The sequence below is a fragment of the Mercenaria mercenaria genome, chromosome 5, assembly GCF_021730395.1.
Source record: "Mercenaria mercenaria strain notata chromosome 5, MADL_Memer_1, whole genome shotgun sequence".
NCBI lineage: Eukaryota > Metazoa > Mollusca > Bivalvia > Venerida > Veneridae > Mercenaria > Mercenaria mercenaria.
Window position 1 is genome coordinate 33,044,395 of NC_069365.1, and position 144,179 is coordinate 33,188,573.

At 36.1% G+C, this 144,179-nt stretch overlaps 4 protein-coding genes across 22 annotated transcripts; 1 reads left to right on the forward strand and 3 right to left on the reverse strand.

Annotated features, from left to right (window-relative positions):
- The first annotated feature begins 308 nt into the window (after nt 1–308).
- On the forward strand, nt 309–27,919 carry LOC123556830 (replication factor C subunit 3-like). Of its 3 annotated transcripts, none has more exons than XM_045347862.2 (8): nt 309–382; nt 4,899–5,104; nt 6,043–6,140; nt 9,291–9,472; nt 13,832–13,968; nt 19,039–19,137; nt 22,745–22,814; nt 25,139–27,919. In XM_045347862.2, exons 2-8 carry the CDS (start codon nt 4,968–4,970, stop codon nt 25,325–25,327), a joined length of 912 nt encoding a protein of 303 aa, XP_045203797.2. In that variant the 5' UTR covers nt 309–382; nt 4,899–4,967; the 3' UTR covers nt 25,328–27,919. The 3 variants fall into 3 exon arrangements, with proteins under 3 accessions (XP_045203797.2, XP_045203796.2, XP_045203794.2); XM_045347861.2 differs by lacking the exon at nt 309–382 and adding an exon at nt 394–541; XM_045347859.2 differs by lacking the exon at nt 309–382 and adding an exon at nt 2,039–2,198.
- Nucleotides 27,920–34,103: 6,184 nt separating this feature from the next.
- On the reverse strand, nt 34,104–75,787 carry LOC123556829 (protein mono-ADP-ribosyltransferase PARP14-like). Of its 6 annotated transcripts, none has more exons than XM_053543120.1 (12): nt 75,670–75,787; nt 70,893–71,046; nt 65,560–65,787; nt 64,856–65,077; nt 61,469–61,586; nt 56,375–56,451; nt 55,193–55,288; nt 48,718–48,858; nt 46,534–46,764; nt 46,246–46,285; nt 43,647–44,345; nt 34,104–39,382 (listed from the first exon to the last, which is right to left on the reverse strand). In XM_053543120.1, exons 2-12 carry the CDS (start codon nt 70,974–70,976, stop codon nt 39,123–39,125), a joined length of 2,196 nt encoding a protein of 731 aa, XP_053399095.1. In that variant the 5' UTR covers nt 70,977–71,046; nt 75,670–75,787; the 3' UTR covers nt 34,104–39,122. The 6 variants fall into 6 exon arrangements, with proteins under 6 accessions (XP_053399095.1, XP_053399098.1, XP_053399094.1 ...); XM_053543123.1 differs by having other exon boundaries at nt 70,893–71,049; nt 75,670–75,743; XM_053543119.1 differs by lacking the exon at nt 75,670–75,787 and adding an exon at nt 75,402–75,642.
- A 14,719-nt stretch (nt 75,788–90,506) lies between these two features.
- On the reverse strand, nt 90,507–95,204 carry LOC123556828 (heat shock 70 kDa protein 12A-like). Its single transcript, XM_045347842.2, has 7 exons — nt 94,919–95,204; nt 93,856–94,222; nt 93,417–93,635; nt 92,968–93,127; nt 92,518–92,680; nt 91,845–91,997; nt 90,507–91,570 (listed from the first exon to the last, which is right to left on the reverse strand). Exons 2-7 carry the CDS (start codon nt 94,183–94,185, stop codon nt 90,817–90,819), a joined length of 1,779 nt encoding a protein of 592 aa, XP_045203777.2. The 5' UTR covers nt 94,186–94,222; nt 94,919–95,204; the 3' UTR covers nt 90,507–90,816.
- A 1,587-nt stretch (nt 95,205–96,791) lies between these two features.
- Nucleotides 96,792–133,023, reverse strand: LOC123556826 (heat shock 70 kDa protein 12B-like). Of its 12 annotated transcripts, none has more exons than XM_045347825.2 (19): nt 132,912–133,023; nt 127,032–127,140; nt 126,153–126,287; nt 125,758–125,829; nt 121,972–122,081; nt 121,553–121,633; nt 121,077–121,181; nt 120,655–120,739; nt 120,085–120,165; nt 116,661–116,783; nt 115,309–115,389; nt 113,443–113,635; nt 110,387–110,505; nt 101,414–101,754; nt 100,963–101,181; nt 100,318–100,477; nt 100,031–100,193; nt 99,658–99,810; nt 96,792–99,415 (listed from the first exon to the last, which is right to left on the reverse strand). In XM_045347825.2, the coding sequence occupies exons 13-19, from the start codon at nt 110,415–110,417 to the stop codon at nt 98,662–98,664; spliced, it is 1,821 nt and encodes a 606-aa protein (XP_045203760.2). In that variant the 5' UTR covers nt 110,418–110,505; nt 113,443–113,635; nt 115,309–115,389; nt 116,661–116,783; nt 120,085–120,165; nt 120,655–120,739; nt 121,077–121,181; nt 121,553–121,633; nt 121,972–122,081; nt 125,758–125,829; nt 126,153–126,287; nt 127,032–127,140; nt 132,912–133,023; the 3' UTR covers nt 96,792–98,661. The 12 variants fall into 12 exon arrangements, with proteins under 12 accessions (XP_045203760.2, XP_053399100.1, XP_053399102.1 ...); XM_053543125.1 differs by having other exon boundaries at nt 120,439–120,739; XM_053543127.1 differs by having other exon boundaries at nt 120,439–120,739; nt 132,961–132,978.
- Between the last annotated feature and the right edge of the window lie 11,156 nt (nt 133,024–144,179).

Here is a 144,179-nt window from a genome sequence, read left to right on the forward strand (position 1 = left end):
GCTGCACTTAGTATTGTGTTTTGCTCTCTGGTTATGTATGATGTTGACACCTTGCCCTTTTTGCGGGAAACGACGTCACGTCTTACACAGGATATGACGTGACGTTGTCTTAGTGACAGGACGTCAACATTATTCATTTCCTGTGATATAAATGTTACATGGATATTACTTAGTCAGAAAAATATTTCCATATTCTTGAAAAAGGACAAGTGTCCGAAAATTCGAAATAAAGAGTAAAATACCAACACAGATATGTAACGTTATTTGGCGACGTCGTTTTGGCAACAAAACATGACGTCATTTCCCGTATATTTATGTTGTTATTGATGAAGGCGTTGATCCGAAACATGTCTAACAAATAGATATAAATAGAAATATTAGTGTTAGTTTTTTTTTTATTATTTAAAAATTTCTGTACAGATTTCTACCGGAATACATACCATTTTATACTACGTTATCCGAGGCAAGAGTACTACAGTAAACTCACCAAAATTCAGTGACATCACAGAGTTACAGCTATCGAGATCTTGTCTACTTTCGGGTAAAAGCGAGCTTATTACGCCTGTACCGAAAAATACGAACAAAAAATGTTTTCTTTAGTGAGATTTCTTTTCTAAATCAAATAGCTATAAAAATATATTTTATATATATAATTTTATATTTATTTGTCTAAAAAGATAAATACTCCTGTCACGAGATTCGTACAACAGTGATAAACTCACTACGGTATATTTCATCTTGTTCGGAACAAAGAGCTATGAAAATAATATTTTATACTTCTTTGTTCGGGACGGATAGGGACAATCAACACCAAAATAAAATTTCGCCAGAGCTACCGATACATATTTCTCTGTTTAATCGATATATGTGTGTTGCGCAACTTGTACCATTCTCTGCATGGATAGAATTATATAAATATACAAAGAGCTTTAAATACATGCTATTTATGAAAATTCAAAATTAATAATTTCTTTCCGTCATAACTTCTTAAACATCATTCCTTCATAAGTAAACTTTCTACTATATATTATGATTATACTTCACATAAAGGCTATATTTTATATATAACAATTAGTTAACAAGAGTACCGCATTGCGAGAGTGAAGACGCTCATCTGATTTTTTTGTCTCTGTATAATAGAAATATTGTCATACCCATGATTTTCTAAGTCCAAAATGGGCCATAATTTTTGCAAAAAAAAACAATGTAGAGTTATGGTACTTGCTGTGCAGAGTCAGCTTTTAATGGCGAATAACTGCTCCAAGTTTTAAAGCAATAGCTTTAAGGAGAAAAGTTGACCTAAACGCAAAACTTAACCAACAAATCTGATATTTTCTATGTCCAAAAGGGGCCACAATTCTTGCAAAAAGCAAGATGCAGTTATGTTTCTTGCTGTACAGAGTCAGCTTTTGATGGTGAACAAGTGTTGCAAGTTTTAAAGCAATAGCTTTAACCGTTAAAGAGAAAAGTTGACCTAAACGCAAAACTTAACCAATCGTTGAAATCTGATATTTTCTATGTCCTAAAGGGGCTGTAATTCTTGCAAAAAGCAGGATGGACTTATGTTTCTTGCTGCACAGAGTCAGCTTTTGGTGGTGAACAAGTGTTGCAAGTTTTAAAGCAATAGCTTTGACAGTTTAGGAGAAAAGCTGACCTAAACACATAACTTTAACCAAGAAATCTGATATTTTCTAAGTCCAAAAGGGGCCATAATTCTTGCAAAAGGCAGGATTGGGTTATGTTTCTTGCTGTATAGAGTTAACTATTAATGGTGAACACGTGCTGCAAATTTTAAAGCAACAGCTTTTATAGTTTAGGAGAAAAGCTGACCTTAACATAAAACGCTGACGCCGATGACGATCAAGTATTTTTTTTTTAAAAATCAGATGTGTAGTCGGTGCATATAAAAATGACGATGCACTAGCCACTGCCTAAAAAATAAACATTGTATTTTAAACTTCTTTGATTTATATAAATATATGTTCCATATATCTAGTGCGATCGAGTCGGAGGATCGAAGTGATTGTAGGACGAAATGAAGCTGACTGTTCTATGACGTCATTTTCCGCAAAATTCTCCCGCATTTAGACATTTTTGTTTTAATAGTAAACATGAGTCTTTGGGTAGACAAGCACCGTCCTAACTCTTTACATAAGCTTGATTATCATAAGAGTCAAGCTCAGCATTTGAAAAAGCTTGTAAGTATATAACGGGAAAATGTTTCATTGGTGTTGTAAATGGGCATGGTTCGGATATGAACACGATGTTCGGATAGATGTAACTTAACTTCAATGTGGTTTCTTCCCAACATCCACAACGTAGACATCTATAGCGAAACGGGTTTGGCAGTTAGATAGATGAATTCTCATTTCGCGTTATACTTGTACCTGTAGGATGATTTTGGGCTCTAATAAAGACTAGGTCCTTTTTAATTTATACCATTTGCTGCTATTTTCGCGTTACATCTGGTCTCGCGGTATTTGAATTTTGCGAGAACAACAATGTGCAGCACTCTCTACAGTAAATAAATATGACATACTTTGGAAGCTTATTACGTTTCACACACTATTTTTGTAAACGTAGGTCAATTATTTTCAAATGCCCTCATCGATCATTTGACTCGGTTAAGTCGGTAATGAATTGTGTGTTGTCCAACTATTTGAAGGAATTACCCTTCCAATGTGTTAATTTTACATTGCAGTAATTGTTAATGTCTTACTCACGAAATTCATTTTGAAAATTTAGGGGTGCTATACATTTTACACTTTGACAGGAAGCCCTGTATAAAGTCGGATGCCGTACCGCGAAATTAGAATTAACTCCCTTAGCGAAAGTGAAGGTCACATGCACCGGAAACCCGATGGGTTTAAAAGTAAACAAGGACTAGAAAAATGATTTTCTGCTTGAAATAATAGTGGAAAAGAAAAGGTTTACGAAGTTAATAGGAAATAATAGCAACATAATATTGTTTTTTCTTTCCTTTATTCATTTATTCCCTTAGTACCGCGAAAATAGATGCAAACAGGCTAAGCCCCTCTTCTTGCAGATTTTATTTTTAACGTTATTACTGCAAGTTTTCAAAACAAATTTGGTAGTTGTGTTAGTAACAGATAAAGAGTATGGCGCCAAGTGTACTTAATTACAAACAGTTGTCCCATGACAACATCAATTCTGGTCTCAGAACTGGTAAAGCATGCATGTCTCCCTGCCAGTGATGGTCAAGTCTGATCTTGAAACTATGGACATCCTTGGCATCAACTACTTCTTGAGGTAACCGATTCCACATGTCAGTCACTTTACGTGAAAAATTGATTTTGACAAAAAGTTGTTCTACAACGGGGCTTTTCAAGTTTTAAGCTGTATCCTCTTGTAGATGATGAATAACAGCATGCAGCTTTTTTTTCTAGCTAATTTGGGAACATAGCCTATACCCCCAAAATTGGGAATTTTGACGTGTAAATGTTTTAAATTGGGAAATATTTAGTCCCATAGGAAATAGTAAGGACGTGTTTAAGCACTTTTTCATACACTGTTTCACATTGTACAACCTCTTTAACATACATGTACTTCCATCACAAAATTGACCATAATTTGGTCAATGTTTGTGCAATTTTGATGAAATTTTTTTCAGAATGTAGTTTGGGAATTTTTGCACTTATTTTGGGAAAAATACATACTTTTTGGCATTGGGAATACAGCCCAATAACGGCTGTAAAAACGGTCGAAAAAAAAAACCCTGAACAGAAAAATTTCTCAAAGGAACAGTCATCTATACCTTTAACAATTTTGAAAGTCTGGATAGCATCGCTACGAATTCTACAATAAGCAAGCGTTGGTAAATTCAATTTCTTAAGACGTTCTCATATGTAAGGTTTGTAACAGAAGGCACTAATTTGGTAGCTCTTTTCTGAAGTCTTTCTAAACTATCTATATGTCTTTTCTGAGATACGGATACCAAACAACATTAGCAAATTCCACATGTGGTCGAACCAAGGCTGCGTATACAGATTCAAGAATGCATACTTGTCAAGATATTCAAAAGATTTACTTACAAGCGCTAAAATACTACTTGCTTTATTAATCTTAGTTGAAATGTGTTTACTAAATTTTAAATAGCATTCAAATAATACTCCAAAGTCTGTTTCTTCTATATCAGTTTTTAGCTTGTTTGTGTTCATGAAATATTCTTTCTCTGGGTTTCCATGCCCATAATGAATTACTTTACATTTGTTAACATTAAAAGTTAGTTCCCATTTTTCTGCTCAATCACAAATTGAGTTCAAGTCAGTCTGAAGACGGTCAGATTCTGTAGTCGGTGCATATAACTTTATATCGTCAGCAAAGATTTTAATGTTGGTGTTAATTCCATCTATGATATCATTTACATATAAAACTATATCATAATTAATATGTTTCATAACCTTATAATAAATTATATGTTTCATAACCTATTAGCTACTCAGCATGTTGTGCACCTGGGATTTTATTCTGGATTTCTATCAGGCAGACCAGAGTTATTGCCTTTGATTGTCAAAAGTATGCATAAAGAACATATAAGTTTGTGTCGCATGTATTCAAAAAAGTGTTTGATTTATAATTAGAGTCATAAAACATTGGAGGATTGTTATGTTGCATGTGAAGTTGTGCACCTGGTGTTCTGGTTTGGATTTCACTAAGCCAGACCATAGTTGAAAAAAGTGCCATAGAAGTTGTGCTCCATATATCTTAAAAAATATTTCACTTAGAGTCATGAAACCATGACAGTGGCATGAGTGTCCTGTGGACACACATACACGTCTAGTTTGTTTTTCTGTAATATATTTTGGGTGAAGACACATATTTTGCATAAATGCTTGTCAGCAAACAAATAATGATGCAAAGTTTTGTCATTGTATCAGGTTGCAGGAGGTGATTTTCCCCACTTGTTAGTGTATGGACCTTCTGGAGCTGGCAAGAAGACTCGCATTATGTGTGTATTGAAGGAATTGTATGGATCAGGAGTGGAAAAACTAAGAATAGAGCAACATCATTTTACAACACCTTCAAAGAAAAAATTGGAGATTTCCACAATATCAAGCAATTATCACATCGAAGTTAACCCCAGGTATAACCAAGCATTCAGTAAATTTTTAACAAAAATGGTTTTATACCCTGTATTTTACTTTGTATATTATTCTGTCAAGCATTTTCAGGGGACATGTTTTATACTTTGTGGACATCATACTTGCTTAGAAAGTATAATTATATTAATAATGTGTACATGATGCGATTACAAAGTACTTGTATAGTCTGATACTTGCTAGCAGGCCTTTGTTTCATCATTTTAGGAATGCAACCAACACCAGTGGAATTGTAGAAAATGCTCTCAGAAATTGTCTTAATTAGGAAAATTTGTGAATTTACTACATAAAGATATTTTCTGTGTAAAATATTAATGGATTGCATTTCAGTAATTGTTCAACAGTTGAGCTGTTGTTTTAATAACCAAAATACATGTATTTAGATACCAATTAGCAAAACTATTTTGAAACAGCAAAAACCCTAAAAGGTAACACTCATTTGGGTATTTTGAATTCAGAGTTGAGGAAAAAACAACATTTTTTCTGGTTTGGGATTACCTCCTTTACCAGAGGCAGATTTATAGGGGAAAAAGCCCTGGCTAGTTGGTGTCTAGAGATTCAGTATGTTTACCAGCATGGTACAATTTCTGTTTTAGAAGTACTTCAATTATTTATAAACAAACTCAAACACAATCCCATCTGGGGCCATTTCAGAGATAAGTTACAACTAATGTTGCCTTTTATCAAAATGGTGGAAGCCTCTTGGTGATGTCAAGCTATTTCAAGACCAGCATAAAAAGCTGGCATAGCCTAGAAAGTTAGATGATGGAAATTATCAATGTTTGATGTATGCCTGAATAAATCATCATCAGATTAGTAGATGATGGACTCTGAATTGTGAGTCAGTGGATTGCTGCATGGCTAGTAATCTACAGCTGTATTTAACAAGTTGTTATGAATGGATTTTTCTTTTATTTTTAAGTGATGTGGGCAACAATGATCGTGTAGTGATACAAGAATTGATTAAAACAGTTGCACAGGTCAATCAGCTTGAAACATCTGCACAAAGGGACTTTAAAGGTAAGGGTCAGATCTGTAATAGCTAGAAACATCTGCACAACGGGACTTGAAAGGTAAAGGTCAGATCTGTAATAGCTAGAAACAGCTGCACAACAGGACTTGAAAGGTAAGGGTCAGGTCTGTAATAGCAAGAAATATTTGCACAACAGGACTTTAAAGGTAAGGGTCAGATCTGTAATAGCTAGAAACATCTGCACAATCAGACTTGAAAGGTAAGGGTCAGGTCTGTAATAGCTAGAAACATCTGCACAACAGGACTTTAAAGGTAAGGGTCAGATCTGTAATAGCTAGAAACATCAGCACAACAGGACTTTAAAGGTAATGGTCAGGTCTGTAATAGCTAGAAACATCAGCACAACAGGACTTTAAAGGTAAGTGTCAGGTCTGTAATTAACTAATAGCTAGAAACATCTGCACAGCTGGATCTGAAAGGTAAGGGTCAGGTCTGTAATACCTAGAAACATCTGCACAACAGGACTTTAAAGGTAATGGTCAGGTCTGTAATAGCTAGAAACATCTGCACAACGGGACTTTAAAGGTAATGGTCAGGTCTGTAATAGCTAGAAACATCTGCACAACGGGACTTTAAAGGTAATGGTCAGTTCTGTAATAGCTACTAGAGAAACATCTGCACAACAGGACTTTAAAGGTAAGGGTCAGGTCTGTAATTAACTAATACCTAGAAACATCTGCACAACAGGACTTCAAAGGTAATGGTCAGGTCTGTAATAGCTAGAAACATCTGCACAACGGGACTTGAAAGGTAAGGGTCAGGTCTGTAATAGGTAGAAACATCTGCACAACGGGACTTGAAAGGTAAGGGTCAGATCTGTAATAGCTAGAAACATCTGCACAACAGGACTTTAAAGGTAATGGTCAGGTCTGTAATAGCTAGAAACATCAGCACAATGGGACTTTAAAGGTAAGTGTCAGGTCTGTAATTAACTAATAGCTAGAAACGTCTGCACAACTGGACTTGAAAGGTAAGGGTCAGGTCTGTAATACCTAGAAACATCTGCACAACAGGACTTTAAAGGTAATGGTCAGGTCTGTAATAGCTAGAAACATCTGCACAACGGGACTTTAAAGGTAATGGTCAGGTCTGTAATAGCTAGAAACATCTGCACAACGGGACTTTAAAGGTAATGGTCAGGTCTGTAATAGCTACTAGAGAAACATCTGCACAACAGGACTTGAAAGGTAAGGGTCAGGTCTGTAATTAACTAATACCTAGAAACATCTGCACAACAGGACTTCAAAGGTAATGGTCAGGTCTGTAATAGCTAGAAACATCTGCACAACGGGACTTGAAAGGTAAGGGTCAGGTCTGTAATAGCTAGAAACATCTGCACAACGGGACTTGAAAGGTAAGGGTCAGGTCTGTAATAGCTAGAAACATCTGCACAACGGGACTTGAAAGGTAAGGGTCAGGTCTGTAATAGCTAGAAACATCTGCACAACGGGACTTGAAAGGTAATGGTCAGGTCTGTAATAGCTAGAAACATCTGCACAATCAGGCTTGAAAGGTAAGGGTCAGGTCTGTAATAGCTAGAAACATCTGCACAACGGGACTTGAAAGGTAATGGTCAGGTCTGTAATAGCTAGAAACATCTGCACAACGGGACTTGAAAGGTAAGGGTCAGGTCTGTAATTAACTAAAAGCTAGAAACATCTGCACAACAGGACTTGAAAGGTATGGGTCAGGTCTGTAATTAACTAATAGCTAGAAACATCTGCACAACGGGACTTGAAAGGTAAGGGTCAGGTCTGTAATAGCTAGAAACATCTGCACAACAGGACTTTAAAGGTAAGGGTGAGGTCTGTAATAGCTAGAAACATCTGCACAACAGGACTTTAAAGGTAAGGGTCAGGTCTGTAATAGCTAGAAACATCAGCACAACAGGACTTTAAAGGTAAGGGTCAGATCTGTAATGGCTAGAAACATCTGCACAACTGGACTTAAAAGGTAAGGGTGAGGTCTGTAATAGCTAGAAACATCTGCACAACAGGACTTTAAAGGTAAGGGTGAGGTCTGTAATAGCTAGAAACATCTGCACAACAGGACTTTAAAGGTAAGGGTGAGGTCTGTAATAGCTAGAAACATCTGCACAACTGGACTGTAAAGGTAAGGGTGAGGTCTGTAATAGCTAGAAACATCTGCACAACTGGACTTTAAAGGTAAGGGTGAGGTCTGTAATAGCTAGAAACATCTGCACAATGGGACTTTAAAGGTAAGGGTCAGATCTGTAATAGCTAGAAACATCCGCACAACAGGACTTGAAAGGTAATGGTCAGGTCTGTAATACCTAGAAACATCTGCACAATGGGACTTTAAAGGTAAGGGTCAGATCTGTAATAGCTAGAAACATCCACACATCAGGACTTTAAAGTTTAGGGCCAGATTTGTACTAGCTTGAAATATATACACAACAGAAGATAGAAGATTAAAGATCATCTATACGAACTGATTTGAAACATCCGCACAAGGTCAGTTAGGTTTTTTTACTTCGCAGTCTAGAAACATTAATACAAGATGACTATAGAAGTACAGTAACAGCTTTTGATACTTGAGAATGTAAAATATCTTTAAAACTTTATTTAAAGGGTTAGATCCAATACCTAACTGGCAGAATCATACACACATAAATATTGAGACATGTTGTCTCCAGGAATTTATCACAGTGAACATATAAACATTTTGGTGGGATACAAACCTACGACTTTTGATAGCCTTGTACTTGCTGAACTGGCTGGTCCAGGTTAAAGTTTTACACTGCTAACTAGATGCATTAACAAAATATGCAGATTGAGATGATTGTTCAGTGTGTACCAGTATTACTGTTGTAGATAAAATACTTAATTTTTTTAATGTATTGATCAGATTTATTCAGATTTCACAGAAGTAAGAAGCAGTCTTTTTGGATGTAATTGCATATGTTATAAAAAGGTCAACAGATTATTATCATGAACTATGTAGGATTTCTGCAGTAAAGATATTGAAGGACTAGAAAAATATGATAATGTAGGCTATACTGTTGTGATACATGTTTTCTTTAAGGTAATCAAACAGTTTCCACAAATTGTCAAAAGTAAGAAACATGTTAAACTAAAGTTCCAAGTGTTTTGATTTTCATGGAATTTTCCTTACAGTTGTTGTGTTAACTGAGGTTGACAGACTGACAAAGGATGCACAGCATGCACTACGTCGCACTATGGAGAAATACATGGCAACTTGTCGTCTTATCTTGTGCTGTAACTCCACAAGTAAAGTCATACCAGCTATAAAGAGCAGATGTCTAGGAATACGAGTTCCAGCTCCTTCTGTAGATGAGGTAAACTTTGAACAGTTGGATTTTGACTTGTTATATAAAAATGCCTGTAAATCCAGACATATATCTTTGTTCTCTGTAGTTGATATGAAAATCTCCATAGAATTACATACTGTAAATTTAAGTACAGTTTGAAATATCTTGATTTTTACCTAATCTTTGCATGTTTTATAAAGGTCACTGAGAGTCATCCACTACTCTGATTCTGACTTTATCATGTCCCACCACTGTCATCCACTGATCCTGATTTAATTGTGTCCCAATATTGTCATCCCCTACTCTGATTCTGACATTAAGAGTCCAGCCATTGTCTTTGTTATTTTGTTTTTTTAGCCGTTTTTATAGCCGTTATTCGGCTATATTCCCAATGCTGAAAGTATGTATTTTTCCAAAATGAGTGCAAAAATTCCCAATCTACATTTTGAAAAAAAAAATCAAAATTGCACAAACACTGACCAAATTATGGGCAATTCTGTAATGGCAGTATGTTAAAAGGTTGTACAGTGTGAAACAAGTGTATGAGAAAGTGCTAAACACATCCTTACTATATCCTATGGGACTAAATATTTCCCAATCTCGAACATTTACGCACCATGAAGTTCTGGGATGATCTATGTATGAAAAGAATTGGAACCACTGCCTTACCCTTGCATGATCGTAAGAGGTGACTAATAGGGCCTTAACACTTGGTTTTGCTGTAACTCTGTGATTCCAGCAGGTATGCAAATTTTGATTCCATACCTCATGTTTTTATTTCGATGCAAATGAGATGTGAAACCAAAATTTGTAGTCCTGTTTGGCGCCATATAACCTATACTGTGTTGATGCGCTGTAAAACCCAAATAAATAAATAACAAGAGCTCGTCGAATACGAAATGCCCCCCTTGATGCATTCAGTAATTGCACAAGGAACAGAAATTATATGCTCACTGTAAACACAAATTCCATTTCCGAACACAAAACTATGCAAGTGGTCCAAATTTGAAGCCTGTACCTTCAGAAATGTGAAAGTAGGTCACTAGGTCAATCTCAAGATCAAAGTTCATTTCAGTACACAAACCTATGCTTGTGGTTCAAATTTGAAGGCTGTAGCTTGAGAAATGTGAAAGTAGGTCAAAATCAAGGTCAAATTTTATTTTGGAACAAAAAACTATGCATGTGGTCCAAATTTGAAGCCTGTATCTTCAAAAATGTGAAAGTAGGTCACTAGGTCAATAACAAGGTCAAAGTTTTTTTCAGTACACAAACCTATGCGTGTGATCCAAATTTGAAGGCTGTAGGTACAGAAATGTGAAAGTAGGTCACTAGGTCAAGATCAAGGTCAACTCATGTCAAGGTTCATCTTGCCACTCAAAACTATACATGTGGTCCAAATTTGAATGATGTAAGTTATGGACATGAAGTTTCTAAGTTTTTCCCTGTATAAGTCTATATGATCCATATGACCTCTGGGGCGGGGCCATATTTGACCCGAGAGGGATAACTTGAACAAACTTGGTAGAGAACCACTTAATGATGCTACATTACAAATTACCAAAGCCATAGTCTTTGTGGTTTGGACAAGAAGATTTTCAAAGTTTTTCCCTAACTAAGTATATGTAAACCATGTGACCCCCACGACGGAGCCATATTTGACCCTAGGGGAAAAATTTGAATAATCTTAGTAGAGGACCACTAGATGATGTCATATACAAAATATCAAAGCCCTAGGCCCTGTGGTTTTGGACAAGAGGTTTTTCAAAGTTTTCTCCTATATAAGTCTATATAAACCATGTGACCCTAGGGGTGGGGCCATATTTGACCCCAGGGAAATAATCTGAACAATCTTGGTAGAGGACCACTAGATTTTGCTACATACCAAATATCAAAGCCCTAGGCCCTATGGTTTTGGACAAGAAGATCAGAAACCATTTAACTGTTCCTGGCCAATGTAACCTTGACCTTTGACCTAATGACCTCAAAATCAATAGGGGTCATCTGCTGATCATGGCCAACCTAACTATCAATTTTCCTGACACTAGGCCCAAGCGTTCTTGAGTTATTGCCTGGAAACCATTTTACTGTTCCTGGTCACTGTGACCTTGACCTTTGACATACTGACCTCAAAATCAATAGGGGTCATCTGCTGGTCATTACCAACCTCCCTGTCAACTTTCGTGACCCTAGGCCTAAGCGTTCTTGAGTTATCATCCGGGAACCGTTTTACTGTTCAGGGTCACTGTGACCTTGACCTTTAACATACTGACCTTAAAATCAATAGGGGTCATCTACTGGTCATTACCAACCTCCCTATCAACTTTCATGATCCTAGGCCCAAGTGTTCTTGAGTTATCATCCGGAAACCGTTTTACTATTCAGGGTCACTGTGACCTTGACCTTTAACATACTGACCTCAAAATCAATAGGGGTCATCTGCTGGTCATTACCAACCTCCCTATCAACTTTCATGATCCTAGGCCCAAGTGTTCTTGAGTTATCATCCGGAAACCGTTTTACTATTCAGGGTCACTGTGACCTTGACCTTTGACATACAGACCTCAAAATCAATAGGGGTCATCTGCTGGTGATGACCAACCTCCCTATCAACTTTCATGATCCTAGGCCCAAGCGTTCTTGAGTTATCATCCGGAAACGGATTGGTCTACATTCCGACCGACCGACCGACCGACATCTGCAAAACAATATACCCCTCCTTTTTCAAAGGGGGGCATAAAAAGAACACTTATGATCAAAATTCCCAATTTTGGGGGTATAGGCTATGTTCCCAAAACAGCCAGAAAAATTCCTGCCCTACTCTGATTCTGACTTCATTGTATCCCAAAATTGTCATCCCTACTCTGATTGTGACATAAGTGTCCAGCCATTGTCATCCCCTACTCTGATTGTGACATTAGTGTCCAGCCATTGTCTTCCCATATACTGATTGTGACATTAGTGTCCAGCCATTGTCTTTCCCTACTCTGATTCTAACATTAGTGTCCAGCCATTGTCATCCCCCACTCTGATTCTCACATTAGTGTCCAGCCATTGTCATCCCCCCACTCTGATTCTCACATTAGTGTCCAACAATTTTCTTCCCCTACTCTGATTGTGACATTAGTGTCTAGCCATTGTCATCCCCTACTCTGATTCTGAATTAGTGTCCAGCCATTGTCATCCCCCACTCTGATTCAGACATTAAGTGTCCAGCCATTGTCATCCCCCACTCTGATTGTGACATTAGTGTCCAGCCATTGTCTTCCCCACTCTGATTGTGACATTAGTGTCCAGCAATTGTCATCCCCTACTCTGATTGTGACATTAGTGTCCAGCCATTGTCTTCCCCTACTCTGATTGTGACATTAGTGTCCAGCCATTGTCATCCCCTACTCTGATTCAAATATTATTGTCCAGCCATTGTCATCCCCTACTCTGATTGTGACATAAGTGTCCAGCAATTGTCTTCCCCTACTCTGATTGTGACATTAGTGTCCAGCCATTGTCTTCCCCTACTCTGATTGTGACATTAGTGTCCAGCCATTGTCTTCCCCTACTCTGATTCTAACATTAGTGTCCAGCCATTGTCATCCCCTACTCTCTTCAAACATTAGTGTCCAGCCATTGTCATCCCCTACTCTGATTCAAACATTATTGTCCAGTCATTGTCATCTCCTACTCTGATTCAAACATTAGTGTCCAGCCATTGTCTTTGGCTACTCTGATTCTGACATTAGTGTCCAGCCATTGTCATCCCCTACTCTGATTCTAACATTAGTGTCCAGCCATTGTCTTCCCCTAATCTGATTCTGACATCAAATTGTCATCCACTATTCCAATTCCGACTTCATCATGTCCAGCCATTTTCTTTGGCTACTCTGATTCTGACTTCATCATGTCCAGCCATTTTCTTTGGCTACTCTGATTCTGACTTCATCATGTCCTAAAATTGTCATCCACTTCTCTGATTCTGACTTCATCATGTCCAGCCGTTGTCTTTGGCTACTCTGATTCTGACTTCATCATGTCCCAGAATTGTCATCCACTTCTCTGATTCTGACTTCATCATGTCCAGCCATTGTCTTTGGCTACTCTGTTTCTGACTTCATTGTAAGGAGAATTCTTCTGAAATGTATAGCAGTTTAATAAAGAAAACACCTTTAACACAGAGGTTTTATGTAACATGAATGCTAGAAGAGTAAGCCAGTTTTGTTGATGTTGTTTTTTTGCACAGGCTTAATTACTCTCTATGGTGAACAGGTTCACTATTGATTTACTATTATCATGGGAATGTGGAAATTTTAATACTATTTTAATCAAGTTACAACTCTCGTGCCGAACTAAATCATATCCTGATAATTAGCTAAACGTATTTGATATTTTCAGGTATGTCAGGTTCTACAGTCTGTGTGTAAGAAGGAAGGCCTAAGTTTGCCACTAGAGCTTGCCAAGAGAATAGCTGAGAAAAGTAACCGTAATCTTCGACGTGCATTGCTCATGTGTGAGGCATGCAGAGTTCAACAGTAAGTTTAACTGCTGCATTGAAATTGATACCTGAACAATCATGTTAATAGGAATTAAGTCATTTAGCATACACAAACATTGGTAGAATGATACTGAAATCATTTATTTAGATCCAGATAGTTCTTTTTAATTATGACCATCAAAAATTGTATTAACCCCACCCGCTTAGCTCAGTAGGTAGAGCGTTGGTCTACGGATCACGGGGTCGTGAGTTCGATCCTCGGGTGGGGCGTATGTTCTCCGTGACTATTTGATTAATGACATTTGTCTGAAATCATTAGTCCTCCACCTCTGACTCATGTGGGGAAGTTAGCAGTTACTTGCAGAGAACAGGTTTGTACTGGTACCGAATCCCAGTGTGCGACATTAACTTTTTAACACCGTAGCCAATGGGGCTACGGACTTCCAATTTTTTGTAGCCCGACAGAATTTTTTGTAGCCCCACTAATTTTTTGCTCAAGAATGAACAAGACTTTCATTCTAAGCAATATTTAATTTCTTTCAATATACTGCTGTAGGTTGGTGAATATTGATATATTTCAGAAATTTGTACGAGTTTTTCAAAATCTGAAACAGTGTTCACAAAGTTGTGCAGAAAGTCAAAGACACTGAGTCATGAAAAGAGATCTAAACAGCTTTGTAGACTAAAAGCTTGGCAGTAGACAGACCAGGGGTCTTGCTAGCCCCATTATTGTTTTGGGAGAAGTCAATTCTCCCTCCAACTGATTTAAGGAGAAGTCGAGAGACTTTAGGGAGAAGTTGGAAGACTCCATTAATTTTTATATTTCTACCTCGACGCTGTGAATTGATTCAATGACCATTCATTTTCTTGGTTACATCAATTTTACCATACACAGTGATTATTGTTTCAATACAAAATTCTAAGAAAAAAATGTTTTCTGCTCAAGTCGGTGTTGTATCTAACACCCCGATTTTTTTGTTGCTATATCGTGTAATGTATGAATGCAGGATGAAAAGGGGATTATCATTTATACCGAGTCACCACTTGTGTGAACAGTTTTTCATTCGAATAAAACTGAAACTAAACTGTGTCAAACCTTGAAATACATACCGGTATTCAAATCAATTCATCCGTCAAAGTTAGTTTTACGAAGTTAATACTTTACATGTCGTTCTTTTACCATGGATACCAAATAATTGTGTCTATAATTCCAATTAATCGGACAATTTCTTTAGAAAACGACTTGCACGTGTTGACAATTAAATGCTAAGTGTCAAAGACGTAACTGCGGCGCTGATTGGCCTATTGCAATTGCTTCTGGTGAAACCGATAATTTGATTTGCTTTCACACTTCTCGCGAAAATCTCACAAGTACATGAAGTAGGCGGAGCTTAAATTATGCTATCGGCGAGTGTGTATGTGTATTCGACGCACATTATGACACGAGCAAATTGTCAAAAGATTAGCGAGTGCGCATCCAAAAAAAAGTTTGGGCGACTTGAATTCGCTTTGAGATTGGATTTGAGCGAAGTTTGAAGCTTCAAAGCAACTTTTTTGCTCCCACGTTTGAAAGAATCGTTTTGGTAAATTTATTCCTCAGAAATTTTTCATAGACCGACGGGCTACGGTCTGCCAATTTTCTGTCGCCCGAGCCAATTTTTCGTAGCCGTTGAAGAGTAGATGACCCCTATTGATTTTGGGGTCACTCCATCAGAGGTCAAGGTCACAGGGGCCTGAACATGGAAAACCATTTCCGATCAATAACTAGAGAACCACTTGACCAAGAATGTTGAAACTTCATAGGATGATTGTACATCAAAGGTCAAGGTCACAGGGGCCTGAACATGGAAAACCATTTCCGATCAATAACTGGAGAACCACTTGACCCAGAATGTTGAAACTTCATAGGATGATTGTACATGCAAAGTAGATGACCCCTATCGATTTTGGGGTCAGTCCATTAAAGGTCAAGGTCACAGGGGCCTGAACATTGAAAACCATTTCCGGTCAGTAACTTGAGAACCACTTGACCCAGAATGTTGAAACTTAATAGGATGATTGGTCATGCAGAGTAGATGACCCCGAACGATTTTGGGGTCACTCTGTGAAAGGTCAAGGTCACAGGGGCCTGAACATTGAAAACCATTTCCGGTCAGTAACTTGAGAACCACATGACCCAGAATGATGAAATTTCATACGATGATTGGTCATACAGAGTAGATGACCCCTAATGATTTTAGGGTCACTCTGTTAAAGGTCAAGGCCACAGGGGCCTGAACATGGAAAACAATTTCCAATCAATAACTTGAGAACCTCTCGACCCAGAATGTTGAAACTTCATAGGATGATTGTTCATGCAGATTAAATGACCCCTATTGTTTTTGGGGTCACTCCGTTAAAGGTCAAGGTCACAGGGGCCTGAACATTGATAACCAGTTCCGATCAATAACTTGAGAACCACTTGACCCAGAATGTTGAAACTTCATAGGATGATTGAACATGCAGAGTAGATGACCCCTATTGATTTTTGGGGTCAGTCTATTAAAGGTCAAGGCCACAGTGGCCTGTTCATGTAAAATCATTTTTTGGAAATAACTTGAGAACCACTTGACCTACAATGTTGAAACTTAATAGGATGATTGGCAGAGTAGATGACCCCTATTTATTTTGAGGTCACTTGATCAAAGGTCAAGGTCACAGAAGCCTGAACAGTGACTTGAGAACCACTAGGCCAAGAGTGTTGAAATTTAGCGGGATGATTGGACATGCCAAGTAGATGATCCCTATTGCAGCCAACCATCAGTGTCTCTTTGACTTTTGCTCCTGACCCCTATTGACTTCTTGCCTATAGGACTTTGCATTGGGGGAGACATGCGCTTTTTTTACAAAAACATTTTCTAGTTTTCATAAAGAGTGGAAGGGGCCTGCACCTCTCATTTGGGAAAAAAGTAGATTGCATTTGAACAGAGAAACATAGATCCTTATGTTAAAGTCAATTTTGGAGTAACTGCATGATTGGAAAAGTTTTGTGAGGGAACACATCAGTAAACTGCCCATAATATAGGGGAAAAAAGCCCTGTTTGATCTTATTTATGTAAACAAATGGATACTTATGTGGCAAAGAAGACAAGCAGTAGCAGTAAATTTGTTCATTCCGTTGCTGATATAATTATAGGTGACTAAAATTCCTTTTGTGTTGCTGGAAGAGCAATTAAGAGAACAAAACTGGAGTCATTTAATTATCTGTACAGCCATCTTTCTGGGGGTCACAATCTCCTTAAATGTCCAGGTTTTACTTTATTTTTAGCTCGACTATTCGAAGAATAGTCTAGCTATTCTACTCACCCTGGCGTCGGCGTCGGCGTCACACCTTGGTTAAGTTTTTGCATGCAAGTACATACAGCTATCATTTAAAGGCATATAGCTTTGAAACTTATTTATTCTTTTTCTAGGTCAATTACCAACCTCACTGGGTCAAGTTCCATAACTCTGACGTGTATTTTGAGCAAATTATGCCCCCTTTTGGACTTAGAAAATTCTGGTTAAAGTTTTACATGCAAGTTACTATCTCCAAAACTAATACAGACATTGAATTGAAACTTCACATGTGTCTTCGGGGTTATAAAACTAGTTGATAGCATCAAGTCCCATAACTCTGACCTTCATTTTGGCCAAATTATGCCCCCTTTTGGACTTAGAAAATTCTGGTTAAAGTTTTGCGTGCAAGTACATACAGCTATTACTAAAAGGCATATAGGTTTAAAACTTATGTTTTCTTTTTCTAGATCAATTACCTACCTCACTGGGTCAAGTCCCATAACTCTGACGTGTATTTTGAGCAAATTATGCCCCCTTTTGGACTTAGAAAATCCTGGTTAAAGTTTTACATGCAAGTAACTATCTCCAAAACTACTGCAGATATTAAATTGAAACTTCACATGTGTCTTCCGTGTTATAAAACTAGTTGATAGCACCAAGTCCCATAACTCTGACATGTATTTTGGGCAAATTATGCCCCCTTTTGGACTTAGAAAATCCTGGTTTAAGTTTTGCGTGCAAGTACATACAGCTATTACTAAAAGGCATATAGATTTGAAACTTATTTTTTCTTTTTCTAGATCAATTACCTACCTCACTGGGTCAAGTTCCATAACTCTGACATGTATTTTGGGCAAATTATGCCCCCTTTTGGACTTGGAAAATCCTGGTTAAAGTTTTACATGCAAGTAACTATCTCCAAAACTACTGCAGATATTAAATTGAAACTTCACATGTGTCTTCGGGGTTATAAAACTAAGTGATAGCACCAAGTCCCATAACTCTGACATGTATTTTGGGCAAATTATGCCCCCTTTTGGACTTAGAAAATCCTGGTTAAAGTTTTGCGTGCAAGTACATACAGCTATCATTTAAAGGCATATAGCTTTGAAACTTATTTATTCTTTTCCTAGGTCAATTACCAACCTCACTGGGTCAAGTTCCATAACTCTTAACATGTATTTTGAGCAAATTATGCCCCCTTTTGGACTTAGAAAATTCTGGTTAAAGTTTTACATGCAAGTTACTATCCCCAAAACTAATGCAGATATTGAATTGAAACTTAACATGTTTCTTCGGGGTTATAAAACTAGTTGATAACATCAAGTCCCATAACTCTGATATGTATTTTGGTCAAATTATGTCCCCTTTCGAACTTAACTCTTTTGATATTTAACATTTTGGGTAATAATTTCCTGCTTCTGTGACAATATTTTGAATAGTCGAGCTTGGCTGTCTTACGGACAGCTCTTGTATAATACAGTAGGCCCTTGTTCGGTGTAGACCAGTCAGTGAGCCAGTCCCCAGTCAGTGAGTTGGACTGGGAGTTGTGTCTCAGAAAGATAGTACAGAAATGCTAGTAAATAACCAAGCCAAGTATATGCAAGTTATAATATAATATAATAAATAGTTTTACTATGTAAGATATCAATACTCCAGGTATCCATTTAGTGACCAGTCAGTTGTCCAGACTGAGATGTATAACTTGGAGATACAGTTTATATAATGCCGAGATGATGGAGTCCATTATATCCCAAGTTTCACTGTGTATATGACTTGTATATTGTAGATACCCATTTAGTGCTGACCAGACAGTAAGTGAGCCAGATTGGGAGGTGTATCTGAGAGATACTGCCAATATGATAGTTCAGCAACAGAGCCCTAAAAGGTAAACTAAATTACATACTGATTACAATTACCTGAGATACTTCCAGCAAGGTTGTTGTCATCATAGAAAAGCTTGTAAAGAAACACAGGCATGAATAGGACAGGGGCTATACAGTTGGGGAAAAATGTGTCATAAAACATCAGATTGGGAATAATTATAAAAAGAAGTATTTATTATTAAAATCTTACATCTAAAAAGAAGTTGATTGAGTTTCAGTAAATGTATTTTGACTTTAATATGTTTGCAATTGGTTAAAAAAGTACTTGACACAGGGATTAGGGTCAAATTTTGTCCTCAAATCTGCCAGAATAAACACTTTGTTCTTGTAGCCTGTCTCTTCAGAAACTTTATAGTGCACGGTGGGATTTAAAATTACCTTGGCACAAAATTTAGTAAACAACAGAACTAGATTAGATACAGTGATAGTGTGTCACATGCAGTAAACATTTTTTCAGTTTCAAGGTCACAATTCGCTATTTAATTGTATCTATTTCACTATAGATACGACGGTTGCTCTTGCCAGGCCTACACCTGTAGTGAGTGGTACAGTTTCAATATAACCTGGCACAATGATTCAGTCTTGTATTAGTTTATGACTTACTTATATATTAAATTTATGACTAACATACACAAATTGATAAGTTAGGGTTGGAAGCCTAATCTGCAGTGTTTTAAATAAGATTGTGCCCACTTGCCTCTGAAATTTAAAAATCAGCAGGTACCTAGACCTATATGTCACTTTTTAAGAAGTTCTGCATGTCATCACTTGCATTTTTTCCTAGGAATAATTTGGACAGAAGAATGGTCTTTAGTTAAAATAATTCAAAATGATAACTTCCGATAAGCAGCAATGTAATTTCCTCCAAGTTTTGAAAAATTAAGCACACAGATCAAAACACTATATTTCACCATGTAAACTGGAAATAGGAAATTACAATTATGAAAATTTCATTAAAATCAGCGTTGTGGAACTTGTTCTATATGTGAAAATGTCACCAAACTTGTGATTTGCCGTTTTAAGCCCGTTGTGAAAATTGACTTTAGGAGCACTATTTGGTAGTCAATTTAACAAAAATTAAGGTAAACCTATGTTTTTTATTGGTGGAATTTCTTTAGGAAACAGTTAATGATGGTTTGAAAAAAAATATGGTTTATTCTAACATGGCCGGATTTGTTTTCCTATTCAACAAAAAAAAGCTGAAAATGATACGATATTATTCAACGGTTCCACAATGCTACGTCCTCGTCATATAATTCCTTTGCATCAGAACTCCAAGCAATGATTTTTAGCTCACCTGTCACATAGTGACAAGGTGAGCTTTTGTGATCACCCTGCGTCCGTCGTCCATCCGCCGTCCGTCCGTCAACAATTTCGTGTCTGCACAATAGTGGTTTCGTTTATGATTTTATTTTAACCAAACTTGCACACAACTTGTATCACCATAAGATCTCGCTTCCTTTCTTGAACTGGCCGGATCCCATTATGGGTTCCAGAGTTATGGCCCCTGAAAGGGCCAAAATTAGCTATTTTGACCTTGTCTGCACAATAGCAGCTTTATTTATGATTTGATTTTTACCAAACTGGCACACAACTTGTATCACCATAAGATCTTGCTTCCTTTCTTGAACTGGCCAGATTCCATTATGGGTTCCAGAGTTATGGCCCCTGAAAGGGCCAAAATTAGCTATTTTGACCTTGTCTGCACAGTAGCAGCTTTATTTATGATTTGATTTTTACCAAACTGGCACACAACTTGTATCACCATAAGATCTTGCTTCCTTTCTTGAACTGGCCAGATTCCATTATGGGTTCCAGAGTTAAGGCCCCTGAAAGGGCCAAAATTAGCTATTTTGACCTTGTCTGCACAATAGCAGCTTCATTTATGATTTGATTTTAACTAAACTGGCATACAACTTGTATCACCATAAGATCTTGGTTTCTTTCTTGAACTGGCGAGATTCCGTTATGGGTTCCAGAGTTATGGCCCCTGAAAGGGCCAAAATTGGCTATTTTGACCGTGTCTGCACATTAGCAGCTTTATTTATGATTTGATTTTTACCAAACTGGCACACAACTTGTATCACCATAAGATCTCGATTCATTTCTTGAACTGGCCAGATTCCATTATGGGTTCCAGAGTTAGGGCCCCTGAAAGGGCCAAAATTAGCTATTTTGACCTTGTCTGCACAATAGCAGCTTCATTTATGATTCAATTTTAACCAAACTTGCACACAACTTGTATCACCACAAGATCTTGGTTCCTTTCTTGAACTGGCCAGATTTCTTCATGGGTTCCAGAGTTATGGCCCTTTAAAGGTCCAAAATTGGCTATTTTGGCTTTTGCAGCCATATAGAGACTTCATTTATGGTTTTATTTGATACAAACTTCCAAAATAACTTCAACAACAATAATTCTTTGATTCCATGACAAATCAGATCCAAGCGTAGGTTCAGATTATTTTATATCTGATTACCTCCCCTTATTGTAATCAAAATGGATTTATATCAGTAAGTACTTATTGTACTTATTTGAAATTTCATTATTGTCATTAGTTGGACTGAGCCAATCAGGGTATATAACTATGGACTGATTTTATGTCAAATAAACTCCCTTTATTTCAAATTAAAATGGGTATATCTCTGTAACTACTGAAGATACTGATCTGAAATTTCATTTATGTCAACAGATTTATTTGGCAGATCCTTCTTTTCTTCACTTACAATAATTTTTTTTTTAATTACTTCCCTTTTACGTTACTATGAATAGCTTATTTTTAGTAACTTTTTTATTATTGGCCGTAGGGAAAAACGGAGACCACTTTTCTGTGGTACTACATGGATGGTACCTCCAATTTGTAGGTGTATTTTGACATATCTGTACCTTGTAAGAATTTTTTTTTTTCTTTTTGGTTAAATTTCTTCCCTTTGTTGTTACTGTCCTTTGGACTTAGATACTTTTTCTGAGGACCTTCTTGTCCTCAAGTGCAATGATAACAGGTGAGCGATATAGGGCCATCATGGCCCTCTTGTATTCAATAACAAATCACTGTTTGGGATATATATCTGAAATAAAATTTTACTTTGAGGAACAATATTTGCTTCAAACATGCAAAACTACCTTTTGACTGGTAATGTGACCTTTTTTAACTTTTAAAATATCTTATTGTAAATTCCTGCTACTGGAAGTTCAATTTTGCTTAAAATGTTTATAACTTGAAAACTTACAGGATATTTTATAATCTATAGCATAAAACTACATTTCAGTGTAAAGTTTCTGTAAAAAAAAATTTCATTGGCCAGAACTTTACACAGGAAAAATCTGGATATTGTAACATAAGTTGAAGTTCACAAAAACGGGCTATAGATTTGAATGATCAAATAGGAAAATTTTGCATAGAAGATTGTAATCTTGCAGAGGCAAAATTGTAATGCTAGTTTTACCATGGAGTTTTATTAGAAATTGAATAGGGTACCTTAACTATTTTCTGGTATGAAATTGTAGAAGAAACTCACTGAATACCATAGTGCCGTATTCATAGTGCCTAGCTTAACTTCTATTATTGTATAAAAAAATATGCAGTGACTGACAATTTTCTGTTTTTGTAGATTGTTTGAAGTGCGAGGTCGACTGTATGAACTGCTGACACATTGCATTCCTGCTGATGTTATAATGAAGGTATTAAACTTTCCTGACACTTCTTGTCAACCGGTTAGAAAACACTGGCATCTCGTTGTTTTTTGAGCACAAATGGCATTAAGAGACTGGTCTCAGTAGAAAGTTGTATGATCATGAACCATTTTATTGGAATTCTTCTGACTGATGTTTTAGCAAAGCTTCAAGAAAATGTAGTATGATTTTGATAACTAGACAGTCACATACTGTTAATGCATATTGAATGATTTGGTAAACTTGTTCGAATTTAGTTCTGTTAAGTAATTAATTACAAAATACACAAGCTTTCAAGAGAAAATTAGAAGAACATTACTTTAGGTAGGATTAACAAGATCTTGTAGTGGGGTATATTAAGAATTGTTAACAAAAATGCAAGATTATGCTGTAATGTAGTTTGAAGTTGAAAACAATCATAATGTATATTGAGTCACTTAAACATGCGTTATCAGGTACAGTGTAGAGTTTCAAATCTAGAGGCAGTCTAATACTTTCTGGCTATTAATCATTGTTTGTAAAATAAATTTACCTATTACTTATTATACGCCCGAAGGGACGTATTATGTTATGACGTTGGTGTCCGTCCGTCTGTCCGTTAGCAATTTTGTGTCCGCTCTGTAACTCTTGAACCCCTTGAAGGATTTCAAGGAAACTTTATACAAATGTTCACCACACCGAGACGATGTGCAGAGTGCATGTTTTGGATGTCTCGCTTCAAGGTCAAGGTCACTTAGGAGTCAAAGGTCATATCAGTTTGTTTCTTATCCGCTCTGTAACTCTTGAACCCCTTGAAGGATTTCAAAGAAACTTGACAAAATGTTTACCACCCAAGACGACGTGCAGAGCGCATGTTCTGGATGACTTGCTTCAAGGTCAAGGTCACACTTAGGGGTCAAAAGTCATATCAGTTTGTTTCGTGTCCGCTCTGTAGCTCTTGAACTGCTGAAAAGGATTGCAAAGAAACTTGGCAGAAATGTTCACCACATTGTAACGATGTGCAGAGCGCATGTTCCAGATGACTCGCTTCAAGGTCAAGGTCACACTTAAGGGTCAAAGGTCATATATGACTTTGCTTTGTGTATATTGCTCTGCATTGAAGTGCTCTTGTTTTTATTTGGCAGATCTCTTTTTTGTACTTACTTCCCTTTATGTTACTATAACTAGCTTATTTTGAAACTTTTTTATTATTGGCCGTAGGGAAAAACCGAGACCACTTTTCTGTGATACAACATGGATGGTACCTCCAATTTTAAGGTGTATTTTTACATACCTGTACCTGATAAGGATTTTTTTGTAGACTTTGAATATTTTTTTTGTGGACTTAAGATTTGTTTTTTGAAGTTTTCCTTTTGTTGTTCCAGTCCTTTTGGGCTACAACAGTCAAGTTCTTAAAATTTTGCTCCCATCTTATGATGTAAGCCTCCGGGCGTATATTGCCCCGCTTGGCGGCCCTCTTGTTTGGAAGATTGAGTTAGTTGTCAGTATAAAAGTTGCTATATTCTAGAGGAATGAGAACAGTTAGCAGTATGTGACAGGTCTTCACAACTCTATAATTTGTTAAACTGATTGTTCAGGAAATTGACATGTGTAGTGAAATAAAGAAATGAGACTGAAAAGTCATGGTAAATGAAGAGCAGTTTAATTTTAATGTGATCATGTATTAAAATTGCTAATGTCACATGTTTTCACAATGGCCAAGAAGCAAATCCTTCATCTGTTGTAAAGGTTGATGGCCCAACAGCAGTATGATTTACCCCAGGTCTATGCCAGAACCAGAACCATTCTGAAAACGTGCTTATTATTGTTCAATGAAAATAAAATTATCAAACATATTTAAAATAAATTCAGTTCCAAGAACTACTGGAAATAGTTCTTTTTAAAAAATTAAAAAAATGTTTGGCAGACTTGTCATACTGTGTAAACAGTCATGTATGATCATGGTGCAAGAACCTGAAAAAAAAACTGCCATACAAGGTTTAAAGTCATGGTATGGCTAATCATAACAGTTGGATGCTGTCTAATAACATCAAGAAAACATGTGATTTTGAGAATTGAGCCGTGCCATGGGAAAACCAACACAGTGGGTGTGCGACCAGCATGGATCCAGACCAGCCTGCTCATCCGCGCAGTCTGGTCAGGATCCATGCTGTTCGCTAACAGTTTCTCCAATTCTAATAGGCTTTAAAAGCGAACAGCATGGAGCCTGACCAGACTGCGCGGATGCGCAGGCTGGTCTGGATCCATGCTGGTCGCACACCCACTATGTTGGTTTTCCCGTGGCCCGGCTCAATTGTTCTAGCCTATTTATCCTATGTGATGTTGTATTTCAGGGTTTGCTACAGAACTTGATCAATAGTTGTGACGGGGAGTTGAAAACCGAGGTTAGCCAGACAGCAGCGTACTACGAACATAGACTTCAGTTAGGACAGAAAGCAATCTACCATTTAGAGGCATTTGTGGCTAAATTTATGGCGATTTATAAACGATTCCTTGAAGAAGGCATAGCAGACATATTTTGAGTGGCAAGTGCTAGCTAATCTTGAGTGACTGATGTTGTTTTAAAAATTCATCTCGAAAGAAACTGGAGAAAAAAGCTTGAATTGTGTTAAGAACTCATAAATAACAAATAGTGTTCAGTGGCAAAAAAAAACCTAGATTGTGACAGCTTATCTGAAATAAGCTTCCTTGGTTAGAACTCTTCACAAATATATGTAAGAAAGGAGGGAATTACTCTGAAACATAATCTGTTAGTCCTGTCTTAACACTGAAGTGCTGCTGTTGCAAAATAATGGGATTTTCACCATATCTTAGTATAATCTACAAATAACTTTGGCCAAAAATATTCTTCCCAATAATACCTAAAATACTTTTATTACAAATATGGAAGTTATATTGTATTTAGTATATATTTTATAATTCTACAAGAATCCTGTCCCATCAGTTTTGTCACTTTTAAGGAGGTAGGTTACGTTCATATTTGTATGTGCGCATGTCCAACCGGAAGCTAACGTGACGATTTACGACGACGTTTACGACAAATTAAATGTGTTTGTATATTCATTCTCCTGAAAACAAATCATGAACCTGCTTCCAGTCTGATACTTTATGGTTTAATAATGCAGAAATAATGAATCAACTGCCGCAGAAACGCTTCAAAACAATGTTGCTATAAAATGACGTCATTGACGTCATGACGTTACGTGTCAGTTACCGCGAAATTAATAGCTTTTATCTTGAAAGTACGTAATTCTGTGCATTTTCTTTATTTTAACTATCTTCAAATAACAAATATTTGCTGAAATATTTGTTATGAATCTTTTGCTCTGAATAATCAACATTTTGCTTCTTTTATGTAGTTATATTGAAACGTTATGCGGATTGTAAGAAAATGGATGATGGTAACCAATATTATCTGGAATATAGTTGGATGAAAGGTTACTTGTAACGGCCATTTTCAAATAAAAAATCTAGCAGTTTGATTTGTAATACCTATTTTTCAGGTTCCGTTGATAATTTGTTACTTATATACTAAAATAAGATCTAAAACTGTTCAAATTTCAGTAGAAAAATGTAGTTCCTTAAATTTAATTGATGTTACCATGGAAACGAAGCCCGTGACCTATGTATCTAAATGTAAAATTCAAAAGCGTTGACACTGGTCTATTTAAGAAACACAACTTCGGCTTTTTATTTTCATTTCAACAATATCCATTAGAATAATATCAGCATGCTGAACGATTTTTCCATGAAAAATGCCAGGCGAGGGGTACTGCCGTATGTATTCTAAGCTGTGAAATTTGTTTGAATCAATGCAAATAACAAGAAAATATAACTTACGTTAGAAATAATATGTTTTAAAGCTACATTAACTAGAAAGATAATCTTATTCAATATTTTTTTATAAGAAATTACGACAAAAAGCAAGATATAAGCTATTTTAAACATCTCTGTTGCCATGGTTACTGTAAACGTTAAGAATAATAGGGTACCATGTAAAGTGCATGGTATTTTGCTAATAATATTTCCCAACTATTCCATGTTAGTCATTAACAGAATGCCACTTAGGCCGTCGAAAACGCCTATTTTTATACATAGTTGTTTAAAAATGAGAGAAAATGCGTTACCATGGAAACACGAGCCCCGCGACATATGCATTTAAAGCTTATATTAGAAAGCTAACGTGCATACTAGTAAAATTATCAATTATGCAGACTTCTACGGATATCAATGAAACTAAAATACACTGAAAAGTGTTAAATATCCGTATTTTCCTTCTTCTTTTAATATGAAATATCTTTAGAGGGTCATGTTCTTCAAACCTAGATAAAAATTGAATTTGAAGGGGCAGAGACAAACGAAATTGAGATTGTAGCAGGTCAAACTCCATATTACACGAAATGCAAAAAAATGCTACGGTTCAACTAACTTGAATTTAACCTTGTAACAAGGTAACCTACCTCCTTAATGAAGACTTTTGATACAAAGTACAGTTGTGTTACAGAGCATAGAATTAAAAAGAAAAGATGTTAGCAAACTTCACCCACCCAGCCTTAAATTAGAAACACTTGTCCTAACCCCCCTGCAAAATTTCTCATGTCTTCCATGGAAAATTAAGTTTTGTCATGAAATCATTTTGAAGTATTTTAAAGCACTAGAAATACACAGGAAGGTTGCAAGAAGTAAAACACAAGAGGATTTTCAGAGTGGGTGTATGGAAATTTACTGGCAAACATTTTTATTGTGTGTGTATTTATTACTATTTAAGATAGCAAAATTATTTTTTTTTTTCAAAAACTAGCTGATACCAGTCAGTTTTACATCTTTTGTACGATTGGGTTGGTTTATACAGATATGAAAATAGATTATACAGGTGCTTAGTAGTTGGGGCTGGGAGGAGGGGATTCAATTGTTCCTCATCCCATGTGTCTGCCTTTAATGGCAGACCTCATCACAAGGATTGAGGAAATAAACCTATTTTAAGGTTGTAATACAGTATGTACAAATATTAGTGTTAAATGATATAAATGGAATGGGAAACATCACTTTTGAAGATAATTCTTACTCAAATTGTATTACGGTCTTGTGTTTTGAATAAAATAAATATGACCTAACAGTTTATTATTTTGCCCACTAAGAAAGTAAGAGAAGTTACTTGTAGTGTTGAAAGATTTATTCTGAATGGATCCAGTGAAAATAGTAGTACTCTACATTAACATGTGTAGTGTCATTTTGTAAAAATGTTGTCGACAATGAGACAATATGCAAAGCATAACTTTAGGCCATATCAAGCTAGTAGGTAAGATCAGTCACTGTGGTTATAGAATTCTGTGCCTGCGTATGATGTTTTTACTCCCTGGAAAGATTTGTTAGTCACCAAACTGTAGGCTTACCAGTACAACCGGGAGTTATCTTGATTTCAGCATGATATGGCACTGTGATTACTAGGTCAAAAAAACCTGAAGTGAAAAAAACTCGTTATTGCACCAAGCCCTCCTGTCTGAATTTTTCGCAGTCTCCTAGCGTTTGAACACCCGAGGGGTCTGTAGGAATGCCATTTGTCTGCAAATCTGGATCTTGCAGTTACTCAAAAAGTATCCAAAGTAGGTTCATAGAAGGGGGGGGGGGGGGGGGGGGGGGGGTCGCAGTTAGGTGTCTGCGCAAAATGTTTTATGATTTTCTCTATATTTTATGACAATATACCTACATGTATTAAGTTTCATTCACAAGTGTTACTGTTATCAGTTTGACTAACTTTTATAGAAATTCACATTTAAAGTGGGTGGGGTAATTTGACCTGTAACCAGCCAGGAACACAATCTCCGCCGCGTTTTTAAAAATGGTTCAAACTTTTTACCTGGAACTTTCGTGATAAAATAACTATGCAATGGACATTTACACAACATGTTGCCTTTTAAATTGTCTTGAATACTTTTTAGCTCATCTGATTTTTTGAAAAAAAATGATGAGTTATTGTCATCACTTGAGCGGTTGTCGGCGTCGGCGTCGGTGTCGGCGTCGGCGTCGGCGTAAGTCGGCGTTGCCTGGTTAAGTTTTATGTTTAGGTAGCTTTTCTCCTAAACTATCAAAGCTATTGCTTTGAAACTTGGAATACTTGTTCACCATCATAAGCTGACCCTGTATAGCAAGAAACATAACTCCATCTTGCTTTTTGCAAGATTTATGGCCCCTTTTGTACTTAGAAAATATCAGATTTCTTGGTTAAGTTTTATGTTTAGGTCAACTTTTCTCCTAAACTATCAAAGCTATTGCTTTGAAACTTGCAATACTTGTTCACCATCATAAGCAGACCCTGTACATCAAGAAACATAACTCCATCTTGCTTTTTGCAAGAATTATTGCCCCTTTTGGACTTAGAAAATCAGTTTTCTTGGTTAAGTTTTATGTTTAGGTCAGCTTTTATCCTAAACTATCAAAGCTATTGCTTTAAAACTTGCAACACTTGTTCACCATCATAGGCTGACCCTGTACAGCAAGAAACATAACTCCATCCTGCTTTTTGCAAGATTTATGGCCCCTTTTGGACTTAGAAAATATCAGATTTCTTGGTTAAGTTTTATGTTTAGGTAAACTTTTTCTCTTAAACTATCAAAGCTATTGCTTTGAAACTTGCAATACTTGTTCACCATCATAAGCTGACCCTGTACAGCAAGCAACATAACTCCATCCTGCTTTTTGCAAAAATTATTGCCCCTTTTGGACTTAGAAAAATCATTTTCTTGGTTGAATATTATGTTTAAGTCAGCTTTTCTCATAAACTATCAAAGCTATTGCTTTAAAACTTGCAACAGTTTTTCACCATCATAAGTGGACACTGTACATCAAGAAACATAACTCCATCCTGCTTTTTGCAAGAATGATGGCCCTTTTTAGACTTAGAAAATCATGGGTAGGACAATATTTCTATTATACAAAAAAAATCAGATGAGCGTCAGCACCCGCAAGGCGGTGCTCTTGTTTCAACACAGAGCCACAAAGTGGCCTAATCAAATTTACTGATTTTCAATGGACGAACTTCACCAAAAATCTAAAACATTTTTTATTAGTTGAGATATTTAGGTGTTATTTTCAGCAGATATTGTAAGCTAAATAAACATTAAAATGACAATATATCAGTACACTCTGATTAATATTGGAAGAGTGGTACACTCTCAAACTAGGGAAAAGTGGGTGGGGTAAATAAACATGCGAAGCTAAACATTCGAAACAACACAACTATAGGAATAATAATTTTGCAGTTCAAGAAATGGCCTCAGATTATCTACTTCTATCTTAATTATGCCCGTATGGGGCATATAGATTTTGTCTTGTCCGTGCATCCGTGTGTCTGAGCGTCCATCCGTCGCCCGAAGATTTTGATGCACCTAGCTCAAAAAGTATTTGATATAAATTGATGAAAAATTGCACGAGTTTTTATCGTGATATGTACTTGCTTACCTTTTATTTTTTGTCTGGCTCCGCCCCTTCTTTCCAGAATTATGGCCCCTGACACAGTCAAAAACACATATTTTCACCTTGTGACACGCCTAGCTCAGAAAGTATTTGATATAGATTGATGAAACCTTGCATGAATCTTAACCGTGATATGAACTTGCGCACCTTTTATTTTTCTATGGTCTCTACACCCTTTTTCCAGAGTTTTGGCCCCTGAAATAGTCAAAAATGCACATTTTCACGTTGTGATGTGGATAGCGCAAAAAGTATTTCATATAAATTGGTGAAACCTTGCATGAATCATTATTGTGATATGAACTTGAGCATCTCCTATTTTTCGCCTGACTCTGCCCCCTATTTCTAGAGTTATGGCCCCTGAAATAGTCAAAAATGCACATTTTCACCTTGTTGTGCGCCTAGCTCAGAAAGTATTATATATAAATTGATGAAACCATGCATGAGTCTTTATCATGATATGAACTTGTGAACCTCCTATTTGTCGTCTGGCTCCTATTTCCAGATTTATGGCCCCTGAAATGGTTCAAAATGCACATTTTTACCTAATGACGTGCCTAGCTCAGAAAGTTTGATGTAAATTCATGAAGCACTGCATGAGTCTTGATTATGATGTGACCTTGCACACTTGGCATTCCTCTTGAGAACCTTAGCGCTTATTACAGAGTTATTGCCCTTAAAATAGCCAAAATAGTGGATGTTTTGTTTGTGATGCTCATAGTTCAAGAGGTATATGGCCTAGAATGATGAATCATTTGTATAAAATGTTTGTTGAGGCTATATCCCCTTAAAACTGCAAACATGAATCATTGAATTATTGCCCCTTATTTTTGACAAATGTACAAGTTAGGGCACACCATGTGTCCTACAGACACATTCTATATCAAATACTTTTGAGCTAGGCGTGTCACAAGGTGAAAATATGTGTTTTAGACTATGTCAGGGGCCATAACTCTGGAAATAAGGGGCGGAGCCAGACAAAAAATAGAAGGTAAGCAAGTACATATCACGATAAAAACTCATGCAATTTTTCATCAATTTATATCAAATACTTTTTGAGCTAGATGCGTCAAGAACTTCGTGCGACGGACGGACGCTCACATGCACGGACAAGACCAAATCTATATGCCCCTACCGCTCATAGAGGCATAATTAAGATAGTAGTAGATAATCTGAGGCCATTTCTTGAACTGCAAAATTATTATTCCTATAGTTGTGTTGCTTCGAATGTTTAGCTTCGCATGTTTATTTACCCCACCCACTTTTCTCTAGTTTGATAGTGTACCACTCTTCCAATATTAATCAGAGTGTACTGATATATTGTCATTTTAATGTTTATTTAGCTTACAATATCTGCTGAAAATAACACCTAAATATCTCAACTAATAAAAAGTGTTTTAGATTTTTGGTGAAGTTCGTCCATTGAAAATCAGTAAATTTGATTAGGCCACTTTGTGGCTCTGTGTTGAAAAAAGTATTCAAGACAATTTAAAACGCAACATGTTGTGTAAATGTCCATTGCATAGTTATTTTATCACGAAAGTTCCAGGTAAAAAGTTTGAACCATTTTTAAAAACTCGGTGGAGATTGTGTTCCTAGCTGGTTACAGGTCAAATTACCCCACCCACTTTAAATGTGAATTTCTATAAAAGTAAGTCAAAACTGATAACAGTAACACTTGTGAATGAAACTTAATACATGTAGGTATATTGTCATAAAATATAGAGAAAATCAAAAAACATTTTGCGCAGACACCTAACTGCGACCCCCCCTTTGGTATGTAAATAGACAGCAATACATAGATTATGAATGTACATGACATATGCTTGTAGGTCAAAGGATAAGGTCACTACTGAAGGTCGAGTAATAGAGTTTATCCATAACTTTTATATGCATTGATAGATTTTCTTAGTGCTACACACAAATATTCCCCATAATGAGACAGTGGGTAGACACATGATCTATGCTTGTCGGTTAAAGGTGAAGGTCACTGTGTAAGGTAAAGTAAAAATTTATGTCCACTCCATAACTTGATAACATTGAAGGATTTTTGTGCTCCCCCCCCCCCCCCCCCCACGTTCCCATGAGTGATGAGAGCATATAGATTTGGTCTTGTTCGTCCGAAGTTTGTGACGCACCTAGCTCAAAAAGTAATTGACATAAATTGATGAAACCCTGCGTGAGTCTTTATCATGATATGAACTTGAGCACCTACTATTTTTCGTCTGGCTCCACCCCCTATTTTAAGAGTTATGGCCCCTGAAATAGTCAAAAATGCACATTTTCACCTTGTGACGTGCCTAGCTCAAAAAGTATTTGATATAGATTCACGAAACCTTGCAAAATTTGTCTTGAGAAGAAAACTCACGTGAGGAATCTGTTGAGTTGGCTTATGGATGGTTGGTTCTTTGCCAATAACCCATTGGTGCCTGAAATAGTCAAGTGGCACCCAGAGCTCTTTCCTACTAAAATCTGGAAAGTCTTTTTTGGACACATTGCAATTTTAGTTTCATTTATCATCAAGTTTTTTTGATCTTCGGAAATATTTCAGATTTTACCTGTAACTTCTCTATGATATTTAAACACTTTAGAAACCGTCATTATCTGAAATGCTATTTCTGGCTACATTATGTCAAAGAGACTTATTCAAGAGACCCTGGGCGTGTTGCCAGCATGTTTCATCACGAGACTGGAGCTATTACCCTTTCACAGAGAGAATTTTTAGCAGTATTCATGCGTTATTGTACAATTTATTTGACCTGTCAAAATTTGTTCCCGGCTTTCATTATATTCTGTTCACACCTATATAAGATTAACATGAAAGCCAGAAACATGTTTTGACAGGTCAACTAAACAGTACAATACAAACTAATTCACCTTGTAGGAATTCCTGAGCACAAATTGGGAAAAGTCCCTGAGCTCCTAATTCAACAACATCCACTAAAATGTTCAAAGATGTGTACAAATTTTGATTTATCACCACAGTCATCCTGGAAGGAACTTTTCTCATCACTTATTTATTTTGTTGAGTTTAATGTCACACCAACACAATTACAGATCATAATTATAGATCATCAGCTTTGATGGTAGCAGAAGACCACACACATTATTTCATCACAAGCAGGTACCTAGCTAGAAACACTGACCTGTAAACCAGCTGGAATGCTTCCTCATATGAAGACTTCAGTGCGCCCAATGAGGCTCAAACACATATCGGCGAGGGGCAAGTGATTTGAAGTTGGCAACCTTAACCGCACTCTGCAGCGGAGGCCCCCTCCTTTTCTCTTCACCATTGAGAGGTGTGCCATTATTGGACATTTACAGACCAACCTAACATCACATAACTTCACCAAAGAAGCTAGACATAAAAGTTATTACTGTTTTAACTGTTTGTTCTTTTTTGTAAATAAAAAGTTTTGGGCGTTTCATCCAGCAAGCTCTTCAATGAAATTTACACTCCCATAAATAAAAGTCAACTTTACAGCAGGACGATCCGAGACTAAGATGTATATGGGGATTGTTGTTTCCTCATCTGTGCCTAAAGGCTTATTTGTACACATAATTTACATGCTTTGTTGGTTAAACCCTTTAATTCAGTATGTATCACTTAGTCATCAACAAGCCAGGTCTATCCTCGCATGCAGACGGTTCCTCCTGCCTGCACATACTGGAAATCATTAAAACAACTTCTTCTCCTGAACTACTGATACTCAACTTGGTCAGAAGCATCTTTGTATCTAGACCTTTATTAAGCTTGTCCAAATGGTTATGCAAGACTGCACTTTGTTCTAAGTACATTCTATAATATTGAAAAAATAATGCAATCTTTGATTTGTATAGTCGGTTTTATTGAAAAGATCTTACAAGAAGACATAAGCATATAATCACCATTCCATATTCAGAAACAACTGAAGTTACTGTTCAGGTAATGATCCATATGGTAAGGATAAACACTTTATAATGCTGTAAGTGATATGATGCCACGCCATGAGAAAACCAACATAATGCATTTGCGACCAGCATGGATCCAGACCAACCTGCACATCCGCACAGTCATTCAGGATCCATGCTGATCGGTAACGGTTTCTCTAATTGCAATAGGCTTTGAAAGCAAACAGCATGATCCTGACCAGACTGCACGGATGTGCAGGCTGGTCTGGACCCATGCTAGTTGCAAATGCACTATGTTGGTTTTCTCATGGCGTGGTTCATACTACATTTGTAAGGGAGCATGTAGACCATTGTCAAATTCAACTTCTGACAAACTAGAACAATCCTTTGTCCAGTAATATGTACATTTTGCACTTGGACATAACAGTTTCTGTATTACAATGTTTGTCTGGGTTTATGAAATGGTGGGCAGTTAACCTAACTATTGTTCCTAGAGTCTGTGTAAAACTCCACAAGTAACTACCAACTTCACCACATGAATCAGAGGTACAATGATACAATGTCAATGAGAACATACATGTAAGAATCAAACTCACAATGATAATGCAAAATTAACCCTTAGCCTGCTAAATTTCTAAAATAGGCTGGTCCATCATTCAGTTTGGGCAATACCATTTATTATTCAAAGAGGTGTTCACTGAAAATTTACTGACTGAACAGCAAACAGTGCAGACCATGATTGGGCTTCACTGGTTGCAAAAGCAGAATCTCTTGCCGCCAGTGCCAGCAGGCTTAAGGTTAATTACTTATTCAAACTTCAAAGTCAATAAAATGTGGAAAAAAAAAGACCAAACTATAAACACAGGTTTAGGGCTTAGTCTCAGCTTGCAACATTGACATTAAGTGAATTTATATCCTCGCCAAAAGCGTTGTTTTGTGAATGCGGGGACTTTTAAAAGATTTAATTTAAAGATATAACTATGGATTTTAAAACAACGGGCAATAACATTGCAGCAACTGAAGAGGAGATCCTAATGGAAAATGAGCAGGCACCGCTACCCTCCAGCGATCTAAGTCTGTTTTAAATTTCATGAAGATCCATTCTATGGATTACTTTCTTATGTGGGTATTCATGGATTGTAAAACAATCAGAGGGCAATATGAGGTAGTTAAAGTGATCCTAATGATAGTGTGTGTACCACCACCCTATAGTGATCTACTTTGTGTAGAAGCATTTTCAATTTTGGATGGACAGATGTACTTACTGGGGGACCAACATCTTTAGCAGCAGATAATAAGGACTGGGGTGTGTAACAGTTGCATATATAAATTTCTGATAGTACTGTGCTACTTTGACAAACTTAAAGAAACAGTTCAAAACAAAAATATGTTAAGTTTGACCCAAATATTAGGGTATATTTCATTGAAGAAGTATAAATTTTACAAGGTTGTGAGAAAACAAAATAAACATATATATGCAGATAGGAACATTAAACATGTAGACATAACTGTGTATTCACATAAATTTGTTAAATACACAATATATATATTTGCAACAAGAGGGCCAAGATGACCTTAGGTCGCTCACCTGTGTAACATACCATAACAGCGTAAACGTGTTTTGCCTAGTGATTTCATGGAGACAAATATTCTGACCAATTTTCATTAAGATTGGACCAAAAATGTGACCTCCAGAGTGTAAACAAGCATTTTCTTTGATTTGACCTAGTGACCTAGTTTTTGACCATACGTGACCCAGATTTGAAATCGTCCAAGACTTCATGATAACAAACATTCTGACCAAAATTTAAGATAGAATCAAGAATGTGCCCCCTAGAGTGTAAACAAGCTTATTCTTTGATTTGACCTGGTGACCTAGTTTTTGACCCCACATGACCCAGATAAAAATTCATACGATATTTCATACAGACAAACATTCTGACCAATTTTCATACACATCAAATGAACAAGAGTGTTATGACGCTTTTCCTTTGATTTGACTGGGTGACCTAGTTTTTGACCCCATATGACCCAGTTTCAAACTTGACCTAGAAATCATCAAGATAAACATTCTAACCAAGTTTCATGAAGATTTGGTCATAAATGGGGCCTCTATTAGGGGTCAATCAGAGGCTGCAACTCCGGCACCTATGACTGGATCTGACAAATTCATCATGGAATCTAAGAAGATATTTTGCAAGTTTGTGTCAAATCAAACCAAGTCAAAATAGCAAATTTTGGCAATTTAAGGGGCCATAACTCTGGAACCCATGATGGGATCTGGCCAGTTTTAAAAAGGAACTGACATATTATGCCCATACAAGTTGATTAAAGTTGATTGCAAAATGTGGTTTCTATCGTGTTCACAAGCCTAAAATAGCATATTTTTGCCCTTTAAACTCCATAAATCTTGAACCCATGATGGGATCTGGCCAGTTTTCGAAAAGAACCGAGATATTATGCCAATACAAGTTGTGTGCAAATTTGAGTAAAGTTGATTGTAAAATGTGGTCTGTATCGTGTTCACTGTCACAGGTGAGCTAAACATAAAACTACTAAAATCCATCTGTGAAGTAAAAATTACCTAGTGTTCAACACTATAATAAACTCATAAGTGAGACTTTCTCAACAGTACAGATTTACATCATATATTACATATACGTTACATTTATGTTGAAAACATGTCGACAACATGTCGACTATATAATATTCCATTACATTAGACACAATTCTGGAACTTAATATATATCTCCAGGCAGTCTGGTCAGGATCCATGCTAATAATTTGATTTTGAAAGCGATAAACAGGTCATTTTGGGTAACAGACTTGTAGGTGAATATGTTCATTTAAAACATGTGATAGGATTAAAATAGCCATTCAATTCTAGTTTTCATGAGATATGGATTTTTTCTCTTGCAACAGGTAATATACATAGATCTAAGTATGAATCCTTAACACAGTTACTGATATTACAGCCTAAGCTGCTATAATGATATGAGCCGTGCCATGGGAAAACCAACATAGTGGGTATGCGACCAGCATGGATCCAGACCAGCCTGCGCATCCGCGCAGTCTGGTCAGGATCCATGCTGTTCGCTAATAGTTTCTCCAATTCCAATAGGCTTTAAAAGCGAACAGCATGGAGCCTGACCAGACTGCGCGGATGCGCAGGCTGGTCTGGATCCATGCTGGTCGCATACCCACTATGTTGGTTTTCTCATGGCACGGCTCATATCAGGCTTATAACACACTACTGATCATGTATAAGCTATTGTGAGTGTTGATGAGAAATTTACGATTTTTTTCTTTTTTGGTTGGCTTTAACGTTGCAATGACAGAATTACAGGTCATATGGTGACTTTATGAAAATGAAAATTTAAAAATAAAACATTACAATGCTTTTTGCACCTGGAGGTGATTTAAGTCGACAGAAAGAAGACTGCCTTAAGAATTTAATTTCAAATGTAAGTACATTTTGATGTGAGCTGCTTCACATGGCACTATTTCAGTATTTTTGTTTACTTTGTGAATAAACACGTTTAAAAACATATAAAAAACACCGAAGTGTAGTGTAACCATATGACCAAAGCAGGTTTAGTTGGACTACTTTTTATTAAAGACTGAAATTTTCACTGCTACAGAACAGGGTATATGAAATATTTCTAAAGTAAAAGTTTAGAAACAGAAAAATAGCTTGGTTGGGTATGCTAACCCACCTCCTCCACATAACTTGCAAAAACACAAAGTGAACTTTACATTTAAATTTTAGGTTTTATAAAGTTGCCTATACATGTTCATTAACCCTGTACTGCTTGACAATAGTCAATAAAATACAGCACTAATGAAGCATTTCATCTAAAACCAGTTACAATGCAAAGACTTTGTAAAAATATATTAACACGCACACTTAAAAGTACAAAATATATACAAACTTCATCAATAAATCAAATAGAAAAGTAAAATGTAAAGGTCTGTGCACTGACGTATGTTTGAGACAATGCTTCAGTATCAATTTTATGGCATAATCTGGAATTATTTCAAGTGTAAACATCATTTTACAATGACACACCTATTTAATCTTTAGAACAAGAGCACCGCCTTGCGGGTGCTGACGCTCATCTGATTTTTTTTTGTATAACAGAAAAACTGTCCTACCCATGATTTTCTAAGTCCAAAAAAGGCCATAATTCTTGCAAAAAGCAGGATGGAGTTATGTTTTTTGATGTACAGAGTCAGCTTATGATGGTGAACAATTGTTGCAAGTTTCAAAGCAATAGCTTTGATAGTTTAGGAGAAAAGTTTACCTAAACATAAAACTTAACCAATAAATCTGATATTTTCTAAGTCCAAAAGGGGTCATAATTCTTGCAAAAAGCAGGACAGAGTTATGTTTCTTGCTGTACAGAGTCAGCATATGATGGTGAACAAGTGTTGCAAGTTTCAAAGCAATACCTTTGATAGTTTAGGAGAAAAGCTGACCTAAACATAAAACCAGGCAACGCCGACGCCAATCAAGTTATGACAATAACTAATCATTTTTTTTCAAAAAATCAGAAGAGCTAAAAAATAATACTTTTGATGCCAGTCTTATCAGTTAACATATGCATTGCCATTCTCTTGTGACATGTTTATGTTTCCATATATTTGACTCAGGTTTTATTCCAATGTTTAACCATGACATCTAGTTTACTAAACATAACATAACGTAACATTAAACCCTAACATAAGTGATGAGATATTCCAGAACATGCACACTAACATTAAACCCTAACGTAAGTGATGAGATATTCCGGAACATGCACACTAACATTAAACCCTAACGTAAGTGATGAGATATTCCGGAACATGCACACTAACATTAAACCCTAACGTAAGTGACGAGATATTCCGGAACATGCACACTGACATTAAACCCTAACGTAAGTGACGAGATATTCCAGAACATGCACACTACCATTAAACCCTAACATACGTGATGAGATATTCCGGATACACCTGTGTTCTATCATACACGACAAACTCTCTGAAGTTCCAGCCACCATCCCCTACCACAGAGTCAAAGAAACTATTATCTTTGCACGAGCATTTGTCCATACAGCAATGCATGCACGGAGCACGTGCAAATGTTTTAGCACTTTTTTCAACATACATTTTTCCAAGGCACATCCTTATAAGAAACATTTTCTTCTCACTGCTTGTTCTGTTTGATATGGGATCTGAAAAATATAAATAAAAGAGTTTCTTTGAGAAAATAAAAAGCAAAACATAACAAAAAATATATATGTTGATGATATGTCTCAATGAAAATATCTAAGTGGCATAAACAATTATTTCTGTTGGTTAAAAATTTCAAAGGTGGGAACTGGGTTTGAAATGACAATGGTGCTGCCTGTTGTACCACAAGAATAAGATATCAATGGTAGACTGGTTTTCAAACAAGAGGGCCATGAAGGCCCTGTATCGCTCACCTGACCTACTGACCTAAAGATCATCAAAATTAACATTCTGACCAAGTTTCATTAAGATATGGTCATAAATGTGACCTCTAAAGTGTTAATAAGCTTTTCCTTTGTTTGACCTGGTGACCTAGTTTCTGACTCGACATGGCCCTGATTCGAACTTGACCTAATGATCATCAAGATTAACATTCTGACTAAGTTTCATGAAGATATAGTCATAAATGTGGCCTCTAGCGTGTTAACAAGCTTTCCTTTTATTTGACCTAGTGACCTAGTTTTTGACCCCACCTGACCCAGATCTAAACTTGGCCTATAGATCATCAAGATTTACATTCTGACCAAATTTCATTAAGATATGGTCATAAATGTGGCCTCTACAGTGTAAACTAGCTTTTCCTTTGACTTGACCTGGTGACCTAGTTTTTGATTCTACATGACCCTGATTCAAACTGGACCTTGAGATCATCAAGATTAACATTCTAAGTTTCATGAAGATATAGTCATAAATGTGGCCTCTACAGTGTTAACAAGCTTTTCCTTTGATTTGACCTGGTGACCTAGTTTCTGACCCCAGATGACCCAGTATCAAATTCAACAAAGACTTTATTGAGAGTAACATTCTGACCAAGTTTCATTAAGATTAGGCCAAAATTGTGACCTCTAGAGTGTTAACAAGCTTTTCCTTTGATTTGACCTGGTGACCTAGTTTTTGACCCTGGATGACCCAAAATCAAACTCGTCCAAGATTTTATTAAGTGTAACATTCTGACCAAGCTTCATTAAGATTGGGCCAAAATTGTGACCTCTAGAGCATTAACAAGCTTTTCCTTTGATTTGACCTGGTGATCTAGTTTCTGATCCCAGATGACCTAATATCGAACCCATACAAGATTTTATTGAGAGAAACATTCTGACCAAGTTTCATTAAGATTGGGCCAAAATTGTGACCTCTAGAGTGTTAACAAGCTTTTCCTTTGATTTGACCTGGTGACCTAGTATTTGACCCCAGATGACCCACTATCGAACTCATCCAAGATTTTATTGAGAGAAACATTCTGACCAAGTTTTATTAAGATTGTGCCAAAATTGTGACCTCTAGAGTGTTAACAGTCAAATTGTTGACGACGGACGACTGACGGACAGACAGACAGACAGACGACAACAGACACAGGGTGATCACAAAAGCTCACATTTGAGCACTTTGTGTTCAGGTGCGCTAAAAAGCTCATGTATCCCCAAACAGCATGATTCAATTGACAAATGAGATGTACCTTGCCCCTAAAGACATGATATCACCTCTTTTACCTTTCTTCTTTATTTGACTTATTTGTCACTTACATGTCATCCAAATTTCAAGGTTGTATCTTAAACAAGAGGGCCATAATGGCCCTATATTGCTCACCTGAGTTTAGTTGCATGCTTAAACAAATTTCTTTCCTCATGTTTCACTAACAAAAACTAGGTGAGTAGGTCATGGTAAAGATTATTCAAGGTAACTACTGAAATCTGCTTAAAAATTAAACTGGTTGTCCAAACTCTTTTGCTGTAGCTTCATAAACAAGAAAGTAGGTTTGCATTTCAGGGTTATGAGTATTAAAGATGAGTATTGAAATCACTATCAAAAGTTATAAATGTGGTCTAAATTTCTACGCTGTACCTTCAAAAACAAGAAAGTAGGTCAGTAAGTCATGATTAAGAAAATTCTAGAGGAATATTGAAATCTGTATCAAATATTATGCTTGTGGTCTAAATTTCTTTGCCCCTGCTTCAAAAACAAGTAAGTCTATGTAAAACAAAGGACCACTTTCGCACGGCCTATACTGACCCCACAAAAACAAGTAAGTCTATGTAAAACAAACGACCTATTTCGCACGGCCTATACTGACCCCAGGGTCATGATTTAAACATTCTTTGTAGAGAACCACTAGAGCATAACACATACTTAATACAAGAAACGCGGCAAAGCCAAGAAACCAGGTTTTCAACACTTTTCATAAAAATAAGAAAGTATACTGAATCACAGTGCACCACTTTAAAGCACAACCCTAACCCTAAACCCTAACCCTAACCCTATTTTTTAATAACAATGACCTTGACCTTGATCCTAGAAACCCCAAAATCAATCCCAAGCTACAACTTTATATAAGTTTTCTATACACCAAGTTTCATCATGACAGCTCATTCCTAAGTTAAGTTATTGACTGGAAACCCTTTTTCTATTTTAAGTAACAGTGACCTTGACCTTGACCCCAGAAACCCCAAAATCAATCCCAGTCTTTGTCTTGATATAAGCTACATACAAACCAAGTTTTATTCAAATATCTTTACCGAAACAAAAGTTACTGACTGGAAACACCAGTTTGACGCCGCCGCCCATCCGCCCGCCCGGCCAACGACATACCCCAATCTAATAACTCAGGTTTTCACGAAAACCTGTTTAAAAAGTATACTGAATCACAGTGCACCACTTTAAAGCACAACCTTAACCCTAAACCCTAACCTAACCCTAACCCTATTTTTAGTAACAATGACCTTGACCTTGATCCCAGAAACCCCAAAATCAATCCCAAGCTACAACTTTATATAAGTTTTCTATACACCAAGTTTCATCATGATAGCTCATTCCTAAGTTAAGTTATTGACCGGAAACCCTTTTTCTATTTTAAGTAACAGTGACCTTGACCTTGACCCCAGAAACCCCAAAATCAATCCCAGTCTGTGTCTTGATATAAGCTACATACATACCAAGTTTTATTCAAATATCTTTACCGAAACAAAAGTTATTGACCGGAAACACCAGTTTGACGCCCCCGCCCGCCGGACCAACGACATACCCCAATCTAATAACTCAGGTTTTCATTGAAAACCTGGTTAATAAAAGCTCTGGGCCCTATGGTCTAAGATAATTTTTTTAAAAGGCATTTCCCTGTACAATTCTATTTAAACCATGTGACCCCCACAGGACCACTAGATGATGCTACATACTAAATATCAAAGCCCTAGGACTGGTGGTTTTGGAGAAGAGGATTTTAAATTGTAGGTTTCCATATATAAGTCTATGTAAACCATATGACCCCCAGGGCAGGGCCATATTTGACCCCAGGGGGATAATGTGAACAATCTTGGTAGAGCATCACTAGATGATGATACATACAAATTATTAAAGCCATATGACCCGTAGTTTTGGAAAAGAAGGTATTTTAAAGTTTTTCCTTCCGGTTGCCTTGTCAACCAGAGTTCTGTATGGAATTCAATTCTTTGAACAATTTTTAAAGAAGATCATCCAAGGAACATCCCTGTAAAATTTTTATTTCTACATAACCAATTAACGAGTGATCCCCAGGGCAGGGCCTCTTTTCACCCCAATGGCATAATTTGACTTGTTAAAGATCCACTAGGCAATGCTACATACCAAATATCAAAGGCCTAGGCCTTTAACTTTCAGAATTTTTTTTCCCTATATAAGTCTATGTTAAATGTGGGACCCCCAAGGCAGGGCCTATTTTCACCCCAGGGGCATAATTTGAACAATTTTGGTAAGTGACTACAAGGCAATGAAACATAACAAATATCAAAAGCCTATACCTTTCAGATTCAGGCAAGAAGACTTTCAGTTTTTTCCTATAAAAGTCTATGTAAAACTTGGGACCCTCCCGGGCAGGGCTCTTTTCACTCCAGGGGCACAATATGAACAACCTTCATAGAGGACCATTAAATAATGTCACATGCATAATATCAAGGCTCTATGCCTTGCGTTTTTTGACAAGAAGATTTTTAAAGCTTTTCCTATTGGTTACCATGGCAACCAAACCAGAGTTCTAAAGAAATTCAATTCTTTGAACAATTTTGGAACAGGGCCACCCAAGGACCATTCCTGTTAAGTTTGGTGTAATTCTTCCCAGTGATTTTCAACAAGGAGATTGTTTTAGAAAATGTTGATGGACTCACAAGGGACAATGGACATTGAGCAGACACAAAAGCTCACCATGAGCCTTTGTAATTATCATCATTTACAGCCTACCTGCATACTGGTCCGATTTAGTTGAACTCTCTGCTGCGTAGACACCTTGTCCAAACATGGCCGCTGCTCCACCCAACCTGCAGTCCAATCCCTGCTTTATAATTGTATCTGCTACAGATTCTACAGTTCCATGAAACATATAGTGCTCATTTATCTCTGGATGTATGTCTCTAGCAAGAGCTGAATCTTTAGGTATATTATCAGTGGTCATTATTTTTCCGCTTGAACCTTTCACATTTTGTAAGGGAGCAAATGCTCCCTGTTTTGAAGCTTGATGAAACATTTCTTGTCTTTTAAGGGCGTATTTTTCAAACAGTTCACAGTTTTCTATTCTTTCCACTTTTTTTATTTGTATATTTGTATAGTTTAGATTATTTAAACCTTTAGCATCGCGACCTTGACCTACATGCTGACTTTGCCATGTTGCCAAGGCAACTTTTTTTACTGCCTCAAAAGTCTGTCTGTCCACTGGTATCCTTTTTGGTTTTATATCGTCGGAATCTAAGCGCCAATCTTTCAATGTTTTATTATCAGTGTACACAGTCCAGTAGTTCGGTGACCTTGGGTTAGTTCTGTAATGATGTTTGAACCAGTCTTTAGTTCCGTGCGGTGGGGCGATGGTACGTTCCAGGGAGTTTTTGGCTGCCATCTCTAGAAGTTTGTACATAGCACTGTTTCCCTCTTCCTCCTCCTCCTCATCTAAAACATACATAAATCTTTTAATTATGAAATAATGTAAAGTACAAGTTTGCCCACGGGCAGAATGCTGAGCCCGCCAGCTGTCAAGTGTGATCCTGACCTTGGACCTAGGGACCTGGTTCTTGCACATGACACTCCGTCTCATAATGGTGAAAATTCATGCAAAGTTACATCAAAATCCCACCATGCATGAAGAAGAAATGCTACGGACAAACTTCAATTTGACCTTTAACCTCCAACTGTGACCTTGACCTTTGAGATAGGAATATGGGGTTTACGCATGACACACCTTCTCACTGAGGTTAACATTCAAGCCAAATGTAAACAAGACTGGTCCATGCATGTCAAAGTTATGGTCCGGACAAAATCGGACGGACGCATATACACCAAAAGTGGCAACTATATTGAGCTCACCGCAAGCAGGCTCAACAAAAATTGTATTTTTAAATTAACGTTACTTATACACGAAGAAGAGGTTATACGTCTACGAGCGAATTAGAATAATACTTAACCTCATCTAAAGCACGATACATTTTTTACAGAACTTTATAATAACCACATTTAAAACATAGGTATACCTTTAACTGTAATTAACTTAATCTTTTACACAGATACATCTTTAATAATACTTGAACTCATCTAAAATACAGATATGTTAATAGCACTTAACCTCATCTAAAACACAGATATATCTTTAATTACTTTACCTTTAATCTAAAACATTGATACATCTTTAATAGTACTTAACCTTTAATTTTAAACAAAGATACAGCTTTAACAGAACTTAGCCTCATCTAAAACATAGATATATCTTTAACAGTACTTAAGGTCGTGGCCTCGTGATGGCAATTTCCGTTTGTTTACAAATTCTTTGTATGCGATTTGGACATTCTCCAATTATTGTTAAAAGTAATGTCTGGTACAGCCCTAAGAATATTAAGATGGCATACAAAGAATATGTAATTGCATGAAAATAACAGATTGTCATTACGGATCCAATATCTTAACTTTCACTTAACTTAAAGAGAGGATGCTTAAGACCAAGTTTGGTAAATTATATGCCGAGCAGGGCACGAGGATCAGGCGAATATTGTTTTTCTATTTTCAACCTAAGTGGTCCCTACATGGTGTCAAGCTAAAACAATATAAGAAAACTTCAAAGGATGCTGTAGACCACATTTAGTAAACATCTGTCAAGCTGCTAATGAGAAGAAATTGTTTTAAGTTTTTTTTGTTTTGGCTAAATGCAGTCAAGCTGAACCATTTAAACAAATATGTTTGGTGAACATCCATTAAGTAGTTAATGACAATAAGAAATTTAAGGTTTCTTTTAATTAGTGTTTTCTAGTGACCCCTTAGATTAATCAAGTAGGAGCATCTAAAGAAATACAGGTCGATGCTGGGAACTTAGTACCAAGTTTGGTGAACAACTGCCCATTGGTTCGCAAGTAGAAATTGAAAATAGTTTTTCACTTGTTATTTAGCTCTAGCAACCCCTAAGCACAAGAAGAAATTGAAAATAGTTTTTCACTTGTTATTTAGCTCTAGCAACCCCCAAGTGCAGTGAAGCAGGTCCAGTTAATCTAGTGGTTCATAAGAGGGAGTCAAACAAAATCATTTGAGCAAACTTGAGACAGGTCCATGCCAGAAAGCTACAGAACAATTAAGTTTGGTGTAATTCTAACTAGCAGTTTCAGAGATGATGTTTTAAGTAAAATTGTTGACACTGGGCAACAGATGATGGGCAACTGATCATCCACACAATTATGCTTTAGTTAACAGCTCTCCCAAAACCTTTGGTTCCAGTGAGCTAAAACCATATAATGATGACTGTGTAACTATGATACAGATATTAGTAAGATCTGGTGAAGAAACAAGAAACATGTAGATAAGAACTTACCATCTGATTCTAAAACTTTACTCAGTTCTTGTTCAAAAGCCTGAAATTTTAATTTTTATGACAAAATTAAAGAGAACTCATGTATAATGCATTCATATGTAACTTTAAATCCAGTGTAATATACGTATTATATAACTTCCAAAAACAGAACATTTAAACATAGACAATATATTGTAAAATGTTTGGAATTACATATGTATGCGATTTATTTGTAAATCATTTTGCAAATAACAGAATGCATTCTTTAAAATGACCTAGTTATGTGTTATCTGATTAATTTAAACTTACTGCCTTGATTTTTCTCCATTTATCTCCCTTCTCATACACAACAATACTTATATCTGAAATGCACGTGTCTGAGCACGTGTTCTGGTGTTTCTTAATACATTCAAACATTGTCTGTGCACTGATATCTGCCGGGTAGTTGAGGGAACCTGTTCCCAATGTAGGAAAGGCTATAGATTGTACCTTGTCCCTTTCTGCCTGTTTCAGACAGTTAGATACAAATTTACACAGAGGCTGAAATGAAGAAAACACAGCATATTACTAACTGTTGGACTAATTAGTGACCCTTTGCAGAAATATTTGGGGTCAGTATGCTAATTTGGGGGTGTTACATATCTACCTGTTTGTTTTCTTGACCATTTGTTTTCAGCCTGACCAGACATGAAAACCTACTGACCCTCAAGATAAATGTAAGAGGTCACCATGTGACCATCTTCTAACCAATGAAAATGTACGAATCTTACGGGAGGTAAGCAGTGCATGCTTAGTAACTTGAATCTTAACGTTACAGGCTGACATTTTCCCAAAATATGAAACAATTCATCCTTATCAATATCAAATTCACTTAAATTAATAAAAGTTGATTTTTTTTAAAAAGTAGAACCTATTTTTGTTAAGCCCGCTTGCAGTGAGATTGACTTAGTCACCACTTTTAGCAGTTTGGTGTATGTGTGTGCATGAGTCCAATTTGTCCGGACCTTAACTTTAACATGCTTGTTTATCTTTGGCATGAATGTTAACCTCAATGAGAAGGAGTGTCATGTGTAAACCCCATGTTCCTATCTCAAGGGTCAATATCACAGTCGGAGGTTAAAGGTCAAACTGAAGTTTGCCCAGAGCATTTCTTCTTAATGCATGGTGGAATGTAACTTGGCATGAATGTTCACCATTATAAGACAGAGTGTCATGCCTAAGAACCAGGTCCCTAGGTCTAAGGTCAAGGTCACAGAGGTCAAAGGTCAAGAATGACTTTGTCTGGAGCATTTCTTTTTCATGCATAGAGGAATTTGGTAACTTGGCGCAATTGTTCACCATCATGACACAGATTGTCAAGCGCAAGAACCTAGAATTACTTCCCTTTGTTGTTACTATAAATAGCTTATATTGTAACTTTTTTGTTACTGGTGGTATGGGAAAATCAAGACCACTTTCTGTAGAACAACATGAATGTTACATCCAATTTTGAGGTGTATTGTGACCTACCTCTACTGGTAAGGATTTTTGTGCGGAGTGTAGTGTGCAACTCATAGTTCTTAAAATAGCTGGCAGGCTTGACATATTGCATTTTGATTTTAAGTTATTCACAAAATAAGAAAAAGCTAAGAACATCACAAAGAACTGAGACTGATGACAAAGAAATGAGATAAACAGCTGTATTACAAGATAGCCTTCCAGGTTCTGCTGTCATGCAACCTGATCTGCTCACTAAAAAGTCATTGAGACACATGAAACGCAATGCAATTGTTTTTATCTGTTTTAAATCCATTAAATGTTTTCACCTAACAGCTAACACTATCATACTTTTATTCTATCTCACTATTTTACTCTGAAATCTTCCTTCAATACTATTAAACGCTTCTGTCTTGCATAGACAAGCATACAGATTGAGAAATACCTACACTTATAACATACAGGATATTTGTACTGGTTTTGCTAATATTTATAATTACCGATTCTTGTCAATTCAATGACAGAAAAGACACTTCAAGCCATTTTAAGAATCTTGATTATGTTTCATAGCAACATGTCTACATTATATAATTCAATTTTCAGCAAGATTTAAATTAAATGTTATAGAACTCTGCCACGCTGCACAATTCCAGTGTTACATTTATAATTTCTACAGGATATTTGGATATACCGGGCAGTACACATGAGCTTCTTTATGAGAAAATTGACGTAGTGCATTTGCAACCAGCATCGATCCAGACCAGCCTGCATATCTGCACAGTCTGGTCTGGATCCATGCTGTTTGCTAACGGTTTCTCTGATTGTAAAAGGCTTTGAAAGCAAATAGCATGGATCCTGACCAGACTAAGTGTAGCGCAGACTGGTCTGGATCAATGCTGGTGGCAAATGCACCACATCGGTTTTCTCATGGTGTGGCTCATATATCATAACTTTCCATAGGATATTTAGATATAACTGTGCAGTGTACATATATTAAATTATTTCAACTAAGTGTACCTTTCTGGCACTTGCAGATTTATTTCTATCCCAGTTAGGTAATGCTCCGTGATAAACTTTCCTGCTATTCAGTCCATACCCTCCTGTGACAGCTATCTCTCCCACCCTGATACCATTAGGATAGGACTCATCACACTCCTCCTGTATAAAATGAAAAATGAGAAAATCCTGTTTAGAAAAACAGGTAACAAAATGATGAAATATAAACAAGAGGGTCACTGACTCTAAAGCGCTCACCGTTGTAAAAGCAAGTGTGTCGGTATAATGTAATGGTACACGTACCCATAGTTCATTTGTGTAAAGTTTCATCAAAACATATTCAGTAGTTTTGGAGTTGTTGTTTAAAGTAATTGTTGACGAAAAATGACCATGCTACCTGGCGGTCATGTTTTTTGACTAATCAGAAAAATCTGAACAATATTTGTAGAAGGCCACATAAGGACAATCTTTGTGAAATTATTTTAAAATCAGGCTAACAGTTTTATACAAGAGTATTTTCAAGGTTTCTACTACAGAGGAAAGTGACCACGCCCCCTGGCAGCCCTGTTTTTTGAAGAATCGAAATACTTTGAACAATCTTGGTAGAAGGTCACATAAGGACCATTTGTGTAAAATTATTTTAAAATTGGACCAACAGTTTCACATGTTTTTTTTATGTTTCAACTACAGTCAAATACCATTACCTCGATAATCAAAGGACTGCAAAAAATGCATCGACGTATCTGAAGTTCGACGTAATGATATTGACTATCTGGGACTACATTTTGTATCTGTGTAAGAGGTCTACAGTGAAACACCGCTCGCTCGAGCATCGATGACTCGAGCACCCGGGCTCGCTCGAGCAATTCATGTGGTCCCGGCCAATTTCCTTCTATTTTCTATGTGATATTACCATGGCTGGGTCGAGCATCGATAACTCGATCGCTCGAGCATGACACCTGGTCCCTGTGTATTAATTTACTCTTTGTTGCTTCTGGCTAACTCAAGCAGAGGTGTCAAAATGTTTCACACCTTCGGTTGTCAGATTGTATCGGTTAATTAAACATTTTCACACACCGTGAGAATTGCGTAGTCTATTCCAAGACTATCTTAAATGTTTGTTTGTTGGTATATTGGATCTTATGATGAGATTAATTATTAATAAAAGCTTAAAGAAAAGTTTTATTGATTAAATATCGATCAATTACTGATTACTTAAAGCATCTTTTCTGCGGGATCGAGAAGATAGTTATGAGATCTTAGTATTTTAATCAGCAGTCGTTTGCTTGCAAATGAAGGAAATAATATAGCCTTTTCATAAAACTGAGACGATAATTATGATATTCACTTGTTGATGAATAAAAAAGTCTTAGTTGTTTCTTCACATGTATCATTTACAAATTACATATTGAGACATCTATCAATAGATTAATACGTTTGTTTTTGCAAATGTCACAAGTTTGTTATTATTAAGCATCACCGTTTACTCTGCAAACGGTCCCGATGACACTTTAGTTTTCTTTGTATGATGGTCAATGTTTGGGTCGCTCGAAACCATGGATAACTCGAGCATTTTGCTCATCCCCTTGCGACCTCGAGCGAGCGGTGTTTTACTGTATATTGTCATTACATCCAATTCTTCTTTTAGAGGGTTTGAAAGGGGAAAGAAATAATTCTACCACGTAAATACGTCATTTTGAATGTTTCGATAACAAAAATTTGTCAGACAAATATGCATATTGTTACTCAATCAAAAATGGTAGATTTTTACTCTGTCAAACAGAAAAATATTTCGTCCTTATTAAGTGTTATTGCCCGCTTGCACGCTGTTTTAGACTAATTATTGAGAATTAAATGCAAACTTGTTAATATTTAAATTGGATTAAAGATTAAATAACAAACAAAGCAATCACAAAAACCAACCTGATTACAACTGATACATTGCCGGACAACAATAGTTTGATTTTCACACCTTACAAATAACACGGAAATTTTTTGACGAGCTGTGATATCAACGAAACTAGGTGTTAAACAGTACAGGTAAGTTGATGGGACTGAAAAATCCCATCAAGCTAAACAAAATATCGAGGTAATGATAAATAATACCATTAAGATATATAAGGGTCGGGACTAACTAAAACACGTGCTAACCGGAGTATTGAGCTAATGATATCTAACTGTATATTCATATAGGATAAAGGGGCCATGCCCCCTGGCAGCCATGTTTTTTGACGAATTGGAATAATTCATACAATCTTGCTTGAGGGTCAAACAAGGACCATTTGTGTAAAATTATTTATTATGCTACAACCAAAGTTTGATGAAGATCCATTTACCAGTGCCTAAGGAGAAATCCCTTACATGTTTCTATATTTTTAACTTTAAGTGCTCCTAATAGGGGCCAGGTATCCCCATTTGAACAAATTTAGGACAGGACCTTACAGTGATGCTACCGAGCAAGTCTGATCATACGGACATGTTCCAAGTTTGACAGCATTTGGTCTTGTAGTTTCTGACAAACTTACTTACATGCAAACTTTTATTTACACAAACATATGTTGTTTGACAGAATTTGGTCATCTAGTTTATAAGAAACACGCTTGCATGTAAACTTTTTGTGATGCTGACAAAAAAGCTCTATTAACTGAAACAAGAGGGTCATAATACCCTGGATCGCTCACCTGAGTAATATGACCTACATGTTTCAAATATAAAACTGATGCTAAAATATTAAGAAAGTAGGTCAGTACGTCATATTCATGGTCACTGAATGTCTGTTTTAAAATTGGTGTGTAAAACTGTACATGTCATCCAAATTTAAAGGCTGTATCTTAAAAAACAAGTAGGTAAAGGTCACAGTCCGGTGACCCCTTATCACTTGTGGTCATCAGGTAACTTTAACTAAACAGTCTAGGAAATATGATCTGATAATTTTTTGAAGTATTTTCCCTATATAACTGATATAACAAGTGACACCCAGGGTGGGTCCTCTTTTCACCCCAGGGGTATAATTTGAACAATCTTGTAAGAGATCCACTAGGCAATGCTACATACCAAATATCAAAGACCTAGGCCTTAGACTTTCAGACAAGAAGATTTTTTTTTCCGCTTTAAGTCTATGTTAAACTTGGGACCCCCAGTGCAGGGGCATAATTTAAAACAAGAGCTGTCTCCATAGGATGACACATGCCCCCGATGGCACTTTGAATGAATATATAGTTATGGCCGATATTAGAGTTTAGGACCTTTGACCTACGGAACTGGGTCTTGCGCGCGACACGTCGTCTTACTGTGTCACACATTCATGCATAGTTATTTTAAAATCCATGCATGAATGACAAAAATATGGACCAGACACACCCATCAATGCAGTATCATGAAAAATGACCTTTAACGTCTAAGGGTGACCTTGGCCTTGGAGCTACGGACCTGGGTCTTGCGTGCGACACGTCGTCTTACTGTGGTACACATTCCTGCCAAGTTATTTGAAAATCCATACATGGATGACAAAGATATGGACCAGACACGCCCATCAATGCACTATCTTTTAACGTCTAAGTGTGACCTTGACCTTTGGGCTACAGACCTGGGTCTTGCGCGCGACACATCGTCTTACTGTTGTACACATTCATGCCAAGTTATTTGAAAATCCATCCATCGATGACAAAGATATGGACTGGACACGCCCATCAATGCACTATCCTTTAATGTCTAAGTGTGACCTTGACCTTTGAGCTACGGACCTGGGTCTTGCGCGCAACACGTCGTCTTACTGTGGTACAAATTCATGCCAAGTTATTTGAAAATCCATCCATCGATGACAAAGATATGGACTGGACACGCCCATCAATGCACTATCCTTTAATGTCTAAGTGTGACCTTGACCTTTGAGCTACGGTCCTGGGTCTTGCGCGCGACACGTGGTCTTACTGTGGTACACATTCATGCCAAGTTATTTGAAAATCCATCCATCCATGACAAAGATATGGACCAGACACTAAAATTGCGGACAGACTGACAGACTGACAGACAGTTCAAAAACTATATGCCTCCCTTCGGGGGCATAAAAAATTGGTAGAAGAACACTAGGCAATGAAACATAACAAATATCAAAAGCCTATGCCTTGCAGTTTCAGGCAAGAAGATTTTTGAAGTTTTTTTCAATATATAGTTTTTTCCTATGTAAGTATATGTAAAACTAGAGACCCCCCGGGGCAGGGCCTCTTATCACCCAAGGGTAATACTTTGAGCAATCTTAGTAGAGGGACACAAGGCAATGCTTCATACTAAATATCAATGGCCTAGGTCCTGCTGTTTCAGACATTCAAGAAGATTTTCAAATATTTTTCCTATACACCTATAAAAGTCTATGTAAAACTAGGGACCCACCCAGGTGCGGGGCCTTTTTTCACCCCAAGTGCATAATTTTATCACTCTTTATAGAGGACCATTAGATAATATCACATGCCAAATATCAAGGTTCTATGCCTTGCAGTTTTGGACAAGAAGATTTTTAAAGTTTTTCCTTTTCGGTTGCCATGGCAACCAGAGTTCTGCATGGAATTCAATTCTTTGAACACTTTTGAAAGGGGGCCATCCAAGGATTATTCCTGTGAAGTTTAGTGTAATTCGGTCTGTGGTTTTTTAAGAAGAAAATTTTTTTACAAAATGTTGAAACAATTAGACATCAATGTTCCAACAAGAGGGCCAAGATGGCCCTAAGGCGCTCACCTGTGTAACACACCATAACAGTGTAAACATGTTTTACCTAGTGATTACATGGAGACAAATATTATGACCAATATTCAGTAAGATTGGACCAAAAAACGTTGCATCTTGAGAAACAAGCATTTTCTTAGATTTGACCTAGTGACCTATTTTTTTACCCCACATGGCCCAGATACAAACTTGTCCAAGACTTCATGATAACAAACCCCATGACCAAAAGTTTTGAAGATAGAATCAAAAATGTGCCCCCTAGGGTGTCAACAAGCTTATTCTTTGATTTGACTGGATGACCTAGTTTTTGACCCCACATGACCCAGATAAAAATTCATAAGATATTTCATACAGACAAACATTCTGACCAAGTTTCATGCACATCAAATGAATAAAAGTGTTAACTTTGATTTGATTGGGTGACCTAGTTTCTGATCCCATACGACCCAGTTTCAAACTTGGCCTAGGAACCATCAAGATAAACATTCTGACCTAGTTTCATGAAGATAGGGTCATAAATTGGGCCTCTAGGCTGTTACAAGCTTTTCCTTTGATTTGACCTGATGACCTAGTTTTTTACCAGACATGACCTAGTTTCGATCCAGGCCTAGAGATCATTAAGATAATCATTCTGTGAAAGTTTTTATCAAATCAAAGTATAAATGAAACCTCTATATAGCTGAAAAGGCTAAATTAGAAAATTTTGCCCCATTCAGGGGCAGTAACTCTAAAACCCATGATGGAATCTAGCCACTTTTTGAAAAAAAAAAACTGTGATCTTATTGTGACTTAAGTTGTGTGTAAGTGTGGTTAAATTCAAATATAAAATGTCACTTCAGTTTCTATCATGTTCACAAGGTAAAAATCACCAAATTTTGACTTTTTTAGGGGTCAATTAGGGGCCGTAACTCCGGAATCTATGATTGGATCTGACGGATTTATCATGGAATCCAAGATTTATTGTTGTTGAAGATATTCTACAAGTCTGTATCAAATTAAACCATAAATGAAGTCTCTACATGGCTGCAAAAGCCAAAATATTGAACCTATAAGGGGCCATAACCCTGGAACCCATGATAGGATCTGGCCAGTTTTCAAAAGGAACTGAGATATTATGCCAATACAAGTTGTGTGCAAGTTTGATTAAAGTTGATTGCAAAATGTGGTCTTTATCGTGTTCACAAGCCAAAAATAGCAGATTTTGGCACTTCAAGGGGCCATAACTCTGGAGCCCATGATGGGATCTGGCTAGTTTTCTACAGGAACCGAGACATTATGCCAGTACAAGTTGTGTGCAAGTCTGATTAAAATTGATTGCAAATTGTGGTCTCTATTCTGTTCACAAGAAATTGTGAACGGAAGACTGACGACAGACGACGGATGGACGACAGGTGTTCACAAAAGCTCACCTTGTCACCAAGTGACAAGTGAGCTAAAAATATGTGCATGTCCACTTCATGCTGATAAGGTAGATCAAGTTTTATTTGAATTACATGGAAACTGTAGGAGATGAGTATACAAGAATGTGTTATGTGTAAATTATGTTCATCAAGCAGGTTAGATTTACCATATTGCAGTATTTGGATTTACCATATTGCAGTAAAAGGTCTTTTTTTAAACACTTTTGTAACATTATGATGCTAGCCATCATGCAAGAAGGTCAGTACGCAGTATTCATTATCTCTCTTCTGTTGTTGGTAGAACAAAGTGGACAAAACTGTGAAGTCATGTGTAGGCAGCTATGTGCCCGAAAGTGAGGGAGACACTGTTAACTTACCTGAAGTTGAGGACCTGCTTCCTCAAGTATAGCTTCAGACATTCCTCCATTACGTAACTGTAAATCCTGCTTTGTGTTATTGACAATAACGTCAGCCTGAATGAAACATGGTGTTTTAAACATGCTGAGTTTCAACATAAGTCATGCATGACATTGATATTAATTTTAAAGTGCTTTAACATTGCATTCTTGCAGAAAACAAATGAAATTACATATTCAAATTTGCAAATTATTTCTTTTTTTTACCAACTAAGTATTCCGTACTTTGCTCATATACTTTTTTCTAAATTCTGGAAATCTTTCATTGTGAGACAAATATTTGGTTAAAGTGGAATTATGCGCATTCTTCACGTAAAAATCCAGCTGAAATAGATGTGTGTGTAAAAAGGGTGGAGGAAATTATAGCTTTTAACCCAATATACCAAACACTTCTTGTTTCTAGTAAGAAATAATAACTTTCCAAATATGAATTTTCCTATTTTGACTGGGGCAGTCTTTTTAACCTTAACCCTTCTAAATTTCTAAAATGAACTGGTTTACTATTCAATTTGGGTAGTGCCATTTATTCGAAGGAACATTCACTGAAAATTTAATGACTAATAGCGAACTGTGCATACCATTATCAGCCTACATGGACATGTAGACTGATCTTCGTCTGCACTGGTTGCAAAGTCAGAATCGCTTGCCACCAGCAGGCTTAAGCTAAGAAAAGTCAAACTGCACATAGGAGTTGCTTCCCTTCAACTTAAGAAATCTCTACATATAGGTAAGGGAGATCAGTGCATAGAACATTGAAGAAAAGAACTATAATATTATTTTGTTAGTCCTATTTCTTTATTTCTAAAGCATCAGCTTCAAATACTTATCATTAATTCAACACATCGAAATGCAGAGCAACTGAAAATTGCTTTTATTAAACATTCATCAAAAATACACTATGTGCAGTAAGATGCCACTTTAACTGGTAAATTCTATTAAACCCCAATTATTGAATTGAATACAGAGAAACAGCTAATAAATAGCATATACATCTGTCTGATATTCAAAAGACTCCCAAATTTTTTTTAATGTGTTTGGTCACCTAGATAAGCTTCTGATTAAGTGTACAATAAAAGTCATTTCCCATCTTCAACTATACCAGTGATTGTGCATTTTCAATTTTTTACATTTTAGTATATTTACATGAAATTTAGCGATTTCTCCGCATGTGATATGGACTTTGATGTTCCCTATTGCATCTGCATCCCCACCATTGGAAACTGAAATATAAAAACATTGATACGGATATTTCAGATGTGATGACACTGAAGAGGCAGATGTCGAAGAATTTTGATTCTAGCCCCATGGGTTTTGGCATTCTATAAAGTCACTCTGATTAGATATGTTGACCTGAAACAAGAAGGCTGTGATAGCCCTATATCCATCATGTGAATTTTAAAACTTGATTTTTTGATAGAGGGTCACAGTATCTGTAAAATCAGTCTGAACTTGGGTCAGTGGTTTCTGACAGGAAGATTTTTGAAGGTTTCACTACAACTATATAAAATGTACATACAGGAACAATAATATAAATGCAATACAGGAAATTTTTGACAACTTGAATAATATGAATAAACTTGGTAAAAGGTCACTAAAAGAACATTCAGTGAATTCATTTCCACATTGGACCAGTAGTTTCAGAGATAATGTCGTTTCAAACTTTTTCTATTTTTAGGTCATGGTCTTTTTTTTTAATGAAACTGACAGAATTTGAACAATCTTAGACAAGTGTCCCATAAGAATCAGTTCTGTAATATTAATTAAAAATTGAACCAGCAAATTAAGAAAATAAATCATCTGAAAATATTTCTGTTTTTCGCTCTTGCTGCCATGCTTTTTGACAAATCAGAAAAATATTAACTGTATTAGTCAGGGTTCCTCAAAGAGGCATTCCTGAGAAATTACTACAGAATTGGATCAAGGGTTAAAGAAGGAGACCTCCTCTTAAGATTTTTCTATTTTTGATATAGTGAAAATGTTTTCTGACAAAAAGGTTCTCATTGTGTTCACTGACCATATCAAAACAACCTACCCCACCCCTTGGCTATTATACCTTTAAGTTTTGACATAGCAAATACATCTGAAGAAATTTGGTAGAATGTCACTAAAAAAAACCCCATAAATATGTGTGATATTATGTTAAAAACAGACTGACAATTTTAGATTTTTTTTTAAGTCTTCAATATTGCCATACAGAGAAAACTGGCCCCACCCTCCTTGTGGCCCTCGTGAATATTACCTAAGTCAAGTCCATAAACTTGGAAATACACCTCACCATCATACAATATCTCTTTGATATAAATATTGTACTCCTAAGAGGATATGAAAAATGTTCACCCTGATAAACTGGAATATTGACCAAGGCATCAGCCAAAGTCGATAATCTTAGTACAAGTACTCAAAAATGTTCACCCTCTCAGGATTGGAAGATTAACTTTACTGTACTGAAAACATAATAGGTCTAAAGTTTTAGTTTTTAAGAAATCAACATAATGAATGAAATGATTTATATAAATGAGCCGTGCCATGGGAAAATCAACATAGTGGGTGTGCGACCAGCATGGATCCAGACCAGCCTGCGCATCCGCGCAGTCTGGTCAGGATCCATGCTGTTCGCTAACAGTTTCTCCAATTCCAATAGGCTTTAAAAGCGAACAGCATGGAGCCTGACCAGACTGCGCGGATGCGCAGGCTGGTCTGGATCCATGCTGGTCGCACACCCACTATGTTGGTTTTCCCATGGCACGGCTCAAATAATTAATCAAAAATAGAAAATTAACAATGATAATATACAAGAATATTAGAGATTCATGTACTTCATACATTGTACAGTGCTCAATGACATCAGTAATTCTTAGTTGTTATTCTGATAATCTCACCTGCAACTAGACAAATGTTATACAAGAAGAATAAATGTACATGTATAAGCATCAAGTGAACTTTAATTGTTGCAGAATGTAATTCAATGCAATAGAATACCTGTACTTATCATATTGAAATGATTATGAATAAAGTCACATACACAGAGAACCAATAACTACTACATTTGCAGGAAACCGAAATCTAACATTTATGCATGAGAATTTAAAATTACTCAGGAATATGATGCAATATTGAAGTTTAAATTATTTTCTTTACACAACTGAAACAAGTAGTGTTCTACAATACAAAATTTTACTAAGCAATTTTTTTCAAAGCATTATTGTATCCAAAGGAAGACTGGGTGTGTGCTTGAATTTTTTGATAAATTACTTAAAAAATATTGTTCTGTCAATTTTCACATTGGGCTTCTATCAGACAATCTCACTCCTGGTGACATTTTCATGTATACAAAAAGTTCCGCTATGTAGATTTAGTGAAACTTTTCATAGTTCTAAACTTACTTATTTTCAGTCATATCGCCAAATAAAATGTAAATGTCTATGCGCTTAATTTTTCACAAGCTTCCAAATATCAGTTGAGTACATACATTGCCACGTATTTCAATTAAAATATTTTACATCCTAATTACCTATTGTCAAAATTAACTTTAAGAAAGACAGTAGCTCTGACTGTTTAACACTTACTTACACCAGAGACAATAGATTCCCAAACTATTACAAATCAATCTGGAACTAGAGCTGCTTTTGAGAAAAGCACATGTCTCCCACAACTGCCTAATCAATGTCTCCCACAACTGCCTAATCAAGGTCTCCCACAACTGCCTAATCATCTGAACCTAAACCTCAGAATAGTAGTATATGAGTCAACCATGCACCAAGACCTCAACTGCCTAATCATCTGACATGATTAGGTCTTCGGGCATATATGACTCATATACTACTATTCACATGATTAGACTAAGTAGTATACATATCATTTATGCCCCAAGACCTGAGCGATTTTCGGTAATTCAAGGGACATAATTCTGAAGTGACTGAGCCAATCTGGCTAGTTATCGAACTTGGCCTAGGACTTATTATCAAACACATTTTGTTGAAGTTTGGTGAAGATCAGATGAGAACTGTTCGACTTACAGCGCGGACAAGATTTGTGACAGACAGACAAACACACAGACAGGAGTAAATCAATACCACTGTGTGGTGGGAGACATAACTTGTATTGAGCGTTTTCTTAAGGAATACAAGAGGGTCATGATGACCCTGGATCGCTCACCTGAGTAATATGAGCTACATGTTTCAAATGTCAAACTGATAATAAAATATTAAGAAAGTCAGTAGGTCACATTCATGGTCAACGAAATTCAGTTTTATGATTTGTGTGCAAAACTGTGTATGTCATCAAAATTTCAAGGCTGTATCTTAAAAAACAAGAAAGTAGGTCAGTAGGTCAAGGTCACAGTCAAGTGACATCATATTACTTGGGGTCATCAGGTAATTATAATTAATGAGTCTTGGAAATAGGATCAGATGATTTTTTAAGTATTTTTCCTATATAACTCACATAATAACTAAGTGACCCCAGGGCGGGGCCTCTTTTAACCCCAGGGGCATAATTTGAACAATTTTGGTAGAGGACTACTAGACAATGCATCATACCAAATATCAAAAGCCTAGGTCGTATGGTTTCAGACAAGAAGATTATTAACGCTTTTTCCTATATAAGTCTATATAAAACTTGGGACCCCCAGGGCAGGGCCTCTTTTCAACGAAGGGGTACAATTTCAACAATTTTGGCTGAGGACCATAAGACAATGCTACAAACCAAATATCAAAGGTCTAAGTGTTGTGGTTTCAGACAAGAAGATTTTTTAACTTTTTTTCCTATATAAGTCTATGTAAAACTTGGGACCCCCGGGGCGGGGCCATTATTGACCCTAGGGGGATAATTTGAACAATCTTGGTAGAGGACCACTAGATGATGCTACACACCATATATCGAAGCCCTAGGCCCTGTGGTTTTGGACAAAAAGATTTTTAAAAATTTTCCTTTCTGTTGTCATGGCAACCATAGTTCTGCATGGAATTCAATTCTTTGAACAATTTTGAAAGGGGGCCACCTAAGGATCATTCCTGTGAAGATTGGTGTAATTCTGCCCAGTGGTTTTCAAGAAGAATATTTTTTAGAAATTGTTGACGGACGATGCACTAAGCACGACGGACATCAAGTGGTCACAATAGCTCAACTTGTCACTTTGTGACAGATGAGCTAAAAAACAGAGAGATGTGTACCAGTATGATATCTGAGTATATGGTTATAACCAGGTATATATGATACCAGAGTATATTCTAACAACCATGTGTGCATACAGGGATGTGATTGCCAATTTGCCAAAAAAGAGGAAACCAGAGGATACCCTTTACACTTTTAACAATATTATGATTTTTGCACATGTTTTCCCAAATCCATCTACCTGTTTTAAACTTTTCTGTGCAAAAAGAGGAAATAAGCTGAAAAGAGGAAGAATCATATCTCTGACATTTAGGGTACGTTAATACAACCAGGTGTGTATGATAATACAATTACTGGTCATATGGAGACTTTCCAGTTTTTTGATGCATGAGTGGGCACCTGGGTAGAACCACAAACCTTTCGCAAGCCAGCTGGAAGGCTGCCGCACATGAAGAATTCAATGGCCAAAGTGTGGCTCAAATCCACATCGGTTAGGGAAAAGTAGTTCCAAGTAAGCTACCTTAACCACTCCGCCATGGAGGCACCTGCATGCTGTTACAACCTGGGCCTAGTTGTTGGAAACTGTTAATTTAATGGTCAATTAACTTTTAGAATTATATTTCGACATTTTATAAAACTTAGAAAAACAATGTACCAGTCAATTACTAGGAGCACTAAAACATTTCTGCAGTAGAATTAAAACATCACACATTAGTGTTTCCCATAATGATTAGTACTTTTAACCAAAATTCAATAGGCGGTTAGTTTAACAGCTTGTAAAAGTTTTCGAACAACTGGATCTAGAAATGTATTATGAACATAGTGGGACAAAGAAAGGTTGAAGAACACTGAAAACTGACCTTGCATTAAGGCTGAAAAAATATAATAATATGATCAGCTTATGCACACATGTTTACTTTGATTTTACACTAGTCCTAAAATGGTAAAAAGTCTGATCTTCCAAAAACTGATAATAATATATATAATAATATTTTTCATATTTATTGATTCAATCAAGGTTTTTCAACATAAATCTCAAGGATTTAAGAGAAAAAGACAAAATAGTTTTGTACGAAAAGACATACTGAATCTTGAAAAAAAAAAAGACAAATTGTATATACTTACTTTGCCTTGATATTATAGATCTGACCCCAATAGGGGTCTTAAGTTTGGCCTTTGCACCACCTGAGGCCCCACCCTGACTGCTGGCTGAGGCACGAGATCTCGCTTCCTGCTCAAATGCCTAAAAATACATATCGTATAAGGTATCTCTGAAAAACTACCATGATCAAGCATTATGCACTTTCGACATGTATGATATATTATACAACTGTTATATATACTAGAGGGCCAAGATGGCCATGCTCACCTGAGTAACAAACAATAACAGTGTAAACATGTTTTACCTAGTGATTTCATGCAGACAAATATTCTGAAAGATTTTCAATAAGATTGGACCAAAAATGTGGCCTCTTGATGTAAACAAGCTTATTCTTTGATTTGACCTGGTAACCTAGTTTTTTATCCTACATGACCCAGATAAAAATTCATGCGAAATTTCATGCAAACAAACATTATGAACAAATTTCATGCACATCAAATGAACATGTGTGTTAACAAGCTTTTCCTTTGATTTGACCGGTTAACCTGGTTTTTGATCCCATATGACCCAGTTTCAAATTTAGCATAGGAATCATCAAGATAAACATTCTGACCAAGTTTCTGACCAAGTTTCAGGAAGATGGGGTCATAAATGTGGCCTCAAGAATGTTAACAAGTTTTTTGTTTGATTTGACAGGAAGACCTAGTTTTTGACCCCAAATGACCCAGCTTCAAATATGGCCTAGAAATCGATATCATCAAGACAATTATTCTGACCAAGTTTCATGAAGATTGGGTCATTAATGTGGCCTCTAGGTTGTTAACAAGCTTTTCCTTTGATTTGACCTGATGACCTCTAGTTTTTGACCTGACATGACCCAGTTTCAATCCGGGCCTAGAAATTATCAAGATAATCATTTTGTGCAAGTTTGTATCAAATCAAAACATAAATGAAACCTCTATATGGCTGAAAGGCCAAACTAGAAAATTTTGCCCCTTTCAGAGGCAGTAATTCCAGAACCTATAATGTAATCTAGCCAGTTTTCAAAAGAATCTGAGATCTTATTGTGACTTAAGTTGTGTGTAAGTGTGGCTAAAATCAAATATAAAATGTCACTTCTATCGTGTTCACATGGTAAAAAAGGCTGTAACTCCAGAACCTAAGACTGGATCTGACAGATTCATCATGGAATCCAAGATTTATTGTTGTTGAAGATATTTTGCAAGTTTGTATCAAATTAAACCATAAATGAAGTCTCTATATGGCTGCAAAAGCCAAAATAGCAAATTTTGGCCATTTAAGGGTCCGTTACTCTGGAACCCATGGTGGGATCTGGTCAATTTTCGAAAGGAACTGAGATATTATGCCAAAACATTTATTTATTTATTTATTTATTTGGATTTTACTGCGCACCAACACAGCCAATACAAGTTGTTTGCAAGTCTGATTAAAGTTGATTGCAAAATGTGGACTCTATCGTGTTCACAAGCCAAAAATAGCCCTTAAAGGAGCCATACTCTGAAAACCATGATGGGATATGGCCAGTTTTCGAAAGGAACCGAGATATTATGCCAATACAAGTTGTATGCAAGCTTGTTTAAAGGGGCCACAACTCTGGAACCCATAATGGGATCTGGTCAATTTTCGAAAGCAAATGAGATATTATGCCAATACAAGTTGTGTGCAATTTTGATTAAAGTTGATTGCAAAATGTGGTCTCTATCGTGTTCACAAGCCAAAAATAGCAAATTTTGCCCTTAAATGGGCCATACTCTGGCACCCATGATGGGATATGGCCAGTTTTCGAAAGGAACCGAGATATTATGCCAAACCAAGTTGTGTGCAAGTTTGATTAAAATTGATTGCAAAATGTGGTCTCTATCGTGTTCATAAGAAATTGTGAACAGATGACGAATGAACGACGGCAAAATGTGATCACAAAAGCTCACCATGTCACTACGTGACAGGTGAGCTAAAGAAGAACTAGAATGTGTCTGTAGGACACATGGTGTGCCCCCACTGGTACATTTGTCACAAATAAGGGGCAACAATTCAAATGTTTGCAGTCTTAAGGGGATATAGCCTCAACAAACATTTTATAAAAAGGATTCATTATTCTTGGCCATAATACTTTTTTACCTATGAGCATCACAAACAAAAAATCCTTTATTTTGGCTATTTCAGGGGCCATAACTCTGTTATAAGCGCTAAGATTCTCAAAAAGAATGCCAACTGTGCAAGGTCACATTATGATAAAGACTAGAGCAAGGTTTTATGATCAAATACTTTTTGAGCTACACACATTAGGTGAAAATGTACATTTCTGACTATTTCAGGGGTCATAACTTTAAAAAAAGAGGTTGGAGCCAGCCAAAAAATAGGAGGTGTGCATGTTGATATCATGATAAAGACTCATGCAAGGTTTCATCCATTTATATCATATACTTTTTGAGCTAGGTGTATCACTGCATTTTTAACTAATTCAGGGACCATAACTCTAAAAATATGGGGCAGAGGCAGACAAAAAATACGAGGTGCCAAGTTCATATCATGATAAAGACTCATGCATGGCTTAATCAATTTATATGTAATACTTCTTGAGTTAGGCCCGTCGCAAGGTGAAAATGTGCATTTTTGACTATTTCAGGGGCCATAACTCTGGAAATAGGGGGCGGACCTAGATGAAAAACAGAAGGTGCGCAAATTCATATCATGATAAAGACTTATGTGAGGTTTAATAAATCTATATTAAATACTTTTCGAGCTAGGCGCTTTACAAGGTGAAAATGAGCATTTTTGGCTATTTCAGGGGCCATAACTCTGGAAATAGGGGCAGACCCAGATGAAAAATAGGAGGTGCGCAAGTTCATATCATGATTAAGACTCATGCAAAGTTTCATGAATTTATATCAAATACTTTCTGAGCTAGGCGTGTCACAAGAAGAAAATGTGCATTTTTGACTATTTCAGGGGCCATAACTCTGGAAATAGGGAGTGGAGCCAGATGAAAAATAGGAGGTTCTCAAGTTCATATCAAGGTAAAGACTCAAGCAAGGTGTCATCAATTTATATCAAATACTTTTTGAGCTAGGTCTGTCATGAACTTCGGACGGACAGACGCACAAGACCAAATCTATATGCCCCCACCACTCATGAGGGGGGGAGGAGGGTGGCACAAAAAGTATTATTACTGTGCCTACTAGATACTGATACACACTTGGAGCGATTCAAAATTTTGGATAAGATCAAAGTATGCGTAAATTTAACACTCATAATGCACGGAGAGATATCTAACAAATTAACACAACTTTGAAATTAATGGGCCATAACTTTAAATGATACACACAGAAAGAAACAAATTTACTTAGACAATGACAAAAGACATGCACAAACATGCATCAACAGCTTACATTGTATGAAGCATTGTCCTGATGAAAGATGATAATGTTCACATATTTCAGTGAAGTGTTTGGGCGGTTATTACTGAAGTCCTGTATACACTGTAATGTACAGTGTGCCACTCGGTCTGCCGGGTACTTCAGTAGTCCTGTACCGAGGGCTGGAAATGCTATTGACTCACATTTTTCATCACTGGCTGATTTCAAACATTCTTTTATTAAAGCTTCCAATCCCTGTAATACAAAGTAACCTTTAAACAGTAATTACATTTTAGTTAAATAGTAAATTGCTGCTAAAAATGGTGAAAACCTTTGCCCTGCTTTCAATTATAACATGCAATTTTTTGTTGAGAATTCAATGAAAGTATTTTCATCAGAAAGCAATTGCTAATTTTATCTCTACACTTCTTTAACTACATCTCCTCTTAATTATTATTATTAATTAATTAAGTATTTATTTACTGCATCTAAATATTCACAAAACCAGTACAAGCACAATGTCTTATAAATATGGAATTGAATTTCCACCTAGCCAAATATAAACTTTGATTTTTTTTTAATTGCATTCATTTGTGAAATACAGGTCATATTTTTAATAGAATTTACAATTTATAATAATAATACCTCCAACTATCAAATATATTTGGTATGAAAACTGACAAATAAAGTAATCTGAGTATTGTAGTATATGCTTATATTTCACAGGTTTCTCTTACTTTCTCCTCAGCATGGCCGGTTCCCCACACAGGAAGTGCCACAAAGTAGACTCTCTTACATGGCAAGTTCCCGGCTCTGACAACTGCTATATCACCATACTCTATACCATCAGGGTAGTTCTCGCAGTCATCTGACATGTCATCACCCGCCTTCTCAAGTAATGCACGAGATGCTCGTCCACGGCCCAGGTCCAGATTTTTGCTGGCAGTACACACAATCACATCACTCTGTAATATATCATAATTACTTTATCATAATTACTGTCTCATTTAAAATTAGGACTGGGACAATTACTCGGTTAATCAGATCTGATTCGATTACTAGGTGAAACCAGTTTCAGTTTTGTAAAACTGCTAATCGCTCTCAAACAAAAAACATCACTTACTGTACTTTATCTATATACATTTCTTTGACTAGCACATAGACCCACAGTATATTTCTGCTAAAACACATTGAACATAGTCAATAGTCTCTGATTTGCCTGTCGTGATATGTCGTGATAAAATACACCAAAATATGACTTATTATCACATTGTTTGCAAAGGATAAAGTTCGTAAGTTCCTAATGTAAGCAGCTACTGGAAGTACCTTAATACCGTCGTCAGGAAAGAAAACAGCATTTTCAAGATGGCAGCCGATTAACCGGTTCACTTCAAGTTCATACAAAAGATAAACTGGTTTCAAAATATTGAAATCGTCCCAGCCCTATTTAAGACCATTCATAACTAATCGTGACAAAACAAGTGTAATTAATTACTTATTAATCACATGTTTCACACCACTGGAATGAAATAACACTGTATCAAGTTTTTGATATTGGGGAAGTGTTATAACATTCTGACACTGATCAAACTGATTTTGTCTTAACAGATTAAGAAACAAAAATTTTATATACTTCAGCAGAAACAGCAGACATAATAAAAAGAATCTTGCATGTACCTTATAACGGGTATTTTTTACCTGCTGCTAATTTTTACTATTTTATACGTCCAAATCAGATTCGTAAATATTGGCCTCGTATAAATTCGCCACATAAAGTCAAATAAACTGGTAGACCTTGTGACTTCGAAAATTTCAAAATCATATAAAATAAAATCATGTGTTTTTACCCCAAATCCGTTAACTTTTACAGCAGTAAAAATAACCTGTTATATGGTATGTCAGTCACCAATCAAGACAACAGTACACTCAGTTTGTACATGAGATGTAATGAAATGTGCAGCACCCTCACACTTCCATGGGCAGAACTCAAACAGAAACACTGACTGGAACTTATGATCTCAAAGGACCAGGAAATATAACAATACTGAGTCCAATAACAGAAACATTTTACTACTACTACTACTACACATGACACTTAACCTTTAGATTGCTGGCGGCAAGTGATTTTGCCTCTGCGACCATTTCTACTACAACACATGACACTTAACCTTTAGACTGCCGGCGGCAAGTGATTTTGCTTTTGTGACCATTACTACAACACATGACACTTCACATTTAGACTGCTGGCGGCAAGTGATTTTGCCTTTGCGACCATTACTACTACAACACATGACACTTCATCTTTAGCCAGCTTGCGGCAAGTGATTTTGCCTTTGCGACCATTACTACTACTACACATGACACTTCACCTTTAGCCAGCTGGCGGCAAGTGATTTTGCCTTTTCAACCATTACTACTACAACACATGACACTTCACCTTTAGCCAGCTGGCGGCAAGTGATTTTGCCTTTGTGACCATTACTACTACAACACATGACACTTCACCTTTAGCCAGCTTGCGGCAAGTGATTTTGCCTTTTCAACCATTACTACTACAACACATGACACTTCACCTTTAGCCAGCTGGCGGCAAGTGATTTTGCCTTTGCGACCATTACTACTACAACACATGACACTTAACCTTTAGACTGCTGGCGGCAAGTGATTTTGCTTTTCAACCATTACTACTACAACACATGACACTTAACCTTTAGCCAGCTTGCGGCAAGTGATTTTGCTTTTCAACCATTACTACTACAACACATGACACTTCACCTTTAGCCAGCTTGCGGCAAGTGATTTTGCTTTTCAACCATTACTACTACAACACATGACACTTAACCTTTAGCCAGCTTGCGGCAAGTGATTTTGCCTTTGCAACCATTACTACTACAACACATGACACTTCATCTTTAGCCAGCTTGCGGCAAGTGATTTTGCCTTTGTGACCATTACTACTACTACACATGACACTTCACCTTTAGCCAGCTGGCGGCAAGTGATTTTGCCTTTGCGACCATTACTACTACTACACATGACACTTAACCTTTAGACTGCTGGCGGCAAGTGATTTTGCTTTTCAACCATTACTACTACAACACATGACACTTAACCTTTAGCCAGCTTGCGGCTAGTGATTTTGCTTTTCAACCATTACTACTACAACACATGACACTTAACCTTTAGCCAGCTTGCGGCAAGTGATTTTGCTTTTCAACCATTACTACTACAAAACATGACACTTTACTGTTTGCTATATAGTCAGTGAATTTTCAGTGAACACCCCTTCAAATAATAAAAGGTACTGCCTAAACTGAATGACAGACCAGGCCATTTTAGAAATTTAGCAGGGTAAATATTAAAGACTGCTATTGTGAAAGTTACCAGTAACCATCTTCAGGCACCCAACCATACAAAACAATAGCAGGCTAGGTTAACAAGTTATAGATTGATATTTCAAAATAAAAACATAACTTCCCCATAAAAAGATCAAATAGATAAAAACAAATATCAACTGACAGGTGCACCTTATCATTTCCTTATAAATAAGGTTACATGTACTTGGTAAACAAAACAATTCTAATGACCAAAAAAAATCCCCGAAATGTTACCCTCTGAATAATATTTCTGTCACATGACTCATTTTCCAGGAAAGTCATAAATGAGTCAGACAGGTATAAAAGCAAGATTAGTGTGTACCTTAAGTCCTTAATCCATTTGATCATCATTTTATATTTATAAATCTTGTGTTTTGCCTAATTTGGAAATGAAATCCCAAAAAGAATAGTGAATGTATATTACTACATCTAGCATTATAAAAGGCAAGTATCCACCTACAACGGAAATCAATTATAAATCAGGCCTATATTCATTATGCAGTTACCTCCCCTGATTTCTTGTTTCTACAAAACATCAAAGGACAGCACATGAATTCAGTGCAAGTAACAAAACTTGTTGAAACAAGAGGGTCAAGATGACCCTGGATCGCTCACCTGAGTAATATGTGCTACATGTTTCAAATGTCAAACTGATGATTTTTAGAAATTTTTTGGAAGATTTTCCGATGTACAATCAAGTAACCCCTGGGGCGGGGCCAATTTTAACCCGGGAGTCATGATTTGAACAAATTTTGTAGAAGTCTACTAGGCAATGTTACATATCAAATATCTAAGATCTAGGCCTTCTGGTTTATTTTTAGCAAATTTATGAAGATTTCCCTATGTACAATCAAGTGACCCCTGGGGCTGGGTCAATTTGACCCTGGGGGTCAAGATTTGAACAAATTTTGTAGAGGTCCACTACGCAATGCTACATGTCTAAGATCTAGGCCTTCTGGTTTATTTTTAGAAAATTTTGAAGATTTTTCTATCTGCAATCAAGTAACCCAATGGTGTAGGGTCAATTTGACCCTGGGGGTCATGATCTGAACAAATTTTGTAGATGTCTATTAGGCAATGCTACATGTCAAATATCTAAGATCTAGGCCTTCTGGTTTATTTTTAGAAAATTTTTGAAGATTTTCCTATGTAAAATCAAGTGACTCCTGGGGCGGGGTCAATTTTGACCCTGGGGGTCATGATTGAATAAATTTTGTAGAGGTCCACTAGACAATGCTACATGTCAAATATCTAAGCTCTAGTCCTTCTGGTTTATTTCTGAAAAATGTTTGAAGATTTTCCTATCTTAAATCAAGTGACCCCTGGGGCGGGGTCATGATTTGAACAACTTTAGTAGAGGTCCATCAGGTAATGCTACATGTCAAATATCTAAGCTCTAGGGCTTCTGGTTTTTGAGAAGAAGATTTTTGAAGATTTTCCTATGTAAAATCAAGTGACCCCTTGGGCGGGGTCAATTTTGACCCCGGGGTCATGATTTGAACAAATTTGGTAGAGGTCCACTAGGCAATGCTTCACACCAAATATCTAAGCTCTAGGTCTTCTGGTTTTTGAGAAGAAGATTTTTAAAGTTTTTCCTTTCGGTTGCCAAGGCAACCAGAGTTCTGCATAAAATTCAATTCTTTGAATAATTTTGAAAGGGGGCTACCCAAGGATCATTCCTGTGAAGTTTGGTGTAATTCTGCCCAGTGGTTTTCAAGAAGAAGATTTTTTTAGAAATTGTTGACAGACGATGCACAACGGACGACTGACGACGGACATCAAGCGGTCACAATAGCTCACCTTGTCACTTTGTGACAGGTGAGCTAAAAAACAGCAACACAAAAACTGATTTCTTAGTCATTTCCTCTCAATTGTACACTATCTACATACAATTAAAAGTTTAAAATAATCAATGCATAGTCCAACACACATACAGTGTTAATCAAGAGGGTTATCTCAGTTAGGAATTACTAAACTAGTTAACCATCAGATACTTCTTATATGGCAGACGGTCTCATTTTAAAATGGCACAACAGCCACAACTGCGTTCAAAGTTGTTTCCTATCTTCCCAAAAACCACACTAAACAAGATCTGTTCGTAAAACCAGTGTTTTCCAGTTATTGATCAGAAAATATTTAATGTTCCAAAGTCTCTGTAACCTTGACCTACTGACTACCAAAACAACAGGGTTCTTCTACTGACTACAGATAATCCACCAACAGTAGGTCCAAGACTTTTCAAGGTATTTATTCAAACCAGTTTTCAGTCTAAAGGTCATTGTGACTCGGGTTTGCGCCTACTTACCTAGAAAATAGTGAGCATTGTCAATAACTTGCCACAGGAAATCATACTTGACTTCAGTAGCAGTTACTGATCAGGAATCGGTCTACCAACCACTTACCCAAAGACATCAGCAAAACAATATTCTTCCCCATTTCACATGATTATCTCATTTGCTATTAACCAGTTTACCATATAAGGAAATGTTCACAAAGGAAAGAATGATGACTTTATTGTGCTGAAAATCTTGCAACTGCTTTAGAAACAAGATTCACTGATAACTGTTATGACTTTGAAATTTAAATAAAACATTCAGAGTTCCACTTAAGCCAGTGCTTGGGGCATGAGAGATGCTGCGAACTTCATTACCTCAAATGAACTGTGAAGCCTTTTAACAGTTATATATACATACTTTTTCAGTTGAAAGGTCTCCTTTTATAATACACACATTGATTTTTGCTCTTCCTAATGGCAGTTTCTTTCTCTGCGAGAACATGGTATTTTGCCGTCTAGTCTGTTGTTTACCCTCTCTGCTGTAACCTGGCCTGACGAATGTCCTCTGGCTTCTGCTGGTCCAACAGATTAAATTCAAAATTTTATATTAGTACAGAAACTCTACATCATAACATTTTTTGTAACACAATTAAAATCAAAATTCATTCAAGAAATTAATGCATTTCTCTTACCAGAAGGCCCCGAGAAAAAGAGAAGTGTCGGAACTTCCTGTAACTGTAACTGAAACGCCATTTAAAAAGTTGTTGATACACTGAGTTTAAATCTTCATACAGATTTTAGAGTGTCAGAAAGTTTATTTTGGCATACAATGACTTGCTGAAGGGAAATCTCTTGCCAGCATGTTTTAGCAGTTCATAAGCTGGACCATATTTTATATTTTATGTTTCTATTAAGTAATATTGTTTGAAATAATATACTTAAAATTTGAGAAAAGTTTTCACTTCAAGTTTCCTTTTTAGTAACTGAAATAAACAATTATCTACAACTTCTAAAACATTGTTTTCACAGAGCAGTTACTGCTGGAATCTGTGAAAGAGGTCAAGCCATTGGAAGACACTTGTGCGTTATTTTGATGGTTTTCTCCATACATATGAAATTACACACAATTAGTTTAGTATAAAAACAGTCAATTTAAAGTAAAATCCTGTTATTTCACTTAAATTCAACAATTTGAAGTGTTTTTCCTGAAAGGCAACATTTTATCACCACACAATATATGGTTAACACTGAAACTGAAATAATTTAAAAAAGGTAAAAAAATTATTTTACTTCCCTGTATGGTTCAATATGAGTATCTAATTACAATCTTAAAGTTTCATACATTACAAAACATTAGTTGCACCTTAAATTTGGAAAATAATATCAAGGAAAATTAAGTAAACTGGTGGTTACTACATACATGTAACGGTTCACAGTTATTACTTCCCTGTAATCTTTCAAGTATCTCTTAACTTTTAGATATTCGATAAAACTTGTAAACATATTATATTTAAACCATGACCATGCATGTATCTACAAGTTTAAATATGTTGAGCATATTACTCTTATCTTCCTGTAGTTAAGACGCATGAATAGAAAATATACCTCTTGTCCTACAAGACAATAATTATTTCAGGCTGTCAATAAAAACAAAAGTTTTTTCTTATAATTTTTTTTCATCCTTGTTTCAGCCTAAAAGTTTAAATGTTCTTTAACTTGTGTTGTTTTGAAAAAGTGACCTAGTTTTAGTCTTACAAAGCTGTCAACCACTTTAAATTGGTGCAAACTTTAAGTTGTACGTTGTTTGCATGAATTTTCAGTTTTTCTTTTAAAAAGTTAATAATCTGGTATTTGTGACAACTGTGTACAGCCAACATCACAGTGTTTATTAACAAACATTTAAGTCTCCTTGGTCTGGTTTCTTGCCTTGTGTAGATGGTATATATCATTTGAAGGGGGCTCATTTTTCATCTTTATTAACTTTTATCTGTCTGGTCATATTTTTTCATCCCAGTCCGATACTCATGCCTGTGTATAAAGCTTTTAAATTGTATGGAGGGTGTGGAGCATGGTATGTGAGACATGTCATGAATCATGAAAATTTTACCAATGGTTGGTAACAACACTTCTAATGAACAAATACTTATCTGCAAGACATAATTACATTTTCTTCACTAGTTCAGATGTTGACAAGTTTTATAAACCTTATAAAAAAATGAGTGGTGTTCATGTTACAGTTGTTGCAATGCTTGTTGTGTATTGATAATGTCTGATAAAGGTTCTATATTCAGACTGTGTTCATTGAGAAAGTGATCAGCAATTTATCAGAATGATGCTTTTTCGTGGTTGAAATATCTGCTGAATTTAATCCCAATGAACAAGTAAAATTCCCATTCATTTTATGTTCAAAAGTTGAAATCCACGAGTGAATAGCCCATGTTTAAAGAGACCCGCATATTGCAAAGTTTAAAAAAATATTTTGAAATATTTCATGTATCAAATGTTCTTACATCATACTTTATGTTTAGAAAGATACCAATGTTGCAGTTTTAATAAATCTATTCACAGGTTGCCATTAATTCAAAAAACAATTTTCACTTCTTTACATGGCATCCAGACTTTATTCTACACTTAACGGATAAAGACATTATGCCACTACTTCCGGTGGATTGAACATGTAGAACTAAGTCAATTTTTATGTATGTATCTACCTATCTCCATTACTGTCTAACCATTTGCTGGGACGTAGACACTTTTGTGTGCGTCAAGGATATCGGGGCAAATAAAAGGGAAAGGAAAATGTGTTAGTAATTTAAAAGATAAAAACAGGGATGAAGAGCAAGTTACAGTGAAGTATGTTCAATTTTGCAAATAGCAGTTTTGAAATGCTCACCATTTGGAAGAAAGGGAACGTCAGGTTGAAGATTATTCCATAGGACTATAGACCTGAGGAAAAAGGAGTATTTGTTATGACTGTGACTAAAAAATACCTGGAGCACCTGTGATGAATTACAGACTCTGGTATATACCAGATTCAAGGATTTGAATGATAAGTATCTTTAATGTATATACTTTGTAACCATGGTAATCCTAATTAACCCTAACCTTTAGCCAGCATATTACACATATATCATACACTAAATGTGTGCGGACATGCAATAATTTGCGTTGTTTTTCCGTGCGCTCTGTCTGATAATCACTTCCGGACACGCACAGATGACTGCTCGAGGTCTGCAATGAGCAACATGGATTTGTTTTAGTCAGTGGTTGCAGAGATTTACCTGTAAGACAGCAGATGATAATTGTGTCAATTGCCTTGTTAGGGGGATGAGATAATCTTTTATGGGTATTGCAACCAGTTGAAATTTTATACATAAGAGCAAGCCTGGAGTCAATGCGTCGAAAATCTAACCTGCCTACATGTCAGCGACGCAGGAAGTGCAACCAAAAATGTGCTGCCCATCTTTAGACCATAATACTGTGACTCTAATTTGCTTTGTTGTCTATTTTTATTTACATTGTACAGCTATATTTTTACACTCGTTCCACAAGGCAATGTATTTTTCACAAAACAAGAGCTGTCTCCATAGGATGACACATGCCCCCGATGGCACTTTGAATGAATAGTTATGGCCGATGTTAGAGTTTAGGACCTTTGACCTACGGAGCTGGGTCTTGCGCGCGACACGTCATCTTACTGTGCCACACATTCATGCGTAGTTATTTTAAAATCCATGCATGAATGACAAAGATATGGACCGGACACGCCCATCAATGCACTATCCTTTAATGTCTAAGTGTGACCTTGACCTTTGAGCTACGGACCTGGGTCTTGGCACAACATGTCGTCTTACTGTGGTACACGTTCATGCCAAGTTATTTGAAAATCCATCCATCGATGACAAAGATATGGACCGGATACGCCCATCAATGCACTATCCTTTAACGTCTAAGTGTGACCTTGACCTTTGAGCTAGGGACCTGGGTCTTGCGCGCGACACGTCGTCTTACTGTGGTACACATTCATGCCAAGTTATTTGAAAATCCATCCATCAATGACAAAGATATGGACCGAACACGAAAATTGCGGACAGACCAACAGAAGGTTCAAAAACTCTATTCCTCCCTCGGGGGCATAAAAAACAAGTTTCCATTTTCATTTTTGTGCAATATATAATTATTTCCTCCTGTTTAAATCATTACCTATTGAATTAACCAAATCGACAACCAGTCCCATTCGGAAACATGCTCCTACCAGTTGCCATAATTTGATGTCAACTTCAAAGCTACACTCTCCAATGCCTCTGTGGATATCGACTGGAGAGGGTTTAAAAAAAACTACGCATGGCAGAGCGAGGAACGCGTCTTAAAGTTCAATGTGCGTGTTGTTAAACAGGTCCCAGAAAAGTCACAAATTAGCTATATAGCTAAATCTAGCTATAAAACCTGAAAGTAATAATGCAAAATATGTCAAAATCAAATGCAAAATGGTCATAATCGCGTCCAAATGGTTTATAGGATGAAAGACAATAGCAAAAAAACAAGATCTTTGCGGTCACATTTTCATCAAATGCAGCAGTATATTTTGCGATAAATCATTGGTGAATGTTTCACTTGTGAAAATCATCAAAGCATAAGACAAATTTAGTAATGATCAATTTTTCGCAGAATTTCGCAACATGTGAAACTGAAACTGCAAAAATCTATGTTCTTTGTGATTGTCTTTTGCCTCAAACTGTTTGAATGGGATAACAACTATTTCACATATTGACATATGTTGAACAATTGTTATTGATTTTATAGCTGTTTCTATTTTAAACTATATAGCTAATTTGTAAGATTTCTGGGACCTGTTAAAATGATTATGAAGAATATATATATGGAACAAACTATTATCATAAGTCTATAATATATAACTGGCACAAACCTGTTCCACATCTACTTTCCTCAGCTCCCATTACATAATTTAGACCAAGTACTGTATAAAATTGTAATCAAGTTGCTTTGTCACTGTCAGCATGGTCAGTCACTTATTTCAATCAAAGAAACTTTATAAAATACATTTTTATACAATGTCATGTTACACTAGATACTAAAATTCTCAAACTTCATGAAGTTTAAATGATTTCGCCAGCGTTATAATTAGCACTATTGGTATATGATAAACAAGTAAAAAAAAAAACAACACTTGTTACCCTGGATATAGGCCGCAAAACCGAAAGAGGAAGGGGAAAGAGAGGTAGCTTCTCAGTACTTTCGTTTTCTGACAATAAAAACAAAAGTTTCCGAAACAGCGAGGTTGTTCCTAATCCCCGTACCGTACCCGTATCCATCTTCGCGAACACTCGTTTTTGTACGCAGAAGGGCGGAAATGTACGGAAGCTGAAGTCTATATTTAGAAATATATTTCGCGGTTGTTATATAATAATTAAAATAAATCATAAAATGTAGATCTAGTTATATTAAATAATCAAACGGCAGATAAATTTCTTAATTTGGGGATTTTTTTTCAAAGTCGTAGGTATTTGTATTTATTAGAACTTTTAACATACATAATTTATGGTATAAAATGAACGATAGTAAGTTATATCCATGTGTGTTACAACATGAAATAATAGTAAGTAATTATGTTTTAATGTGATAAATGAGAGAAAAATACAAAGATTTTTACTTTGGGATTTTTGTTTCACTTGTGACACAGCGATTCTCAAATAGATTTTATTCTAAAATTTCTCGTTTATTTTCAGAATTAGCCAGAGGCTCTTTTGTTACATGCAATGTCGATTTTTAACAGAGGATGGACACTTAATTGTGTTCAGCATGTTGATAATAAACATTTGAAATTCCCTAAGATAAAACTACAGACTGTTCTATTCTTCTTCTTCTTCTTAATCCTAATTATTACTATTATATGAAATCCCGGTGCCATAAACAGATTATAAAGATATTTGGAATTAATTAAGGGATTTAATAAAGATATATGATTTTATTATGTTTTGCATTTCATCTTCAAGCTGTAATGATAACATCAGCAGAATGTTTTACTAGTATATCTAATTCAGTTGTATATCTAATTCAGTTTGAAAATGATCCATTAAGTTTATATGCTGAAAGGAATGAAAGAGCCTTTTTCTTGGAAGTTTTACAAATATTTCAAGGGCGTGGGAATGCGACGGGTGCGATCTCACCCTCCCCCTTTTCGGCATAGCTTGCACTTTTCATTATATTTCACCATATTGACGGCATTATTTCGTAGTTGATGAAAGAATAACCGCGAAACATATTTCTTAAAATAGATTGAGGTTTCCGTACTTTTCCGCCATTCTCCGTACAAAACCGAGTGTTCCCGAAGATGTACGGTACGGGGATTAGGAACAACCAAACAGCGACACGATAACGGAAAGGCTCCTTTACGCGGAAACGGTATAACGTGATGCCACATGTTTATTATGTCTCCCGCCACACAGTGGTGTGGGAGACAAATTGATTTATTCCTGTCTGTGTGTCTGTTTGTCTGACACAAATCTTGTCCGCACCCTAAGTCGAACATTTCCCATCTGATCTTCACCAAACTTAAAAAAATGTGTTTGACCATAAGACCTCGGCCAAGTTCGATAACTAGCCAAATCTGTCCAGGCACTTAGGAATTATGACCCTTGAATTACCCCAAATCAGCCTTTTTACTCTTCAAAGGTATACTGATAGTGAGTAAACTGTATATAAAGACTGACTTACTATTTAGATGAGAAGGCAGTTGTGGGAGACATGCGCTTTTCTCAAAAGCAGCTCTAGTTGTTTTTTTTTGTTTAAACCTATTTATTCCCAAAAATGTACATAGTTATATTAACATACTAACTTTACAAGTACAGTTGAAGTGAAGGATTAGAACGAAAGACAAGTCTTATACATGTAGAGTTCTTCTCCTATTTTTTTCTTCATACGTCATGCAACAAATTAAAAAAGAAAACAAATTATGAACATTGTTTTCCGAAAGAATTATAAACAAAATATGAGTCAGTGCAAAAACACAATTTTGACTGTTTTCAAGACTGGGAACTTGAATGGCTTATGTCATTTAACCCTGACAAGTGTGAAGTTATCCATATAACCAACAAGCAATCACATACACTATCCATGACACCTGGCTGAAACCTATTGAAGGCGCTAGATATCTCGGAGTGACTATCACACCCGATCTTTCTTGGAAAACACATATGAAAAGCAAACTCCACCGTGGTATTCATCCGCAAGTTTACCAATTTAAGTGCCCAAACAACAGACTTACGGGACTGCCTGCCTCAATATGCCGTAAATCAGTCTATATCTACCTCGAGAGCTTCTTCTTCTTCTTCCAGTACTGTACATGGCCCACTCTGGAGCATCGTCGTATAAGTGAAACTTTACAAGGTTGATGTGAGGCGCAAACAAGTGCATGTAAATGGTAAAACCGCTGGTGTATTTACACTGGGTTGCAAACGATGCCCGCCTTGAAAGCTTCTATGGCAGTGGCTCCTGTAAGATGAGCTGGCAGAGTGTTCCATAACCGTAAAATGGATGGAAAGAAGGAGTGCCGGTACGAATCTGTTCTGCAGAAGGGGACCCTGAATATTGTAGTGGTAGCCCTATTGATGGCAGCTGAGGTGTGATAGTGAGAGGCAGAGTCTATGTCCACAAGACCGTACACAATACGGTATACCATGATGGCATTTGCGTACCATCTACTGCAAAGTCTGCCAACCTAGTTGGTTGATCATGTTGCTGGTGCTGCTGGTGGTAATCCCCAGTTACAAAGCGGCCGGCTCTTCGATGTATAGCTTCAAGTGGCTGAATACACGTCTGAGTGTGGGGACCCCAGGCTGGGGCAGCATATTCCAGTATGGGTGGGCCAGCGACGAATAACATCTCTCATTAATGCTACTTGGACAGCTTTGTAGGTTGCGGCGCTCGAAAGCTAGGCTGTTGTTTATTTTCTTGACCACTGTCTCAGCATGGGTTTTCAGGAAAGGTCCTCAGACAGGGTTACTCCCAAGTACCTTCCAGTCTTTGCAACCGCTAATTTATATGTGACCGTGAATCGTGTAGGATGCGCACGATGGGTTTCTCTTGCGGGAGAACCTGATGACTTCACATTTGCTGGGATTGAAAGACATCTGTCAGTCCTCTTCCCATTTCTGAAGTCGGTCCAGGCCCTTCTGTAAGGTCAAGGAATCCTGCGAAGACCTAATCTTCCTGTACAGTACGCTGTCATCGGCAAAGAGTCTAGTGATGGAAGAGACTGTTGCTGGCATGTCGTTAATGTACAGGAGACAAAGGAAGGGACCAATCACGGACCTCTGAGGGACACCGGAGGTAACAGGTGCAGGTGCGGATGGCTGGATCTCAACGGCTACTTGTTGCCTCCTGTCTGACAGAAAACTTCGTATCCAGCTTTAAGGCTGTTCTAGGAAACACCAACACATTCTTAATACCAGACTGTGTTTTATCAGTACAAAGATGATTAAGATGTATATAGTTGTCCATTACGGCTGCGCATGTACTGTATTTTAATCAGATCGCGAGTATACTCTTCTAGAGTGAGGCGACTACTTAAGGTGATGATGATGATGATGAAGTTATGGACCGATCTGGTGGCTACACAGACATCGAGTGACATTACTGAACCAGTTACATCTTAAACAGAACTATATTGTTAGTTGTTTGTTTTTTTTTGGTCTGTTGTATTTTTGACAAGTACGCACTGTATCTAAAACAACTGCCCGTTTATTGTCAGATATACAAATGCATATTTATTAGTTCTTTGATCAGATACAAATTTTATCTACAGACAATGGTCCAGTGGTAACAATGTCTGCATACGAAACTAGGGTTCGCGAGCTCGAGGCCCCTCTCATCCAAATAAATCTAACTAACATACAGATAAGAGTCCCATGTGTGGGTGCTTTACACAGCCTCCAAACAACCACCTGGCCGATGTCGGACCGGTATGGTTTTCAATATGGACCCAGTATCAGCACTGCAAAGTTAACGTAATATTGGTGACAGAATGAAAGTGATTAGCTACCAATATCATACACAGATACTGGCCTAATGTCGCCCGTGTTTGCTGGTTGCAGTACACCTACATGATTAACATATATATATACACACAAACATACATTGATAGTTAATTAACCTATTCAAATAATATCCTTACCTACCAAAAAATGTTTAATACAAAATGTAGTACACAGTGCTTAAGCCGGATTCCACGTCAAATTCACGGAAACTTAATTCGCGGAATATTAGAACAGGAAGTAAATCACTGACACTAAAACAACCGATCGATGATAACACTAGGATTTTGGATCTTTTGCCCGAACATGTGTTTTTTTTTTTAAAATCAAGTTAAATGGTTAACAAATAAAACAGCGAAACACTGTTTACGTATGACATTTTTTACTGGAGTTGGGATCTAGTGTTTTCTCTAGTCCTAAATATAAGACCAGACATAACTCATATCACTTTATAAGTTCATTTTAATTGATATTTTACATTTTTTATTTTCCATGTTATGTCAGGTCTTAACATTGAACTGAAATAACGTATAGCATAAAAATCGCTTCAGATTTGAATTTTGATCTGAAGGTTTTTAAACGACTTTCTGGCAAAAATGACTGAAACTTTCACATTGAGTATGAAGAATAATCATAAATGTGCTTTATGGCAGCATTAAAAGTTATATTTTACCTTATTTGTTATTAATTAACCGATTAATTAATCAAATATCCAATCCGTTGAAAGTTTTGAATAGTGGCACGGTAATAACGGAGGGTGTTCCGGATGTAAACATGATTTGCATATTAGAATCATTTCTTGAACGAAAGATACCTTTTCTCTTTCTCATACAGAGAAACTATAAATGTCAATAATCTTTCTATTTCCAGAAGAGACATTTAAAATCTATAAGGAAAAAAATAGAAAATATACATTTATGATGAAAAAAATCAAAATTACAAGGAAAGTATTTGGCGGGAAATATTTTTTTCGTCTACCGCCGATTAAATTTAATTGGTACTTTCAATTTCGAAACAAGATGGTGGCATGTCAAATATAAACATTCGATGTCAAAAAGATGAAGCGTCATATCGTGGATAATAATGGATTGTAACATGCAGAATTGAAGCAGTATTTTTGTTCCTATGAGGTACAAAGTTTACCGACTTTATAATGTTTTAGAAATTAATTTTATGCTACACTTCTTTTATACTTAGCGTTTAGAGGTCGAAAAAGGCTTTGATACTAAAAATGTAAAATGTCAGAATATTGACTGTTGAACGTCAAATGACAACTTTTTCACGTCTAATTATTTGGACTAGTGTTTTCTCTTAATTATTACAGCCTTGAACTGTCATAAAATATAACAGTAACAACTAGTTCTAAAGAAATAAAACTGCTAAAATGGCATTTCAACGATATCTGCAATAAAGTGAACAAAATCTACAGATTATAGAAGGTTTTATCTAAATGTCACTTTGAGAGATATTACCATGTATACTAGCCTTTTCTCTAATATATTGTAAGGCTTCATTGCTAGAAACTATCAGTTTATACCCCATTTCTAGATATTTGTTTCTACACTCACCCAAAGCTTCTCTTTTCTCGACATCTTCAAGGGATGCGTGTACCACTGAATTGAAGCTATGCTGTCTGTTTGGAAAGTGGACGCTTGTAAATAGTTCATCTTCCTTAAAAAAGAAGACGAAACATAGATTACACCACCCATGGATAAATGATAATCAGACAATGTATATGTCATATGTACCTGCTTTTGGTTGAAGTTTCGAATTCATTTCAGATCACTTGAGCAAGCCTATCAGTAGTTATCACACGGATATTTTTAAGCTGGCTTCAATCATGTATCGACGTGCAAGATATCTGCTTGTTCGAACTAGTACATACATCTTAAAATTGTCTTTCAATGCACGCCACGGATGCTGCTTCGAATAACACAAGGGTCATGCAAGAACAATCCAGCCAGTCAGCAAAAATATTTATATGTTCTTCCTAAACAAATCACATTTACACATGTAAACGCTGGAAAGTTTCCTTGTTGCTGTAATGTTGGTGCAACCATCTTTTAACAAAAGGTGCACAGCTACCTGAATCTACTAAAATCTGTTTAAATGTTTATTGATTAATGTACAAACAGTTATATACATAATATGTTACAAAAGCGGAAATGTTTTCATTACAAACTTAACCTTCCGTTGTAGCTTAAATAAGGTATATTTATAAAAAACGCAGTTGCAGGAGAAATAAAAACATCATCGGAATAAAGGTCTTAATATAGAAAGTTGGCGTTCTAATTTAAAGTGTGAATATTGACTACGAACTATGATATGTACGGACTGGCACATTGTGGGATTAGATTGGGCGTAAAAAGAAACTAACCCCATACCTCAACATCACTGTCTTCTGTAGGATAAGTTATTTGGTCTCCGCCTACTTGTGCATGAGGATAAGAAAATGGCGGGAACACACGCCAGTGCTCCGTCCACGGTACTTCTTCATCCCAGTCCGACAGTCTTTCAGTTTCAAATCTACGTGACATCTTCATAGAGAAATCATACAAATATCAATTTGCTATGAATATATATGTTGGGCATATCTTATATGCCTTGTCAATGCAACGCCAACAAAATATTATGTATGGTGATATATTCATTTTAAAGCATGTTTTATGCGCGGCGCTTCATTCATTTTTAAAAAATTAAGCCACAACAAACCTTCAGTATATCATTTGGCGCTGAATTTATTTTCTTACTAATGTAGACCCAAGATACCTCGAAAGGATTGCGCTTAATTCTATTGCCTTACAATTCAGGCCTAAAGAGGCCTTATTGACCTGCAACACACGATATGCATATTTTACTTCCTTAACAGTCCTTACACGCTTAATTTTCTCAGCAAATTTAGAAAAAAACAGACCTCTAACGTATGACGTTAAATAAATTTCCTTAAAAAGTCAACTACAACAATCCCATAACTTAATTAATTTCCTCAACAATTCAGATCTGATAGACTTCAATGTATGGGACTACATTTATTGCCTTAACAATTCAACATCACATATAATGTACAACAATCCTCCCACGATCAAATGATTATTTTTCATACCATTCAGCTCCAACAGGCATCATTTATATACACGAGACTTAACTTATTATCCTTTATATACACGAGACTTAACTTATTATAGCTGGAAAAAGAGAAGTGCATTAGAAAATCTGAATTATTTACCTGTACAAGTTTAAAAATATCCCATACGCCTTTTAAGGACACGGACTATCACAATCGACTGAATCGTGTTCTTCAAGTACCTGTCCAGGCAAAGTTAAATACAAGTAGTTGTCCAGTTATCTCCTCTTAATTGAATAGGTTCGACACCACATCTATACTTGTTTAAAAGGAAAATATTCAACGAAAACCTCCGAATCTCATGAAACCGATTAGCATGTTACGATCATACAGACATTTGCAATAAATTCCCAAATACAAGTAGTAGGCGGGATTTATATATTGGTTTGGTCCCCAGGTTAGCTAAAGAGTTCCAACATAGAGGTCGCAGATGAGGCGAATGGTCTGAGCATACGTAATTATTCATAAAGCTCATGTTCATGTTAGAAAGCTCTTAATGGTGTATAGGCTGAAATAGGAAAATAGTGATGAACTTACATCAAACATATAACTTTGTTATACATTATGTCTAGCATAGTTAACATTGAATTACTTTCCAAACTGAAAATAGGTTTGATTAAATGTCGAACTGCCTCCCGCTATTACGTCTTTGTATATTTTTTGGCTGGGTTTGAAGTAATAGTTGTGAATGAAAATACTTGGTACCATCAGATGGCGGCGGGCACCTGTCCTATCTCAACTTTCCCAACTTCCACCTACTCAGAAAAGTTGCGATTTAAATATGATTTAGTTTAGTCGACCCGTGTAATGTTCAAATAATTTAGCCAAATAAATGTACACATATGAATTTTCAGATTTTGGTTAGATTTGATGCGATGTCAATTATCAATAATGGGGGGGGGGGGGGGGGGGGGGGGGCGATATGGGAAGGTTGAGCTAGGTGGCTGATATTTTGCAGAGCTAACCTTAATCTATAAGTAAAATTTGCTTGAAAGACCATGTCTAGTCATAGACAACTTGCATTAAGAGATCATTTTTTCAGTTCCTTTTAAGAATGAACAAGAGCCATGTTAGACATGGCTAATCCCCCGCCGGGCATATTATAACTGAAGGCTAAAGTTCCTGGCAAGTTAGTGTCTGAAAGTATTAATTTGGGGAAAGCTTTGAACAACCGCTTAGTTGTGGTCCGCATCAGGGGGTTTTAAAGATGTGGAAGAAAGGATAAGTCAGTAGTGAGGTGGTTTACTGCTAAATTTTATTAATTTTCATGAACAGTATAGCTATGATGTTTTTCTATATGGCTACTGTAAAAAGAAGGAATGGAAAGGCAACAGGGAACAAGAGTGCCAGAATGTCATAAAATATGCCCGTCGCAGCAAATTTCTTTACTCTAGCAGCTGTATTTGCAAATGGAATGTTAATTTTGTGGTTGTTTAGTAATCATTGTAAGTCTTTTGTTTTTTTTAAGTCCACGAAAAACTCCTTACCAGGTAAAGATACCTTAATAATATATATAATACAAGAGGACCATGATGGTCCTGAATCGCTCACCTCTTCCCACATGACCCAGTTTTGAGTATGACTTGTTTTTTCTATTATTTGACATAGTGACCTAGTTTTTGCGCTCATGTGACCCAGTTTTAAACCTGACCTAGATATTATCAAGATAAAAATTCTGACCAATTTTCATGAAGATCCATTGAAAAATATGGTCTCTAGAGAGGTCACAAGGTGTTTCTATTATTTGACCTATTGACCTAGTTTTCGAAGGTACGTGACCCTGTTTTGAAATTTACATTCTCACTAATTTTCAAGAAGATCTCATGAAAAATATGGCCTCTAGAGAGGTCACAAGGTTTTTCTATTTTTATACCTACTGGCCTATATTTTGACCGCACGTGACCCAGTTTCGAAACTGACCTAGATATCATCAAGGTGAACATTCAGATCAATTTTCATGAAGATCCATTGAAAAATATGGCCTCTAGAGAGGTCAAAAGATTTTAATAATTTTAGACCTACTGACCTAGTTTTTGACAGCAGTTGACCCATTTTAAAACTTGACCTAGATATCATCAAGATGAACATTAAGACCAACTTTCATACAGATCCCATGAAAAGTATGGCCTCTAGAGAGGTCACAAGGTTTTTTTATTATTTGACCTACTGACCTTGTTTTTTAAGGCACGTGACCCAGTTTCAAACTTGACTTAGATATCATCAAGATGAACATTCAGACCAACTTTCATACAGATCCCATGAAAAATATGGCCTTTAGAGAGGTCACAAGGTTTTTCTATTATTTGACCTATTGACCTAGTTTTTGAAAACACGTGACCCAGTTTCAAATTTGACCTAGATATCATCAAGATGAACATTCAGACCAACTTTCATACAGATCCCATGAAAAATATGGCCTCTAGAGAGGTCACAAGGTTTTTCTATTATTTGACCTACTGACCTAGATTTTGATGGCACGTGACCCACTTGCGAACTTGACCTAGATATCATCAAGTTGAACATTCTGACCAATTTTCATGAAGATCTCATGAAATATATGGCCTCTTGAGAGGTCACAAAGTTTTTCTATTTTATAGACCTACTGACCTAGTTTTTGACCGTACGTGACCCAGTTTCGAACTTGACCTAGATATCATCAAGATGAACATTCAGACCGACTTTCATACAGATCCCATGAAAAATATGGCCTCTACAGAGGTCACAAGGTTTTTATATTATTTGACCTACTGACCTAGTTTTTGATGGCACGTGACCCAGATTCAAACTTGACCTAGATATCATCAAGGTTAACATTCTGACCAATTTTCATGAAGATCCATTCAAGGGTATGGCCTCTAGAGAGGTCACAAGGTTTTTCCATTTCAAGACCTACTGACCTAGTTTTGATCGCAGTTGACCCAGTTCAAACTTGACCTATATATCATCAAGATAAACATTCAGACCAGCTTTCATACGGATCCCATGAAAAATATGGCCTCTAGAGAGGTCACAATGTTTTTTCATTATTTGACCTACAGACCTACTTTTTGATGGCACGTGACCCACTTTCGAACTTGACCTAGATATCATCAAGATGAACATTCTGACCAAATTTTCATGAAGATCCATTAACAAGTATGGCCTCTAGAGAAGTCACAAGGTTTTTCTATATTTAGACCTACTGACCTAGTTTTTGACCGCACATGACCCTGTTTCGAACTTGACCTAGATATCATCAAGATGAACATTCAGACCAACATTCATACAGATCCCATGAAAAATATGGCCTTTAGAGAGGTCACAAGGTTTTTCTATTATTTGACCTATTGACCTAGTTTTTGACAGCACGTGACCCAGTTTCAAACTTGACCTAGATATCATCAAGATGAACATTCTGACCAACTTTCATACAGATCCCATGAAAAATATGGCCTCTAGAGAGGTTACAAAGTTTTTCTATTATTTGACCTACTGACCTAGATTTTGATGACACGTGACCCACTTGCGAATTTGACCTAGATATCATCAAGGTGAACATTCTGACCAATTTTCATGAAGATCTCATGAAATATATGGCCTCTAAAGAGGTCACAAGGTTTTTCTATTATTTGACCTATTGACCTAGTTTTTGACCGCACGTGACCCAGTTTCGAACTTGACTTAGATATCATCAAGATGAACATTCAAACCGACTTTCATACAGATCCCATGAAAAATATGGCCTCTAGAGAATTCACAAGGTTTTTATATTATTTGACCTACTGACCTAGTTTTTGATGGCACGTGACCCAGATTCAAACTTGACCTAGATATCATCAAGGTGAACGTTCTGACTAATTTTCATGAAGATCTTGTGAAATATATGGTTTCTAGAGAGGTCACAAGGTTTTTCTATTTTTAGACCTACTGACCTAGTTTTTAATGGCACGTGACCCAGTTTCGAACTTGACCTAGATATTATCAAGTTGAACATTCTGACCAATTTTCATGAAGCTCTTGTGAAATATATGACTTCTAGAGAGGTCACAAGGTTTTTCTATTTTTAGACCTACTGACCTAGTTTTTGATGGCACGTGACCCAGTTTCGAACTTGACCTAGATATCATCAAGATGAACATTCTGACCAACTTTCATAAAGATCCCACAAAAAATGTGACCTCTAGAGTGGTCACAAGCAAAAGTTTACGGACGGACGGACGAACGCACGCACGGACGACGGACGCTGCCTGATTACAAAAGCTCACCTTGTCACTATGTGACAGGTGAGCTAAAAATACACCTAAAATTGGAGAGTAACATCTATGTTGTACCACAGAAAAGTGGTCTTGTTTTTTCCCTACGTCTAGTAATGAAAAAGTTACAATAAAAGCTATTTAAAGTAACAACAAAGGGAAGTAATTCTAAAGAAGGGAACTGCGCATGACCCTTCGTCTCATGATGGTGTATAAGTGTGCCAAGTTACATCAAAATCCCTCCATGCATTAAGAAGAAATGCTTCGGACGAAGTCATTCTTGTATCTGACCTTTGGCCTCTAAGTGTGACCTTGACCTTAGACCTAGTGACCTGGATCTTGTGTATGACACTCCGTCTCGTGGTGGTGAACATTTGTGCCAAGTTATATCAAAATCCCTCTATGCATGAAGAAGAAATGCTCCGGACAATTTTTTTTAAGAAATTATGATAAAGGGGAATAACTCAAAAAATAGGCAAGAAAGAGTTATTGTTCTTGCACACTGCACTTCCTCCCAATGTGTTCTATCACTGTATGAAGTTTGAAGAAAATCCCTCCAGTACTTTTGGGGTTATGCTCCGGACAGAATGTTTTAAGAAAATATGATAAAGGGGAATAACTAAAAAAATAGGCAAGGTAGAGTTATTGTTCTTGCACATTGCACTTCCTCCTAATGTGTTCTATAAGTGTATGAAGTTTGAAGAAAATCCCTCCAGTACTTTTGGAGTTATGCTCCGGACAAATTTTTTTAAGAAAATATGATAAAGGGGAATAACTCAAAAAATAGGCAAGGTAGAGTTATTGTTCTTGCACACTGCACTTCCTCCCAATGTGTTCTATCAGTGTATGAAGTTTGAAGAAAATCCCTCCAGTAATTTTGGAGTTATGCTCCGGACAATTTTTCTTAAAGAAAATATGATAAAGGGGAATAACTCAAAAAATAGGCAAGGTAGAGTTATTGTTCTTGCACATTGCACTTCCTCCTAATGTGTTCTATAAGTGTATGAAGTTTGAAGAAAATCCCTCCAGTACTTTTGGAGTTATGCTCCGGACAAATTTTTTTAAGAAAATATGATAAAGGGGAATAACTCAAAAAATAGGCAAGGTAGAGTTATTGTTCTTGCACATTGCACTTCCTCCCAATGTGTTCTATCAGTGTATGAAGTTTGAAGAAAATCCCTCCAGTTCTTTTGGAGTTATGCTCCGGACAATTTTTTTTAAGAAAATATGATAAAGGGGAATAACTCAAAAAATAGGCAAGGTAGAGCTATTGTTCTTGCACACTGCACTTCCTCCCAATGTGTTCTATCAGTGTATGGAGTTTGAAGAAAATCCCTCTAGTACTTTTGGAGTTATGCTCCGGACAAAGATCGTTGCGGAGGCACGGACGGACGCACGCACGGAAAGCATTTCTAATATCCCCTTCCCCTTTGGCGGGGGGGATAAAAAAATGATTTATTATAAATTAATTATATATTTATTTATTTGTTTAGCAGTTCAGCTCTAAAAGAGTTATAATTTAGTCGTTTTTTTTTGCAAATCAGCTCCCACAGACTTACCATATATATGACGTATAATTTATTTGTTTTGTAATGCAGCTCCAACAGACGCACCATATATGATGCTTAATCTATTTGTTGTTGTTCAGATCCAACAGACATATTTAACACATAATTTATTTGTTATACACTGCAGCTCCAACAGACTTGCCATGTATATGACGCATAATGTATTTGTTTTGCAGTCCATCTCCAACAGACGCACTATATATGACGAATACTAGTTATTTGTTTTGTAGTTTAGCACAAACAGACGCACCATATATCTCACATAATTCATTTGTTTTGTAGTTCAGCTCCAAAAGACGCAACATACTTGACGTATAATTTATTTGTTTTACAATGCAGCTCCAACAGATTCACCATATATTTTATATGGCGCGTAACTTATCTTGTTTTGCAGTTCATCTCCAACATACGCAACATGTATGGCGCATAATTTATTTTTGTAGTTTAGATCCAACAGACGCAACATATTACACATAAGGCCTAAAAAAATTCTTTGTTTGCGGTAACATGCTAAAACAAGAGGACCATGATGGTCCTGAATCGCTCACCTATCCCCACATGACCCAGTGTTGAACTGAGTATGACGTCGTTATTTCTATTATTTGACATAGTGACCTAGTTTTTGAGCATATGTGACCTAGATATCATCAAGATAAAAAATTCTGACCAATTTTTATGAAGATCCATTGAAAAATATGACCTCTAGAGAGGTCACAAGGTTTTTCTATTATTTGACCTAATGACCTAGTTTTTGAAGGCACGTGACCCACTTTTAAACTTGACCTAGATATCATCAAGGTGAACATTCTCACCAATTTTCATGAAGATCTCGTGAAAAATATGGCCTCTAGAGAGGTCACAAGATTTTTCTATTTTTCGACCTACTGACCTAGTTTTTGACCGCACATGACCCAGTTAAGAACCTGACCTAGATATCATCAAGCTGAACATTCTCATTAATTTTCATGAAGATCTATTGAGAAAGATGGCCTCTAGAGACATCAAAAGGTTTTTCTATTTTTAGACCTACTGACCTAGTTTTTGACCGCACGTGACCCAGTTTCGAACTTGACCTAGATATCATCAAGGTGAACATTCTGACCAATTTTCATGAAGATCTCATGAAAAATATGGCCTCTAGAGAGGTCACAAGGTTTTTCTATTTTTAGATCTACTGACCTAGTTTTTGACCGCACGTGACCCAGTTTCGAACTTGTCCTAGATATCATCAAGATGAACATTCTGACCAATTTTCATAAAGATCCCATGAAAAATGTGACCTCTAGAGTGGTCACAAGCAAAAAGTTTACGCACGGACGGACGCACGGACGACGGACGCCACACGATCACAAAAGCTCACCTTGTCACTTTGTGACAGGTGAGCTAAAAATAGGATAGGTAGGTCATATATTTTTTTTATTAAGAGACTTTTCGGAAATTATTTTTGTGTCAAAAAATGAATACAAATAAGGGGGTTATGCCTTTAGAGCATCAGTAAGTTGATTTCTAACATCACTGACTAAGTTTAAAGCATAAAAAGTGCAGTTTTGCAACTTTTCGTTAAAAAGTTGAAAAAAAAATCTCCAAGGTCATAAACACATTTAGGGTCGGGCCAAAAATTTAGGGTAGGTCGGGATACCGGAAAAAACATTTTTTTACGTCTTATATTTTTTTTAATAATGCAGCTCCAACAGACTTACCATATATGGTGCATTATTTGTATGTTTTACAGTTCATCTATCTATATACGCACTATCATTTTTGTCTAGGAATTATGACCCCTCATGCGCTTGAAATGTGAAATCTGACTATCAAGTTTCTAATGTATTAGTAGGACAATTACAGTCGGACATCGGCTGGTTGCAATAGCCAACCCTGGAATACTTTTATGAGTATAAATAATAATAGTAATGAAAAAGGACCTTTGCGATCAATATGAATCCACGTTTGATCTTAGGCAGCTTTGATATTGTCCATATTGTATTTATTAAGATTTAGTGACGGATGCTACAAGCAAAGCAACGTTTTCTGAAGAAAAATAGTGGAACACACCGATAATCAAAAGTAGTAGAATTAATAGCATTTTTATTATAACTGTTATTATGTACATAAGAAATCAACCAATAAGACTGTAGACAGTATAATACATACTAATTAATTCCTAAACTAAAGGAACTTGCATACATGAACTTTACATGTACATGTAGTTTAAGATTTCTGGTCAAAATATCTTTCAAAATCTACCATGCTTTATTTAGATGCTGTAGCATTCTTATAACAAAGTTTATATGCCATATTTTAAACCTTTATCATAGACAAAGAATGAAGTCGGTTGCAACAGTATCCTAACACCCGTTTCTTCCGTTTAACCGAGGAAATTCAAAGCGGCTTTCAGCACCTGTCCAGTTTTCACGATTGTAGCTTCAACACCAAGCTCAGTCTCTCCATAGATCATCTTCACGATAATATTTTTATCCTCGTAACTGTGAGCATCTGACAAATCTACGTCAAGCTGCCCTATGTACGAGCATCCATGATCATCCGTAAATATTGGATTTACATTTGTTGAGGTGTAAACTCTACAAGACACCTTTGTGGCTGACTTATAAGCAGGCCAGTATGAATGATCCCCAAACGACTGTCCAACTTTAACTTCCTGTCCCATTGGAACATGTACATCAAAGCAATCTTCACATTTTGCAACGCTGTCAATAATCTTTTTCTTTCGAACCGGGTGTATTCCTTCTTTGAACGTAGTGTTCGTTCGTATACCATATGTATACCGGGCTACTCTAGATACAATTGCTCTAGGGTTGTGGCCGAAAATCACAGCTCCCTTTAAAACGGCCAGACCAGCATCTTCTGGAATAATGACCCTCATTTCAGGAAAATTATCCTTTATATAATGCTGCAGCATTACTGATTCCGAAAACCCTCCAACCATCAGTATGGCTTCAGTACCGCTTACCTGCGGTTTGCTGAAAATGTCCTTGAGGTGGTTTACAATTTTGTTACATGTAGCTTCGAAAAAACGTTCAACTTGTTTCGGTTGGACGCGGAGCTTATCTCCCGTGAACGTTATTTGGTCTTTCAAATCCTGCTTCATCATCAAGCTACGTCTAAAATAAACAGAAATCGGTGCGTATACGAGTATAATCGCATGTTTTTCTTTAATTGAAGCCACATCTACAGTTTAATTTTCATGACATTTTAAATGTGTATCTTTTTAATAAAAATGTATTTACCTATATCAAGAGAATGACAATGTGAAAGTAGGTACTTCAATCATATGTGAGAGTTTATAAATACTGTCTAAAGTATTCAACAATAAAGACCATACAACTATATTGAATAAACTACTATATTTCATTTAGTATAACTGTATGGTATTACCGGAAGTCTCCTCCCCTTGTGATACGGTAGGTTTCATGTATTGACACAGGAAGCCTAAATGTTATTTTTTGTCCGGCCGACAGATCGGGACCGAATGTCTTCTTTTTTATCTCAAATTCTCGGAACAAGCTCAAATAATCCTCCTTGTGATCCCTGACAGAACGGAAAATAAATGAAAAATAAATAAAATGTGGATTGAAACGAAACATGAAAATTTAATTGGCATTAATTATCAAAATTAATACACATGTATCAATCACTTGCATATGCAAATGTTGCAGAAGTGTCTGCACCCTTCAGACCAAGATTAACTTCTTCTTTTTTTCAAATTTTGGTCAGCCGTTTTTAATTATAATTCAAAGGCGGGGATTTCAAAGTTAAAAACAGTGTTTTTTGGAAAGTCATATTGTATTTGACTTCATACAATTCAAAGCATTTTTGTTCAAGTTAAAAATATCAGTCACTTTTCATAACTTTATTCGTTTGCTTCTCAAGCATTCATCTGCCTACTATGACTACAATAACAATACATGATGGCAGATGAGTAAAATTCATTTACCACCCATTTTTATGCTTATTTTATTCTAATACTATTTTTCATAATTATCAACATAATGTTAACATAGGCATCTAGTATGTTTTTAAATGATCGCACATTTTAAAAGTAGCTTACTTCATGAAAACTTCAATGGTGTCAACTCCAGCTACGTCCTCGAGGAAATTGATAAAGGCCTCATCAATTTTCGTCCCTCCCCATGGACCGCCATTAGCTTTGTATAGCTCCCTTATTGTTCCATCTGACTGTGTTTCGTGTACTGTAATATCCACTGTTCCTCCTAGTATTGTAAGTAACACACAATGTGTATCAGTGAAACTATTGTATCATGGAGTAAGCAAATATTTTTTGCGATTATATTTCTAAAAGTTTCCTATGAAATTCAATGAATGCAAAACATAGCGACTCACTTGAACAATTATAGTGAATTTCGCCTTAATTTTGTAGAAAATATGTATATAGGATCATATTGCAGTTGGATTAATACTTTTATTTGTGCATTCTTGTAATTACTGACATTAAAATAAACGTAGACATAGCTATATAGATGTCATAGATGTCACGTACCACCAGCATCTAGAACCAGATATCTTTTGCCAGGAGCGAAACTAGAAATTCTGCCTTGCCCATCATCCCCTTCCACCTTCTGTATAGGAAGGTATTTACAGAACAGACTCGCAGCTTCAGGTTCCAGTGCCAACGATAAGTGCTTCGTGTCAATGCCAGCCTGATGAATGTATACATATAATTATGTATATCATAGACTGAATCTGCATAGAACTCCATTCTCCAAAGAAATAAAATTAGTTTTTAATGTCATAATATTAGCATACAAACTGGAGCTATTTCGTTCCCTTTTCCCCCCATAAACATCACTTTGTCTTGAATTCTCTTTTTACCAGACTGAAAATGCTTCGGTTGTTAGATCATATTAATGAATCAATTAACATGCCCCAGTTGAATCTTAGCTTTTATATTTATTATGTAAACTGACAAGATTCATCAACTACATTTACCTCGATGGCAGCTTCTCGCATAAACTGCTTCGCGGAGTCATCCCAAATGGCTGGTACGGTGATTACCCAATGAACTTCTTCAAATCTTAGTTCAACGTCTTTCTCTTCACAAGTCCTTATCAAATGATCCTTCAAGTATCGTATTCCCTCACTGAATACTGTCATTGCAGGTAATGTAAGCCCTTTGTCGTCCTTTAATTTGATGTCTCTTGTTAACTTCTGGAAAGTAAAATGATTAAGGACAATGTAACATAAAACTTGATATTGTTTTAAAATAATCATAATAATAATGTTGTAAAAACGTAATTCAACATTTGTGCGAGTGCTACTCTGGACGATCCCATATTAGTAGATTTCCCTCAGATAATACATCGCAGTTTTGTTTCGTCAAAAACCTATTTTTAAATTATTTTTTTTGTTTAGCTGAACAAATAATCACCTTTTGTTCGTAAAGTAGCATTTTGAATCGTTTGAAGTAAAACCATTCATAATGTTTCTCGTCTGCAGCAAGATCAGCGTACTCATCTTCAGCCTCGAATCCGAAACTATGGAAGTTCCGGTCTGGATCAAATAGGATACAAGATGGTGTTTTCAGAGAGACGGCTTTTGTAGCGCCAACCATCCAGTTGTTGGTGATGATTTTCAGAGGGTCCTCCTTAAAATCCCCTTGAAATGAGAATGCATATCCGGAATATGTCGTTCCGAAGTCGATGGCTGCAACCTGTAGACGATCTTGAAATGCTTCCGCTATCACAGGCACGGCGGACATTATGTTGCAGACTATTCAGGATAGTTGTGGCTTTTAACTGTTAAAGAGAACATGAATAATTTGAAACTATCTCCTAATCAGGATTTGTGCTTTTTCAAAATTTATGCGTGAAGTTTAAGCATTCTTCCCCAATTACATAATTATCTTCTTATTGCACTAAAACGTAGATACAGGTTACCATGCATGATGTAGATTTAATAGAAAACAAATGCATATCTGTATGTGAGCATGCATTTAAAAGATAAAGTTTTAAGATAAATTCTGCAAAGCGTGTCAGGTAGACTTATACAAAATTCTTTCGAACAAACGACATCTTATCGTGATCACACGAAACTTATCTCGGGGTCACAAAAATCTTATTTCGACGGCACGAATCGTATCCCGAGCGTACGGCATCTTATTTCAAGCGGATGACTTATCCTGTATAGGCCGTTTTCATGTGCACATAACTGTTTATTTAGGCAACTGGGAAAATTAATCTGCCGTATAAACCCTTAAACTGTATAATATAAGCTGGGCGCAGCCGCGCTGGCTTATAGCAAATCATGTTATCATACTATTGCCATGAAAAAAATATGATGTCAGTAAAATGTACTACACCGGGTTAAAACAGATACTTATTGATTCTATACAAAAACGGCAGTGATTATTCAAGTTTGAAAATACAATGTACTTTAAATCTGTCGTTATCAATGTCGTAAAAACTTACATATATTGAGAAAAGAATACTCACAGAAAACACTATTCCTCTTTCGTTTTTGAAAAATTCCTACTTTCGATTTCGCTAATTTTATCTGCTGTCCTACACTACAAATTTAAATGTCGATATACTCTGACTCAAGATAAAAACTGCATTTCAATCAGTCATATACCGATTAAAATTTATTGTGTCATTTTATATCGAGAAACAAATAAATTTAACATTAGCTAATCAGACAAAAATTACTACGCCACCCCAACCATTATAGGTTTAAATCTATATGTTGACATTACAATTTAAAATATAGATTCTTCCTGGTTATCGGATTGTTGTGTTATGTTAGTAAATAACACACGTGTGTACTAAACTTTGATAATGTGGCAGTTGAGTCCAATAAGTCCAGGGGTGTTCAAAGATAATCCGTCATAGATCTTATGCGAAGCAATTATTGGATTTACCTGTATTGGAAAATAAACAGTGTCGATTGTATTGGGGTCAGCTGCCACATTATCAAAGTTTATTATAGTAATTTAAAACTGCGTTGTGCGACCAAGGTGATTTATTTCTTAGACGGTACTCATGCGTGTTAAAGTTGGGTATAGGCCGCTCCATGGTTCGAATTTGTTTACAATTTTCTTTTCAAAAGGTAGTTTTATATACTGACTAACGTTTCTTTATTTTGTCCATATCAACATCGTGCAAAGAGCATAACAAAAATAGTAGAACTTATAGTATAGTGCATTTTATTCGACCTGTCGGTGCGGAGTTAATCTCTGACTTATGACGCAAATACTGGTAATCTCAAAGAACAAATAAAACGAGCAAAATAGGTAGAGCAAACCAACGACTAAAATTCAACGTTACATTGGTTACACTGTAAGGTAGATGGCCACTGAATAAGAAATCAGCTTGCCGAACCTGCACAATAATGCAGTGGACCGTCGCGAAACCCCGTCCCGCTAAATCGATTAAAACGCACTCTAGTTTATTAAAAAGTAAAACATTAACTAAAAGACATCAGTGCGGGGAAAGTTAGTCAGAATGTAAGACTACATTATGAAAATAAAATTAAGGTCAGAGGTCAGTTTCGTCGTTGCCTTTAAGCGTGTTTATTTTCAATGGGTAGTCATATATTCGGACTGATAGAAACAAAATATCATATTTATAAAGTTAGCAGACATACCTGAGTAGTGCAGTAGGTAGAGCTTGGATCTAAACAAAATAAGTTCCAACTTCCACAATTCTTATCAGTTATCAATCAAGATTTTCCGTTTTAATAATTTCCATTTACGTTTGATATTTTGTTTTCAAATTACTTTAATTTATGAGCAGTTTCTTTTTTTTAGAAAATAATCTTCAGTCTGATTTTCTATTTTGTGCAAAATGCATAGTCGTATCATTTTACTGCCACTATAAGACATGCACCGAGATTACCGTTTTATTCTGTAAAAGATGCACTTTACATGTATACAGAAAAAGAACATAACTCATTTATGAATATACGAAAGGGATTGAAACAATGAACCGACGTATCTAGTGTATGTCTTTTCAATTTTACGTGCCTGCGTACCATCTAAGTTGGATGTTATCAGTAGTAACTCTACTGTGGAACAGCAACAGCCTCGCTGTAACAAAACAAAAGTTTTGTAAATAGATCATCTAATTTGATAGGGTTATTGCTACAGAATTAACTTGGATGAACTGTATTCTCAGCAACTACATCACTTTGTATACAGTATATATATCATGCTTTAACAAAATTACAACTGGGTGCGAGGTCCATTCACGGAATTTATAAGGCACGAGATGCAGACCAGAAAGTACAAGTGTTGAAGATAATGAAAAATTTAATAAAAAGACATTACGTACACAAAACACGGCGTTTTAAATAAATGTAATTGCTAACTACTGTTTTTCTGTATATATTTTCATTTTTTTAGTCTCGTCTATGCACATTTACATAAAAAATCATAAAAAGATATAATAATATACTGGGTACAACCGTTCTTACGGAAGAATATACGGACTTTTAAAAACTTTGTCATAAATACATAACAATGTTTTTATATACCTGTAGATCTACTGCTAAAACGTTACAGCTTCACAACACAGTGTGTCAAAATGACTGAACGAACGATGCTGACAAAGCAGGTATGACAGTTATAAGTAGTAAATATTTAACTAAAAGTGTACAGATAAGCAGGAATATATGAGTTGTCCTTTAAACAGTCACTTTATATTTAAACGTTAAGATTTTCTACATCTAAATTGGAAAGCTTCGCCTGTTATACCAGTTCTCTTATAATTCTATTATATATACAAAGTCTTATACAAAACTTCAATACCAGTACGTTATCCGTTTATAATTTGTTTTCAGTGACTGGGAAAGAACTTTTGTCCATGGGACAGTGGCTCGCCATACACAATAAATTATGTGACATTTCAAAATTTTATGTGACATTCAGAAATTTCTATGGGACAGTTGCGACTTGTGTACTAGGAATTGGCACTGTAGTATGTATATATTTTAGATTAAAGAAGCTCTTAATTAAATACAAGTATAATAACTAAAATTGTAAGAGCTTCACAGCTTTAATGTCAATAAAGTTCAAAGCAGTTTACATTTGATACTGGGTAATTCAGAGTTAGTTTACTCTATTTTCCTGGTAAAACTGAACAGTACTCATTTATACCACTGATAATAACTGTAAGCCTTCAGAACAAGGCAGGCTCTATCATACCCTGGATAACATTCTTAAAAGAATTTTACAGCAGTGTACCTGTATGTGACAAAAGTAAAATTTGTCAACAATTAATACTTTGGAAGAAGAAGCAGACTAATTGTACTGGTACTTCTATGAACAATCATTTAAAAACACAGAGAACTTTACATGTAGCAGTAGACATCCACTCAAGTTTTAGTCTAGGTATTACACTAAGAGCACATACTGCTTGTTTACTTAACTGACATAAAAATCAAAGTCTAGAATAAAATGCGATGTTAACACATGTTTTTAAACACTGGAAGCACTTTAAATCTGGTTACATTCCTTTACATTTTACTTTAGATTTGCACTATTGAATAGTTTCATCCTTTTGCATTCAATACAATTTAGCCATGTGACACAGGGCTCATCAGCGCTTAAAACTTATGTGACATTTTTTATTTTTATGTGACTATGGCTCATGTCTCATGGGTTTCCCAGTCACTGTGTTTTTGATGACTATATACATTTGCGTGAAAATCAACGATTATATCCCACTACCATGAAGTGTATTTTTTAACGTTTCATGGTACCTTTTTATTGTACACATTTCAGCCACTGCAAAAGAGTTTTCTTCAGAAACGTACTCATTGCTATCAAATACTGAGAATTACATATTCTTGATTTTATTCTTTTAATATTAATTTGATGCAATGTATTTTTCATCCAGACTGTGACACAAGTTTGGGTATAACCTGGAACTGTAAAGCACACTAATCGCAGCTCCATAGTCCAACTGTGGTATAGAAGAATACACGCAAGAGAGCTTTTAACTGTTTGTTCCTGTCGTTTTTGACAATCTCTGAAGCAACATTTACTGGTAATTTTGAAATTGTAGAATGTGTACTCTCAATGATTAAGGCGGTTTTGTTCTTCGAAGTTTTCTAATGGCAACTGTTCGAGTTGTGGAAAGGTATACTGAAATGTAAGTGCCATAAGTTCAGTACCATCATAAAGCTCAGAGCTTTTCTTCTCTCATCTTTACATTTCTGTTGAGATCTTATAATTATTTTATTCAAGAAAATCAAATTTAGCGCTCAATTTTTCCCCAGTGTAAGCATTTCGAACCTCAACGCCTAACTCTGTGTTTCCATATATCATTCTTACAAGTGCTATACGATCTCTGTAGTGCTTTATATGAGATACATCCATTGGAAGTTGCCCGAGAAACTTGCATCCACGGTCTTCAACAAACACTGGGTTCCGCTTGCTAGATGTATATATCTTACTTGCCATGGATGTGCTAGACCTTGATCTGGGATGGTATGATTTCTCATCAAAAGCCATTCCAGCTGGAATTTCCTGTCCTACTTCCACGTGTTTGCAAAAGCATCCTCGACATTTCTCTACACCATCTATAATTACTTTCCGTTCGGCCGGATGTATGTCTGGGTTGAACGTTCTGTACACCTTTACACCATACGTTTTTCGGGCAACTCTTGATACTATCATATTTGGATTGTGACCAAATATCACCGCTCCTTTCAGCACTGCTAGACCGGCTTCTTCTGGTATAATCACTTTCTTGTCCGGAAAATTATGTTTGATAGCGTTCTGAAGCATTTTAGACTCCGAAAATCCACCAACCATTAAAATAGTATCGGTGTTTCTCACAGCAGGCTCGGCGAAAATATCTCGGAGGTGGGAGACAATTCTTTGACATGTTTTGTCGAATAATTTCTTCACTTGGTCTGACTGAACACGAAGTTTATCCCCCGTGAATGTTATTTGATCTTTCAAATCTTGCTTCATCAAAAGGCTACGTCTGAAAAGTCATATGTTAAGTATAAGAAACTGTGTTTATAATGAATCTCATTTGTGTTGAATGATAATATTTGAAACCGTCATATTAACATTTTTTATTCACACTTATATGTAATCACAGGCGAAGCTTGATGACATGTCTGCCATAAAAATCCATATAATTATTTTGTTTCTGTATACATGTATAGTTAATGATTATAAAAAGCAACAGAAGAGCATAAATAACAAAACAGTAATACTTGCCTAAAGTCTTCTCCGTGCCGCTCGTTGTATGTCTCATGCACGCATAATGGTATCTTGAAAGTTATCTTTTGGTTACCTTCAAGCTCAGGTCCAAATGTCTTCTTTTTTATTTCAAACTCTCTGAACAGGTCTAAAAAATCTTCCTTGAAGTCTCTGAAAATAGTTATCAATATAAAAATGAATTATGCAAATTACATGCAGTTACATGTTCGAACTCTTTATTAAATAGAGGAATATAGATTATGTCACTGTTTGTTCTTAAAGATTAATGATAATCCTTAAGTTAATATTCATGTATCAAAATAACTATATAAATAGTTATAGTTTAAACATAGTGAACAGACTGAAAAATGAATAAACAAACAAAAAACACCTTTCGAATATTTCAATTGTATCGAGTCCAGCTATGTCAGTAAGAAAATCCAGAAAAGCTTCATCTATCTTTGTCCCTCCCCATGGACCTCCATTCGCTTTGTATATCTCTCTCACTGCGCTGTCTGTCTGTGTCTCATGTACAGTTATGTCGACGGTTCCTCCTGAAAAATATATAAACATGAAACTTTTGATTTACCACAATTAAAATGGTATTTATGATATTGCATACACTTCATGCACACGAATTTTTATTTCATTTCTTTTCGTAAAACTGTTGGTTCCTACCTCCAGCGTCGAGTACAAGGTATCTCTTTCCAGGTGCCAGACTAGCTATTCTCCCTACACCATCAGCACCTTGGACTCTCTCTATAGGCAGGTATCTACAGAACAACGATGCAGCCTCGGGCTCCAAAGCCAATGATAAATTTTGAGTTTCGATACCAGCCTGCAAGTATCAAGCTTTATCTGTATTAATTTTCATATTCCATCAGCTTAACTTAGATCTTTGCGCGAGAAACTAACAATGCGACAGTACCTCACTTTTGGTACCCTGAAAATACTCCGCATTCAATAAAATATTTTCGGCCATTTTTTAGATGAATGAATAGGGAATGATTCATTTATATTTTGCTTTTGTTTTACATATCTAATACAAAGATAGAAAACATTGTAAAAATAGATGAGATTATCTTTCTTTTTCTCACTGGCAATACTAAAATCTTAAGAGTTTTTAAAAAAAAACAACAACAAAAAACAAACATATATTTTTGCAGTTACTAACAGAAATCGCTGATAAAACCATCTTGGTAAGGCGTTTTTATGTTATTATCTATGGTAGTTCTATCAAATATATTAGCAAATGTTCGAAATGAACAATATATATAGTGCGTTACAGATGCTCTCGTGTGAAAACCTTATACCTGTGATTACCTCTATAGCAGCTTCCCTCATAAACTGTTTGGCGGAGTCGTCCCATATCGCTGGTACAGTGAGGACCCAGTGCATCTCACTCGTGTTAAGCCCTGTTTTCTTATCTTCGCATGTCTTTATGAGATGATCTTTCAAGTAACGTATACATTCCGTGACAACTTTCATTGCCGGCATTTCAAGGCCTTTGTCATCTTTCAGTTTGATGGTCCTCGTTAACCTCTAGCATAATAAATTTATGAAAATTATATATAGTAAAAGTAAATGAGATCTGAAATTATTTCATTTCAGGAAAAGTATAGAAAAGTTATAGAATCTATGATAAAAACAAACTGGTTGCCTAACTGAGCAATTATGTACGATTTGATAAATGAGATTTAGGTCAGTTGTAAATAAAATTAGTGAAATAAATTCATACATGTCAATTGTGTCCCAATTTAAATTATAGATTTACCTTATTTTCGTAAAGAAGCATCTTAAATCGCTTGAAATAATACCAGTCGAAATGTTCTTCGTCTGCTGCAAGCTTAGCATACTTATCTTCTGCTTCAAATCCAAAGCTATGGAATTTCTGATTCGGATCAAACAATATACATGACGATGTTTTGAGAGATACTGCACCAGTAGACCCAGTTGTCCAGTTGTAAGTGAAAATTTTCAATGGATTTTCAAGAAATTCGGCACGAAATGACACCGCATATCCCGAGTATGTTGTACCGAAATCAATAGCAGCTACCTGCAGACGCTCGTGTACGGCCGATGCAACAACTGGTAGAGATGCCATGCCTGCTTGCACTGAAACAATGAAATAATACCAGTCAGTTCAGTCTTCAAAGGGATGTTTTCAGACATGATAACACGTAGCTTTTTCGAAAAAGCATTAAACACGCTCGTATTTGAATACCGCTTGTCAACTAACTCGGACGTTCCTACAAATGGGTATTTACTCTTTTGTTCTCCCTATTGTTCTTTTAGCTACGTAATTTTAAGAAAAATAGCCACATAAGCTTACGGAATGAATGACATTAAAGAAAAAGTACAGTTACCTATTGTTCCAATAGCCACCTAAATATACATGTTCTTATCTCCAAATCATACTTGTTTAATTAGTTGCTTATTCATTAATATTACGAACATCTAATGCTACTAGTAATATTCAGACATCTATATTGAGATTCGAACATATATATTGATACTGGGCATAATCCGTATTAGTTATTATACGTCACCTGTGTATTTTGTTTACCAGTTAAAATAATGTCTTCCACGAACTGAAACTGATTCACTTCCTCTTTCGTTTTCGTTGCAATATTTGTGTAACAAGGATTTATACAAAGATCTGAATAGTTGAAATACGTAGGTTAAAGTAAATATTGATTGATATTACCCCACGACTGTGTTGACGATAACAACCAATATCACTGTTACAGTTCGATTACTAGGTCATACCTGTTTACACGTTTTCAAACCAAAATTTCTCTACTTACAAAATGACCTTCCTACTTTCTGAATATGTTTTGTTTTAGCTTTAGTTCACGTTTTTCTTACATAAGACAGACTAAAATATGGAACCCTGATTTAAGGTTACAAAACGCAATCTTTAATGTTTACAAAAACGAACTGTATATGGCGACATTTTACGTGTTTGTATAGGTATCGCACAGTAATATGGCATAAACAAAAGAATAACATGTTTCTGTTGCCGCTGGTTTAGCGGTGACGCGCGGTGTCGGACGTTTTCGTCGAAAACAAATGCACGTAATTATAAATATTTAAATAGTTATCGCTTTAAGTATGATGTTAAACAATGTAGTTTTTGAAGCTCTCCTGTGAAAATAATAACAAAACAATAAATTAGAAACCAGAGAAAAATACTTACACAAAGTATGTAATGCAAAATATCAGTTACTTTTTGGAGAGACCGTCAAAAGTGTCACTACAAAAGATCATATTTCCTTCCACTCATCCCCTACGCCATCAAGCCAGTTATCTATCTTACTTTGCACATATAGAATGCCACGATTGTTTTTATGACCCCCCCCACCCCCCACCTCTATTTATGTGGGGGCACATACCTTTGCTGCTCTCCGTACGTCCCGAAATCTTGTGTGTCCAACTCCTGCCAAGCTATTAGCCTGACTTGCTTCAAACTTTCAATCGTAAAGGAAGGAACTTTTGCCCGCAGTTATGACCCTTTGATAGTTTTGCTATATAAAATATAGAGAAAAATCTTTTGTGTCCAACTCCTCTGCTTGAAAGTTTCACAGATGAAGACCTTGATATTTGCCGATTATCCTTCATGTGAAGATGGTCAGTACTTAAAACTTTGCTATTTAGACGATGGCACAGTATGTAGGGGAATCCGTGTCCGATGGACACAATTCTAATTTAAAGATGAAAAACTCCATAATAGTGTGCGTTACATATAAATGGTGTAAATCATTGGCTCTTTTAATCAGTCCGTTCTTTAAAATCATTAATTACAGTCTCTTACAGGAACTATTACTCATCCTCGCTTGGCGCTCAGCATTAAGAGAATAGTGCTAGGACTGGTCAGCCCGGTGTCAGTATAATGTGACTGGTTGGGGTATCATGCCACGTGTCTACGGCGTGATATTCCAGTGAGGCAGCACTATAAAGTTGGGCATTGTGCTCACTGCTACAAGTAGACACCGTCGTTTATATGACTGAAAAATTGTTGAAAAAGACGTTAAACCCAAACACACACACGCACACACACACACACATGTTAAACGAGTTACTCACATCCTTACCACAAAGAAAATATTATGTGCATTCACTTTCGTTTAATTAGGATTAAACCTCAGAATTATCGATTACTGAATTACTTAAGTTTACATTTGATTTTTCATAAATCTTTGAGTGGGTGTCAGTATTGTCCTGAAAACTCACAGCATCTCGTGTTGCAATATTTTTCTGTGTATGTTCAGTATGATCGGACCATGAATAAATTAGAGCACATCCTCATCTTTTTAGTGCACATGTTTGGGGTATTGGGTCGTGAATAACTTATTGCACATGCTCAGTACTTGGTTAAGAATGGCTTTTTGCACATGCTCAGTACTGGGTCAAGAATAACGTACTGCACATGCTCAGTACTGGGTCATGAATAACTTATTGTACATGTACTGAAAAACTTACTGCACATGATGATCAGTCCCGGGTCATGAATAACTAACTGTAAATGCTCAGTACCAGGTCTTGATTAACTTATTGTACATGCTTAGTACTGGGTCATGAATAACTTATTGCACATGCTCAGTACTGGGTCATGAATAACTTATTGCAGATGCTCATTACTGGGCCATGAATAACTTATTGCACATGCTCAGTAACGGGTCATAAATAACCTTGTGCATGCTCAGTACCTGGACGTGAATAACTTATTGCACATGCATTGCTTTGTACCGGGTCATAAATAACTTCTTGTGCGTGCTTTGTACCTAGACGTGAATAACGTAACGCACATGCTTTGTACCGGGTCATAAATAACTTCTTGTGCGTGTTCAGTACTGGGTCATGAATAATCTGTTATATTAAATATAATGCCCAAAAAATGGGCAAAATCGGTGCATTTGTACGACTTTTAACAATTACACAAACAAAAATGTTGTGCTAACTTTTATTTCTATGTAACATGCTCTACTCGAATATAGTGTATAATTTTTCTCTTGCCAGATATATCATAACTAAGTTTCTTTACATATAACCAACAAGCTGAACATTTCCTTAGCTTGCATAATGATCCTCGTATTATTCTGGTCTGACCAAATGTGAAATAGTAAATCAGTAAACAGTTTTAGTGGGGTTATGGTTCAAATAAATCAAAATTAAAGTTTCGACTGATTATGAATTTAGAAATGACAATCATAATTTACTTTAAAAAATCAGGGGCAATAGCTCTCTAGAAGATAAGCTAAGAGCTATTATGAATTTTAATTACAATGCTTTAAATTATAAAAAATGTTGGAATTAATGTATTTGTTTCCATTAACTTGTAGACAAAAGATTATAGAAACTTTCGTTTTCTTTCATTCTAATATTTGTTGAATTTACAGATTTATTTTCGTCGTTTCAAACAGAATATGCATTTGATAAAAAAACTGTTTTCAAGTATATCTAGACACAGTGTTTATTTGAAATCCATGTTGAATTTAGATCAGCAAAGTTAACAATAATGTGCAGGTACTCAACAGTGCTCTTTTGAGAAACACTTGTTTTCTGGACTTCTTCAAGCTGGAAACGACGATATGTTATTACCCCACCCACATCTCTCAAGTGTTAAAAAAAATGTTTTCCGATTTATGTATTTTTTTTATCAAAAAGGTTGATAGTAACCGAAAATATAAATACAAGGTAATTCAAGGGTAATTAGCAGATTTTCGGAGCAGATCTTGTTTATAATAAAAAACGTTTACTCTGGAAAAAATGTAGACAAGCTCTCGATTACAGAAATGTGACGTAAAGTAGTTTAGCAGTACTTTTAACTCTTTAGCCTGCTGGCGGCAAGTGATTCTGCCTTTGCGACCAGTTCAGATCAAGATCAACCTGCACATCTGTGCAGGCTGATCATGGTCTGCACTGTTCGCTATTCAGTCAGTAAATTTTCAGTGAACACCCCTTTGAATAATAAGTGGCACTGCCCAAATTAAATGATGGACTAGTCCATTTTAGAAATTTAGCAGGCTAAAGGTTAATATCACTGAAAATATTAAGTTAAATGATACCGATATTTTATAGATATTGTCATCTGTCTTAAAATATGTAATTTTGAATTGTCAGGTTGGAAACAAGATTTAGGCGAAAAGTTTTATAGGAGTATATGCAGTATAACTTGCATTAAGAGACTACCTAGGAGAAGAGCAAGAACTGGTCTCTTAACACAAATGGTCTCTTAATACAGGATAATTTGTTCTTTAGGTTATAACACACTAAATAGTTGTTGTTCTTTACTCTATATAAAATTGACTTATTTCCAATGACCGCAGCACACATCAGGACCCATTTTAAATTTCTGTAACTTATATTTTCTTGAAGAATATTGTCAGTGCTAACTAAAAATCAAAAGAAAAGTGGGGGTCATGTTTGATGCAAGAAAAATAATTTCAGTCAAACACACAAACTGCAAAATCAGTTAAAAAATGAGACCCCAAATTATACTGGTGGTGTATGATCTAAATTTCCATGAAAAATTTTGTCATGTTGTTATTTCATTATGAAAATGTTAGCTACATGTCAAGCACAGATCTGTAATTATAGAAGTATATGCAGTATAACTTGCATTAAATGACTACCTAGGAGAAGAGCAAGAACTGGTCTCTTAACACAAATGGTCTCTTAATACAGGATAATTTGTTCTTTAACAAAACAAAATACAAATGCCCCTTAATAAACGTGATCTCTAAAGCAAGTTTGACTTTGTCATCTGCCAGGTTGGTGTCTATTAGTTACACATTCTGCTTAAAACAAAGATCATAAATACGTTGATGCTTTAAAATTGTTGATATCAAATCCAATGACCAGTAAATGCCTTCGTGTTAGTGTCATGAAAATGCTTATTAAATCTACAGAAATAGGTTTTGTTTTATTCGAATTTAGCATCGGAACGACAGTTCTTGTAAAAGTATTCGTTATGCATTTTCTTAAAACTCCAAGGGGGAAAAATGACCTTTTGTAGGCGAAAATATAACGATTTTCGGTGAATTTATAGCTATTTTAGCTAGAGGAAGCAGCCGATATCCAGCATAAAAAAGAAACAAGAGGGTCATGATGACCCTGGATCGCTCACCTGAGTAATATGAGCTACATGTTTCAAATGTCAAACTGATGCTAAAATATTAAGAAAGTCAATAGGTCACATTCATGGTCAATGAAATTCAGTTTTACGATCAGTATGCAAAACCGTGTATGTCATCCAAATTTAAAGGCTGCATCTTAAAAAACAAGAAAGTAGGTCAGCAGGTCAAGGTCAAAGTCAAGTGACATCATATTACTTGGGATCATCAGGTATTTATAATTAAACAGTCTTGGAAATAGGATCAGATTTTTAAGTATTTTTTCTATAGAACTCGTATAATTAACTAAATGACCCCGGGGTGGGGCCTCTTTTAACCCCAGGGGCATAATTGGAACAATTTTGGTAGGGGACTACTAGGCAATGCATCATACCAAATCTCAAAAGCCTAGGTCGTGTGGTTTTAGACAAGAAGATTTTTAATGTTTTTTTTCTATATAAGTCTATATAATACTTGGGACCCCCAGGGCAGGGCCTATTTTCATTCCAGGGGTACATTTTGAACAATTTTGGTTCAGAACCATAAGACAATGCTACAAACCAAATATCAAAGGCTTAAGTCTTGTGGTTTCAGACAAGAGGATTTTTAACATTTTTTTCCAATGTAAGTCTATGTAAAACTTGGGACCCCCGGGGCGGGGCCACATTTGACCTAGGGGGGATGATTTGAACAATCTTGGTAGAGGACCACTAGATGATGCTACAAACCAAATATCAAAGCCCTAGGCCGTGTGGTTTTACACAATAAGATTTTCAAAGTTTTCCCTATATAAGTCTATATAAACCATGTGACACCCCACATCCCACCCTGGGGCAGAGCTATATTTGACCCTAGGGGGATAATTTGAACAATTCTGGTAGAGGACCACAAGATGATGCTACACACCAGACATCAAAGCCCTAGGCCCTGTGGTTTTGGACAAAAAGATTTTTAAAATTTTTCCTTTCGATTGCCATGGCAACCAGAGTTCTTCATGGAATTCAATTTCTTGAATGATTTTGAAAGGAGGCCATCCAAGAATCATTCCTGTGAAGTTTGGTTTTATTTTGCCCAGTGGTTTTCAAGAAGAAGATTTTTTTAGAAAATGTTGACGGACACACGATGGACTACGAAAGACGGACATTGAGCTGTCAAAAAAGCTCACCATGAGCCTTTGGCTCAGGTGAGCTAAAAATAAAAGCTTCAGTCACCGAGGAATTGAGGGAAAACCGAATGTTTTTTAATTGTTTGTCGGACAAAATAGGTAATACTTAAACTCTTGGAAACACATAAAATAAATAGAAAACTACTATATCTACTTACTTTGACCTCACATTAACACAACTGAAGCAAAAATATCATTTATTTCTTTTCAAAGAAAGCAAATGCATTTAAAATTTCGTTTCGTTTTGGTATCATCAGTTTGCACCTATTCATATAAACACGTAGAATAAACTAAAGTTAAATATATGAGCCACGCCATGAGGAAACCAACATAGTGGCTTTACGAACAGCATGGATCCAGACCAGCCTGTGCATCCACGCAGTCTGGTCAGGATACATGCTGTTCGCTAACAGATTCTCTAATTGCAATAGGCTTTGCCTGGTCTGGATCCATGCTGGTCGCAAAGCCACTATGTTGGTTTTTTCATGGTGCGGCTCATATATAATATGTATTGACATGAGAGGAGACTTAGCAAAAAACGGATAAAATAATCCACATACCAAATGCACATTATATGATTGATTATCATAATTACACTACACGTGGTAATCAAACACAATTCAAATGGAATCTGAACTATCCATTCTGCGAATCGGACAAATAGTAGGATAGCCCTAAAGTGTTTATACCATCTTAGATGAAACACATAACATACATGTATAGATTTTTGTATTGCATAACTTACCATCTGGGAAATGGGATTTTAGCTTGCTATGTGTTAGTAGTATTATAACATCACTGAACATCTCTGCAAGTTTAATTGGTTGACACTGGTCACTCAGATCCACAATGTCTGGATTGTTGTCTCTAAGTTTTACTTGTTCAATTAGTTTAAAATCATATAATATCCGGTTAAATCAAGAGATAATTTTACATAAAAAATAAAGGGAGGTAATTTGTCATAAATTCAGTCAATATGTATCTACACTGATTGTCAAAGTCCATGTGATGGCATAAATGAAATTTCAGATCAGTATCTTCATTAGTTACAGAGATATATCCCTTTTTATTTGAAATAAAGGGAGGTAATTTGACATAAAATCAGTCCATAGTTATCAACCCTGATTGTCTCAGTCCAATTAATGACAATAATGAAATTTCAAATGAGTCCTATCATAAGTACTTACTAATATAAATCCATTTTGATTAAAATCAGGGGAGGTAATCAGATATAAAACACGTGCATAGTGTCTAGGTCAACCTGATGACATACATTATGTTTCAAAACCATTACCATCAAAAGTTGCAGAGATATAACCATTTTATGGATAATTGCTGACCTTGACCTCAATGTGTGACCTTGACCTTCAAGCAACAGGACCCTATATCTTATTGTGATTAAAGCTGTGCGCATGATTTTCTGAAGTTGAATGCAAAATGTGACATCTATCATGTTCACAAGGTAAATTTAACATATTTTGGCACTTAAATGTTCATTCAGGGGCCATAACTCTAGAACCTATGACTGGATGACAGGTTAGGGTAAGAGTTAATTTGCAAGTTTGTATAAAATCAAACCATAAATGAAGTCTCTATATGGCTGCAAAGCCTAAATAGCAAAATTTGGCCCTTTAAGGGGCCATAACTCTGGAACCCATAATGGGATCTGGCCAGTTTTCAAAAGGAACCAAGATATTATGCCAATACAAGTTATGTGCAAGTTCGATAACAGCTGATTGCAAAATGTGGTCTCTATTGTGTTCAAAAGCCAAAAATAGCAAATTTGGCCCTTAAAGAGGCTATTTCTCTGGAACCAATGAAGGGATCTGGCCAGTTTTCGAAAGAAACCAAGATATTATGCCAATGCAAATTGTGTGCAAGTTTGATTAAAGCTGATTGCAAAATGTGGTCTCTATCGTGTTCACAAGCCAAAAGTAGCAAATTTTGGCCCTTTAAGGGGCAATAACTCTAGAACCCATGATGGGATCTGGCCAGTTTTCGAAAGGAACCAAGATATTATGCCAATACAACCTGTGTGCAAGTTAGATTAAAGTTGATTGCAAAATGTGGTCTCTATCGTGTTCACAAGCCAAAAATACTTAATTTTGGCCCTTTAAGGGGCCATAACTCTAGAACCCATGATGGGATCTGGCCAGTTTTCGAAAGGAACTGAGATATTATGCCAATACAAGTTGTGTGCAAGTTTGATTGAAATTGATTGCAAACTGTGGTCTCTATTGTGTTCACAAGAAATTGTGAACAGACGACGGATGGATGAAGGGCGATCACAAAAGCTCACCTTGTCACTACGTGACACGTGAGCTAAAAACAAACAAACTGTTGGCAAGGAAGTTGGTGCCAGGAAGATTCAGATAGCTCTCCAGATACTTTGTGTAGCAAGCCGAAAATGCTGATTCCTTGGTTTACACCAGTACATACCATGTCCTTACACATGTATCTTTCTTACCCTTTTCATATGGTAATCCCTGCAAGGCCATACATGAGGAACACAAGTATGTGAAAAACAGTCTGAACTTCTTGGTTTGGTGACGGCATACAACAGCAAGCCCCTCCTCATATATTTCTCTACAAAAAGAAAATTATATCTTATGACATACATAAACAGTAATTTATGAAGTACAAACTAAAAGAAAATAAGACAATATATACTATGCAAAAAATATGTACTTTAATGCAAATCTACATCACTTATATACAAAGAGTGTTGTGTTCAAAATGCTCTCATTTCTTCATATATCAGCAAAACAAAAATGGTTGTTACATAATATAGATAAGGGAATATTCAGTTTATATGTTAAAATTTTATTTTTACCAGTCTGTCAAGAAAATCAGGATTTTACGATAAGAACATACTTAAGATCTTCACAAACAAGACTGTCATGATGACCCTGGATCGCTAACCTGAGTAATTTGAGCTACATGGACAAGTGTAAGAGATCAGGTAACAAGAGTGCCAGAATGTCACAATATACGCCCATCACAGCAAATTTCTTTACTCTAGCACCTGTATTTGCAAATGGAATTTTAGTTCTGTTGTTGTATAGTAACCACTGTAAGTAATTTGTTTTTCTAAGTCCACAAAAAAACTCCTTACCAGATAGAGATACCTTAAAATACACCTAAAATTTGAAAGTAACATCTATGTTGTACCACAGAAAAGTGGTCTTGTTTTTTCCCTACGGTCAATTATAAAAAAGTTATAATATAAGTTATTTATAGTAACAACTAAGGGAAGTTAATCTTTAAAAAAAAAAAAAAAAAAAAAAAATCCTAAAAAAAAATTGTAAGTCCTCACAAAAGGTAGAGATGGGTCAAAATACACCTCATAACTGGATGTAGCATGCATGTTGTACTACAGAAAAGTGGTCTCGATTTTTCCCTACGACTAGTAATGAAAAAGTTACAATATAAGCTATTTATAGTAACAACAAAGGAAAGTAATTCTAAAGAAGGGAACTGCGCATGACACTTCGTCTCATGGTGGTGTATAATTGTGCCAAGTTACATCAAAATCCCTTCATGCATGAAGAAGAAATGCTTCGGACAAAGTCATTCTTGTATCTGACCTTTGGCCTCTAAGTGTGACCTTGACCTTAGACCTAGGGACCTGGTTCTTGCGCATGACACTCCGCCTCGTGGTGGTGAACATTTGTGCCAAGTTATATCAAAATCCCTCTATGCATGAAGAAGAAATGCTCCGGACAAGGTTTTCATTCTTGTATCCTTTGACCTCTAAGTGTGACCTTGACCTTAGACCTAGTTCTTGCGCATGACACTCCGCCTCATGATGATGAACAATTGTGCCAACTTTCATCAAAATCCCTCCATGCATGAAGAAGATATGCTCCGGACAAAGTCATTCTTGAATTTGACCTTTGACCTCTAAGTGTGACCTTGACCTTAGACCTAGGGACCTGGTTTTTGCGCATGACACTCCGTCTCATGATGGTGAACAACTGTGCCAAGTTTCATCAAAATCCCTCCATGCATGTAGAAGATATGCTTCGGACAAAGTCTGTGGACGCTGCCCGCCCGCCCGCCAGTGGCGTTCCCATAATACGTCCCGTTTTTCAAACGGGCGTATAAAAAAGTCAAATATAAGTTAGCACTGAAATATTTTCCCATTTGTGTGAACGTGTTTCAATGAAATATTAAGAAAGCAGTTCAGTAGGTCACATTCATGGTCACTGAAAGTCAGTTTTAAGATCTTAGTGCAAAACTGTATATGTCATCAAAATTTCCAACACGTATTCTGAAATCACATGTAGATGAACTTCTCCCTAGTATCACTAAATTGGTAAATCTCCCATTACAACAAGGTATTTTTCCTGTAAAATACAAACAAGCAGTTGTTAGACCTTTGCTAAAAAAAGCTGGTCTTGAACTAGAGCTTTCCAATTGTCGTCCTGTGAGTAATTTATCATTTCTATCAAAACTTTTTGAGAAAGCTGTTCTTTACAGATTAAACAAATATGTAAATCAAAACAGTCTTTTGCCTAAGAACCAGTCTGCATCTGCCCAGTTTCTGTAGGTTAATTATCTTCTAAGTGGTATGGAGAAAAAGGAAGTCACAGTCCTTATTGCAATTGACTTAAGTGCGGTATTTGACACTGTCGACCATAACATTCTTATAGATGTCCTAAAAGCACAGTATGGTGTCTGTGAAACAGCTCTTCATTTGGTAGACTCCTACTTGAAATTTTAGTTTTGTCTCTAGTTATTTCACATCTGGATTACTGCAATGTCATACTGTATGGTGTAGCTAACGGTGACGTGCTTAAGATGTAACGTATTCAAAACATGTGCGCAAAACTTGTCCTACATAGAAGGAAATTTGACAGTTCTAAACAAGCATTATATGACCTACATTGGTTGCCAGTGAAAGCAAGGATTAAGTTCAAGATACTTTCTTTCATGCATAGCTGTCACATTGGCAGAGCATCAATGTATTTAACAGAATTGCTTACACAGTATAATCCTAGCAGACAAGGTTTGAGATCATCAGAAAATTCTGAATGTCGTTATGTTGTTGAGTGTCCATACAACAAGTGCAAAACATTCCATCATACAAGTTTCTATACTATTGGTCCAAAACTGTGGAATGAACTGCCGTTAGAACTAAGCAAAAGTAAATCACTTGACACATTAAAAAAAGACACTGTATTTCAGAGACTTTGTGTCATCGTTCTTAATTTTTTGATAACTGTTTTATATGCCATGGCAACCAACGTTCTGCATGGATTTCAATTCTTTGGGCAATTTTTAAAGAGGGCCATTCAAGGAAGCCTGTTAAGATTTGTGTAAATCTGCCAATTGCTTTTGAAGAAGATTTTTTAAGAAATTGTTGACACACGACAACGGACATCGAGGGGTCACAAAAGCTCACCTTGAGCCTTTGGCTCAGCTTAGCTAAAAAGCCTATTGCATGTATTCAGTTTTTCTACAACTGTGAAGGCAGCTGGATTAGAGGAAACTGGTTCTAAATAAAAATGATCTATTTACTTGTAAAATGTTTTCTATGCTTGCCATCCACAAGGTTTCACTCATACACCCTGTTAAACAATTTAGTCCTGTATCTCTTCATTTCTGAACTTCATGTTCTGTACTCTGACGTCACAGATTTCACTACAAAGGAAGTCCTGTATCTCTTCATTTCTGAACTTCATGGTCTGTACTCATGACGTCACAGATTTCACTACAAGAGAAGACATATTTTTTAAAAACATTTTCAGCAAATTCATACAAGTTCTATAGATGCACATTCATATATTTTTATCTATTGCACAAATTAGTGAAAACAAGTGAATGAAGTATTGCCATGCAATACAAAGTACCCTACTGGAAGGCACTTAATTTTCTCTATTGTTATTTATAGTAACAATAATACAAGTCCATATATAACTCTTTACCAGGTAGAGATAAGTCAAAATACACCTAAATATTGGATATAACATGCATGTTGTACCAAAGAAAAGTGGTCTCGATTTTTCCCTACAGCCAGTAATAAAAAACTTACAATATAAGCTATTTATAGTATTTAAACAACAAAGAGAGTAATTCTAAAAACAAGGGTGCCTCATGATGATGAACATTTGTGCCAAGTTACATCAAATCCCTCCATGAATAAAGAATAAATGCTCCGGACAGTCATTCTTGTATCTGACCTTTGGCCTCTAAGTGTGACCTTGACCTTAGACCTAGGGACCTGGTTCTTGCGCAAGACAAACCCTCTCATGATGGTGAATATTTGTGCCAAGTTACATCAAAGTCCCTCCACGCATGAAGAAGAAATGCTGGGGACAGAGTCATTCTTCTATCTGACCTTCGGCCTCTAAATGTGACCCTAACCTTAGACCTAGGGACCTAGTTCTTGTGTATGACACTCCATCTCATAGTGGTGAATATTTGTACCAAGTAATATTAAAATCCCTTTAAGGATTGTTTAGTTACAGACTGGACAGGAAAAAAAGCCCTTTTGGCCTTTGACTTGCAAGTGTGACCTTTGGACCGGACACAAAACAGACCCTGTTCATGCCATGTAAACATTTGACTGCCAAGTAGGACCTTGACCTTTGAGCTATGGGTCTGGAAGTTGTGCATGATACATCGTCTTATTATGAGGTATATTTGTGCCAAGTAATATTAAAATCCCTTCATAGATGGCAGAGTTATGGACCGGCAAGGAAAAAAGCCCTGCTGACCTTCGACCTCCAATTGTGACCTTGACCTTTGAGCCAGGGGTCTGGGTTTTGCGCATGACACATAGTCTCAACATGGGAAACATTTGTGCCAAGTAATATTAAAATCCCCTCATGAATGACAGAGTTATGGACTGGACACAAAATTGCGGGCAGACGGACGTAAAAGTGCATTCATATAGTCCCCGAAACTGGTTGGGGAAAACAAGTTTGTAAAAGACTGAAAATATTAAAGCACTATGTCCTACATTATATACATATATATAACTCAAAGGTACCATCAATAAATCTGGGGTTATACAACTATAGCAAAAGGACTCAAATAGCTTCAAACAAATTTTTCTGCATCAAAGAACAAAACAGGTTCTAGTATGAGTCTGAAAAGCAGCTAATGTAATATCAAGATAGGCTCCAAAAGGGAAGTGTTGTTAGACTAATGCTGTTTGGTACAGGTTCTTTCCTCACAGATTTAAACCTCTTATAGTCAAATAGGCACAAAAAACAATGATGTACCTGGGATTATGGACTTTGGTTTAAAGAACATATCTTTCCGGTCTGTTGGGATCATAGAGCCCATTTTAATGTTTGTGAATAACAGAGGGTAAATGTTCCATATTTTGCATGGGAATGGGGATGCAAGTCCCAATCTGGAATGGAAGGAACAACTTACAATATAAAACAAAAGTCCTCTTCAGCTGGTACTAGAGCCACAACAAGAACAGTCATCTCAAGCAACTTGATCATTGTAAAACTAGAACAATTGGAAAAGGACACAAATTTTATATTTCTTTTTCTATTCAAGTGCTATTACAAATATTTTTTTTTCATCATTTGTATTAATGTTGTTCATATTGGAACAGAAACTTAAATATGTGTTCTTAAATGTTTAAGTGAACATTTCTGTAAAAACAATGTACAGTCAAACTCGCTTTATACGAACTCTTCGGGACCTGGGAAATGTGCTCGTATCAAACGAAATTCGTATTAACGAATGTATGACTACCGGGTAATTTGCACGAGCAAGTTGGGCAGTATCACTGGTATCCCCGGTGAATAGCTTCCGATAAATAAAATACAGTAGTGAATAGATGCTCATTAGTAGTTTTAACTGATTGAGTGTGTTCAGTTTACAATGAAATAACTCATACTTAAACACGTAAAAATGTATGAAAAATAAATTTTAATGTACAAATGTATTGAATCACCAAGTGTTTATAGCACGTATCGATCTAGCACATATAGATACACAGGAATACAGTAACGTGTATATGTCAATGCATTTTTTGCAACAGGTACTTTACACATGGTATTTCAAACATTTACTTGAAAAAAAAAACTGGTAATTTTTTGTTGTATTTTTGATACTAAAAGAACACTATATAGCCCTAAATCGTACAATGAAATTGTATTTTCATGGAGAGGTGTACAAATGAAAGTAATTATTGCTGAATTGCTAAAGACATTATTACTTGGACTCGATTGTAATGAATAAAATAACTGCATACATTAATCTCATTATTATGTATTTATCAGATACAGGTGATAATCACTTCGACTAAATATCAGCACTGTAGAGATTCAAACTGTTAAAAGATCAAGCGTAGCAAAAAAAAAAAAAGACCGCCGACTTCTAAAATTAGTTTGTATCAAAAAATGGAAACTTAAAACATTTTAGCTCATTGGGACTTCCAAAATGTGTTCGTATCTCCCGAAAATTCGTATGAAGCGAGTTCGCTATTACCGAAATAATTTTACAAAGAAATAGAAGGACTCAGCCGGGGAATCCGGATTTTGTTCGTTATAGCCGAAAATTCGTATCAAGCAAGTTCGTATTAAGTGAACTCGACTGTAGTTTACCACAATAAAATTAAGCAAAGGCACTTTAGTGTTCTTTTTTAAAATTGAGTTACCTCCCTTCAACTGTAATATTTTTATTTCTGAAGAACTTATTGCATGTATTCAGCTCTCCTAAGTGCAACTGAATTAGAGGAAAATAGTTCTAAATACAAATGATCTGTTTACTTGTGAAATGTTATCTACTCTTGCCATCTGCTATGTTTCCCTCATACACTGTGTTGAATAATTTAGAACCGCATCTCTTCATATCTGAACTTCATGGTTTGCACTGATACTTCGCAGTTTTCACTACAAAAGAGACATACTTTTTTCTAAAATGTTTAGCAAATCCATAGAAGATCTAAAGATGCACATTCAAAAAGTTTTTGCACAAATTAGTGAAAACTAGAAATTGCTTTTGTAAACAAGAGGGTCACGATGACCCTGGATCGCTCATCAGAGTAATATGAGCTACATGTTTCAAATGTCAAACTGATGATTTTTAGAATTTTTTTTGAAGATTTTCTGATGTACAATCAAGTAACCCCTGGGGCGGGGCTAAGTTTACACCGGGGGTCATGAATGGAACAAAGTTTGTAGAAGTCTACTTGGCAATGTAACATATCAAATATCTAAGATCTAGACCTTCTGGTTTATTTTTAGCAAATTTATGAAGATTTCCCTATATACAATCAAGTAAACCCTGGGGCTGGGTAAATTTGACCCTGGGGGTCCAGATTTGAATTTTTTTTGTAGAAGTCTACTAGGCAATGCTATACGTCAAATATCTAAGATCTAGGCCTTCTGGTTTATTTTTAGAAAATTTTTGAAGATTTTCCTATGTAAAATCAAGTGACCCCATGGGGCGGGGTCAATTTGACCCCGGGGGTCATGATTTGAAGAAATTTTGTAGAAGTCTACTAGGCAATGCTACATGTCAAATATCTAAGATCCAGGCCTTTTGGTTTATTTTTAGAAATTTTTTGAAGATTTTCCTATGTAAAATCAAGTGACCTCTGGGGCGGGGTCAATTTTGACCCTGGGGGTCATGATTTGAACAAATTTTGTAGAGGTCCACTAGGCAATGCTACATGTGAAATATCTAAGCTCTAGGCCTTCTGTTTATTTTAAGAAAATTTTTGAAGATTTTCCTATGTAAAATCAAGTGACCCCTGGGGCGGGGTCAATTTTGACCCCGGGGTCATGATTTGAACAACTTTAGTAGAGGTCCTCTAGGCAATGCTACATGTCAAATATCTAAGCTCTAGGGCTTCTGGTTTTTGAGAAGATTTTTTAAGATTTTCCTATGTAAAATCAAGTGACCCCTAGGGCGGGGTCAATTTTGACCCCGGGGTCATGATTTGAACAAACTTGGTAGAGGTCCACTAGGCAATGCTTCACACCAAATATCTAAGCTCTAGGGCTTCTGGTTTTTGAGAAGAAGATTTTTAAAGTTTTTCCTTTCTGTTGCCATGGCAACCAGAGTTCTGCATGGAATTCAATTCTTTGAACAATTTTTAAAGAAGACCATCCAAGGAACATCCCTGTGAAGTTTCATCAAAATTGGCCTGTTGTTTTAGGAGGAGATGTTGTTTAAAGGAAAGTGTGGATGGACGGACGACGGACGCTGGATGGTGAGCGATCACAATAGCTTACCCTGAGCACTTTGTGCTCTGGTGAGCTAAAAAGCACATGTCTCCCCCAATGCAAAGTCCTATAGGCAAGAAGTCAATAGGGGTCAGGAGCAAAAGAGACACTGATGGTTGGCTGCAATAGGGATCATCTACTTCGCATGTCCAGTCATCCCACTAAATTTCAACACTATTGGCCTAGTGGTTCCCAAGTCACTGTTCAGGCTTAATAGGGGTCATCTACTCTGCATGTCCAATCATCCTATTAAGTTTCAACATTCTAGGTCAAGTGGTTCTCAAGTTATTTTCCAGAAATGATTTTATATGACCAGGCCCCTGTGACCTTGACCTTTAATAGACTGACCCCAAAATTAATAGGAGTCATCTACTCTGCATGTTCAATCATCCTATGAAGTTCCAACATTCTGGGTCAAGTGGTTCTCAAGTTATTGATCAGAAATTGTTTTCCATGTTCAGGCTCCTGTGACCTTGACCTTTAACAGAGTGACCCCAAAATCGATAGGGGTCATCTACTCTGCATGTTCAATCATCCTATGAAGTTTCAACATTCTGGATGAAGAGATTCTGAAGTTATTGATCGGAAATGGTTATCAATGTTCAGGCCCCTGTGACCTTGACCTTTAACGGAGTGGCCCCAAAAATAATAGGGGTCATTTATTCTGCATAAACAATCATCCTATGAAGTTTCAACATTCTGGGTCGAGTGGTTCTCAAGTTACTGACTGGAAATGGTTTACAATGTTCAGGCCCCTGTGACCTTGACCTTTCACGGAGTGACTCCAAAATCAATAGGGGTCATCTACTTTGCATGTACAATCATCCTATGAAGTCTCAACATTCCGGGTCAAGTGGTACTAAAGTTATTGATTGGAAATGGTTTTCAATGTTCAGGCCCCTGTGACCTTGACCTTTGACAGAGTTACCCCAAAAACAACAGGGGTCATCTACTCTACATGACCAATCATCCTATTAAGTTTCAACATTCTGGGTCAAGTGGTTCTCTAGTTATTGATCGGAAATGGTTTTCAATGTTCAGGCCATTGTGACCTTGACCTTTGATGGAGTGACCCAAAAAACAATATGGGTCATATACTCTTCATGACCAATTATCCTATGAAGTTTCAACATTCTGGGTCAAGTGGTTCTCTAGTTATTGATTGGAAATGGTTTTCAATCTTCAGGCCCCTGTGACCTTGACCTTTGACGGAGTGACCCAAAATCAATAGGGGTCATCTACTCTTCATGACCAATCATCCTCTTAAGTTTCAACATTCTGGGTCAAGTGGTTCTCTAGTTATTGATCGGAAATGGTTTTCAATGTTCAGGCCCCTGTGACCTTGACTTTTGACGGAGTGACCCCAAAATCAATAGGAGTCATCTACTCTTCATGACCAATCATCCTATTAAGTTTCAATATTCTGGGTCAAGTGGTTCTCTAGTTATTGATCGGAAATGGTTTTCAATGTTCAGGTCCCTGTGACCTTGACCTTTGACAGAGTGACCCCAAAAACAATAGGGGTCGTCTACTCCAGCAGCCCTACAACCCTATGAAGTTTGAAGGTTCTAGGTCAAATGGTTCTCCAGTTATTGCTCGGAAATGAAGTGTGACGTATGGACAGACAGGGCAAAAACAATATGTCTCCACCAGAGGGGGGGTGGGGGTGGGGGGGGGGGTGAGACATAATAATCTGTCTCAGCTGGATAGACTGCCAGACATTTGATCAGTGAACAAATCTGTAAAAGACTGATGATACTAAAGCATTATGTCTGACATTATATATGTAGAATTCAAAGCCTGGTTTAATACATATGTTGCTATATAGTAACAAAAATGAATGTTTTTAGCAAATTATTGCTTTCACACACTGATTATCACTTATCCGCCCAGGCAAAAAACTCAAAATCATAATCCGCCCGGTGAACACATGTCCCAATCTGGAATGGAAGGAACAACTTACAATATAAAACAAAATTCCTCTTCAGCTGGTACTAGAGCCACAACAAGAACAGTCATCTCAAGCAACTTGATCATTGTAAAACTAGAACAATAGGAAAAGGACACAAATTTTATATTTCTTTCTCTATTCTCTATAAATAATCTATCTCAGTTGGATAGACTGCCAGACATTTGATCAGTGAACAAGTTTGTAAAAGACTGCTGATACTAAAGCATTATGTCTGACATTATAGATATAGAATTCAAAGCCTGGTTTAATACATATGTTGCTTTATAGTAACAAAAATGAATGTTTTTAGCAGGTTATTGCTTTTACACACTGATTATCACTTATCGGCTCGGGCAAAAAACTCACAATCATAATCCACCCGGTGAACACATGAGCATGAAACCAATGGCTATGTAAAATGTCATCATGGTTAGTGTGTTTCAACATGGCGGCCTAGCGGACGTTGGAGTCGTTACTGGACGTCATAATGGTCTGTCACTGGTCTGCTCGTCAAACTGTTGTTTATCACAGAATTACAATGCTTGGTTTTTAGTAATAAAACAGGTCATGTACACAATTTACATTGGAGCTAGAATTCTGAGTTTCTTCAGCTGATACTAGAGCCACAACAAGAACAGTCATCTCAAGCAACTTGATCATTGTAAAACTAGAACAATAGGAAAAATACACAAATTTTATATTTCTTTTCCTATTCAAGTGCTATTACAAATATTTTTATTTTTCATTATTTCTATTAATGTAGTTCATATTGGAACAGAAACTTAAATATGTGTTCTTAAATGTTTAAGTGAACATTTCTGTAAAAACAATGTAGTTTACCACAATAAAATTAAGCAAAGGCACTTTAGTGTTCTTTTTTAAAACTGAGTTACCTCTCTTAACTGTAATATTTTTATTTCTGAAGAATTTATTGCATGAATTCAGCTCTCCTAAGTGCAACTGAATTAGAGGAATCTCGTTCTAAATACAAATGATCTGTTTACTTGTGAAATGTTTTCTATTCTTGCCATCTGCTATGTTTAATAATTTAGACCCGCATCTCTTCATATCTGAACTTCATGGTTTGCACTGATACTTTGCAGTTTTCACTACAATAGAGACATATTTTTTTTCTAAAATGTTTAGCAAATCCATAGAAGATCTAAAGATGCACATTCAAAAAGTTTTTGCACAAATTAGTGAAAATAATCTGTCTCAGTTGGATAGACTGCCAGACATTTGATCAGTGAACAAGTTTGTAAAAGACTGCTGATACTAAAGCATTATGTCTGACATTATATATATAGAATTCAAAGCCTGGTTTAATACATATGCTGCTATATAGTAACAAAAATGAATGTTTTTAGCAGGTTACTGCTTTTACACACTGATTATCACTTATCGGCTCGGGCAAAAAACTCACAATCATAATCCGCCCGGTGAACACATGTCCCAATCTGGAATGGAAAGAACAACTTACAATATAAAACAAAATTCCTCTTCAGCTGGTACTAGAGCCACAACAAGAACAGTCATCTCAAGCAACTTGATCATTGTAAAACTAGAACAATAGGAAAAGGACACAAATTTTATATTTCTTTCTCTATTCAAGTGCTATTACAAATATATTTTTTTTCATTATTTGTATTAATGTAGTTCATATTGGTACAGAAACTTAAATATGTGTTCTTAAATGTTTAAGTGAACATTTTTTGTAAAAACAATGTAGTTTACCACAATAAAATTAAGCAAAGGCGCTTTAGTGTTTTTTTTTTAAATTGAGTTACCTCCCTTCAACTGTAATATTTTTATTTCTAGAGAACTTATTGCATGTATTCAGCTCTCCTAAGTGCAACTGAATTAGAGGAAAATAGTTCTAAATACAAATGATCTGTTTACTTGTGAAATGTTTATCTACTCTTGCCATCTGCTATATTTCCCTCATACACTGTGTTGAATAATTTAGACCTGCATCTCTTCATGTTTGCACTGATACCTCGCAGTTTTCACTACAAAAGAGACATATTTTTTTTCTAAAATGCTTAGCAAATCCATAGAAGATCTAAAGATGCACATTCAAAAGGTTTTTGCACAAATTAGTGAAAATAATCTGTCTCAGTTGGATAGACTGCCAGACATTTGATCAGTGAACAAGTTTGTAAAAGACTGCTGATACTAAAGCATTATGTCTGATATTATATATATAGAATTCAAAGCCTGGTTTAATACATATGTTGCTTTATAGTAACAAAAATGAATGTTTTTAGCAGGTTATTGCTTTTACACACTGATTATCACTTATCGGCTCGGGCAAAAAACTCACAATCATAATCCACCCGGTGAACACATGAGCATGAAACCAATGGCTATGTAAAATGTCATCATGGTTAGTGTGTTTCAACATGGCGGCCTAGCGGACATTGGAGTCGTTACTGGATGTCATAATGTTCTGTCACTGGTCTGCTTGTCAAACTGTTGTTTATCACAGAATAACAATGCTTGGTTTTTAGTAATAAAACAGGTCATGTACACAATTTACATTGGAGCTAGAATTCTGAGTTTCAACAGTGTTCGGGTATGTGGTGTAAACTAGAATGTGTCTGTAGGACAAAGGGTGTGCCCCCTACTGGTACATTTGTCACAAATAAGGGGCAATAATTCAAATGTTTGCAGTCTTAATGGGGTATAGCCTCAACAAACATTTTATGAAAAGGATTCATTATTCTAAGCCCTATACTTTTTGAGCTATGAGCATCACAAACAAAAAATCCACTATTTTGCTAAGAGCTAAGATTCTCAAGAAGAATGCCAAGTGTGCAATGTCACATCACATTAAAGACTCCAGCAAGGTTTTCTGAATTTACATCTAATACTTTTTGAGCTAGGCACATAATTTGGTGAAAAAGTGCATTTTTTTACTATTTCAGGGGCCATAACTTTAAAAATAGGAGGTGGAGCCAGCCAAAAAATTAGAGGTGTGCAAGTTTATATCATGATAAAGACCTATGCAAGTTTTCAACCATTTATATTAAATACTTTTTGAGCTAGCTGCGTCACAAGGTGAAAATGTACATTTTTAACTATTTCAGGGGCCATAACTCTAAAAATACGGGGCGGACTCAAATGAAAAATAGGAGGTGTGCATGTTCATATCATGATTAAGACTCATGCAAGGTTTCATGAATCTATATCAAATACTTTCTGAGCTAGGCATGTCACAAGGTGAAAATGTGCAATTTTGACTATTTCAGGGGCCATAACTCTGAAAATTTCGGGGCAGAGCCAGATGAAAAATAGGAGGTGCACAAATTCATATCATGATTAAGACTGTTGCAAGGTTTCATGAATCTATATCAAATACTTTTTAAGCTAGGCATGTCACAAGGTGAAAATGTGCATTTTTGACTATTTCAGGAGCCATAACTCTGAAAATAGGGGGCAGAGCCAGATGAAAAATAGGAGGTGCGCAAGTTCATATCATGATTAAGACTCATGCAAGGTTTCATGAATCTATATCAAATACTTTTTAAACTAGCTGTGTCACAAGGTAAAAATGTGCATTTTTTACTATATCAGGGGCCATAACTCTGAAAATAGGGGGCGGAGCCAGACGATAAATAGGAGGTGCACAAGTTCATATCATGATAAAGACTGATGCAAGGTTTCATCAATTTTTTTCAAATACTTTTCAAGCTAGGCGCGTCACGAATTTCGGACGGACGGATGGATGCACAGAAAAGACCAAATCTATATGCCCCCATCAATCCTGGGGGGTGGGGTGGGGTGGGGGCACAAAAAGCATGATTCGCACCACACAATTTCAAAATTCTGACAAAGTTGCAGGTTCCTTCTCAGTGAAAATTTTATGACTGCTTTTCATAAACATAGATCTACTGCTAAGAAAACTGCAGTTTTTTTCATGGAATGGCTCAAATTATCTTTGTTTCTCATATTCTCTTGTTTTTGCCTTAAAGTTGTCAAATGATATAATGTTTATTTTCTGGACAGGTATGGTACAAAACTGACACACTGCAAATTTTAAGTGATTTGAGTGCAAACTGATGAAAATATTGTGATTTTACTAAATTAAAAAAAAAGAAATCCTTATTTTTTCTGGTGATTTAAGCAAAATTGCTATAAATTATTTGCTATGCAATTGATTGTCATACATCCAGGGATCAAATTTAGCGGTTGCTAACTCCTGACATTGGAGTAAGAATAAAAAATGCTAGTAGAGAATCATGGCACTCGAATATTTTTGTGATCATGTTCGAAAATCATGGAATTCGCTCAAACTGTCCTTTGCTCTTTAAAACCTCCTTTGGGATAGTTAATTTATTGATAATCATGTGACCGCTTGTAGACGCTGCATACAAATGTAATTATCTGATATCTAAGTAAGGGTCCAGATAATATTTGTTTTCGTTTTGGTTTTTGATCCGCAAATTTCTGCAGAAATGGAGAGGAAAATAACAAGTTTCTTCTAGCAACACTAGGGTTAGAGACCTTAAAGCCTAAAACTTCAGTGTCCGACTGTCCGAGTCCAAAGAATCACTGAGTACTTTTGTTCGTATCGTACTTTCAAAACCAGAAAGTCCCCGGCATGTCCGGACCGTGAACTTTTATATGAAACCAAACAACAACAGAACAACTTATAACCAACCACCCTATCAATTTTCATGATCCTAGGCCCAAGCGTTCTTGAGCTACCATCCGGAAACGGATTGGTCTACATACCTACAGACTGACATTCTGCAAAACAATATACCCCTCCTTCTTCGAAGAGGGGCATAATAACTCAATGGGATAAGTTCTGTAATATCTAATGGCTCCATCTAAAAAACAAGTAAATTTTCTACAAAATTACCCCCACATACTGTTTCTGAAATTTTTTAATCTGTTACTGTGAATAGAACAACTCCTTATGCCTGTGAGAATATGAGAAAACAGCATAATTATGTGTTGTTTCATATTTTTAGACTGGCAAACCATTTGATGAGTTTGATAGGTAAATAAATACGAATTTACTGCACTCCTTACCATCAAGAAAGTCTTTAATTTGTCTAAATGTGCAAGAATAAGTTTAGTGCACTCACTTATATTTTCCCCATATTGACCCTATATTGCTTCCAGGTACAACTAAACACAGATTTTGTGACAAAAGTACCCCAAAACTATTTAGCCACTGAAAACTAGCGTCAGGAGTTGTAATTACTCCCCTTGAGTAATGCAACCAAACAAATGTATCAAAAACATTAATACACGGGCTAAAGCTCTCGGGCCATTATTCATTTTCTGTGCCGATTATCACCTCCCGGCCCGGCTCTGTCGTGTATTAACCTCTAAGTTATATAACAATGGTAAAAGGGTTCTAGTCTGTGAAAAGAAGTCTGAAAACCAGCTACATGTAATATCAAGAGGGGCTCCAAAAGAAAGTGTTCTGGGTCTAATACCATTTTGGAACATGTCCTTTTCTTAGATTTAAACCCTTCATGGTTAAATATGTACATGTATCAATGATGTACCTGACAAAATGATTATGAACTTTGGATTGAAGAACATACTTTCTAGTCAGCTGGGATCATAGTGTCCAGTCAATGTTTGTGAATAATAAAAGGTAAAAGGTTTCTTATTTTGCATGAGAAGTGAACAAATTCCCAATCTGGAATGGAAAGGACAACTTACTCAATAATAGAGAACTGAATTCTGCTTCAGCTGGCAAGAACAGTCATCACAGGCAACTTGATCATTGTAAAACTAGAACAATAAAAAATACACAAATTTTATACCGGTATTTCTTTTTCTATTCAAGGTCTATTCTAAATATTTTTTATTATAAGTACTAATGTAGTTCATACAGGATCAGAAACTTAAATGTTTAAATGAACATTTCTGTAAAATCAAACCCTGCAGTTTACCACAATAAAATTAAGCAAGGGCAATTTAGTGTCTGTTTTTAAAATTGGGTTACCTCCTTTCCACTTTTAAAAGACTTACTGGATGTATTCAGCTCTTCTACAATTCTAAGTGCAGCAGCTGGATGAGAGAAAACTGGTACTTAACACAAATGATCTGTTTACTTGTGACATGTTTTCTATCCTTGCCATCCACTCTGTTTCCCTCATACACTGTGCTGAACAATGTAGACCTGCATCTCTTAAAATCTGAACACCATGGCCTGTACTGTTACTAGTACATGAACTTCATAGATACCACTACAAAAGAAGAGACATTTTTTTTTAAAAGTGTTTAGCAAATCCATATTTAATTTAGTAAAAGTAATCTATTTCAGTTGGTCTGACTGCCAGACATTTGATCAGAGAACAAGTGTGTGCTATTTTTGTACTTGTTCTTTCCGTATAGATTCAAACTTCTTATGGTTACATAGGAATAAGTATCAATGAAGTACCGGACATTATGGACTTCAAATTAACATATTTTCTCGTCAGTTGGGATCATACAGTCCATTCAATGTTTGTAAAAGTTTCTTATTTTGCATGGGAAGGTGACAAAAGTCCCCATTTGGAAAGGATGAAACAACTTATTCTATAAATAGAGATCTGTTTAAGCCTGTACTTGTGGGCATTATAAGAACAGTCATCACAGGCAACTTGATCAAGGTAAAACTAGAAATATTATAGACAATTACAAATATTGTATATTGCTTTTTTTCTATTCAAGTGCTATTAAAATGTTTTTATTATTATTTGGACTAATCTAGAAACTTAAAAATTTTATTTGTTTCTTAAATGTTTAAGTGAACATTTCTGTAAAAGCAAACTTTGTAGTTTAACACAATAAAATTTAGTATTAAAGGACATTTCAGTGTTCTTTTTTGAAACTGAGTTTCCTCCCTGTAACTGTAACATTAAGAAACAAACTTTTTGCAAGTATTCAGCTCTTTTACATGTACAAGCAGATGGAGTAGAGAAAACTGGTTCTCAGTACAAACTGTTTACTTGTGAAATATTTCCACTATGTTTCATTCATGCACTGTGTTGAACAATTTTGACCTGCATCTCTTCATTTCTGAACTTCCTGGTCTGTACTGTTACTACACAGATTTCACTATAAAAAGAAGAGGCATTTTTAAAACAAATGTTTAGCAAATGCATAGAAGTGCTATAGAATGATGTAGGCTCAAAAAGTTATTGCACAAGTTAGTGAAAATAATCTATTTCAGTTTAATAAACTGCCACAAAGCAAGTGTGTCAAAGATTAATAATACTAAAGCACTATGTCTGACATTATATACAATTTTTATATATAATTTAAAGGTACCATCAATAATGGGTTATATAACAATGGTTAAATGACTCATGTAGCTTTAAAACACTAGTAGACTTTCTGCATCAGGTAGCATAAAGGGTTGTAGAGTGTGGAAAGGTGTCTGAAAATCAACTACATCTAAATGAAGTGTTCTATGTCTAATGTTGTTTGGTACATGGATTCAAACTTCTGGTACAACCTGTTTGAGCTATCTATGGATTGTGGTAGGAGTGCAGGACCTGCTTGCAAGTACTAAGATAATGTTGCATAACAAAATATGTGTTGTTCCATGTCACCACCATACAATCTGACTTAAGTGCTTGATCTTCTAAAAGAAGATCTGAGAATCACCTATTCCCATTCATCTTTCTGTATATTTGGATTTCCAATTTTGCTATTCTTATTTTTATTTGAACCAATCAGATGACTCGTTTCAACAAACATTTGACTGAACCATCAAAACAGCTTCAAATGTCACAGGGTGATAAAATGTGCAGTAAGTCCGGAGCTCGGACCCGGGACCCCTCACTTAGAGGGCGAGTGCTCTACCAACTGAGCTAACCGGTTGCCTGACACATATTCTCCACTAATGTGACCAAGTCCATAACCGTCAAATGTGACATATGATACCTCTAAAAACAAAAGGGCGCAGTCATGATGTGGTCGTCATAATAAACATGAAAAACCCAGGCTAAATACCGATATTTTAATCTTCTACTTTCACTTTCAAAATGTTGACAGCAAGGCTCTGATTGGCTAGCAGACGGGTCATCAGAACATGTCTATCAATAGCATGTCTTCAGATCCAAAGCGAAGCGTTAACTGGAGCTGTACTTTAGTCAGATTGCATCACCATATAACTTTAAATAACTAGCAGAGCCTCAGGTATGGACATGTCTGTATGATGGAAATGCATATGGCAAGTCACTCTCTGGGGTGCTCAGGATACAGCAACAATGGAAGTTCAGCTAATAATCAGTTAACAATTTTGTAAAAAGCAATGACTCTTGTGTCAGTGCGTCTGAGTTTCTTCTAAGCCAGTAAGTTCTGCCACTCAAGTTCATTTCTTAGAGGTCATACTGTTCTGGTATGAATAATTACTGTTTACCTAGCTGACTGTTCCATGTCTCAGTTTTAACAATATTACTATTTTGAATTTCTAAGAATAAGAGTCCAACTTTGGTCTTACAATAAGTAGAAGAAGAAGCCAAGAGTTTCCTTAGAGTTAGATGCTACTATATAAGACATTATTCGTTCCAAGACAAATTATTAGGGATATTCAGACCTAGGTATTTTGCAACCTGAATTGTCTGATGAGGAACAGGCTTTCTGATTGCAAGCCCTCTTTACCCAGACTCTAGATCCACAGTAGTCACAGCTCTTGACAGCATGTACAGGAGATGTATAGTCTCTCCGGTAATCAATATACATGTCTTCAATACTTTGCTTAATCACTACAGAGTAATTTTTATGAAATTTTAATATAACATTACTTATGATCTACATCATGGATTCAGAGAACACTGCTCCTATAAGACCAAACTACTGGTATTTATTAAAAATTTTCCCAATAATAGAATTTCTTCAATATTTGGATATTGAACGACAATCATCTAACTTCTAAGATAGAAAAATATGCAAAAAAATCATAGGTCACCGACATTGAAAAATAGTTATCTGCCCTTGAAAACTGCATTTACCCGAATTCTAGCGTACATATTTAAGAGCCTTTGTAACGGAGCCCCTTTGGGATGTCAGGGGAGGTAACTTGTCACAGACCGGGACTATTGCATTATACTCATCTATACTCCTTTCTCATGGTACCGGCTGGGACTTCCATGATACCGGTGTAAACAGTTATCTCATGAGATTTTATGTTAGCCCCACCTACCAGATGTTGACAAAATTACTGGAGCAAAACGAAAGCCTTTCTTCCGTATCACACATTCTTTTTGCAAAAATGTCAGGATTACTGGGGAGTTATTTACCTTTTTAGACAAAACCATTTGAAACATGATTTGCTATCTGTAATCCCTACCCCGTGTCAAATTTAAAATCCTCTATATTTCCTGTAAACAGTGTTTATTATCTGGAATTTTTAGCAAAAATATTGTCAGACAGATTGCTGATGATGTCATCAAACCGGAAGCAAGGTTGTTTCTATATTTAGGACATTTTCTGAGAAATGAAAATATGACAAGCCGTTAAGGCAAAAATAATGGAATTACAGCAGTATGCAAAATATAATGATACCCAATTAAGATAGATCTAGGTCTAAAAGAATAAATCTGGATATCACTTGTAAAGAGTATATTGTTGGCAATATGCAGTCTAAATGTAAGATTGTTCAGTGTCTTTTTGTGTTGAAAAAAAAACTTTTGAAATTTGTCTGAAATCATTGACAGTATTGAACTCACCTGATGTATTGGGAAATATTAATATAATTGTGTATAAGGCTTTCCATAGTTGACATTTTTTATGATGGGAAACAACTTTGACCAGTCACATACACGTCAAGACACATGTATTGCGCATGTGTCACACGCATTTCGGCCCTAGATCACGCTCACATGCCTACTATTCCAAGTCACACCCACTTTAAAGAAATAAAGCAATCAATTGTTTTTTCGCAGAAAATCATTGAATCGTACATGCGAGGCGACATTGACACTGTGTTTTCATACCGTATAATACAGCTTTTACATTCACCACTGTCTAGGTCGCATGAATAAACGTCACAAAAAGTAAACATGGAGGGAGAGTATTCAAAACCAGATCTATTTTGTGTTAAAAATCTAAATTTTCCATGAGAGGGCGTTTCCGGCTTTAAGGGATCATCACCCTCCAGACCCCCCATGAGGGACAAACTTCCCTTCGGACCCCGATCACACTCGTGGCCTTTGTGGAGCCTTGACAGCTATGCAGTCAGATTTCAACATGGCATCATACTCGGTGGGAATCTATAAATAATAACCAGATAATTAAAGTTTTTAATTCATTTTAGCAATGAGGAAGTATGTAGGAAGCAGCAAAGAAATAAACAATTGAGGTGAATGTTTTCTTTAGTTTCGTTCGTTAGGTGCACGTTATCATGAAAAACCAGGCTACTGGTCCAGTGGCTAAATCCGGACAGTGCTTAATAATTCAGACACCTTTATAAAACGCTTTACGATCATGATTTTTTACCCGAATGAACATGATCGACGCAGAAGAACGCTTTGTTGACTAGTTGACTTGTTGTCAACAACAGTGTGTGAATGTAAATATTTCCAGAAAAAATTACCTTCAAATATCCGCACCCCTAAAAGTAAAAATTGTGTGTCATGGGGGATGACGTCATACAGCGCACACCAGTTGTTTGAGGTGCGGCGAGGTACTAATTTAATGACAGCATGCCCACTCCTTTTTGAAGTTAAGGGTACATGTACCCCCTGCCTTTGCAGAATAGGGGTACACTTCAAAACTTGGGGGTACACTACACAGCAGATCTGAATTTTTTTCTATTCAACTATTGAAATTGGTGTATACATGTTTTTTCATGCAGAACTCTTGTGGGTGGGGTATAACAGACGAGATAATTTTAGGAAATTTAAAATGTTTTTCCAAAGTAAAGATAAGAAATTCTGAAACAAATGCCCCTCCCTATATCATACTAAATATAAATAAGTCTTCAGCAAGGTTCATGTATTTCCCGATTTCGTGAACGGAACACGATTCGTCCGAAATAACATACAGTCAACTGAAGACTGGTAAAAATCGCCGATCAATAATAAATGCCCAAACTATTACAAATATGAAATGTGTATCAAAATTGCAGTTAAATATCGAAGAAAATACTGTTAATTACCCTTTTGCTGAGTTCATAAAAGCTAAATTGCTTTTCTGCATTTCGTATCAATACTTTTTTTGCACACAACCCATGTGACGTCTGACTAAAACACTTACCAAACCCCTCTATGCAGCTGACAATTACGCCGAGAGTTTGGTGATGGAAACAAAATAATCACGACCAGACCTGCGTTTTAGACCATACCAAAGAATTGGCAAGTGCGCGATAAAATAAACAGCAATTTAGCAGTTGAATGTAGGACTAGGAGTTCCGAATCTCTGCGTGCATATACCCCCAACAAGTGATTTTTATGCATGCATTTGATATTTTGTGCGTGATTCACGTATTGCAGTGCGTGAATGGGCATGCTGAATGAGAAAACAATTCTGCCTGTTTCAGACGACTCTTTTTCTTAGTTGATCAAAACTGACCAAAAAACATGTTTTACAGTAATGCCAGCGTTTTGCAGACAAGGGAAGCAATTCATAAGATAAAATCGACACGGCGTCATTATAGTGCATAGTTGCATCAAAAAGTATAATGACAGCAAAAATCTGTATGTGGTTGAGAAAAGTGGTAAACATTAATTTTCGCTAAGATAGATTTTATTGCGTATTAGTTTGCAGTTACACATTAAATTAGAAACTAGTCCACTCATGACCACGTGATTAACAGGTAATAAAACTTCGATCAAACGGAGATTTACTGGATTGAATCTGACTGCTTTGTTTCAAACGAAGTTGGGTTAATTGTTATTTTTTGGTGCACAGATTTGTTGCATTACATACCGAAATAGTGTCCGAATATTTAAGCACTCTGAAGAACGATTTTGACAGCTTTTCTGGTCCCCTTCGGATGACTTTTTCTATAATGAAATCAGCAATATACAACGTTTTTGTTTTGTATAGAGATTTATAAAGAACCTAAAATTATACATTTGAAATGTGATACAAGTGCAGTTTCGGAATGCACAGTTATCGTCATTATTCGGTCATAAAACCACCAAAAGTGTCCGGATTTAGGCATCGGACCAGTTAGTTCTGGCTACCATATCTTAACTGACGCTGTTTTTATTTTCTGATGATCGCGTCCATTAAGTTATGGCGAAACCCCATTTGGTTAACTAACCAGTATTAAACTGCAACATCTCGCACACTTCTCTCGTGAGAAACGGATGACGTCATGCAACAGTTCAGAGCATGTGGTTATTTTTGAAAATCAAGATCAAAATTTCACTTATTAATGCATTTATTTTAATCATAAACATAACTATTTTCAAGAAAATTCATAAAAAACATACCTTAGAAAGTTTAAGTTCTCAGAAAAGGTCAGTAAATAACAAATTCTATACCGCCTATTGGTTTTCAAATGAAGTGTACTCTGATCAGGTGACAACTGCAATGGCAGACACAATATTGCAGACAGGGGTACCAATTTGAAACTTGTGTGTATAACTTGTGTTCATATTATGTTGCATGGACTATTTTATGCCAGATCAAAAGAAAAATTAATTAGAAACATTTTAAAATAAAAGGTGAGTTCATTGCATTTCATTTGATGAAATTATAGCGTGACAGACTTCTGGCACGATTCCTGGTTAGGTTTCAGTACGGGATTCGTTTCAGCGCAGAGATCCATAAGACGTAACAGCATATAAACATCTCTGAGCTGAATTTTTTTAGCTACGGACCAGTATACTTTAATTACACTCCGTTTACTTTAGCATTATTATCCCACATACCAACAGATTTAAATAAGTTATCAAGAACTGAAGGAGCAAGTAGTTATACTGATTATTCATGAAATGGTACAAAGAAATCCCATTCCTCATCAGACCATATCAGACTAGTGCAAATGGCGTATTTGATTAAAGGGCAGTAACTGTGCAAGTGCTATCCAAAACATGAGGCTATACGCCTCAGGTTACATTTCATGAAGAAATCAAGGATCGCGGAAACCACTTCCTAGAAAATCTCCGAAATATCTGAAGTCCTACTACAACATAAGGATCGGTAATGGAAAGGCAGACAAGGCGTTCCGGAAAGAAGTGTTCTTTCCAATTCACGATCAGAATAATGTATGTGTGGTAGATCTACACTACACTGGAGAGGGTGTCAGACGTTTCACCCCCAAGACTGTTCCTCCCAAGACTTTTCACCCCCAATTTGGGGTTGAAAAGTCTGATGTTTTATAGCATATGAAGACTTTTCATTCCCAATTTGTTTTTATTATTAAATATGATTATAATGTTTTTTGGGGGAGGGGGTTGTATAGTTATGAATAATTTCATATGTATTATAATAAGGTTAATACATTAAAAAAATTTTTTTTTTTATGTTTGTAAACTTTAAACGTAAGTTATTTACAAGGTTATCTTTTAATCCATTTGTTTGTTCAATGATTGAAAATGTGACTTTGATGATTAAAGGTACTTTTGATAATAGTTACAAAACTTACAAAATATTTTGATCTCTTTGTTTGATGTTTATTGATTGAAAAAAAATAAAAGTACATTTGATAATAATAACTACAAAGTAAAATATTTTATTGATGTTAAAATCAGCCTTGTTGTTCAAGGTTTGAACGTTTGCTATCAATTAACAATGTTGTAACATAAAAAAAAAATACGTTGCTAAAAGCCGCTATCAAATAATTTACATCATAGTATAGAAATATATAAATATTTGCAAATTTTGTACAATAAATTATCAATAGTAAAAAATAAGATTGAATAAAAAATTGACCCATTTGGCTTGTTTGTTATATTGTGAGAAAATAAATTATATAAGTCAATCAGGTGTTTATAGAAGATTAATGATTTGGCTGATTAAAACAAAGTTTGGGGATTTTCGGACTTTAATTAATTTTGTCCAAATATTACGCTGAAGTACGATAGACTCTGTAGATTTTGTAACATGAACCAAGTAGAATCTGAATATCATTTTCTTTTGTTATGCCCTAAATACAGTGTCTTACGAGTAAAATATTTATCTAATTACTTCTGCCGCTGGCCATGCATCCTTGAACAAGTTTGAAACTCTTTTATCTTCGAAATCAAGAAAATCTATACAGTGCCTTGCTAAATTTTTGTACTTTGCATTCAAGCAAAGGGGGAACTAGTTCGTTCTTTTTCACAATATATTCTGTATTTCGTTAGCTCTAGTAAACAACAAAGACAAATATCAAACAGAGAATGCCACGCACCAAAAAACGCAGCCTCCTCAAAACGAAACCCACAGCATGCAGACGCGTGCACCACACACACACGCACAGAGCCAACACATTAGGACAAAACGAACAAACAAAGGAACACACACAAAGCCAACACATAAGGACAAAATGAACAAACAAAGGAACACAGTGGGGCACCGCCTTGGAACGGTCAGTGGCAAAAACACCACTGGGGAGCTTAAACCGGTTTATGGTGCGCACCCAACAAGAAAACCATACTGAATTTATTATCTACCAGACATTATTTAAAGAAAATCAACCAAATGTCAACTTCAGTATAGTATTCATGTACTCTTCTGTTAACCATCTTTGATGTTTACATGTTTACTTGAAATTTCATAGGATGATTGGTCATGAAGAGTAGATGACCCCTATTGATTTTGTCTGTGACTCAATGCAGACTTGGAGCGCCGGTATAAATTACAGACTCCGGTACATACCGGATTAACTAAATTTGAACGAAAATATCTTAAATGTATATATTTTGTAACCATGGTGATTCTAACCCTAACCTTTAGTCAGTATTTTATGCATATTGTACACTAAATGCATGCGGACATGCAAAAATATGCATATTTTTGCCGTGCGCTACAATTGATAATTACTTTCGGGCATGCGCAGAAGACCGCTCCAAGTCTGCAATGAGTTACATCGATTGATTTTGGGGTCACTCCATCAAAGGTCAAGGTCACAGGGGCCTGAACATTGAAAACCATTTCCGATCAATAACTAGAGAACCACATGACTCAGAATGTTGAAACTTCATAGGATGATTGGTCATGAAGAGTAGATGAGCCCTATTGATTTTGGAGTCACTCCGTCAAAGCTCAAGGTCACAGGGGCCTGAACATTGAAAACCATTTCCGATCAATAACTAGAGAACCACTTGACCCAGAATGTTGAAACTTCATAGGATGATTGATCATGAAGAGTAGATGACCTCTATTGATTTTGGGGTCACTCCGTCAAAGGTCAAGGTCACAGGGGCCTGAACATGGAAAACCATTTCCGATCAATAACTAGAGAACCACTTGACCCAGAATGTTGAAACTTCATAGGATGATTGTACATGCAAAGTAGATGACCCCTATCGATTTTGGGGTCACTCCATTAAAGGTCAAGGTCACAAGGGTCTGAACATTGAAAACCATTTCCGGTCAGTAACTTGAGAACCACTTGACCCAGAATGTTGAAACTTAATAGGATGATTGGTCATGCAGAGTAGATGACCTCTCACGATTTTGGGGTCACTCTGTGAAAGGTCAAGGTCACAGGGGCCTGAACATTGAAAACCATTTCCGGTCAGTAACTTGAGAACCACTTGACCCAGAATGATGAAACTTCATAGGATGATTGGTCATGCAGAGTAGATGACCCCTAACGATTTTATGGTCACTCTGTTAATGGTCAAGGCCACAGGGGCCTGAACATGGAAAACCATTTCCAATCAATAACTTGAGAACCTCTCGACCCAGAATGTTGAAACTTCATAGGATGATTGTTCATGCAGAGTAAATGACCCCTATTGTTTCTGGGGTCACTCCGTTAAAGGTCAAGGTCACAGGGGCATGAACATTGATAACCAGTTCTGATCAATAACTTGAGAACCACTTGACCCAGAATGTTGAAACTTTATAGGATGATTGGTCATGAAGAGTAGATGACCCCTATTGATTTTGGGGTCACTCCGCCAAAGGTCAAGGTCACAGGGGCCTGTTCAGGTAAAATCATTTTTTGGAAATAACTTGAGAACCACTTGACCTACAATGTTGAAACTTAATAGGATGATTGGACATGCAGAGTAGATGACCCCTATTTATTTTGAGGTCACTTGATCAAAGGTCAAGGTCACAGGAGCCTGAACAGTGACTTGAGAACCACTAGGCCAAGAGTGTTGAAATTTAGCGGGATGACTGGACTTGCCAAGTAGATGATCCCTATTGCAGCCAACCATCAGTGTCTCTTTGACTTTCGCTCCTGACCCCTATTGACTTCTTGCCTATAGGACTTTGCATTGGGGGAGACGTGCGCTTTTTTACAAAAGCATTTTCTAGTTAATATTTACATCTACTATTGTTATCTAAATCTACTCATATTTTTCATAATTATATTACATAATTAAAACTTAAATCCATTTGAATAACATAGAAAAAAATATAACCATTTAGAAGTCTCAACAATCTGACATTTAAAAAGATCAGTTGATTAAGTTGACTACATGTATGTTACCCTAACTTCAGTGTATATTTTATAGAATTATGGTCCATAGAGTAACAAATTATCTTCATAAATGCCCTAACAACCTATACAAAATATATAAAAAAGATTTTAAATATCAAATAACAAAATATTTCATGATATTTTTACTATATTAAAAATTGGGGGTGAAAAGTCTAGGGTTTGTAAAATTGGGGGTGAAAAGTCTTGGGAGGAAATGTCTTGGGGGTGAAATGTCTAGGGGAGGAAAAGTCTTGGGGGTGAAACATCTGGAATTCCACTGGAGATGATAGCCTTTCCGAAAAGAAATTTCACGGGAATTCTAAAACGACACAGCCATTCTTCAAAACCAAACTTTCTGTCCTGAAAAGGTTACAGGAAAAATCCGATATTTAAAAGGCACACACAATCTATAAAGACTTGGTTTGCGAAAACACAGAAGGACATGAAGCAATATCTAAACCAAGAAATGTTAAACAAATTCACAAATTCATTTATCTAGAGCGGCACAGCAGCAAGATGTACGGCTTTCAAGAGACGCAATATATAATGCACACGAATTAGCGTATGAGGGCAGCTTTGTGCAATATATGTCTGATTGAAGAATTAAATGTTGTAGCCAAATTGAAAGACATGAGACTTTCTGTTCAGCTATGATACAACCTTTTCCCTCGGTGAATTTTATGTATCCCCACTTGTATTTCATGAAACAATATGTTTGAACAAAACCCAGTTGTTGCAGACATGTTTTAATACACGAGCGGAAACTTCAAGAAACACACGACAATTTCTTTCGAATGTTGAATTCCCTTGAAATAAATATTAAAGGCCTGCCGATAGTGACAGATATGGAATCGGCTAAAGTAAGGTCGATAAGAGAGCAGACATCGCTAACATAGTTGGGCTGTTGGAGGCATTTGCGACAGGATGTACAACGCTGAATAGTAGAAAATTACCCTAAAATACACAGGAAAAGGTATACATTAACGATTTATATGATATCCTAAGAGCAAGGAAAAAAGCAGAATGTCAAACAATAATTCATATGTTTATTGCGATGAATGCTCAAATGAATATCATCCAGAATGCGCGGACTTCGGGGATAGGAGTATACATGATTCATTGGCATTTGTATGCCCGGAATGTAAAGCTAAATCTTAAATTTTATTGAACATAAAAACTTGTTTTTTAAATCTTGATTGTGTGCCATGATTTTTCTATTCCATGTAAGTTTCATATAGCTTCTGTTCCATTAATAGGCTGTTCCGTAAATGTTCTGTGAATTGGTTGTTCCGTAAATGTTCTGCGGATTGGTTGTTCCGTAAATGTTCCGTTGATTGGCTGTTCCGTAAATGTTCCGTGGATTGATTGTTCCGTAAATGTTCCGCGGATTGGCTGTTCCGTAAATGTTCCGCGGATTGGTTGTTCCGTAAATGTTCCGTGGATTGGCTGTTCCGTAAATGATCCGCGGATTGGTTGTTCCGTGAATTCTCTCCTTTTTAATGGTCCGTCTGTTCCGTGTTTTAAATTGTATCTATCAGATTTGTTCCGTTCCATTTCATTCCGTGTTTTAGTAACGACCTACACCTCCTACTCGGTTAGTAACCTACACGTCTATTTTTGATAATAATTATGCACAGATTTTCACTATACATTCACATTGGAATTTACAGTTACCAAACAATTTATTCAAGTAAGTCTACGTTAACAAATGTTCAAATATCAAACAAATATTTTACTAGATTTATTTCATAACAAAAACAATTGCAGCCACATTATTAGTCTGGATTACCTGCCCCTTACGATCGTTATCGGGACGTACTTTCAGAGTACGAACGGGAACCAGACAACCACATTATGAACAAAAGCATAATGAGGCAGCTTGATTATATGGACTAGAGTAAATTCGGGTAACTGAGCCACCCGTGTAATTGAGCCACTTACCGACTATACCCGAGTTTTTTCCGATAACGGTTGTTCCCCCTGTGTAATAAGTTGTCATTTACTTTCCGAGAAGAAAACAAAGTTTTGCAGGCGGGAAAATTAAAATTTTGAATTATCGTCTCTGATAGCGGGCATAAATTAATAAATGATCGTAGACTGGTAAGTAAAACGTAAATTTCTCGTGTTAGAATTGTAGAATATACCTGCTGTACAAATCTGCGATTTAGAGTGTTAAGTTCAGATAAAATCAAATGTTTATGTTTTGCAAGAAATGTAAACAACCCGTTTCAAATGATGCGGGTAAATATTCCATATTGCAAATAAGCTTTAAGCGATCATTTTATTTACCCGGACGACCCTTATCTAGTACAGAAAATGCGGATCTTCGCCCAAATACGAAACATCGTGAACATTCTTGCAAATCGCACTGAGACAGATTTACAGAGGCTTTTAAAAACAAACTGTTATGCACACGGAAAAATACATCGTTACGAGGCGCGTAGCGTGGCATACTCAATTACTCACTTGAGTAAACTTTAAAATTAAAACCCCAAAACGAAAAAAGCCAATTTTTCGAAAAAGACAATAAAAATTAAAGGCTAATGGGGGTTAGACACTCACTAGGTCTACATTGGTGTTATTGTTTTTGTTTTTTTTATTATTAGAAACTTCAGTTAAAGTTGTATACAAATTGAAACACCCCATGTTCGTAATTCAGTCATGTACACTACTGCTGCTTAGCATTGTCTTCGCGCTCTATTAAAAAAATAGATTCGCAGTCCGTACTGAGTATCCGAATGGAATGTTTACATGCCGCGAAATTCAAAATGGCGAACGCTAATGATCCTCCATACTAAGACTTTTTTGATCCGCGCGTTGAAAAGAACTCACGTATTCTAGAATTTCTACAAACAGCCTAAATCGACCAGGTACCCTATTCTGACTCTTAGTTCTCCTGGTAAAAACATCTTAATATAACTACCGAATGTCATAAAAAATGATGTCTTTTTAGTGTATAGATCTAGAATCTACTTCTACCAATCTAGATCTAAATATATAATTAAACATTAGAATGGTTTTATTGATTTGTTTTGTTTACAAATTTCAGAATAGATCTAGAGTATAGATCTTTTTTTAAAGAAAGATTTGAAACTTGATTACTGATTGACAGATTATTGACATGCGAATGATTTGTTTTTACTAACTTTACAAAAATTATTTCGTTTAGTACGCTTTACCCGAGATAAATTGTCCTAATTATAAATATCTAAATTCAAATAAGCATGTATATAGACTCTTTCATGGCGCAATCGGTATGATATCAAGTACTATTTTATTGCCGCGGCGGTCTGGGTTCGATTCCCGACGCGGTCATACATTTTCCCCCATTTTTCTTCTTTATTTGGCATTTTAGATGGTTTACAAACACAAACTCATATTCGAATGTTAATAATATGACCAAACTTTAAATTAAAAGAAAGATCTTTTAACCCAAAATCTGGAGGTCAGTAGATCTATTGTGATTTTGTGATCTACGACCAGGAAGGTCTAATATCAGTTGTTCCAGCTACGACGTAGATCTATATATAATGAAAATAAGGGAGATGGCATATCAAGGTCAAAATTGTTAGTTTTGGTCTAATTTCTCTTAACATATCTTAAGAAGTGACTCAGTTACCCGAACACTGTCTAGAAACTGAGCCATACAACGTTCAGTAACTTCGTCTGGCGCTTGTCGGTGCTATCCGAGATGACGGACATACAGTAGGCTAGTTGTATTTTGATGCTGACTGACTAAATGCAGAGCTGGAGCGCCGGTATAAATTACAGACTCCGGTATATACCGGATTAACTAAATTGAACGAAAAATATCTTAAATATATATATTTTGTAACCATGGTGATACTAACCCTAACCTTTAGTCAGTATAATTATGCATATTATACACTAAATGCGTGCGGACATGCAAAAACATGCATGTTTTTGCCGTGCGCCACAATTGATAATCATTTTCGGGCATGCGCAGACGACCGCTCCAACTCTGTAATGAGTTACATCGTTTCAAAAACGGATATAAAATATGCTGACATCTTTAATTAGTTAGAATCTAGATCTAACATTAAATTACCTGTTGTAAATAAAATTGCGACAGCGTGTTATTTTTTATTAATCCCCGCCACGAGTGGTGGAGGTTATAGGAATGGTCTCCGTCCGTCCTTCCATCCTTCCTTCCGTCCGTCCGTCCGTCCGTAACATTTTTGTGTCCACACAGCGGTGGAGGATATAGCTGTCTTTCAGACTGCCTTGTTTGATTTTGAAGAAACTTGCAAACATTTTTAGCTGCTTCGTTTAAACGAAAGAATGGTACACTTTTGTGATGTGTTTCCATATTATGCATGGGCCGTGCCCTTTTGTAAGATTTGCGACAAATTGTATTTAAGTCCAAATGGATGTATTAGTTTATTATTCTTCATTTCAGTCCGCATGATAAAGGTGCTCACTGATTACTATAACTACGTAAGGTAACTGAGCAATTTTGGTAAATTCATTACATTGCGTTTTCCGAAAACAACAAAATAGCGTTTCGGGTACTTTTGTCCGAAATGTGATATCAACATGTATCCAATTACGAAAATAATAATATTTGAGAGATGCTGCCATTTGTTTGCAAGAAATAAGCTTCATAGTTCTCAAGTGGCCCAGTTACCCGAATTTCCCATATGTCTAGCAGTATATGATGAACACCTGTGTGCAGGGCAGACTCATTTAACATACATGTCAAAATGTCATATTATCTATTTATGGATTTATGGATCAGAAACTTAAAGACGCTATACGCCCATATTACAGCTTGCACTCGGACTAGTTTATTAAAAGGCCAGTTGTAGGGTAATGGCCTCTAAAAGCCACATGGCACCAGTGTTACTAGACTTGTAAAACCTGTGGTAGAACTTTCACACACATATATAAGATTGAAGACACAATAGTTCATTTCTGATGTTTATTTGATTTCAGGTAGTTAAAGAAAGTCTTTTAATACAAGTAGTTTTATTGTCTCAGTGTCCATCTTTCAAATAATATTTAGCTACTGTAAAATGTTAAGAACTAATTATGTTTGAGTTGTCTTTCATGAAGTCTACATATTTGGAAGGTAACCTAACGAGGCATAATGGTATTTTGACTTACGTTGGCAGAACCACGGTTGGTGGCTCTGCCGCCTTCCTTCCTTCGAATGTCTAGTACATAGATCTTTTATATGCACCGGCCAGACTGTTGATTACCAAATTAAGATGTAGTTTTCCTGGTGTTATGTCTTAACCTGCCTAGAGCTACGATAACTTGTCAGTTTTAGTTTTCAACATTTTTAAAAGGTAAAGAGTATGAATATATTTTCTCCAAGACATTGAATAATCTAGTCTTTTAAAACAATAGTCTAGCACCCTTTTTTTTGAAATTACATTACAAATTCCTTCATTTCTTCACGGAAAAAAAACAATGAAAAAAAAAGGTATTTTACTATCCTCGGAAACTTTTGAATGTTATGAACTGTAATGCAATAATTGTTTGAACACATATGCTTGTTTCTTATTGGTAATATCAGACGTTTTTGCTGACAAATATACAGATTTAAACAAAAATTGATGGACACAGAGCTAACAACAAAAAGAATTCAAAACGTGATGGGTAAATATTTGAAATGGTAATACAAGTACATAAAATTCCACGCGACTATTTATTCTGTGTTTCGTGGTTGCCCAGTGGTATTACGTGCAGACATCGTCATGTTGTAGGCGTGTGTCGTCAATAGGCATGTATTGTGTAACCTCATCGGTGAATTATTATATACTGAAATTGACTAAAAGAATGATCAGCAAATGTCATATTGTTATTGAATTTCGACAGCTCATTCCCAAAGGCACTTCTTTATTCGGCTGTGATCCTGAAAGAGTTTCTTCATCCGTCTAAAATTAAAATTGTTAGGTCATGCTGAAATGTCCATCAAGACGCATGATATAAATTTATAAAGATTCTATTATATTGTCACCATGAGTGTTGTAAAACATTTATTGTTTCTATAGATATATTTCCCATAGAGTTTTTAATTCGAAGGCTAGTCCAGGTGAAAACGACTATTTGAATTCTCCTTGTCATGAGCTCGAAAAAATCCCAAATCTGAATATGAATTATTTTCTTCTTTTTTTCACAGAATTTCCAGTATGACTTTGCATTTTATTTTTTTTTCCATGATGACTTCTGATTTTTCACAAATTTGCACAGCATTTTTATGCACACATAGCAAGTGTCTTCGCCCATTTTCCTTTCCCATTACGTGTTTTTGAAATTTTGAACAAAATAGTTGCACCCAATTTATTACTTCCTTAATATTAATATTATATAATTTATATTTAGATCTATGCGGTTTCAAAACAAGAGGACATTACATACCAACTTTCTGACAGCTGGCGAAAGGACTTAATAAAAAAATTGCCCTTTAGAAAAATATTGATATTAACCATCTTCTATTTTCATTTACATTTATTTTACCATGCGTTTTAAATTCTATTTTGATGAACTGTATCATTTAAGCAAATTTTGGTCTTATTGTTTTCTTACGAATAATTTTTAACTTTTCATATGTATAACTTATGCACATAAAAGATATATTCTCTACATATCTATTAAGTTTTAATAATGTTCCACAATACTCGTCAACTTATACACGTGCAACAAGCTCAGTTAACATGAAAACTTATCAGTTGTGTCAATTTGATAAAATATCAACATATTAATTCAAAACCAAACGTTGACAAAATGCATATATATTGTTCACTGCTCATAAAAATATACGTTCGTTACGTAGACATACTTATCTACTATTCCATAGGTATATTCTATAGGTTTCCCATGCTTCTATTAGCATAGCCTTAATACCTAAAATAACACTAATCTAGTGTTCTTTGTGAGTCATTGCTCACAGGTCATCATAAAACACATTTCCTGTGTCTACCGTGGTCTTAGTTTCTGCCACGTTACATTTACTATAATCATAATATTACATTCAAAGTCAGAAATATATACAACATCTATTTACAAAATCCGAACCCTTATTTTTTTGAAACAGTAAACCCCATACAAACATTTTATCTAAATAATGCTCCAAAAAATATGATGACAGAATACTTTTAAAACAAGTATAGTCTAAATTATGAATTTCAAATTGAATACAGGTATGTTAAAATATAGTTTGACATGCGAACTGCCAGAAGCAAATTTGACCAGTTACCCACATGTTTACTAATATTTGACAGGTGTAATCTAGATTTTATACCACAAATGACATTACTCACACATTACTTTGACAACTGCCTTGCTTTTAATTTTACCCCAACCTAGTGCAATTTGTAATTTTAATAAAAATTCTCAAACAGATAAACTGCCAGCAGCAAAATCTTTCATGTACTTTACATTTGTAATTTCATTTTATTCTCTTTTTTTGTATTTTTCTACTTTATTTGTAAACAGTTTAGTCTACTGTTCATCTTAACTCTTTCTTGATAGGCATCGCTTGATAATGCCTACCTTTTAGAAAAAAATCATATATTAGGTTTGTCAAAAA

Coding starts and splice junctions, on each gene's coding strand:
- LOC123556830 (XM_045347859.2), top strand. CDS start 2,112: ATGAGTCTTTGGGTAGACAAGCACCGTCCTAACTCTTTACATAAGCTT. Junction 2,199..4,898: donor CTCAGCATTTGAAAAAGCTT/GTAAGTATATAA, acceptor TCATTGTATCAG/GTTGCAGGAGGTGATTTTCC. Junction 6,141..9,290: donor TGCACAAAGGGACTTTAAAG/GTAAGGGTCAGA, acceptor TTTTCCTTACAG/TTGTTGTGTTAACTGAGGTT.
- LOC123556829 (XM_053543118.1), bottom strand. CDS start 71,977: ATGTTTACAAGTTTTATCGAATATCTAAAAGTTAAGAGATACTTGAAA. Junction 56,452..61,468: donor ATCTATAATATCAAGGCAAA/GTAAGTATATAC, acceptor TTTATATTTCAG/TTTCCAATGGTGGGGATGCA. Junction 39,383..43,646: donor TAAATCGGACCAGTATGCAG/GTAGGCTGTAAA, acceptor TATATTTTTCAG/ATCCCATATCAAACAGAACA.
- LOC123556828 (XM_045347842.2), bottom strand. CDS start 94,185: ATGTCCGCCGTGCCTGTGATAGCGGAAGCATTTCAAGATCGTCTACAG. Junction 91,998..92,517: donor ACCATTGAAGTTTTCATGAA/GTAAGCTACTTT, acceptor CCGTTCTGTCAG/GGATCACAAGGAGGATTATT. Junction 91,571..91,844: donor ACAAGGGGAGGAGACTTCCG/GTAATACCATAC, acceptor TGTTTATTTTAG/ACGTAGCTTGATGATGAAGC.
- LOC123556826 (XM_045347840.2), bottom strand. CDS start 108,725: ATGTTCAGTGATGTTATAATACTACTAACACATAGCAAGCTAAAATCC. Junction 101,182..101,413: donor TGCTTCTTTACGAAAATAAG/GTAAATCTATAA, acceptor TTATTATGCTAG/AGGTTAACGAGGACCATCAA. Junction 100,194..100,317: donor CCTTGTACTCGACGCTGGAG/GTAGGAACCAAC, acceptor TATATTTTTCAG/GAGGAACCGTCGACATAACT.